Genomic DNA, 142,589 nt, shown 5'->3' with positions numbered 1-142,589 from the left:
CTGAATTGTTACCAACAACCCTCACATTTTTCAACCAAAATTCACCCCAAGCTCGGTGAACTGGATTAAAACTTGTTAAGCTCAACCTTCTAGGGAGAGAAGCTGGTGAGTGGGCTAGCCACATTGCCCCCGGTCGACACACTATACTTTTCAGTTCTTCCCTAACTTCAATACCACTCTTGTCGATCCTCTCTCTATCACGTAAAAGTTCACACACACCTCCCGCAGCACAACCAAGCAGATTGTTTATAGTTTCAAAAGAATAACTCACCTTAACACCCCTAACCACCGAAGTATATTCCGGAAACATTGGTTGATCCGGTAGATAGGCATTTGCAAAGAACTCCCTAGCCCACATCTGATTACCCGGATTAGCTTCATCTTTAATCATCAACTTATTAAATTTCTCCCATCCCCTAGATTTTATCTCATTTCCCAACTCAGCTACACCATTCAGCAAATCCTCACCAAAACCCTTCTCTTGATTAATAGTAAAGGTTCGAATTTGTGAGTACCTTTTCTCATGAACTTCACTGATGAAGTGAGGGTGAACCTGTGGCCGAGTAACATTGCTCCGGCGAGGAGGAGATGCTTGAGCGGACCGAGAAGATTGGCCCTTGCTTGCACTCATCTTTGTCCTTGGTTTCTTGGGTGGCTCTTGTGCTAGATTAGCATCACTCTTCTTCTTTCCCTTTCCGGTTAGCCGTGTTAACATGGTGATATTGTGAAGATTGAAGTGGGTTAATTTGAAAAAAAATGGTGAAATGAGGAATTGGAAGTGGAATTGGGGTGGGTGATATGTGAATGTGAAGGAGTGGAATGATTGGAGGTGTTTAGAGATGAAATTGGAGGGGTTTGGAAGATGAAAATGGGTTAACAATGGGGTTTTTCGTGTGAGGGGGCGTGTGAATTGATGATGGGACGGATGGAGTGGTTGAGAAGATGAAGAAATTCAAATTTTTCACGCTTTCCTGTGTACCCACGCCGCGCGTGACCCCTGCTACGCCGCGCGTAGTATCAATTGTAACGGTCAAGAACTTCCTTCAAACAGGCCACGCCGCGCGTGATCACCATCACGCGGCGCGTAGCACTAGTCAGAGAGCCCATAATTCTTCCAGGTTTCACGCAGCGCGTGATGCATCCCCACGCCGCGCGTGATTGTACTGCGCCCCCGGCGTAGTAGAACTCTGTTCTGCCCTGTTCTGCTTCCGTCCTTGCTTCTGCTGCACACCTACCTACATACTTTAAAAGAAAACAAACTAAAACATTAGAAACCGTTGGGTTGCCTCCCAACCAGCGCTTGTTTAACGTCCCGATGCTTGACGTTCCATGCCCTTAAGGGTCATGGAGAAGAAGTGCCACCATGTGGCAAGTAGTGTGCATTCCAAGGTAACTTAAGGGCATTTTCAACAATATGATCATAGACCTGGATTTTAAAACATTGTGGGTCTCCATCATCACACTCCATCTTGTCAAAGACATTGAATGTAACCTGCTGATCATCGGTCCTTAGCATGAGTTCGCCCATCTCTACATCGATTAGGGCACGGCCTACCCAGTAGCAACGGTTCCCACTCCCTAGTTTCTTCTATGTCTAAGACCACAAAATCTGCGGGAAACACAAACCCAGCAACTTTAACCAACACATCATGGAGAATACCTTCCGGATGCACAACCGATCTATCCGCCAAAGAGAGAGTCATCTTTGTCGGCTTTGCTACAGCTCCCGGTATCTTCTTCATCATTGATAACGGCATTAGATTAATGCTAGCACCCAAATCACACAAAGCTTTTCCAATGGTGAGCGTTCCAATAGAACAAGGGATTGTAAAGCTCCCCGGATCTTTCTTTTTCTGAGGTAGCTTCCGTTGAATGAGGGCGCTGCACTCTTCAGTCATACTTACCATTTCATCATCTAATGGTTTCCTTTTCTTTGTGAGCAGCTCCTTCAAAAACTTTGCATAACTTGGCATTTGCTCCAATGCCTCCACTAATGGTATAGCCATCTCAAGCTTGTTCAACACCTTCATGAACTTCTTGAACTCCTTCTCCCGCTCAAGATTCTTAACTTTCTTTCTCCTAGGAAAAGGCATCCTAGCATATGGCGATTCATCAACTCCTTTACCTTTCTCAACCTTCTTACTCTCTTTTTCTTTTATCTCCCTCTGTTTTTCAACTTCTTCTTTCTCATCCTCACTAATCTCAACTTCCTTAGACATATTTTCCTTTTCTACTTCTCCCTCATATCTCTCATTTTCAACTACAACCTCTTGCTTATTTTCAACTTCTCCCTCAATGACCTTCTTTTTCAAGGGCTTCTCCACAGCTGGCCTTTTCGGTATCTCTCTACTCCTCAAAGTGATTCCATTGCAAGTTTCATTTTTCGGATTGTCATGAGTGTTTCCACCGAAACCTCCTTGGTTTTGCAACATAGAAAACTGTCTTGACAGCTGACCCATTTGCACCTCAAGATTCTTTATAGAAGCTTCATGATTCTTGTTAGAGGTTGCTTGACTCGATTTCATCGCTTCAAAGTTGCTTTGGGTCATGAGCATGAACTGATTTAGAGTCTCTTCCATCCTTGATGGAGGCCTTTGCTGCTGTTGCTGTGTACCTTGACTTTGCACACTGTTACCCCACCCGGAACCGTTGTTATTATTGTTGTACGGCTTCCGGAAATTGGCTAAGTAGCGAGCCTCCTCTGAACCCTCCGGGAAGCATCCGCCATTTGGGTGGTCCTGCAAACAAAAATCACAGCGCACATTGTCAATTTTACCTATTGGAGAAGATTGAACTTGTGGATTGGACAGCAGCTTCATCATTGCTTCCATTTGGCTAGTCATGAGCTTTTGCTGTGCCAATAGTGCTGTTTGAGTATCCAATTCCAACACTCCGCCTTTCTTTTTGGCTCCTCTATCATTAGTAGCTCTATACTCGTTTTGAGCCATGCTTTCCACCAATTCTCTTGCTTCCGTTTCGTCACGGTTCTTCAACGAACCACTGGCTGATGCGTCAAGTATCATTCGCGTTTGAGCCCTCAAACCTTGGGTAAACATTTGCATCTGATTGTGGCCATCGAAACCGTGATTCGGACACCTTTTAAGACAAACTTTGAACCTCTCCCAAGCATCATACAACGTCTCACCATCCGCTTGTTCGAAGTTGCTAATTTCAGCCCTCCTTTCTAGGAACTTATGAATAGGGAAGTAACGATCTAAGAACTTCCGCTCCAGCTGTCTCCAAGTCTCAATCGTTCCGGCGGGTATCGTGTCTAACCAATCCTTAGCACGGCCGGTGAGAGAATGCTTGAATAACCTCAGTCTTTTGTCCGATTCGCTCACCCCCGGTGGATCGGTATAGTCGCAGGCTTCATAGAAGTGAGACAAGTGTAAGTTCGGGCATTGAGCTTCCGATCCTGAATACGGATTTTCCTTTAGGGCAGAAAGGACCGTGTTCTTGATGTCGAATGAGACAGGATTCGCCGGCTGAAACCCTTGATTTGCCAACGCGTCGTTGTCTCTTCTCCCATAATCACCGAGAGTACGCCTTGGCGGTTGAGGAACCGGTGGAACCTGTTCTTCTTCCATTATTGCTGCAGTCCGTCCTTGACAGTCCGGTGTATCCCTTAGCAAAGTTGTTCCCCTTGAAGCTTGAGCTCCCCTTGTTGCCTTTCGAATTGCGCGAGCTGTCTTTTCAATCTCTGGATCAAATTGCAGCTCTTGAGGACCTGTTCTCCGCATGCACAATGAAACACACAAGTAGAACGCTCCGGAAGAAAAATATAAAACAGAAAATATGAACACTATCGCCTTGTCGAATCAATCACAATCCCCGGCAACGGCGCCAAAAACTTGATGGATTATTTCGCAAGTGAACGAATTACCACGTAGTAATAAAAATATCGATCCACAGGGATTGTGTGATTAAACTAGTCGAATCGTGTTCATAGACATTATACAGAAAATACACATAAATTGGGGGTATGTTGAGTGATGAATTGTGAGAAAACGTGCTTTGATATAATGGAAAGGCGAGGTAGAATCATCGGAATCGCCTAGTCTATAGCTAAACCACATGCAATCTACTATACCATAGGAATCTACTCAAGTGTTCACAACTAGATCGACAAATTAGTGAATCGCAATCTCTTGTCAAAATCCACTCTATTCGTTGTCGATACTCCCCCGATCTCTCGGGCGGAAGCTACCTACAACGAATGATATTAACGCGCGTCAATCGTTCGCTACACTCTATGCCTCAATCTCTCGACCGGAGACACTCGAGTGCTCAATGCAATTCAGTTCAGAAATTAAATCAATACTCTCGCACGTGACTTAACTCGAAATCATTACAACACTAATGAAGGATTATAAAGCATTATGCATTGAATTGCATTAAATCAACACTATGGAAAGAGTAGATTCTTACACATATAGCAGATTACAGCTGATCTATCTACATCCTAGACTATCCTAGATCCTACCTCCAAAGAAGCTTAGCTCCTCATCTTCCTTTGTTCGCGTCCGAGCTTCAATGTCATGGCTTGTGAATCCATGCTATCGATGTGCTTGGAGCTAACCTCTGGAGTCTTGAATCCCAATCTTGAAGTTCCAAACCCAGAATGTAGATCAAATTTGCCGAATTTTCCAAACCGAAAACAGAATTATGCAGAAACTATATATACAGAATGCAACCACGCCGCGCGCCAGATCTATCACGCCGCGCGTGGTTGCAGATCCATCAACTACGCCGCGCGTGATAACGGTATCACGCGGCGCGTGATCAAGTCAGAGAGCAATCTTCTTTTGATCAGAGCATCACGCCGCGCGTGGTCAGGTATCACGCCGCGCGTGATCAGAGTAAAAATCTTGGCTCCCTGTGAGCTCCATCACGCGGCGCGTGATGGGCTACGCCCCCAGCGTAGTGAAAATCCTCCATTTCCTGCACTTTTTCCTGTTTTCTTGCAAAACAAGTAATCAAGCTTATGGTTAGATTTCTCTTATATTTATTGCTAAAAACCTACTAAAATGTATCTAATGTTGCTAAAATAGGCATGGATTAGAGAGTGTGACGATTTGTCATCAGCTAGTCCAACCCACTAAGAGGACCTTTGGCCCAGAGCTGGGGGCTATAAATACTCTCCCTCATGGGAGAGCAATGTAGACACTATTCATTATTGCAATTACTCTCTCTCTCTCTAACTTCTCTCTAGTATCTCTCTTGCTCTCTTCCCTTACTGACTTAAGCATCGGAGCACCTGCAGGTACAACCCCCCCCCCTCCGTGGACCATCTGCTCGGACCTGCTGCCTACCACCTGCTCAACGGACTTCCAGCTGGCCTTCTACCTGTTCTGATCAACAGTTAAGATCAGATCATAAATGAGTTGAGTCTTACTTAATTCTACAAAATCAATTTGTAAAGTGAGAATTATCTCTTACTTATAAATTCATGTTCAGACCAAATAGCAGATGACCTAACAAATCTTAGAAAGACTCTATATCATCTTAGAATAATTGGACCTAACTTATTAATCCTACAAAACAGATTTATAAGATAAAAATTATCTCTTATTTATAAACTCACGTTTAGAACAACTCCCATCCGATGTAGAATTTCTTAAAAGTAATGATTCAATCCTTGTCATTATGATTAGTCCCTTTTCTTACACTATCATTGCAGAAATTTTAATTTGTTAATACTAAATACTACTAACATGTTTTTTATTTTCACTGATTACTAATTTACTATAGCAACGTGTTAAACACTAGGAAAAGTAGAATTGTTAAAAAAAAAAAAAAAAAAACTAGGAAAAGTAGTGAATTGCATGCGTTTTAATTGAGTTAGGATAATCTCTCTATTTTTACTTACTCTTTATTTTTTCTTCTCCATTACTATAGTTTTGAAAATTTTTATAATATATATTAATTATTAGGCCTATCGAATATCACATCATTGCATTTATATATTCCCAAAATTTTGTTAATGACAAAAATGAAGAAAACAAAACATGGAGAGATTGAATAAAAAAATGGAGAGATCCTAACTCGTTTTAATTATACTATTTAGTTAATTAGTTAATATAACTAACTTTTACATATTATGCGCAATGATTTTTTTTGTTAAGTATAATATAACCAGCTTTTACATTTTATGCGCGATATTTATTTTTAAGTAATTAAGTGGCTAAAAATTCATCCATTAAGGTAAATAAGTAGAAATTTGATAGTTTAAATTTCGACTCTTGCATATATATAATGCAATGTCCTTGTAACTGAGCTATATTCACGGAAATTGAGCAATATTTAAGAGTTTAGATCATTTAAAGTGACAAAATTAATTAAGAGTTGTTATTTTTGTTATGATATATTTACATTAGTTGTCTATGATTTATAAATTAATAATTGATATTATTCACTTTATATTTTAGATTCAATTGTCCACTTTATAAAGGAGTCATATATAATTTTTAAATTACAACAATATGATCAAACACAAATAAAATTAAGCTAACTTAAAAATAAGTCAAATATATAAATAATTACTAACTAGTTGTTAGCAATTCTCATAAGATTCACATAAATTTTACTCAAAAGAGAAAGAGAGTGTTGTTAGCAATTCTCATAAGATTTTGTTCAAATTTCAAATAAATTCCTCATGACGGATGAAATTGATATCTAAAATAATTGATCCTTAAAATGGACATCTCTATCTTCTCATTTCTTTTAGAGAGTTTTACTTTGACGTGAATTGGAATGTGATTGGGGGTGCATAGGTAGAAGTAGAAATGGTCTACCACTTCAATTCTTAGGGAAGGTTAGTTCTAATAAAAAAATGTTACGTGCCAAAAAAAATTAATATGGTTACGGTATTTCTCAAATTATATGATATTAAAATCATATAAGTGTCTTTGTCAAAAAAGAAAAAAGAAAAATCATATAGTGTGTGTCAATGGGTTGCCAAAGTTCACTTTCACTTCAAATCATAGGTCGATCAATCGCCCATAAATACGCCTACATTTATATATCCTAACTCCTATCTACAAATTTGAAGTTAACTATATTTATTTATATATAATATATAATTTGTCTATATCATTGTTCACTGTTGTTTACTTGATTACAGTCATCTTAATTCGTTCATTGGCAGCTACGTATATGTTTGAATATTGTATTGGAATTGAAACTATAATAACCAAGATATTAGGTTCAAGTAGTTAATTATGATTATAATCTTCATAGGACGAATCGTTCTGAAGAATTCGAGTTAAATTTTTCATGGAAACAATTATTAGTTAGATTTTATTTACCTCGCGGTCAAACTTTAGATTATCGGGTCACCTTCGCCTATGAACAAGAGGATTAAAAACTAAAATAAAATTAAAAAATCTTATTTAATTAATATGGAAACCTAATAAACAAATATAATTCAAGAAACTACTATATGTAGATTTATTAAAGATTATAGGAATATCTGGATATAGATAAGTCATTTGTTAAAAACAAATCATTGATTGTAACTTTTAGTACTTACTCATGAAACAAAAATAAAGTAGAGATGAATGATAAACACTTATCTTTGGCTTGCGGTTTTTACTCAACCTAACTACTCCTTACGGAAGGTTAGGTTCAATTCTTAGGGAAGGTTAGTTCTAATAAAAAAATGTTACGTGCCAAAAAAAATTAATATGGTTACGGTTTTTCTCAAGTTATATGATATATTAAAATCATATAAGTGTCTTTGTCAAAAAAGAAAAAAGAAAAATCATATAGTGTGTGTCAATGGGTTGCCAAAGTTCACTTTCACTTCAAATCATAGGTCGATCAATCGCCCATAAATACGCCTACATTTATATATCCTAACTCCTATCTACAAATTTGAAGTTAACTATATTTATTTATATATAATATATAATTTGTCTATATCATTGTTCACTGTTGTTTACTTGATTACAGTCATCTTAATTCGTTCATTGGCAGCTACGTATATGTTTGAATATTGTATTGGAATTGAAACTATAATAACCAAGATATTAGGTTCAAGTAGTTAATTATGATTATAATCTTCATAGGACGAATCGTTCTGAAAAATTCGAGTTAAATTTTTCATGGAAACAATTATTAGTTAGATTTTATTTACCTCGCGGTCAAACTTTAGATTATCGGGTCACCTTCGCCTATGAACAAGAGGATTAAAAACTAAAATAAAATTAAAAAATCTTATTTAATTAATATGGAAACCTAATAAACAAATATAATTCAAGAAACTACTATATGTAGATTTATTAAAGATTATAGGAATATCTGGATATAGATAAGTCATTTGTTAAAAACAAATCATTGATTGTAACTTTTAGTACTTACTCATGAAACAAAAATAAAGTAGAGATGAATGATAAACACTTATCTTTGGCTTGCGGTTTTTACTCAACCTAACTACTCCTTACGGAAGGTTAGGTTCAATTCTTAGGGAAGGTTAGTTCTAATAAAAAAATGTTACGTGCCAAAAAAAATTAATATGGTTACGGTTTTTCTCAAGTTATATGATATATTAAAATCATATAAGTGTCTTTGTCAAAAAAGAAAAAAGAAAAATCATATAGTGTGTGTCAATGGGTTGCCAAAGTTCACTTTCACTTCAAATCATAGGTCGATCAATCGCCCATAAATACGCCTACATTTATATATCCTAACTCCTATCTACAAATTTGAAGTTAACTATATTTATTTATATATAATATATAATTTGTCTATATCATTGTTCACTGTTGTTTACTTGATTACGGTCATCTTAATTCGTTCATTGGCAGCTACGTATATGTTTGAATATTGTATTGGAATTGAAACTATAATAACCAAGATATTAGGTTCAAGTAGTTAATTATGATTATAATCTTCATAGGACGAATCGTTCTGAAGAATTCGAGTTAAATTTTTCATGGAAACAATTATTAGTTAGATTTTATTTACCTCGCGGTCAAACTTTAGATTATCGGGTCACCTTCGCCTATGAACAAGAGGATTAAAAACTAAAATAAAATTAAAAAATCTTATTTAATTAATATGGAAACCTAATAAACAAATATAATTCAAGAAACTACTATATGTAGATTTATTAAAGATTATAGGAATATCTGGATATAGATAAGTCATTTGTTAAAAACAAATCATTGATTGTAACTTTTAGTACTTACTCATGAAACAAAAATAAAGTAGAGATGAATGATAAACACTTATCTTTGGCTTGCGGTTTTTACTCAACCTAACTACTCCTTACGGAAGGTTAGGTTCAATTCTTAGGGAAGGTTAGTTCTAATAAAAAAATGTTACGTGCCAAAAAAAATTAATATGGTTACGGTTTTTCTCAAGTTATATGATATATTAAAATCATATAAGTGTCTTTGTCAAAAAAGAAAAAAGAAAAATCATATAGTGTGTGTCAATGGGTTGCCAAAGTTCACTTTCACTTCAAATCATAGGTCGATCAATCGCCCATAAATACGCCTACATTTATATATCCTAACTCCTATCTACAAATTTGAAGTTAACTATATTTATTTATATATAATATATAATTTGTCTATATCATTGTTCACTGTTGTTTACTTGATTACAGTCATCTTAATTCGTTCATTGGCAGCTACGTATATGTTTGAATATTGTATTGGAATTGAAACTATAATAACCAAGATATTAGGTTCAAGTAGTTAATTATGATTATAATCTTCATAGGACGAATCGTTCTGAAGAATTCGAGTTAAATTTTTCATGGAAACAATTATTAGTTAGATTTTATTTACCTCGCGGTCAAACTTTAGATTATCGGGTCACCTTCGCCTATGAACAAGAGGATTAAAAACTAAAATAAAATTAAAAAATCTTATTTAATTAATATGGAAACCTAATAAACAAATATAATTCAAGAAACTACTATATGTAGATTTATTAAAGATTATAGGAATATCTGGATATAGATAAGTCATTTGTTAAAAACAAATCATTGATTGTAACTTTTAGTACTTACTCATGAAACAAAAATAAAGTAGAGATGAATGATAAACACTTATCTTTGGCTTGCGGTTTTTACTCAACCTAACTACTCCTTACGGAAGGTTAGGTTCAATTCTTAGGGAAGGTTAGTTCTAATAAAAAAATGTTACGTGCCAAAAAAAATTAATATGGTTATGGTTTTTCTCAAGTTATATGATATATTAAAATCATATAAGTGTCTTTGTCAAAAAAGAAAAAAGAAAAATCATATAGTGTGTGTCAATGGGTTGCCAAAGTTCACTTTCACTTCAAATCATAGGTCGATCAATCGCCCATAAATACGCCTACATTTATATATCCTAACTCCTATCTACAAATTTGAAGTTAACTATATTTATTTATATATAATATATAATTTGTCTATATCATTGTTCACTGTTGTTTACTTGATTACGGTCATCTTAATTCGTTCATTGGCAGCTACGTATATGTTTGAATATTGTATTGGAATTGAAACTATAATAACCAAGATATTAGGTTCAAGTAGTTAATTATGATTATAATCTTCATAGGACGAATCGTTCTGAAGAATTCGAGTTAAATTTTTCATGGAAACAATTATTAGTTAGATTTTATTTACCTCGCGGTCAAACTTTAGATTATCGGGTCACCTTCGCCTATGAACAAGAGGATTAAAAACTAAAAAAAAAAAAAAAAAAAAAAAAAGAAATCTTATTTAATTAATGTGGAAACCTAATAAACAAATATAATTCAAGAAACTACTATATGTAGATTTATTAAAGATTATAGGAATATCAACTTCAAAAAAAAAAAATTATAGGAATATCTGGATATAGATAAGTCATTTGTTAAAAACAAATCATTGATTGTAACTTTTAGTACTCATGAAACAAAAATAAAGTGGAGATGAATGATAAACACCTATCCTTGACTTGCGGTTTTTACTCAACCTGACTGCTTCTTACTCCCTTCGGCTAATATTATAAGCAAAAAAATTACTTTTTAAATTCTTTAGAAAATTGATAATATAGACTAAATACATTGATTTTTTAATGAATCTGAAAAGTAATTGTTTGCTTATAATAGTGACCGAGCGAGTATACTTTAAGGCACTCCTCAAATGGGGAGAAGAGACAATTATATGTGTTGTGTCCGGTATATTGAATATCCATTGGAGTTTCCATTAATATTTCGAAATGGATAATTGTCGCATCCTCTCTCTCTCTTCTTTATATATATATATATATATATATATTAGCATCCTCTCATATTAGCTCATACCTTGTCAAAATAAAATAAAAAAAACTAATTAATCTTTTTCACTTAATTTTAATTACTAATCAATCAAGACTCCTAATTAATAAATAGCTAATAGAATTAATAAAAGATATTTACACACCTAATATTATTGAAATAAAAATCGTATACGATGATTGAAGAGAGTTGCACATTTGGTTAAATCATATGTATTATACTATTATTGATTCGAAGTATTTGTCGATTTTATCAATAGAGGAAAAAGCTAACAATTTTTTTTTCGTCAAGAATTGCTTATTGTCAAAATATATCAACTTCAAAAATGTCACAAAATATCAACTCTTAACAATGTTATTATCTTTGGCCTTGAGTTTTCTTTATAATCATTAATTATGTTTATAAATTGTCACACATTTTGTAATATTGACAAATCACATTTTTGCAAAGTCAAGAATGATCGAGTCACGTAATCTATATTATTTTTATAAATATTCATTGGTCAAATAATTGAGGTAACCTAAACCATTTTTTCATTTATTCTTTAACAATTTAATCATTCTTTGAGATGCTTATAAATTCAACTACATATGATGCCCAATAGACTCACTAAACATATCCTCTTCTCTTTGTAACAATAATACCATCATTAAGAAAAACAATCAAATATGGAATTCCTTCATTCTCCAAATAGATCAATAAAACTATCATTAATATTTCCCATTTTTGTGTTACTTTTTTTCTCATGCATAGTTTCATCTACAAATTCACATGACAACACTTTTATCCATTGCCTAGTGAATCATTCACAACCTTCACACCCAATAACTTCATCAATCTTTACACCAAGCAATCCAACATTCTCTTCAGTCTTAGAAGCCTACATAAGAAACCTTCGTTTCAACACATCAACCACAAGAAAACCCTATCTTATAATAACAGCATTACATGTTTCCCACATACAAGCTTCAATCATTTGTGCTAAAAAACACAACTTGCAAATGAAAATAAGAAGTGGAGGACATGACTATGAGGGTGTCTCATATGTAGCTGAAGTTCCATTCTTTATCTTAGACATGTTCAATCTAAGATCAATTGATGTTGATATTGAAAATGAAACAGCTTGGATTCAAACCGGTGCCCAACTCGGTGAAGTTTACTATACAATTAATAAAAAAAGTGAAATTCATGGTTTCCCGGCCGGTGTTTGTCCTACGGTTGGTGTTGGAGGAACTCTTAGTGGTGGCGGATACGGTAACATGATGAGAAAATTTGGTCTTTCTGTTGATAATGTTATTGATGCACAAATAATTGATGTCAATGGTACGTTGCTAGATAGAAAATCAATGGGTGAAGATCTTTTTTGGGCTATAAGAGGTGGCGGGGGAGCTAGTTTTGGTGTTGTTCTTTCGTACAAAATAAAATTGGTTCGAATTCCTAAGAGAGTAACTGTTTTTCAAATTAGGAAAACTTTGGAACAAAATGCTAGTGACATAATTTATAATTGGCAACATGTGGCACCAAATATTGATAATGACCTATTCATTAGGCTTATTATTGATGTAAATGTTACACAAAATGGTGCAAAGACTATAAGGGGTAGTTTTATATCTTTATTTCTTGGTGATTCAAAAACTCTTGTTTCACTAATGAATGAAAAATTTCCTTCCTTGGGTTTGAAGGAAAGTGATTGCATCGAAACAAGTTGGCTTCAATCGGTTTTGTTTTGGACTAATATCGATATTACAAAACCGGTCGAGATTTTGCTTGATCGACAACCACAATCATTGAACTACTTGAAAAGAAAATCGGATTACGTAAAGAAACCGATATCGAAAAAGGGTTTGGAAGGGATTTGGAAGAAGATGATTGAGTTGGAAGGTGCGATATTATATTTCAATCCATATGGTGGAAAAATGGCTGAGATTCCATCAACAGAAACACCGTTTCCTCATAGAGCCGGAAATTTATGGAAGGTTCAATATCAAGCAAATTGGAATGTGGCAGGGAAAGATGTTGCTGATTATAAAATAAACTTGACTAGACAACTTCACAAATATATGACTCCATTTGTGTCCAAAAATCCAAGAGAGGCTTTTCTTAATTATAAGGATCTTGATTTGGGAATTAATCATAATGGTAAGAATAGTTACAATGAAGGGAGAGTTTATGGAGTTGAATATTTTAAGGATAATTTTGATAGATTGGTGAAAATTAAGACTAAGGTTGATCCTCACAATTTCTTTAGGAATGAACAAAGCATACCTACTCAACCCTCCCTATAGGAAGAGTTAGAATTAATCATATGGTGTGTTATTAGTTTCTAGTTAATTGTTTGGTGATTGTTATTTGTTAAATAGTAGTAATAAGTTTGATTGGTCCACAAAAAAACATGTTTTATTGTGGAAATAAAACTAAGTGCTAAATATTCAGTTAATTAGTTACTACAATGTAAGTTTAATATTTTATTTTACTATTAATGTAAATTTGTTTGGTTTGATAATGAATGAAATAAAGTTTGCTACCAACAATAAATTGGTCCAAGTCATAAGAGTTTTGTTCCCTTAAATATGTGGTCAGAGGTTTGATTCCTGACTTATAGGAAGAATCCATCTTAAGTGTCATACAGATTCCCCGGCGGAGATTAGTCATCACTAACGGTGGTGGAAACTTCGTACCAATATCTTAGTAATAAAAAAAAAATTGAAAATGAGATCTGAGTTTCAACTAATTTTAATTGTACTTCCTTCAGAGTATATTGTTTTCACAAATTGACTAAGTTTATTCCTTAGAGATGTAAGTCTTTATTATCAAATTTTTGTTCAAATTTATGTGTTGAGTTCTCTAAAAGGCGAGCTAATATAAGTAACAGCTCGTTCTCGTAAGTTAGGATTAATCCTCATGTTTTTGAGTCGATGCCAGTTGTATTTCTGAGGTTATTATAAATCATACGAGTTTTGTTTTTTGTAAAAAAATAAAAAAAATTCATCCATGAATGTTATTCTCCTGGAAGATCTTATAGATGGTTATCCGATCGACTAATATAATATCAATTGTGAAGAATATTAACATTATCAATCATCATTTGCAAAACAAACACACAAAGGGAATTGTCATCTTATAATAATATATAGGTTTAATTAATAAAATGGTCCCTTAAAGACATTTTTGGTTTCAGATTGGTCCCTTAAAGAAAAAAAGGTTCAAATAGGTCCCTTAAAGAAAAAAAAGTCTGAATAGATCTCTTAAAGACATCTCCGTTAATCAGTTTGGTCCCTAAAAAGAAGTCTAAATAGGACCAAACTGATTAACGGATATGTCTTTAAGGGACCTATTCGGACCTTTTTTTTCTTTAAGGGACCTATTTAGACCTTTTTTTCTTTAAGGGATCAATATGAAACCAAAAATATTTTTAAGGGACCATTTTATTAATTAAGCCTAATATATATTGTTTTGTGAAAAAATAAGAGTTTGGTCAACTTGTTGTAAAAAAAAAAGTTTAGTCAACTTGTGTCCATGTATTTATTCTGCAGTGCGCCCTACAAATTTACTAAAATACTCATGTCCGCTCTACAAAAATACCCTACCTTTATAACGTCTGCTACTTAAGTAGCGGACGACATTTTTCAGAAATTTTCATTTTTATAACGTCCTCTACTTATGTAGCGGAATGATAAAAAAAGAAAGACGTAGGGCGCACGAGTAACCGGTAGAGCAGCAAAAGTAATTTTTTTTTTAATAACATATTAGTACACGTTATTTTATAAAAATATCAGGATATTATTATAATTTCTCATTTTTTTTGGGTAAACCACGGCCCACCCCAGCCACGACCCCTGGTGTTTATAATCGGGATATATGTCTAAGTTAAGCATAGAATTCTTACTTTAAAAAATGAAAAATCGGAATATATGTCTAAGTCGAATGTTATGATTTTTCAAAATTAATTTAAAGTGGAGTATGTCTAAGTCAAATTCCAGGGTCTTTAGTTCTTAACTTACACCAGCAGTAATCAAACTCCTGCCACTTCCGTCGATTATATATATATATATATATATATATATATATATATATATATATATATATATATATATATATAACAAATGTGGCGTTGTTGATAGGGGTGTACATGTCTTGGGCAAATCCGGTCGACCCGGTCAAACCCACCTAATCCAACCCAAAAAAGTGGGTTGGGTCGGGCAAGTGGGTGGATATGGATTTCAAAAATGAAAAACCCATTAAAAAAGTCGGGTTTCGGGTAAAACCGGACCCAACCCAAAAAACCCACTAACCCACTAGTGTTATGTTTCATTTGATTATTAAATATTTTTATATTGAAAATGAGTTATACTATTTTTTACGAAAATCAAAAAGATTGAATAATTTTTATGAACAAATATGATAATTTTTCGCATTATTGTTTAAAAATTTTAAAAAATTGAATAATTTTCATAAACAAATATAGTGATTCATGGTTTAGTCATTTGATATTAAAAAAAACAAAAAAATCATTTGGATAACACGCTATCCAACCCGTAAATTAGTAGATTTACACAAAAAAAATGGGTTTATTTTTTATAGTGAAAAAAAGTGACCCTATTTTTTAAGAAAATACATTGAGTTATTTTTTAAAAAATAGTTTAATCATGCACAGCAGGGATCACAACTCGAGGTTTCAGTGTCAGCGATAGAATGTTTTCTCTTGGTCATATCAACTGCTATTGATGAACTTGGAGTTGGATGATCATTCATCACTACAATTCTAGAAATAGTCTTCTTACCAACATAAATTCTCCCATGGTCATCAAACCCTTCAATGTTCCAAAGATCGCTTCGACATGTCTTCCCATCAACAAAACAGCCTCCATGGACCGTACACGAGCGAGTCTTCTAGATGTCACATCATACAAATCCTATGCTCTATGAACTTCTTCATAATCGAGCAATAGATGAGCTCTTCCCAGCATCATACGCTTTTCTTTCCAAGTAATTGTCCTGAAAGAAAATAAAATCATTCACAAAATAATCTCATTCCAAAAATTAAGAATGTGTTATTAAGATAATCAAGTATTCTCTATAAAATCATTCTTTTATATTTATCTTCATGTTCTTTTCAGTAAATAAATTTTTGGTCGATGTGACATCTTTTAAATCTTACAAAATTTTATGATTTTTTATAATCACATCCAAAAAATCTGGTTACGCCCTAAATTTACTAAAATACCCTTAATGTTATTCAAAAGTTTCTGCGTATTTCTTAGTTTCATTCTCCTTCTCATTAACGAACAATTAAGAATCTCAAACACAGACGGCCGCCGTTCATCTCCGCCGCTCAAATCTTCCTCACATTCATTTCCATCTCTGCTACTTAATCTTAGTTTGTGTACGTGTATGTAAACTCAATTTACATTACCTACCATAAACTTGGTTTACATATGTTCATGTAAACTCAGTTTACATAACCTTCTTGTCCAAAATGAGTTTACTTAAGTACATGAAACCGAGTGTAAGTGTGAATTGATTTTACACAAGGTTATGTAAACTGAATTTACTTAGGTCATGTAAACTCAATTTACGTATGATTTAGAAGACTATTTTTCAGGTACGTGATCTTATGTTACATTAGCAGTTCACATAAACATTTAACTTAGTTAACCCCATCATTTAATATTGAACTGAATTGAGTTAACCCCATCATTTTAGTTCCTGAACGTGCATCTCGTTGTCATAGTAGTCCTCGACTCGCATGAAAATACAAGATAGTCCCCGACACTTCAATACGTTAGTCAAATTAGTCTCTAACATTAATTTATGACGTTAACTCTGAAAAAAGGTGACGTGTCAAAAAAATTTATATTTTTATTTTATTAAAAAATTTAAAAACACTCATCTTCATCAATCTTCATAAAAAAGTTCTCCCACATACTCTCTCACCCACACACAGCAACAACAATCTAACAAATTCTCCTTCAAACTGGAAACTAGCTTCTTCTCTTCTAAGTTCTATGATTCACCATGCATGCACCACTTATTTGAATTGTTGAATTAAAATGATTCATAGCATAATATGGTGGTCTGTCCACACCCATTGATTCTATCTCTTTCTCTCCCATCTCCTCCTCCACCGGAAACAAAAAACATTTCACTGTCCAACTCTGAACCATCTAAGATTTGTTATTGCAAGATTTAGGTCCAAAAAAGCACATATATACTTCAAAGTCATCAAAACCAAACAAATGGAAGATGTTAGGAAAGGAATCATTCACACCTTATTATAGACAACTTATACCCTGTGAAAGAAACGAAAAATGGTTGTTTCTGTTATATTCTTCATTGCATATGATATGAGTATTCCATCTTTATGCAGTTTGTTGATTTTTCTAATTGGATTAATAATTTTCTTCATTGCATATATGAGTATTCCATCTGCCAAAAATGACTCTACGAGAATGATCAGCTATGAAAGAAAGAAGTGTTGTTTGCTTTATGTGTGATGTGTTCTTCTTATATTTTTAAGTCCCACATTGAATAGTTTTATGCATATTTAAGTCTTTATATATTATTAGTGTGTAAAGATAATTTGAAGGGCTGCATGGGATTAAATTTATTATAGCTTAAATTTAAGCTCATTGAAGTTCTTTTTATATTTATATTCATATCCTTTACTTTATAGTCTCCAGAAATATGATTTTTTATTTAAATTTCAAAATATATAAGTAACAAAAATCAAAATTTTGAAATTAAATATTGATTTTTTTATTTTATTTTTGATGATATTCTAAACATATTTGCAAAATAACGATTCAAAAATACACATTGGTTTAATAGTAGAAATTAAAATAATGTGCATAATAATTTTATAAGGACCAAAATATGTCACTTTTTTTTTTATAGAGACCAAATAAAATTTATTGATTTTGTTGAGACAAAAATATTTTTAACCCTTATAAAAATTATACGATGAATTGTAACCAAAAAAAAAAATTATACGATGAATCTAAACAATAAAGGAAGAATCTAATATCCTAAAATTTGTGTTATGTGTTTATGTAGTGGTTTTTTTATATATGCTTTTAGTGCTTGTGAAATTAGCGAATTTGAGTTTTAGTCCCCGTAAAAAAATTCTCTCGTTTCACCCTGTAAAATATAAACCCATAAATTTTGGGGCAAATTTTGGGGCATAAATACCCAGATTGCTTAGCGCGCCCCCAGATTTCTAGCGTGCCCCCCAGAATTTTTATTTTTTAAAAAAAAAAATTGATTAATTTTGATTAATTGAATTTTAGTTTATTAATTAGGGATAATTTTCAGAGTATTATGTATGATTAAATGTTTTAGTAGTTAGTTTTAAACTAAAATCATGTCAAAACCATTTTGTTGTGAAATGGTTTCAGAGATCTGTACTCCAAAACCATTAGATGTACTTAATCATGTCAAAATCATTTTGCTGTGAAATGATTTCAGAGGGTTGTACTCCAAAACCATTAGATGTACTTAATAGTTTTTATCTTAATTGTGATAAATCAAACCATAATTACAGTACATATTTTAGTATGTAATTTTAAATAAAAATATGGCTATATAATCATTCAACACAATTAATTTAAAATGAGTTCTTATAGTATGTACTTCAAAGGAACAAAAGTAATTATTTAATTGAAAATGGGGGGCACGCTAGAAATCTGAGGGAGGAAAAAAAATTGGGGGGCGCGCTAGAAATCTGGGGGAGGAAAAAAAACTGGGGGCGTGCTAGAAATAGGGAAAAAAACTAGGGGCGCGTGAGAAAATATAGGGGGCGCATTAGGAAAAAAAACTGTGGGGCGCGTTAAACAATTTTCATTATTTATACATGGTATAAGAAAAAAGCTTATGCACCATAATCACTCCTAAATTTTGGTCTTTAACGAGATTTGTGAGCAAATTAAACCCATAAATTTGAAAAAAAAAATTCTACCCCAACAATCTTCACTTTACCCCAACATTTTTCTAAAAATACCCAATATACCCTTATTAAAAATTAATATATTTTAAAAAAATAATTTTTGTCGTATTATACTGTTCCGGTAGAATTTTCATTCTCACGAAAAACTGTTCCGGTAAGTATTTATCCTTACCGGTAAGTTAACTTTACCGGTACACTTTTTAAAAAGTGTTCCGGTATGTTAATATTACCGGTACACTATTTATAACGTTTCCGGTATGTTTATTTTACCGGTACACTTTTTAAAAAGTGTTCTGGTATGTTAATGTTACCGGTACACTTTTTAAAAAGTGTACCGGTATGTTAATTATATTTCGTTTATCATTATACATACCGGTACACTTTTTTAAAGTGTTCCGGTAGTAAAAGTGTTCCGGTATGTAATAAGTGTACCGGTATGTTATTCTTAATTTTTTTAATTTTAATTTGTTTTTTTATTTTTAAACAGATATGGCTTATCTCGGCGATACAAGTCAAATGTTGGTAGATATTACGGATGTTTTTACAACTCATCAAAAATTTGCTACCCTAGATGATGTTGTCAAATGGGCTCGAGATGTTGGAGATGCCAATAAAGTCGGTATTATCATTACTCGGTCGGATAAAAAGAACGGAATAAGAGGAAGAAATGACAAGTTGATTTTGGGTTGTGACAAAGGTGGAAAGTATGACTCTTCAGAAAGTTCCACGACAACTGCATCGAAAAAGTGTAACTGTCCATTTAAAATTAGAGCTGCACCTTCAACAGATGGTTCAGGATGGAAAGTTCAGGTTATTCATGGAGTTCACAACCACGGGCTACCTGACCAATATCATGGTCATCCTCGCAAGGCACGTTTAACCGCTGATGAAAACAAACGTGTTCAAGATTTGACAAAGCGTAAAGTAGCACCAAGACACATTGTTTTAGATTTGAAAGATCAAAATCCAGAGTCTGTTGTTGATGTCACACTTGTATATAGGAAAAGACACATGATGCAAATATAGGAAAGAGGCTCCAGAACAGAGCTGCAACACTTGCTGCAGTTGTTAGATGATGCAAAATATGTCAGCTGGAATAGAAGAAAAGATGATGGCTCCGATGTTTTGAGTGATATTTTTTGGGCGCATCCAGATTCAATCAAGTTGTTGAACTTGTTTCCCATTGTTTTGGTTATGGACTGCACATACAAAACTAATAAATATAGACAGCCACTGCTTGAAATTACTGGCATAACGTCAACTAACATGACATTTGCTGTTGGATTTGCTTACATGGAATCTGAGAAGACGGACAATTATCATTGGGCGTTAGGTAAGTTGAAGCAATTGATTACTAAGCAAGATATATTTCCTAGAGTAATTTTGACTGATAGGGAGTTTGCTTTGATGAATGCAATTAAAGATATATTTTCACATACTACTAATATACTTTGTACGTGGCACATAATCAAAAATGTGAATGCGAGATGCACCGTGCAAATACCTAAGGATATGAAACAGAAGGTGAAAAATTTGTGGAGAGATGTTGTTGAAAGTCCGGATGAGGTGGAGTATCAGTAGCGGTTGAATGCGTTTCAGCAAGCATGTGTTAATTCAAGCAATTTTGTCGAATATGTCAATAACACCTGGTTGGCCCCTCACAAAGAACAATTTGTTGAAGCATGGACCAATCGAGTGATGCATTTAGGAAACACAACGACTAATAGGTATAATTTTTTTTATTTTAAAATTGAAATTATATTTTTCTTTTTTTGGCGTTTAATTGACTATTGTTTGCAATTTGATATTTAGAGTTGAGTCTGCACATTGGAGACTGAAGCAAATGTTGGAACACAGCAAAGGAGACTTATGCAAGTGTTTGGAAGGCATGAATGACAACATAAGACTAGAAGTTGACAAAATTAAGAAGTCTTTTCAAAAGAGTTTTTACTATGCAGAAAAGACACATAACAGTCTATTTTTTCAATATTTGAGAAACTTTGTCTCCAGGGCCGCTATGACACTAATTTCTAATGAGATGAAGAGAATTGACATTGTTGGAACAAATAAAAACTTGTGTGGTTGCAAACTTAGGTCAACATGTGAGTTGCCTTGTGCTTGTGAATTGAGTGGATATACAACCAGAGGTGTACCGATACTGTTAGATTCAGTTCACGGTCACTGGAAGAAATTAACTATGGAAGAACCATTGGAGGATGACACAGAGGATGGATATGAGTTGGACATGAGTAATGCAATGGAGGCAATATGGACTCGATTTCGGTCACTTGATATTGTTGGTAAAAGAGCGTTGAAGAGTAAAGTGTTTGAACTTGCTTATCCAGCCTCAAGTTCATTGTGTCCACCACCTGAAAAAATAAAAACCAGAGGAGGAGTGAAGAACAAATATAAAGGCAAAGCACCAAAAGGTTATGATGTGTATCGTGATCCATCATACTTTGAACACGTTGAAAGAGAATATGGTGATTCACAAGGTGACTAATTTATTTTTGTGATAATATAGTTATTGCTTATATTTTTATGTCTATATTCTATTATTATATATTCAACTTTTTTTGTTTTTACATAAATCTAGGTACATCGAAGAGGTTGTGTACACAACAATCACAGTCATCTCAGAAGGAACTATCTCAACCCTCTCAGAAGCAACAATCTCAACCATCTCAGAAACAATTATCTCAGATGTCTAAAAAACTGACATCTCAGAAATATTTGGGGCAATTTCCTGATCATATGCATCCACATATTGTTGACATTGCTGATGTGCTTGAAGATGGAAATTGTGGTTTTAGAACTGTTGCATCTTTACTTGGTTACACAGAGGAAGGTTGGTCTATCGTCCGCCGGGAGTTAGATGAAGAGCTTAGAAATAATAACAGTTTGTATGATAAATTATTCAGACAAGATTTGCAGGTTGTGAGAGATTCGTTGGTAGCAAATAGATGGTTCACCATACCTGCTATGGGTTACTTGGTAGCAAATAGGTATAATGTCGTTCTCGTCACGTTGGGTAAACCTAGTAAGACTTTCTTTCCTATGATGACTTCATATTCCTCTTCAGCAAGGTTTTTTTGTATTGGTTTTGTCAATGGAAATCATTGGGTTCCGGTAAACATGTCAAAGGGGTTTCCGTTGCCCGAAGTTACAGCTGATTGGAAGAAATTTTGTTCACATGAAGCAAGGTCTTGGATGTCAAACTTAAACGGACGCCTACAATATTGTAACCTTCTAAATCCTCCGGTGAAACCTCTTAGTGGTGTTATGTCTGTTGAATAATTTTTAATTGTATGTCAATTAATTAAATATTACCTATTTTTAATTGTTTATTTTATGTCGAATATTTATATTACTTATGTTTTATCGAATATCTAAATTCGTTAGTAACGTTTATTGTGTTAAAAAATATTTTGTCAATAAAATGCAATGCCTACACGATATAGTAAAAATAGTTCAACAAAATACACAATCCAAAAATAAAAGTACATAAACCAGTGTTCAAAAAAACAACAATAAAAAATTAGTCATGGGTATGCACCACGACATACATCTAGTGCAAAAAAAGCTCCTCAAATCCCTCATCATCCCTATCAGCGTCTATCCTCGTCAGAAAGCTCTCAATCGCGCCTCGAGCCATACCTCTCCATCTCCGCTCACGCTGTAGTGTAGTTTCTTGTGGTGCATCATTTGCTGGTGCATCGTCTACTGGTGCAGGTGCAGGTGCATAGTGCGGAACTGGTGGTGCTCCATGTGGTCCATCAACAGGGCGACACAGTCTAGGATGTGATACCCTATAGTACCAGGACATGTAATCAGGTACAGTCTCATAAGCATATGTCACTGGACGTGTTGACTGAAGGATCCGATCAACGGACGCGTGATAACCAATCCAGTCGCTATCAATATCAGAATAGGCAGGAGCTAGAGGTGGTGGTGGTGGTATATACTGTACAAATCCAAACTGCCTAATACACCTCTCGGGCAAGTAAGGAACTACCGTGGATCCACGCAGATGACCACTATACAGAGTAATCAGATCAAAAGGAATGCTACCTCTGTGAGTCTCAAACAGACGCCATATCACGTCATCAGGGGTCAGTGCATCCAATATAGGTCGATACTCGGGGAGCTTGGTCTTCCCTTGCTTATACATCCACCGCATAGCTCGAGGAAATCCAGGATTATCACAATTAAGATCCGACTGAGCCCGCCTACCAAGGGTAGGAAAATACTCGTGAATCCAACACTATTACAAAAAAGAAAAAAAAGAAAATTGTTAACAACGCAACAAAGAGAAAAGAAAATTAAATTACGCAACCAAGATAAAAACAAAATTTAATTACACAGCAAAGAGAAAAAAAATTTAATTACGCAATATTTAAATTATGTCTTTGTAGTGAGTGTCGCATACTTGAAGAAGTGTCGCATACCCTGCAAGGGCCCTCGTAGAAAACTTGGATGCATCGTTCAAGTTATCGTATAAACAAACCAATGCAATACTGGCCCACGAAAATGTATGGACTGCAGACAAATCACTAAACAGAAGTAGCCATTTGGCATCCACACGTGTATAACTCTTATCGGCCAGAATGGTACATCCCACCAACATCAACATCCATGCCCTAGCTGCGCAGTCATGTTTCCCGTAGAAATTGACATTCCTCATATAACTCTCATATAGCCACTGCTGTGAAAAATAACCACCCTTCTGCGCTACAGTCTCTCGCAATGCAAATTCATACTCCTCCCCTAACAACTCAGCTGCAAGTTCCGCAGCTTGTTTCTGAGAAACTGATACAGGAGTATAAAACTGACCCCTAACAGGTAGATGCAGAAGACATGCCACATCGTCCAAAGTAATAGTCATCTCGCCGAACGGCATGTGAAATGACGATGTCTCGGGGTGCCACCTCTCAACAAATGCGGATATAAGCTGCGGATCGGTAAGTTTCAAGCTAGTCCGCTCAAGCCAGCACAACCCCGAAATATTCAACCACCCTTGAATAACTTCAGGATGGTGATCGGGAATCCTGTCAGCTAACTTTTTTCCTAAAGATGCTATTCGTAGCTCAATTTTGTCACCTTCGACACGTTCCTACATATATTTAAAAAAATACATTGTGAATAATAAATTAAACCGGATAATTGGATGCATATCATAAGACATTGAAAATGAACTATAATAATATTTTAACACTAAATTTGTATGCAAAATAAGGATTTAACAGTTGTAACGAGAGTATAAACAATACAAATTAAAAAAAAAAATGATCAATATAACTTAACAAATAATAACAAAAAAACAAAGTATTACCTGACCAAACCATACATGACGAGCAACATGATGCTCGTATCGAGTCAAAAGACTCGTATCGATCGGCCCTCCAGGCCAACCCTGCTGCACAGCCTGCTGTTCAACCTGCTCCTCAACCTGCTGCTCAACCTGCTCCTCAACCTGCTCCTCATGCACTGGCGGCAGCTCATCGTGTTCCGGCTCCTCCTGATGTCGCCGAGACTCTCCACGTCCTCTGTTATGCTTAATTCTACCGTCTGATCCTCTTGTACGCACCACTGAAGAAGAAAAAAAACAAAAAAAAATTAAAAAAATTAAAAAAAATCACTGTGAACCGGTACACTTTTTTAAAAGTGTACCGGTATGTAATATGAAACTCAGACGTCGAATGCATACCGGTACACTTGAAAAAAAGTGTACCGGTATGAATATGCATACCGGTACCGGTATGAATATGCATACCGGTACACTTGAAAAAAAGTGTACCGGTATGAATATATACCGGTACATTTTTTTTCAAGTGTACCGGTGAAGAAATCAAACCGGCACACTTCGAAAAAGTGTACCGGTATGTAAAATTACACTTACTCTCTCAATTTCGGCAAACTCACACCGGAACACTTTTTTTGACTAGGGTAGATAATGATTTTTTTTTTCCGTTTTACATTATATATGAGGGTATATTTGTCATTTTAAATAGGATTGTTGGGGTAAAGTGAAGATTGTTGGGGTAGGAAAAAAAAAATTTCCATAAATTTTTACGTGACTTTGGTTCAGTGACGTGTCAGATGTGAAAAAAATGATTTAAAATTTAAAATAAAAAATTATTCAAATCACCCAAACTCATCGATATTTAATCACAATTTTCTTCAATCATTCAATTCAATGGCGAAGAATCTCAATCACCACCCAACTCGTGTTGTTTGCTTGATACTCCATTTCAATATATGATCGGCACTCATGAGTTAGTTCAACCTACAATACACTCTGTGATTCTGAACAATGAAAAAAAGAATAGTGTATCCCAAAAAAACCTTAAATACTACTTTCCGATAGAAAATTACTACATGATAGTACATGTTAGAAATTTTTTATAAAAAAAAATAATCATAACGAAAAAATAATCGTAAGAGTAACGTCTTATAAAAAAAAAATAAGAGTAACGAAAATCTAGACTGAGAAATCAAATTTTGAGTGATTTTTTAGGAACTTTTTTATGAACACATGCAAAATAATCATTCAAGAATACACATTGGTTAAAGTTTAACCGTTAAACAGTAGGGACCATAACGATGTGCATAATAATTTTGTAGGGAACAAAACATGCCACTTTTTTATAGAGACCAACACAACACAGACACATGTCCAATGTCCGATTATATTCAACTATTTCCTTATTATAGTATGGTTTATCCGTGTCAATGTCATGTCAAGTATCAGGGACGGAGCTATTTTAGCCTTCATCTACTTAAGTAATAGACGTTATAAGAATGAAATTTTTTTGAGAAATTTTGTAAATTTCTCTAAAAGAACCAAAGTTTTGGGACGATGCTGAGTATACAAATATCTCATTAACCCCTTAAAGTACTTCATTAACCATTAACCACTAAATGAAGTGGCATGAGACACATTGTGTCCTGTATTTTGTCAAATTGTGCACATATAGCATAACTCTTTTATTAAACTTTTTGAGAAAGCACAAGACATTAACAAACAAGGCAGTAAATTATACTACAAATGAGTCTTGCATGCTCACTTCAACATTGATAAAATTAACATCTTTTGAATTCTTAGAATTTAGTTACTCATAAAAACCACTGTGAGATATATTTAAAATTAAAAAGGTGTATTAAAGCAAATTATTCACATCAAAATAAGATGAGATAGCTACATATCATATCATTGGCACAGAAAATGAATGAACTCTAAATCAAAATATGTAATAACAAATGAAAGAATGCTCTTTTTTTTTTAAGTCTTCAAAACTCATCTTCACACATTTCACCTACTTTCAAAATCTAAATGAAACCAAATACACAATGGAACAAAACTAGAACTTTTGATAACTGAATTCTCAGGGTGAACTCTTGTTGATCTTGTAACGGTAAAGAACCCTCTTCTTTTTGTTCGATGTGTTGTTTATTGTGAGGATAACTTTTCCTGGTTCATTGTTCTTGAAAGTGTTCCTAATAGGTCCTTCTTGTGAACCTATCTTCTTCCCTTTTTGAACAATCACTGTGTATGACCCTTCATCATTTGGAACAAATTCCTCCTTGTAACTTACCTCCCAACCCAAAACAGCCAAATCCCAGCACAATGTGTTTCCAACCTGTTGAAATACAAACAACCTTTTAGAATATGTCCGGTTCTACGCGACATAAATTGATGATGAAAGGATTGATTTTTTTGTTAAAAGTTAATCGTTGAAGTTTGGATACCATTTACGCAAAAATGAGCTTAACGGTAAAGTTTAAGATTTTTTTTACAATGTCAATCAATCAGAATGCCAAATCATTAAAAACTTTTGACTTTAACCATAAATACTTCTAGAGTGGCACACATGATTAGTTGTGATTTTTCAACCGTGTAAGACGGTGCATCAAAATTATATCAATTTAGAATTCAATCGGGAGGCAAACATGAAACTTTCTCTGGAACAATGAAACATGTCGAAGTCAATTTTGGGCGTCTATCACTAATGTGGAATCCTAACATGCACTTGTGCAAAACAACAGCATACAAGAGATTAGAACCTATGCATAAAATTTTGTTACCTCCAATGCAGGAATCTCTATAGTTGCAGTTGTTCCAGCCTTAAGAATGAGTTCAGAAACAGTAGCATCTTGGCCGAAGAACTCGGAATCATTTTCCCTCTTGAAACCACCATAGTTAACTGGAATCTCCTCAATTGGAATATACCTAGCATACAAAGCAAACAAGGTCATTCATGTGTTGCTGCTGGATCTTAAAAATGAATAGAAATTATGAATGGATTGAGGACATACTTGATCAGTGTTTCGGTAACCTTAGCAGGACGAGCAACCACAAATTTGCTCTTTGTTCTTTGAGTTAAGAAAGGAGAAAAAAGTGCATTGAGTGCATAGTACCAGAAAGGAACATTGATGAAAATCTACAATGAAACAAACACAACATAAGCACTTCAATCAATTGCTTTAAACATATATCAAGTGACTATAAACCTATGCAGCGCCGACAATACAGATTAAAGGAGTGTCCGGTGTCTGACACCAACACAAGACACACACATGGCCGGTTTCATGTCCGATTACATTCAATTATTTCCTTATTATAGTATGGTTTCTCCGTGTCAGTGTCATGTCTGGTGTCAGTGTTATGCTATAGTAATAGTATAAACATAAAAATACAACGAATACTAAACAAAGTTAAGCGAAGTGATGATGTGAAAAGAAACTTACATTTTTAGCCACCATTTCAGGGTAATTGTCCTGCAACATTGAAACAGTTTGTTTTGTAGCAATTCTAAGCTCTTTCCTTGAAGGGCCAGGACAATTCTTAAGGTCATTGATTTGAAGCAAAGAAGAAACACCACCTGGTTTCAAATTCAGCTTCTGAATCCATTTCTCCATGACATAAGACCTCCATCTCAAAAACTCACTTCTCTTCTCCTCATTCCCAAAAGTCTTTTGATAAATCTCTTCACCATCAAAAACACCATACATATTGTAACACACAGGGTGCCCTTCGCAATCAACGCCGTTCATATAGGCAGCAGAAGCCAAATCTGAACCAAAATCTTCATCCAAAATAGAATCAATCTTCATTTCCTTCCTCCATTTAAGTGTCTTCTTCAACATCTCAAACGCCTCATTCACCTTAAACTCTCTAGCCCTCAAAAACTTCAACAAAATCACATCAATTCCTTCATTTCCTTTACTCGGTAAAAGTGACACTCCCCACAACAACAAATCTTTCTCCTCGTCCTCCTTCTTCTCCTCTTCAACCTTTTTCTCCTCTTCTTCTTCCTTCACAACTTTCTCACCCTCTTCACCACCTTCTGGTAAAGCTTCAACCTTTTTTACCTCTTCTTCTTTTTTCTCAAAAAGGGTGTTCCCTAAAATTGCTTCCTCAAGCTTTGTCTTAAGTTCAATTAAAGCCTTTTTCTCAAACTCCTTAAGATCAGAAAGGAAGTTACTTTCTTCCTTGTAAGATGAACATTTCTCAACTGTCTTTGCAGGTTTTGATTCTTCCACTGATTCCTTTGTTTCAACCTTTTCTTCAACATCAACAACTTTACCTTCTTCAATAACAACCTCAACCTTTTGGGGTTCGTCTTGAGCCATAGTTTCAGCAGTCATGGTTTTCTACACACCAAAAACACAATACACAAAATCAGAACAAAAATGAAAACTTTTGACAAACCCAGAAATTTAAAAGACAAAGCCTCTATTAGGCAAATAATAGTGAATAGCTGATAATCAAGCTTATAGTGTTTGATAAAATTAACTGTTCGACTAATTATAAATGTGAAATGACATAAAAAATATATATTTACAGGATATTTAATATTTTTTTTCCATGAAAGATGATAATGAAAAAATCATAAGCTATAAAAGTTAATTGAATTAGCTTATTAAAATAAGCTATAAGCAAATAAAAATAAACTATAAACTCATGACAAACCCTAACATTGTCACTAAAATAAGCTATAAACCCTAAAATTGTCACTAAAATAAGTTATAAGCTATGAAACCCCCTAACATTGTCACTAAAATAAGACCAAAAATGAAAACTTATGACAAACCCAGAAATTAAAAAGTGATGAGAATGAGGAAAAAACAAACCTTTGAGGCTAATGTGAGAATATTGAGGAACAGAAAGAGTTGTTAAGATTGTTGTTGTGTTGTGTTGTGTTTGTGAAAGGTGAGTGTGAGTTGGTAGGGTTTATAAGAAGTTTGAAAAGGGAAGAAAAGAAGGAGTGGGACCCACAAACGGTAATATAACTGGATCCAACGAAGAGTAGAGCCGTTGGAGATTCTTTGTTTCTTAATTTTCTCGAGGATTATGCTGTATGTACTGTTGTAAGACAGCAAATTTAGGCGTGAAAACGTGAACTGGGTGGGACCCACTACCATACCACAGCACAATGTATTCTTTATGGTGCCAGCAATTTCATAGTAGTAATCTTCTTTCCTTCATTTCTTTTCGCAAAATTATTAATGTATTTAGTTTATATTGTGAAGTATATACATTAATAATTAAATCAATCTAAAAAGATAAAAATTTATTTATATATGAGATTTGATATGTAATCTTCTTTTTTTTTTTTTTTTTGATATGTAATCTTCTTAATACAAAAAATTTATTTTATATTATATTAAAATTAATGTTCCAAAAGCATTGATTAACATTCACACAGCTGTAAAGTTCGGTTAAATATAGGTTTTAAGAACCAAAAAATATGTATTTATTTTCCCAAAAAAAATATTGTTTGAAATTAGTTTTATTATCCAACAAAAATTTCAGGCGAGTGAATATTGTTTGTCAAAGACAACAGAGACTTTAAGACTCTGAGCATTTACAAAAATATTTATATTTATCTCATTTTTGAAAGTATTAGTGGGATTCAAATATGAGAAAACTAAGAAAATATTTTACATTTTCCTTCTTTTACATCTAGGAAATTATTTTCAAAAAGAAAATAATAAAGTAGGTAAATTTAGTTTTACCAAAACTATTATTGTATTTTTAAAAAAGTAGAATATAGAATAGTAAAACAAAAAGGAGAAATATAGAATAGTACTGTATATAATAAAGTAGGTAAATGTAGATTTATCAAAAAGAAGGTAAAACTAGTATTCTGTAAATAATAAAGTAGGTAAATGTAGTTTTACCGACAAAAGAAAAAGTAGTAGTGGATTTTTTTTACAATGTAACTGACAACCAAACACAGGATCTCGAACATACTATTCAAATTGCTCACCACTAAACCAAACCCTGCGGCATATAGGAGTGAATTTTGAACAAAAAAAACTTTGCAAATATTCGGTGGATTTGAGATGCAGAGCTTATGTTGTTAGGTTCCCCCATGTTCACCGTCTATAATCTTGGAACGTGGTACCTCATCATTACCAAATATTTGCTCTTTTGTTTGACTTGGTCTCTCACCATCTAACGACAAAACATTGCATGTGGCATATTTGTCCGATATTGTGCAATTATATATGGAATCAATTTGTTTACTATTTTAAAAAATTTATATGGTGGTAACATTGAACTTCCTTTAGTTTGGTATCATTCATTCACGTTATAGACTAAGGTATGGGACATAGTCAACCATTCATGCTGGAAAAGACCTGTGTTTATTATTGTTGCTTTATTAGCTGTTATTTGCTTCCAAAAATAAATAAACATGAAACATGTAAATATCACCACTTCACTGATAGTGGCGTCATTTATAGAATCAACCAGTCTCGTGAGCTTAGCTTAGTTGGCAGACATTGCATTATATATGCAGAGAGTCGTGGTTAGAACCCCGGTCATCCTACTTATCCACCTTAAGGGTGGAATTCCTAGCCACTAGACTACTTAACAAAAAAATTGTAGAATAAACCATCAATAATACATTAACTGAATATCGTGCAACAGACCAAGTCTGCAGTTATGCAGTACATACTAAAAAGATCGTTACAATCCATCCGAACTCGATAAACAGAATTGCAAACAGCATTAACAAGCCAAAGAAAACTAGAGCTCAATGCTTTGAGATCAACAGGGTCATTACAGCAAAGAAAATCTTATATCTATACTACTATATACAAGGATGCACATGCTTAACTGCAAAATTAAATATATTGTAACTCTTAACACCTATAAAAGGACAGCTAAAGGATACTAATCGGGCTAAAACTATAATATTATACAATCAAATTTAATAACCCGTGTTAAAATGTTATTTACCCCTCTTGATATTGATCCAGCACCTAAAGTGAAAAAATCATATCCATGTTTAGATATAGTACCTTCAATTCAACACATACTTGCTGACCTGTATTACAAGCCTACCCCAAAAATGATTTGTGTGACTGCTATCTCTTTACTGTCTATCATCTTCGTAGTACTCGCCAGTTATCCTGCGAAAGCAAATTTGTTACTACATATTACATTAAACAAACACAGTTAACAGGCTTGATTGTTTCAAAAAAGTGGGAAAAAAATTACTTGCGAAAAACAGACCCTCAATTATCACTCGAACACTTAATTCAAAATTTCGGCATGACACTTGTGCTTATAATGAAACATTTTCTACAAAATCATAGATGATTACTAGCAGCACAATAATCAAGGGAAAGAGTCTTCATACCTGTTATATGACAATGTGGCCTCACCTATTGTCCCTGCAACCTTGTTTCTCACCTTTCGGACACAAACCTGAAGCAATGAGAAGTCAGTAAAAACATACAGTTATGTTAATATGATAAATGGTCACCAAAATATAGAAAATTATATCACAACTCAAACACTCACCTTCACTTGATCAATAGGCCCGGCCTCAGGATCCCGATTACGATGAATAACGATTCCATTGTCACACTTGTTTATAAAGTGTGCACTTCCACTTATATCATAAAGATTAGGAGCACCACCATTCCAATTTTGCAGCTAGAACATCAGGATAATAAATTTAAGGACAAATGCATCCAATGTTTAATTTTAACGTTTGTAACATTGATCCTTTTAAGTTTTTTCAGTACCAAGTTGGTCCTTCAAGTTCGTAGCAGAATAATTTGTTACCCTTTTAAAGGGGTAATGATGTAATTTGTTACAAACTTCAAGGAACAATTTGATACTTAAGAGGGTAACACAAAATTAAATAACTAATTTGATACTTAAAAAACTTAAAAGGACCAATTTGTTACAAACGTTAAAACTTAAAGATAAAATAGCAATGGATAAACAAAAAGGTCGTATTTTACCAACCTGTCTGGGATGTGCTACAAACCAAACATGACATCCATGATGTTGGGCAAAACGTTTGATCATGGTAAGCATCTGGCTCACATATTCAGTTTCCGTCCTGCAAGTTGTTGTTGCAACACACAATTGTTATGAAAAGCATCAATTGGCTATCCTATACTAAAGCCAGCAGGAAAATAGGAAGAAGAATTATCAGGGTGACAGAGATGCTAGGAGAGAAAGTCAGCTTAGTCAAACTGCAAGACATATCACGATGTTTTTATATAGCCTTTTATCCTTTATTGAAGATATAAATTTTTTAATCAAAGTTAAATTGTAATCCTTTTATATAAATTCATAGGAGATGAGAGGAATCACATAACAAAAGCAAAAAAAAAAAAAAAAAAATCAAGTTAAGAATGAGCTCTTTAAAGAGAATTACTGATTTGGGGATCGCTGATGATCAAGCTCATTATAAGGATCAATTACAAGTCCACGCACCCCGTATCTTAATACAGCTGCTTTTGCAAGGTCAAGAACCCACTTTATATTTGGAAGAGCATCATCTTCACACCTAATATTAACAGCAAAGTAGGGCAGCACTAGTATCAGAGAACGATAAAATATGGTACACCGCGACCATCAGTTGAGCTCTTTGTAACCGACTTACCTTATGAGATAAAAAGTATCACTTAACCAGACCTTGCCTTGTTCATATTCCTCCAAACTCATCCGTTTAACATCTTCAGCATAACTATATTAGATAAACAAGTGAACTTAGACAATCAAATAATTGTAAATAATAACGATTACAAAAATTGAAATTGAAGAACATTGTCAAATACTCCCTGATATAAGGGAATTGGTATTGGTAGTACAGTTGCAAGAATATGAATTAGAAAATGGAGAGGATAGCAACAATCACTAAATCATATAGTTCATAACTTAAGTAACTAAATTGCATTATAATCCTTACTGAGAAAACTTAAATAACAATGATTTTTACTAGGATAGAGGGATAAAGGAATTTTCCTTGGCTGGGAGAAAACAATGCACTTAAATTTCCATATTTCATTCTATTTTTTACGAGTAATAAAATCTCCTTTTGATAGATAGGATAGGAGTAGACATCCAGCACACAACAAAACAAAAATGAGAAGTCCTGACAAAAATAATGAGCAATAGTATAGTAAAATTCATACAATTTAAATCTTACCGGCTATTAAAGAAAGGCTTCTTCATGTGTTTCTCCAAAAGTTTCCGAGCATGTTCTCTAACCTATAGGGCAGTCAAAAAAATCAGAACGAATGCACAAAATCCAACAATATGTGAGAGGCAGTGGTTCAAAAATAACAGTGACCAAAGTCATTCATTGTTTGCATAATGACAATATGGAATAACTAAACACACGGCGGAAGACTATGAGAAACTGATACATAATTTAACGCAGTTCAACCTTAAGCAAACTGACGGTGAAACAGACCTACGAAGAATACAAGAAGTAGCTATTCAACACTTAAACTGGAATCCAATACAATATACTCAACACTCTATTGAAGGTTTTTTGATACCGAATTCACGAGATATATATGGGTATATATAATATGACTAAACACCATCCAAAAATAAGCCAAGAGAACAAAGAATACTTCAGAAAAATTCATATCGTAGAGCTTTCCAGTAGGTCTGGATATCCGAAAAATAGACAACCCTAAAATTAAATCTCCCTTGCAAACAGTCATTTGAGCTTTAAGTATGATTAAAACACAAGCGCGCTTTCTCATGTACTGATTTTGTTTTGTAATCAAAGAATGTGGGTGGCATTTAACACTCTTGAGACCACTTGATGAATGAAAGAGGCTTAAGTTCTATGCTAAGGAACCAGTTCAGATAAAAAGCTTAGGTAATTATACTTCCATTAAGGATTTTTTATTTATTTTTTCTAACAGGTCCTATGAACAGATAAATTTTCTGGGGTATATGTGCAAAGAAACAGTTGTGAACTTGCCTCCAGCCATTCTGGTGTAGCCAACCCCACCAAATGGAAAAGGACATTGATGTGCAAACCCCGCACTACTCTTATATTAGTTAGTATGAAGAAGCATATCAGAGTCAAATAATTTAAATAAAGCATTCATGTTCATCCGATGAAGATCATCAGAAAGCTAAGTAATCAATGGTTTCAGAAATCAATTTGGTTAACTTACTGACTCGATAAAAATATCATCACATGTGTTGGGTTTTTGTATGTTGGCTACATTTTGCAAAAACATCTTTTAGCCAAGTGTTGAGATCTTTTAGCCAAGTGTTGAGACATATGTGCATACATCATGTGTTGAGACAGATGTACGTACACATTGGAACAACACCTGCGTGATCTGACTGTGCGCCAGCTAGCGTTATTGTTTTATATTCAATCTTTTGAAGATTTGCTGGAAGAATTATTTCGTGGTGACTTATACAAGGCGCACGTGGTCTATTGTTTCTGAAGGCAGTCGAACCCTAGTTCTATTTTCTAAAGGAATAAATAACTTAGAAAATATAATATTTGTTTCAAAAATATAACTATGTAATTCGAAATTATGTTTGCTGCTGCCGTAATTCTAGAAGACCTAATTTTGTCTTGGAGCCCAAGCTATTCTACTACTATAAATACGAAAACAAGCATATGGTTTCAAGCATCTAAAACCGAGTTATTACAAAGCGTGAGTCTTAGGGTTTTAGAGTGTTAATTGTGAGCCTTTCTTGTATCTCATTGATGCAAGCTTAGGACCTGAGTTTATTGAGTTGTAATTGTGAACTTCTCCTAAGCTTTGAAGTACGGAGTTAGTTCTAGAGTTATGTGTGATTTGCTCGTAAGCTTTTAAGCAAGAGTGAATCGTAGTTTCATAGGAGAGTGTCTCCACCATTGGTTCTCATTGAGTTGATAACAACGCTGTCTGTGTTGTTAGAGGGAATTGGGACGGGGTCTCATATCTAGGAGTTCCTAGGTAGAAGTTGCATTGGGTAGGGATTAAGTGAGGAGTTGTAAACGGGTGAGTTTAGCTTCGAATTAATACTGTTGATAGTGGACTTCATTCCTGGATTGGTATCCCCAGAGTAGGTGACGTTGCACTGAACTGGGTTAACAACTCACTTGTGTTATTTATTTTACTGTCTTTGTTATTTGTGTTCTATGTAAAGACAAATGTTGACACACCTTGTTCAACACCTGTCTACTGCATGACAGACAAGTGTTGACACACTTTGCGCAACACCTGTCTACTGTGTGTGCCAGGAATTTCAACATGCAATCAAAACATCACCCCTACAAAACTAAAACTAGGGCGAGACAATTTATTTACTTTTGTTATATGAGAAAAACATCTCCAATTAACAGAAACAAACCATAAAATCACAATGGAAATACATAAGTAAGCACAGGAATAATCATAATTTTAATAAATAAATAAATAAATGGAATAATCATGCTATTCCCTCAAATATCTAAAAATGGTCTACCATATCCAAATAACCTCAATATATTATACAATACACATCTTTCATCAAGCTCAGAAAGCCTACCACATAGTTTTTTCCAGTTAGAAAGTGCAAAGACACTTTGTTTGGTGTATAAGATTAACAATCTAACCTTGTTCTCCATGGAACAAAGTGCAAATTTCCAGCCAGCACTTTGATTAAGATTGCAAAGAAGAGCATCAATCCACTCACTCTTCCCTGAATTAGGAACTCCGGTTACTATGGTCAATTCTCCTGGTACAACCTGATGAAAGTAATTTAATTAGAAATAGTTAACAACTATCGAATACCATTTTATTGCATATCTTCCCTCACAAATTCAAGGTATATAATGTATGTAACCTCAATAGAATTTGGAATCTGGTATCTAATGGTATACTTGATGAAAGTTTAAATTCCTCGCTCATTATCCTAATATTTATTTTGCAACTAATTGTTTGAAGTTTTATACAGTGCATTTAAACAGTAGAATTACAACTCCACATCCTAATTCATTGGCAAACACAAACAAAAAAGTTAACATTCTGAACCAATCCAGTGTTTCACTTCCATCTATTTACATTTTACAAAATTCAAACAAACTCTAACATCTTTTTTCCTGGAGATAATTCATTAATATCTTATTACATGATTTGACTTTTAAATATACATATTCAAGTTAACCAAGTCATATAAATGGTTCAGCCAGAATTCATGCTGGTTTCTTATGTTGTTTAAAATATCAACAAATATACAAAAAAGTTATCTTGGTATAATAAGATGTAGAAATAAAATAAACGGCCCTTACATTGTATAACCCATTCAGATTATTCCAGCCACTTGGGAGACCAGTGTCGTATCCCAAAGTTTGATGATAATATGCATCAATCTCGTCAAAGTAATCTCTGAAGTTAAACAATCCACGAATAGGATATAATTCTGCATTCTCAATTGCTTCTTTCAGTGCATCAGGACCCAAATACATGAGAACCTGCGAATATATCACAAGGTTGTTACTGTTGTCGAAGAGCAAAATAAAATACAACAAACATCTTCAAGTGGCATGCATCAGAAATGGAAATGCATAAGCATAATTCTAACTTAAAGCATTTTCATTTTTCAAACATACATCTTATCTACTAAGAATCCATAATAACAAGCCATGTATTAATGAATAATAAATTCACAGACCATGCATGAACAATAGAAAACATGAAGCAGGTAAAGAAGAGTAACCAAGACAATTCATTGTCAGTTGATATTGTACTCTGTATGTATCAAAAAGGAGCTATCTAAACTCTAAAGGAAAGTTCCAAGTGCTTTTTCATTTTTATATTTCAGGGATTTCGGATTTGTGGGTGGGAGTTGAAAGGAAGGGTGCAGGTAAAGTGGAACTTGCACAATCAAGTCGGGATCTAACCTCATTTGCATCTTTGCAATCATCAGACTTCCCTTTTTTAGGCCACCTGACACGCCAGCATCTGCAAGTAAACAAGAGAGGAATGTTACTAGTCATTAGAACAATATTATCAACAGAGAATGAGAAACCTACATAAAGTAAGGACTTCCCTCCCATTAATAAAAATAAATGAACAAACTACAGACGTAGAATAGTGGAAACATCCATTATGTCATATAACCATGAATCAAGAATGCTAAACTTAGACGATCCCATAGTGCAAAAATAGGTATATGGACCCATTATCTTAAAAAGCAATTACTGGAACTAAACACACAAACGCAACTCAGAAGTAGTTTATCTCTACAAAAATAAAAAACTACTTCTGAAACAATCGACAATGGTATCTGATAGTTATGACATATATTTTATAAAAGGAAACGTGGGCAAAAGGATACAGCTAATCATTCCCTTATAGGAATGTTTCCTTATTCAGCGAGGGAAGAGAAAGTAGATCCGGATCAAATTGATTAAATAGCAGAATGTTCTCTGCCATTGTTTTTTATGCATGATTTGAGTGGTGAATTTTACCCTAGGAGAGCTTAGGCCTCTCGAAGTGCCTCCTTTATCATTTACAGCTTATTTCCTTTCATTTTAGTCTTCTGTTTATACTGTGAGCTAGATCCCACATGAACTCTAGCTATTTCCAGCAATAAGAATTTCTATTCACTACTATACTCTACTGTTTTATTTTATTGATCAATGTTCAGTCGTAATCGAGATCGAGTCCTATCAGTATCATATGCTAATTGAAAACGATAACTACAAGGATGGTCTCAAATAAATGAAAGGTAATTTATACAAGTAGTTAAATCAAGATAGAAATATGCTAACTTTTCTTTTCCAATGCGGCGTGCAAGCTCCTCAGCCAAGGCTTGACCAGGTGCATCCCCATCGGTGGCAATGATAATCCGGGATGCCTATCAATATAAACATATAGAGGGAGAATATGAGAGACGTTGAAAAAACTGTTTTTACCGGTACATACAAAAGAGCAGAATAACAACAATTACATACCTGCTTTAGTTCATCTTTACAGTTCCATAGATACTGATACTTCGCGTCCTAGCTTTACAGAATTAGGATTATGACAAGAGCATCAGATTTTAACATCGCATGACAGATCACAGTATAGTCTAACAAGGTGGAAGTGAAAAATAAGAAAATATCATTGAATTTGAATATACGCACACACACAGCATGTTGAGCATAAAAAAGACCTTTTCCTCAGGTGGCACCTCCTTTGAAGAGACTGATGGAGGTGCGCCGTCCGGAACACTAACACAATTTCGGAATCCAGCTTCTTCCATTGCCAGCTTGTCCATTTCACCTTCAACCTGAAGTACACAGTCAATATACTAAAAATAAAGCAAAACTTCAACCTTATAATTTGTACAGCGGGCAGAATGCATACAATGATAACATCACTTTCTCCAACTATGTCATCCAATCCATAAAAGATCTTTTCAGTGTTTGCTTCCTGCAAGATAATAATAATGAGGAAAAGATGTAAAATAGTTATATAAACTTAAGATATTAAGAGTTAAGAAAATATGACAATATCTTACAGCATGATAAAGTTGTACAATATAAATTGTGGGAAAGAATAATTGAGTGAAAGTAAGACTAAAGCCTCGCATTTCAGCAAAACAGTTTGATTTTATATCAAAGGAGAATAGGAGATCATCAATGGAAACAATATATATTTTGTGAAATTCGCTGGAGAGGTACCAGAGGAAACAAAAATATCCAATGGTTTTCCTTGATCTGAAAAAGGCATCTGATAAGGTACCAAGAAAAGACGTGTGTTCTCTAGATAATAAGGGGGTTCATGTTGCTTATATTTGAGTTATCAAGGATATGTATTGCATGGCTAAAACTAAAATTGCAATATTCAATCAAGCTGTGATGGACTTTCCAATGAATATATGATTACACAAATAGTTAACCAAACCCTTGTCTTTTCATGGATTTAGATGCGCTTATTGAGCATATCCAGTAGCCAGTGTCAGCATAATGTAGTCCGCGTAGAGAGTTTGTGAAGGAATCTTTTGAATCATATTCAATCAAGTACAAAAAAAATAGATATATAAATGATAATTCATCTTCTTTTACAGTAATTAAATGTTAGGTATTGAATTTAATACTCAATTCAATTACGTACAGCATCAGCAATTGTTTATACCTGCCAAAAGTTCTTGTTGATGTCTCTGTACTTGCAACTAATAAGCGCCCTATCACGGCGATATGTGAATGCAATAACAATCTACAAAATAAATGTTGTGAAAACAAGTTATAACACAGGTGAGGTGAGTCACTCGTAAAGTAAAAAATATAGACCTTGTGTATATTTAAATTTTCAATGTACTATGTATCATCTTTGTTAAATAGAAATTGAGGAAAATTAATAACTGATTGATCAATAAAACACCATAGTGAATACTATATAGTAAAGTTCTTATTGTTTAATATTGGCTTTTTATCAACTTGAAGAAGGTGGTATAACTAATATCAGTCATATTACCAAACTCAAAATTATTACACATATGCCATGGAACACTTTCTAGTAAATAAAAAAACAACCTTGAATGTTTGCTCTTGGATCTCTTTCAACAAAAGAAACCAAGTAATCAAAATAAGGAATATAGTGGAACTAATGAAACATGGAAGATACATTTTCACATTAAGAATATCATATTCTTAATTTTATAATTTCATTACCATCATATGTACATTTTCTTGTCTTGATAACAGAACCAGCTAGCTAACCTGGTTTACTAACTCGTTTATTGTTATCAAGTAACTCATAAAGCTGAAATTTTAGTAGTTAAGTGCACCTGGTCATCATATTTTCTCTGCATGACACCATTTCTCTGCAGAGTCTCATTCGAAATCAAGCGCTCTGAAAAATATGCGACCAGCTGAAATAGAGCAAAGGAAATTGTATTCACTATATTGCTTGAAAATGAACAAATAAATTATCAAATTTAATACCAATAAAATTGAAACTCTACATACATAGTGAGCATAAAATAGATAAAGCAAGATATACTTCAGGTATCGATTTTATTCAGTAAATGCTTGTCTGAATTACCATTTACAGTGATCAAATTGCCCAAGAATTGAGTTTGTTATTTCAGTAAAGCATGTTCAGTCAGGTCATGACTAAATACAAAAGATTCCGATCAGCAAAAGAAACATAATAAAAATAAAATGTGATGAGTCTGCTTCAAAGACATAAATGATAAACTTAATGAGATAGATTATGAGTACATTTATGCTTATAAAGAATTAACAGCCAATTTTAATTTCTTGCAAAAATAGTTGACAGATATCTCTGTAAGGAAAAGGTGAGAAGTCAATTAACAGAGTTTAAAGTAAAAATATGCATCAGATACCATAACATGGTTAGAACTTACGCAATCTTCATTGCTTATTCTTAGATAAACCAATGTATTATTCGTTTAGCTGTCTAGAAGTAACACTGGAAAGTGGAAACGTCTCTTGATCAAAAGTTTGTGCATATGTTATGTAACGTAGGTTTTCAAACTTAAAATCCAATTGTGAAATTCAAGATTCTTGGTCTCTTTTAAAGCTACTCAATAGTGAAACATTAGTGAACTATTCATAAGCATGCACAAAACGCAATTGTAATGAGAAGGAAGAATAGTTTGACCGAGGAAAAAATTAATAAAATGCCAAAGGAAAATAACATTTTCAATTGCTAACATTTCAATGAATGTTCAGTTGTTCAAGAAATCAAATATTTCTAAACCATCAGCAAGGAGAGGGAGTATTACACCTGTTGAAAAGAATCCTTTTTTCTTGTAAAAGAGTCATGCTTTCAGTTGTATGAAATATAGGATATTTGAAAATTGATGACAAATTTTTCTCATCAGAAATATATTATTACCTCATTGCAAAGTGGTTCAAGTTGCAAGTCCTCCTCATTAAGTTGTCTTTTTTTCTTCGCTGGGATTAATTGATTCATTGCCGTAGAATATGAACTGCTGCTACCAGCAAAGGCCTACAACAGAAGGATGAAAATTGAACTGAATAACACTGAAACATCCCATTGTATTAAGCATGCCGTGCAAAATTGTTTTAAAAAAAAGGGTTAAATATGCATAAGGTCCCTGCACTTACGAGTCATTTGAGTTTTAGTCCCTGCATTTTAAAAACATTTCATTTTGCCACTGTACTTTCATTTTACTTTAAAAATGGTCCCCGGACCTTTTTTTTGTTGTTGAAATGACACATTTTTGCTGATCTGTCACTGTTGACTGGACTTTAGAGTTGATGACTAATTTAATTTTGCAGTGAATCGATCAAAATACCCTTAAATAAGTAATTTTTTAAAAGTAAAATAAAATTGACACATCATAAAAAAATGTGCCACTTCAACAAAAAATGGGTTCAGGGACCATTTTTAAAGTAAAATGAAAGTGCAGTGGCAAAATGAAAGGATTTTAAAATGCAGGGACTAAAACTCAAATGACACGTAAGTGCAGGGACCTTTTGCATATTTAAGCCTAAAAAAAAAAATATATATATATATATATATATATATCTAACCTGGGTGCTGCCTTTCCAACCACACTTTCCGCGGAAACACACCCATGCAGCAGACCCCCTAAACACAAAATTTCAGTTATGAAAACAAAGTGAAATCACAATCACAGACAAATAGAATTAGATAAATCGACGAATATAAGATAAGTAAGTTACCCATCTGGTGGAATGTAAATAGATAAGCTCTTTTCTACCGTGTCACCGCCTTGGCACTAACAAAAAATAGTATTAAAAGGCATGTTCAAGAGTGAACACAAAAATCACGTTTGAATTGCATTGCAATGTATGAAATGGAATCCAGGCGACGAGACACACTCTAATTTCTAAAGGTTGTTTTAAAATAAATAATAAACACTCGTCAAATCAAAATTTCGGGCCTGTCATTTTGACAGCATAATCTACTCCCTCAACTCAAATAAAGTTTTCACTTCAAACAACTACCTCAATACAAAACTTTCAAATTAAATATATTCCATATCAAAAACAAGGAGGGGAAAAGACATTTTTCTTATCAATCTTCAACAAACAAAACAAGCACACAACTCCAAACCTGAAACATGACAATTAACAAAGACACAATTCTTTGTCTTTAGGTCAATAAATAAACAAAAGCATACTATAATTGTGTTCTCTCTATATCAAAAATTAAAAATTTCAGACTAAAGCTTCCTATTTAAAAATTCATTTTTTGTAAAGAAAAACACGACAAAACAAAACTGTAAAATTGAGAATAGTTATTATGGGAAGAAGTAGATACTTCCATCATACTTCAAGACTGCCAAAATGTTTTGATTTAAGTTTGCAAACTTATGAACCAGCTTCACCTTCCAAACTAAGAATACAAAAACAACTGTCCCCTTGTTTGCATTTCAAATCGAGTTTGAAAGCAAAAATTAGGACTCTCCCACAGCAACCCAAACACACACAATGTTTTTTTATTCGTTACCGCACTAACTTTAATAGAATAACAACAAAACTTTACAATGCATATAAACAACACTAGCCTTTTACATTTTCAATTTAAAAAACCTATAATGTTTCAAAAAGAATTCAACCCTCCCCTCGTTTCCATTTCAAATCGAGTTTGAAAACAAAAATTAGGGGTCTCGTCTCCCACGGAAATCCAAACACACAAAGTTTATTTATTCGTTACCGCACTAAGTTCAATAGAATAACAAACTTTACAATGCATATAAAAAAACACTACCCTTTTACAATTTCAATTCGAAAAACCTACAATGTTTCAAAAAGCATTCAACCCTCCCCTCGTTTCCATTTCAAATCGAGTTAGAAAGCAAAAATTAGGTGTCTCGAGTCTCGTCTCCCACAGCAATCCAAACACACACAAAGTTTATTAATTCGTTACCGCGCTAAGTTCAATAGAATCACAAAAACTTTACATTGCATATAAAAAAACACTACCCTTTTACAATTCCCATTTGAAAAACCTATAATATTTCAAAAAGCATTCAACTTTGCAGAATACAACAAAAAAGTAGAAACAAGGCAAAATAGAAAAAAATAAAGAAAAAAAAAAACCTTAGGACAAAGCAAGTGATTATATTGACCAGGAACACAAATTCCAGTTTCAATTCCAACAATTTCCAGCTTCTTCTTCAAAATAGCAAATTGCATCTCCACATTATTCTCTTCCAAATGAACTATTCCAAAAACAAAAACAACAAAAAACCAGTCAAACAAAAATTCAACAACATAGTAACCATTTAACGTTGTTTTGTTCTAGAAACATTACCTGGTCTAGGAACATTAGCAGTAGAAGCACCATGATAACCATTGGTTTTAAGCGGCGGAGGAGGGTATTTGGAACTTCGTTTAGCACAAAAAACGGTAAAAATGCCTCTTTTAGGTTGAAAACGGTGCGTTTGTGGAAAAAGGGGTTTTTTGAGGTTTGAAAAGGGAATGGAATAGAAGAGGGTTTGAGTGTTCATAGTGAAAAAATTTGAAGAAGAAGAAGAAGATAGTAATGGAATTACAGCGTGAGGATAACGAAAACGCATGTTATGTGAAACACAGAAGAATGACGAAACTCGAATTTTTTGATGCTATGGTGAAGAGGGTTCCATGAAAGGGTTATGTGAGTTTTGAGAGTGAAAGGGGGAACAAGGAAAGGGTTTAAGCTTTGACACTTGACAGGAATGATGTTCGTGAGTGAATGAATGAATCAACCTAGATTGAGTAATGACCGTTGGATTAACAAGATGTTGCCCCTACTTTTATTTATTTATCGAGTAGCCTAGTGGTTAGAAAATTAAGTGAAGTGTCTGGGTTCGAATCTCGACTCCTGTATATAGTGCGATGTTTCTACCATCTGAGCTAAACTCATCCGAAGGTTGCCCCCTACTTTTTAGTAGATTATAGTGTGAGGGGAGCGTTAATAATACTCTCTCTTCTTAACATTCACTTGGGTACTAATTTAGATTTTCGTTAATAAGAGATTTATACAATTTCGTGAAGAGATTTTGGCCGTTAAATTTAGATAAAATGGTTTAAATTACACAATAGTGAAATTAATATAAAATGGCTAAATTGCAATTTTTGCACCCTAGGTTTTAGAAAATTATGATTTTGACCCCCTATATTTCAAAATAGCACTTTTGGCCCTCTATGTTTAATCCTTTTGCAAAAGGTCAATTTTGACCAAGTCAATGCTGATGTGGCAAGTCACTAAAGTGACTCAGCAGCCACATCAGTTTTATTTTTGTCACTTATAATTTATTTTAGAAAAAAAAAAAAAAGGAAAGGAAAGGAAGAGCAACGGGAAGCCTTGTAAGCAAGGTGCTCTTTTGAGTGTTTCCATTCAGTTCATTCCAATGGAACAGTGGAACGAAATCACCATATGTGACCCATTTGTTTGCAGGAAATTATAAGTGACAAAAAAAAAACTGATGTGGCTGCTGAATCACTTAAGTGACTTGTCACATCAGCATTGACTTTGTCAAAATTGACCTATTGCAAATGGGGTAAACATAGGGGGCCAAAAATGCTATTTTGAAATATAAGAGGCTAAAATCGTAACTTTCTGAAACTTAGAGGGTCAAAAGTGTAATTTAGCCAAAATTAAACTATGAGCTATTGTATAAAATAATCTAAACCATTAATTTAAGATTGGACTGTTGAAAATAAAAACACAATGATTAAAAAAGTTAGTTAAATTGTTGTAAAAAAAAGTTAGTTAATTGCAAATGTAAGAAACAAGTTAAAATTGACAAGTTGGAAGTGCTAATAAATAGGGGTGTTTGCGGTGCGGTTTGGTTCGGTTTTGAGCATAAAAATCATCCTAACCGCGAGATAAAAATGTGTGCGGTTCGGTTTGGTTCGGTTGGTTTTTAAAAAGTCATACAAACCAAACCAATGCGGTTAGGGTTAGTTTGATTTGTGCGGTTTATCACGATATAAAAAATATGACAATATTTCTAACTTGTTACAAAATAAACGTAGGAAATTTTATTTTATTTTATTGTTTACATGATACATTATGCATATATAGAAATTGCATATACATAATAACTTATTTTTAATACCAATATTTTAGTTCTGGATCGCGTGAAATGATATGTTTTGACAGCCTACTGTTATTGATTCAATTTGTGTTGATTGCTAATAGTTGATAGAGTTACGTATTGCGGTTTGGTTTGGTCTGGTTCGGTTTTCTAAAATAGAAACCGCAAACCAAACCGAACCGTGCGGTTTAGAAGAAAAATGATCTGTGCGGTTAAAACTAAATGCGATTTTTTGCGGTTTCGGTTTGGATTGATTCGGTTTGCGGTTTTACTTTTGGATTAGTTCAGATACGATAACCCCTACAAATGAATTCGTAAATTATAGTAAAAGTCGTGGAAATATCTCATTAAAAGAAAGGAGAATACAGAGTTTATCAATTAAGAACTGACCCATCAAAATTAAAACTCTGCAAAATTGGTATTGTGATAGTCGGATACTATGAGACAGCGTAGTCAAATTTTTATATTGAGTTTCTTAACTAAATAAATAAATGCACTAAGTTCACTAAATTTAACTCAAATTAATCCAAATAAGACATTTCTAGATATCAATGATCTCATCACAACTATTAATAGTAGGAGCATCATTTTGGAAATTTTGTAACCTCTTCAAGTTTAAATTGGAGTGTTAAAATTCATCGTATTTAAACCGAATAAAATAGGGTTGAATTGATTTTTTATTTAATTTTAAAACGGAATAAAACTCAAAGCCAATAACTTTTATATATTTTTTTTTATTTAATGCCAACATGTCTCCACCAATCGTATACCAACCACAAGTTTCACCACCTACGGTTGCTCTGATCACCATTGATTATTGGTGGACCGGGATTGTGTGACTTTAACCCGGGAAAGTCAAGGTAACTTTGGGTTAATATTGTCTGTTCGATCAATCGGGTACACCTAAACACGCCACGTATCTTTATTTTATATTTAATATATTTTAAAATAAATCTAGACGAAACAAACAAAAGTCTCTTTCGCTCCTCCTTCCACCGCCGCCGTGCCTCCCTCCTTCCATTACCATCGCGCCGCCATCAACTATGATTCGCCCCACCGACAACAATTTTTGCTTCCTCGACGCTGATCTCTGCTTAGATACGCCTCCGATGTCTTCTGAATATGCGGAAGTGTCGGTCGGTTAACGCACCTCCTTCTGCACCTCCTTCCACACCTTTTGATGTTTGAACTATGCAACCAGTGATTGTTCTGGTGAATCGAGTAGGAAATTAGTATTTTTACATCTTCAATGGTGAAATTAGTGAAATGTTGGTGTGGGTGAATGGTGGTTAGATGTGGTAGAGGTGATTGGGTTGGTGAAGGAGATCTTGCGCCGACAACTACTTCGTCACAGGTCGACGACAAGTGGAGGGTTGACGCGGAGCGGTGGTGGTTTGGTGGACAGTAGGCTGGTGGTGGCTTGGTGGACAGTAGTTTGAAGATGATGAACAGTTCCTGCTAAATGTTTAGTTTTTCTTCTCTGTTTTACATCAAAATAAATATAAGGACAGGTGGCATAATTTTGTTCTCTTGATTGATCCAAAGGACAAGCTTGGCCCAAAGGCAGCCTGCCTTTCCCGCGTTAAAGTTATGTAATCCCGGTCCGATTATTGGTGCCATTTCTAAATTTACACATACTTACTTTAAATTAAACACATTGGTAATCCTTAGCACGGTAGGAAAGGAGGTGATTGCACATGGCCATATACAAGGGACATCAAATTATTTTTAGTAAAATGAATTGTATGTATAATATAAGTAATTAGATCGAGATCAATATTTTTAAAAGTGTAATTATTTTGATGTGTATTTATTTTTTATTTTAACCAAAGTAGTGTACTCATGTGTTTGCAAAAATAAGGAAGAAATGAAAAGAAGAAAATAGAAAAGAATATATAGAGAAATAACGAGTTTGGAAAATAACTAATGTTAATGATATGATGTTCCATGTCTAATTTCAAAATTTTAAGGTGGAACGCACATTATAAATTTTTATGGGATTTTTTTAAGATACTTGTTATTTGGGAGATAATAGATGTATAATAATAAATATACAACTAGCTTTTATCTAGTGGTGAGAGATTTAGGTAGTATACACGAGATCTTAGATTCGATCCTCGTTGACAACATAGTAAGTCTTTGTAAACAACAAAAAAAAAATCTATAATAGTAATACATAAATGTAACAAATGTTGAAATTTACAATCACTAATTTTATATTTTTAACATATATAATATTCATTCTCACATGACATACGTGATTTAAATAATTATATTTAATATACGATGAGAGAAAATAGATTCACATACCTATCCAATTAAAGTGGTTATATAAAAAACTTTAACATATGCATGCAAAGTGAATTAAATTAAAAGTAATAAAATATGCACATGAAATGAAATGCACTCCAAAAGTCGTATTTTTAATATATGAAAAATGAGGAAGAATATGAACAATGAGCTTAGCTCAGTTGGTAGAGATATCACACCATGTCTATATGCGTAGAAGTCGGGGTTCAAACCATGAATACTCAACTTTTATATATTTAAGGTGGATTTTCTAACCACTAGACAACTTAAAAAAAATGTGGAAGAATACATTCTTATGATACATATCAAATTAAAGTGGTTGTAAAAAAATCTGTAATATATGTGTGTTAACAACTTTAGATTAAATATAAAATAATTTTTTTATTAGGAGTATTCATGTTTTATACCCCCTCTAGTCTCATATATAAGCAACTTTTCACTTTCTAGAAGAAGTATTTGATTTGAACAATTCGTGATATGTTTAGCTTACATCGGATAATACATAACCTATTCAGGATTTCATCTAGTATTGAAAATTTTAAGTCATTATGAGATATGAGATGAGATAATGAATTAAAAATTATGATTCAAACTTCTTAAAACTAATGGTGGGAAAACAGATGGAGCTTGTTGGTTAAACCTATTTAAGTTGGTATGTCTTCTCTAACCCACTGAAAAAATGGGGTCAAACCCGACCCAAAGAGAAAGTAGCTAAAACAAAGACTTTAAACCCCAAAATATTTTAGTCCCCACAAAAACGTTTTAATTCTTGTGTCAATGTTCGATTTCAAGTGCACCAAATATTTTTTGTTTGTTTATGTTTTAATTTTTCCGGATTATACCTTAACTTTATAGTAACTGTATAATCTGTTCGAATGTTAAAATTCAAACACAATTTGTGGACTATAGGCTCCAAATGACCTTTTTTTTTGTAGAAAGAAAAATTGAAAACTAAAACCAAAAGAAAAAGTTACTCTCTAACAAAAGCAACTCCTAAAGCATCAGCAAGGAGGATGTTAGACAACTTTGTAGGAGGAACTTCGAACTTAACAAGAGGGGAAATAGAGTTAGCCCCCATCTTTACCAAAATATTAGTGCACACATTCCCCTCCTGGAGCGTGTGATTAACAACTATACTCCAGTCTCTATCTAGTAATTGACGGATGCCAACAATTTCATTCGCAAACTGATGGTAAGGAGAAACATCATTCTTAACAAGAGTAACAGTTTGCAAGGAGTCTGAGAAGCAAATGACTCTCCTAAACCCCTTGTCCCAACATAACCCTAAACATGGAGCAAAGCCACCAAGGAAAGTTCCACCGAACAGGAGTGCAACATAGAATGAATTTTCCCAATACTCGAGTGCACACTATCTCTGCTGTTATTGAAATGAGATCGTTCCGGTCGCGCCAAATAACCCACATAACAATAAAGATAATGTTATTATGTGTTGCACCAAACTTTTTACACCAAGAAAACAGATCCATTCCATGCGTGGATGGAGGGATATTTTCCAAACCACAAGTTTTCCAAATGTCTATTATGAGAAAACTGTTTAGAAAAAGAAAAAAAAAACAAAATTTTTACACATCTATCTTTTAAAATTCGTATAACATTCGTATATTAAACCATTTTAATTGATGTTGACTTGTTTTGCCCTTGCTTATTTTAAATGCATGGATACATGAGTCAAGTGTTTTTTCTGCTCTTGCATCTTTTAATTGCACTCCTATAAACATGAAGATATGGTTATGATTAACTTTTCTTTTCTAAAATGGTTCATCGATTTTTCAGAACTAAAGCATTTGTACTATCTACCAAAAAAAAAAACATTTGTACTAAACACTAGACGTTTAACACGAGTTTTGTAGTAATTAGAGATTTCAATATGATGTTTGTAATGAAATCATAAAAATTAGTTAAGTATTTAACATTTTAAAATACTCCTTTGCATATATATAATATTTAAAGTTGCATTGGAGCTCACACTTTAGGAGGGAAATAGGGTTGAATTAGGGTTAGTAAGACTTAATAAAGATTGGAAATAAGAGATTTTCTTATTCTTAACATACCATAAATGCTTTCTCCATTTTTCTTTTCAAATACAAGTTGTTCAGAGAAGGATACAAGTTAAAGTTAACTACTAAACTTTTTTGTAATCTACACAACCAACAAAATACATGACACTAATGTTAGTTTCACTATTTGAATATTCATGGAAAAGACATCATCCACATTTGGTTTCTAATGACTCATTGAACATGATTAATTGCTTTCTGTAAACAAACACTGGTTCAAGTGGTGAGGATAATTTCTTTTAGCCAAAAAGACTATCCACCACTAGGTAGCAAAATCATTACTTGAAACTTCCCAGGAAAAGACATCCATATTTAGTTTCCGACGACTCTTCGACGAACACGATTGCGATGATTGCTTTCTGGAAGAGAAGCCCTGATTAATTTAAAAGACAAAAACAGATTAACTTTACTAAAATCATAATATAAGATTAACATATCCAATGTTATCCTTAAAAGGATTAATGAATCAAACTTGTTCCAAGCTAAATGGCTGATCAGATACATAATTTCAGCTAGAAAGTAGTATTTCAATGATAATTACAACAACAGTGAACTATCCTATTCCAAACAGAAAGCTCATTAATCACACAAGCACAAAAGACCAAGTGTGTGTTTGGAAATATGGTGAGAAGAGCTTAATGTGCTGTGAGTGTAAAGCTACTAGTTGTAGCTTTTAGTTGGATGTTGCACTCACAATGAAAACCGATGATTCCAGACACACTATAAAATCTTCTAACAGGTTAAAAATTAACATAAAGATATCATCTGTCATCTGGTGCTTAAAGATGACTTTAGTTTTGGAACCTTGAAGCTGGAATTGAACAGTTTGGGAGTTTCGAAGATGGGAATAGCTGAGCTTTCTTTCCTCTTCAAACTTCTTTTCTCCTGGACAAATATCACAAGGAACGTGTTGATTTTAAATTATAAAGAGAAAAAATCTTCGTGAATTAGAAAAAAACAGGAAATGCTGCTGAAGAATATCATTATCACTAACAGATTTCAAATGAAAAGTATAACACACGACAGAACATACATCATACAGATTGTAATATAACATAAAACACAAATCTTGAACAATAAACAAAAAGAAATCTATGTTTTCAAAGTTAATAATAGTCATTGTAGACATAAAAACACTTAATAGACAGAGCCCTGTGTTCAATATACTAAATACACACGGTTTCTGTGAAGACTACAAGTCTACAATAGCATGCTATTGTGAAATTTCATCTCAAATATTGTGTCTTTAGAAGCATGCAGTTCTACCAAAAACAGAATCCTGAGATCTAAATCCTTGCCAATAAAATAAACGAACATTAATTAATCAGGAAGATAAGCAGATAGTAAAAACACGAGAGATGAGATACCTTTTGTGAGAACTTTGTGAATGTGGAAGCATGTTCACTGGGAGTACAAAAGTCTTTTTCTTTTTTCAAAGTGGTATTTCTTCTACTCCTGTTACTCTCAACGATTCCAGAGTCACTAGATCCTGACGTGCAATGATTTAAAAAGGGTTTAGCTTGGCTATTCTTCAACTTTCTTATAGATTCCAACTCTGCAGTGAGTCCTGATATTTCCTTGTTTAATCTTTTTGTTTCCGAATCCATATGCGCCACTTTACTTTCTAACTCTGATATTCTACTATCCTTCTTAGTATTTTCAGACTGCAGTTGCTCCATGTTGGAAACGAGTTCGTTTATCTTCTCATTTGCTTTTTCTACTTCATCTTTCTTACTTCTCAATTTATTACTGTAGTCAGCCTCCATCTTATTAAATTGATTCCACACAAAATTCTTTTCTTGCAAGAGTGCTAATAGCTCAGAATTTTTTTCTGCAGCAAGTTTCTCATTTTCAGATTTTAACTTGCTCAATACATCTTTGGTTTCATCAGGACAATTCTTTTTCTCTGCAATTTTGGAAGAAGACTTCTTCCCACTACTTGTGGTTCCTTTCTTCCTCTTACCAGTATCCTTTAACGACGTTCCTTGGTCCTGTTATAAAGTAACTTCTCAGCATAATGACTAGTAGCTAATGAATGAAATGCATAATAAATATCATAAAACATACTTCGCCTTTTGAGGATTTATCAGAAATGCAATCAAATCCAGCTTTAAAATCCTCCAAATCATCTTTTGTACTCTCTGCAATCAATAGATAAATGAATATGAAGCCAAGAAATCCAGTTATAACAAATATCAAATCAACAAATAGTTTAAAAGCCGAAAAGAATCACACTAAAAAAGTATGTAGTAAACTATCAGTGATCCTTGTCTGTGGGGATAGAATTGAGGAGCATCTAAAACCGATCAAACAATACTGTATTTCACCACCAAATACAACACTTAGTCTCTTACAATTACGCATCCTAAAGGTTACTAACATTAGGGAAATGCAAATATATAAAACTTCCAAATTTATGGGAGAATTTCATCTTCTAAACTAAGTCTTAGTTTCAACGGTCACATAAATCTATCCCAAATAATTTAAAATAACAAAAATCATCATCATTTTATAAAACAATCCAACAAGAATAACAGCAAAGACTGCAAAACAACACATTCGTATCGATTTTCTGCTGCTCCCAAAACTTTTTTTTTTTCAGTTTTCTATACAAACATTCAAACAACGCATAAAACAAAGTGAAAATAACAGTTTTGTAATTAAAAGTAAAATACCAATAAAGCAATATAACATCAAATTCAGGGTCTAACACCAAGAATCGAAAACAACAAGACTATTTCATCTTAAAAACATCAAAACACAAACTTTATCATTTGTTTTACTCAAAAATCAAGAAATCCCGAAAAATTAACCTATTACAAATTTACAACCAAATCAATATATAAAAAAACATGAAAATCCCCAATGAAAGAATAAGGAACTAACCCAACATCCATTTCAAAACTTCAGTCTCTCTATGCTTAGAACCCATCATCAAATTGGCCTTAGCCGCCTCCAGCCTCCGTTTCTTCTCCTCAAACATCAAAAACGTCTTCACCTACAACACAATTTCAAAGAAAACATTAATTTTTTTTTAAAAAAAATTTAATTTTTGGGGATTTCAAAACCCTAAACCCCAAAACTGAATTTCTCCTCAAAAATCAAAAACAATTTCACCTACAGCACAATTAAAAAAAAAAAGAATCTTTTTCAAATTTAATTTTTGGGAATTTTAAAACCCTAAACCCTAAAATTGAATTTACCTGAGAAATTTGATCTTTATATAGTTTAACATCAGAAATCCAGCGTTCATTCTGCATTTTCAATCGATCTTCTAGAAACTTCTGTTGATTTGCAAACGATTGAAGCTGAATTTGTTGATTCCGAACAATTTGAACCAATGAGGTGAATATGATGCCCCAATTTTTGCGTTCTGTAGAATCGACGACGTTTGTTGGTTGTGGGTTTATCGATTTACGCATCGCGAGATGCAGAAGCAGAAGAGAATGAATTGGAGATTTTGAAATTCAGAAGAAGAAGTGAAGAAAATTGAGTAACGAATTTGCAACGGTCGATTTTTGCGTCGCAATACATAGAAAACGAAAGAGAATAATTTTTGAAAATAATAGAAGTGGCGTTTCTCTCTCTTTTATTTATTTGACTAATCTCTCTTTTATTTTTTGTGATTCGAATAAGTGCTTTTTGGATCCGTAAAAAAAAATTGCTTTTTGGAACGTTAGGTGCAAAATATTGAGAAAATTTCTCATCGCACCCACCCATTTTCTCGCGCACTCCCCAAACTTCCAAAATTGCCCCTGCAATGTTGACTTCAGGGACTACGACTCGAATTATTTTTTGTTCGGAAAACGTTTTCCGCTCGCTCTTTTTTCGGAAAACGTTTTCCGAACGACTGGGTTTTATACCAGAACGTTACAGCTTTCTCTCATTCACCTAAACACTCAATCTAAAACTCTCACCCAACAAAAATTTTGTTTGCTTCGAATTTTGGCTCAAAATCAAGATTGCAACCTTGCCTAGACGTTTCAATACTCGTGGAGGCTCCAAATCCAGGTAAATTTTAGTTTGATCCGTTGTTTTTTTTTATATACATGCTATATGTAGACTGTCATTCGTAACCCTTTTTCTGACAAAATCGCTCGGAAAACGTTTTCCGAACAAACCTCAAATACGGTCGGAACGTGTTTTCCGAATGACTGGGAGTTTGAATTTTCAAATTTGCAGCTACTGTACTATTTTATATGATCATTTTTTTTCCACATTAATCTAACAATTCATAATGGAATGCCTATTTGTGTTATTCATAATAATAAGATATAAATGTGTTATGTGTAGATATGGATGATGATCACGAGCTTCCAAAAAAGTCGAGGGAGGTTGTACTTGGCTTACGTAAACAAGATCCGGTAGAAGATGTCGAACCCATCAACTGTGCAAATCCTGTCAAATATGAAGCTACTGAGTGTGAAGCACCAGATATTCACATTGATACAAGTGAGCATTTTGTGCCGGAAGAAACATATAAGGATCGAGATGAGTTGATTAATTGGGTTAAGGGTCAAGCTGAAAAGTTACATTTTACAGTTGTAATTGTAAGATCGGACCAAGGATTGGTAAGTGGGAAGCCAAGTTTTGTGTTGGGTTGTGAAAGGGGAGGTGCGTACAGGCCATCGAACTACAAGGGAAAGAAAAAGGTATCAATCGAAGAGAGGGGATCGAGGAAAATTGGTTGTCCGTTTAGACTCCGTGGTTATTTGCCGAAATCAAAGGAGTGGAATCTTACAATTGTGTCCGGCATTCACAACCATGTGTTGGATAAAGCTTTACAAGGTCACCTAGTTGTGGGGCGTTTGAAACCCGAAGAGAAGGAGATTGTTGTCGAAATGACCGGAAATCAAATCCACCTAGAAACATGATGTCTACATTGAAAAAGAGAAATCCAGATAGTGCGACAAGCATCAAGCAATTGTACAATGCCAAGCATAGATTGAAACTTGCAGCTCGGGGGCCAAGGAGTGAAGTGCAACAACTTTTGAAATGTCTGGAGGAAAACAACTACTATTTCAAAGTTCGAACAGCTGGTGAGTCTGATACTATTCAAGACCTTTTTCTTGCACATCGTAAATCTATCCAACTGTTCAATACTTTTAGCGATGTTTTGCTTATGGATTCCACATATAAAACCAACCGGTACAAAATGCCATTGTTTGAGATTGTTGGCTGCACATCGACTAATAAGACATTTGGACTTGGTTTTGTTTTTCTAAGTAATGAAAAACATGACAATTTTGTTTGGGCTCTACAACAAGTGCAAATGCTTTTAGTGGACGAAAATAGTGCGCCGAAGGTTATTGTGACTGACCGGGATGCCGCATTGATGAGTGCTATTCCCGATGTATTTCCAAATGCAACACCGCTAGTTTGTCGCTTTCATGTTAAGAAAAATGTCTCAGCTAGGTGCAGCGTGCTTTGTAAGATCAAACATGGTGAGGAGGAGAAGCAAGGGGACGTTGTAAAAAACATAATGTCTCATTTTTACGAAGTGTTGAATTCTCCAACCGAGGAAGCATATGCTGAAGTGGTCTTAAAGTTTAGAACCGTATGCGAAAGGTGGCCTAGATTTTATAACTATGTCAAAAAAATGGTTCTAGACACTGATGAAAAGAAAGTTGTGAGCGCGTGGACAAACCGTGTCATGCATTTTGGGAATACTACAACAAACAGAGCTGAGTCATCACATGCTGTGCTAAAAAAATACTTGTTAGATCCAAATGGTGATTTTGTCAAGGTTTGGGGAGCAATACATGATATGTTGGTTAACCAACACACTGAGATTCAAGCAACTTTTGGGATCAGTTTGTCGTTACAAGAGCACAAATATGATGATAAGCCGATGTACAATTTAGTGGTTTATTAGGTTTCAAGACATGCATTGGGTTACATTCATGAAGAAGCCAAGAGGGTTGACGAAGGTGGCATGGATAGCAAAAAGTGTGGTTGTGTGTTACAACGCACCCATGGATTGCCGTGTGCTTGCTAAAAAAATTCGCCACAACCGACCTATTAGGCTGGATGAGATTAACAACCATTGGAAGAAGTTGGTTTTCAATGACCGGGAGGATGTTGAACAACAAGTTGATGACTATTCTTGCTTGGCGGAGTGGAACGCTATTCAGGTTCGTCTAAAACTAATAAAATTATCAATACGTATTTATATAATGTGTTACAATGATAATTACTTATATATATATTTTTTTTAGGAGCTTTTGAGAACAGTCGATGTCCCCATGAAAGTACAAATTAGAGAACAGCTGCGACAGATTGCATTCCCACAGTCTACGTCGTTGAAACCTCCGGTTGTGGTTGGAAAGAATAAATGGGTAAAAAGAAAGGGTGCTTGCGGGGAAAGTTCGATGACTCGGTCTCCTTCCTATTGGAATTTGGGAGCATGTGGAGGTGCAATTTCCGCCTAGTCAATCATCACAAGCAACACCATCGTCTTCTAAACAAAAGGGTGCACGTACCGGTAAAGTTAATCCAATCGAAGATCGACATATTCCATTTCTTGATGCAATGCCATTGTTCATGCATTCGCATATTGAGGATATAGTTGATGTCGATGGTGATGGTTTCTACGGATTTCGCGTTATTGCTTTGGATACTCGCAACAATCAAGCTGATTATGAGCTAATTAGACTAAACTTGCAAAAGGAGCTAGGTAAGCACAAGGACGAATATTTGACGATATTTGGTTCTATGGAGCGTTATCAATATCTATATGACGCTTTCTTTCCACCGACGAGAAGGTCTAGTCGGCGCATGGCACCTAGAGAAAAGTGGCTAACGTTTCCAGACATGGGCCACATCATTGCCTCATACTTCAACAAGGTAGTAGTGTTGTTGACTAAGAGTGAAAGGTCTGGAGCTAGTGAAACTTTTTTTCCATTGCGAGGCACTCCTCCACAAGACCCGGATTCTAAGATTTTATGTATCGGAGGGGTTCCAGATCATTTTGTCTATGTTAAGTTGAAGCAACATTGTCCATTACCTCCGACCTGTAAGACGTGGACTAAGTATTGTACGCAGGAAGCTTCTTCGTGGCAGACTAGTTTCGTGGATAGACAAGCGGATTTCGTGGCATTGATGGATAATGAAAAAGGCCTGCTGTTCCGAGACGTAAACTTCAAAAGGGAGACTCTAAAGAATGTCCAATTGATTGGTTGTAGTTTATGTTATTTAACTTAATTGATGTTTTTTGATTTAGCGCGATTGTGGTGTAGAATGTCACTTTAGGATGTCACTCTAGACTCATTTTGTAAGTGAACACATTTTGTAAAGTAAGTGAACATTGGACATTTTGAACACATTATGTAATATTTGATGTTCGATTTGATTGTCGAAATATTTATTTGTATCGGTGTACGTCTGATTTTGATGATTATAAATGTGGCTTAAACAGGTTATTTGCGAGAAATGCAATATTCAGAGTAGTAGGTACACCACTACTTGGTTCTGTCCAGCAACTGGTTTTTATGGTTAAAAGTCCCAGTAATTCGGAAAACGTTTTCCGAACAAATTGTATACTTCTAAAAATTCAGTTTCTGCGTTCCGAATTGTTCTGTTATACGAAATGCAGAGTTTTTTCCTCCTAATTATAGTTATATTTTACGGTCGAGATCGCACCGACACTTTTAACGGTCGAGATCGCACCGACAAAGTCGAGATCACACCGACTCTTTTAACGGTCGAGATCGCACCGACACTTTTAACGGTCGAGATCGTACCGACACTTTTAACCGAAGTTTAATATAAATACGTCTATGCATATTCAGTTCTAAAAAATACATGTTTACAAAATGAATGTTTCAACTCGTCCAATTCCTAATTCTGTACCAAAAGCGGTTTTCTGTCAAGTTTCGCGGCAACGACGAGCCGTTTTACATTGAATTGAATAACAGTTTAACAACTCTTCGCTCTCTCAAACACAGGATTGAAGTCATGTATCATTATAAATATGCAAGGCAGATCAAAATCGATAAACTAGCGTATTCGGAGTCATACATCGATCTGGCATCTGACCATGTTGGAGGATACGATGATGCACCACGGAAATACGATTGGCATGAGTTGAAGAATGATGAAGATGTGGAAGAAATGTTCAACTGCATAGAGATTGATCCAAAATTTCCCCGTATGTATGCTACATTAATAGTTGCAAAATGATGCACATTCCGTTGAAAATGTTTTATTTGTATGGGTTTATTTCTATTGTCTAAGTTTATTTCCTTAATGTATTGACGTTTAGTTTTAATGTATTCGCGTTTCCATATAGTCAATGTCGTATGGTTTTTGATGTATCGTAATGTGTTAAATAATAAAAAGTTCGAGATTAAATTTTGTCGTTGTAGTTTATAGATGTGTATTTTGGAATTATTAAAAATTATCGAACACGAACATTTTTAAAGGCTTTCCTTTGCTTCTTCTTTTATTTTAAAAGTCCCAGTAATTCGGAAAATATATTCCGAACAAATGTGATAACCGTTCAGAACACAGAAACTTTTTATTTTGAAACGCTAAAAATTTCGGAAAACATTTTCCGAATTCTGGGCACACATGATCAGAACATTCTGACTTATGTTATAACCAAGTTATGTTATATAACTTACTTCAAAAACCTGTAAAACTTTAATAATTCATCCAATAATCAAACATAAATTGTGATACACAGGTTTATACGCAAAACATGATGCGAACGAAATTATATATATCAAAGTTAGATGTCCCAAACATATTACAATGCCAATCAAAGTGACTTAACACATTACAAAATTGAAAAGTAAACAAATTAAAATTCAAATACACACAAACTAGTTATCACTAAGTGTTAAAGCGTCTTGCAGCATCATGTGAGTCAAATCTTCCTCTACCCGGTAGTCTGCGCCTTGATCGGTACAAAAATGTTGGTTCGACAAACCCAAACACCCTGTTCACAGTTTCATAAATCAGAGTTCCTGGCAATGCCTCATTTGCTTCAAGTGCGCGTCGTAGCTCAGTTCTGACATTGCGGCATATATCCAAAGTATCAGGAACTGACTGCGATTCCTGTTCCTCTATCAGCACCTCTAAGTTTGCTGGTCTAGGTGGTGGTTCCGGGGCAGCGATCGGACGCATAATCGGATGGGAGACTTTGTAGAACCATGATATATAGCCAGGTACATGATCCCATGCTCTCACAACAGTCGGTCCTCTCATTTCTTCGTCAATCATTCTCATCTCAACCTCTTCCATAAACACTCGATCAATCTGCAACAAACTCATCCCAGCTGGAGCACCCGCAGCAGGGTCTCTTGGAATGCCTTGAACATGACCAAATTGTCGCAGTACACGTTCAGGTAAATGTTTTGCCTTCAATGACCCGCACCTCAACCAACCAGAAAACCAGCAAACATCAATCAAGGGTCTCACATGGCGGTGACCATCGTATGGACAAAATTCAAAATCAGAAACCTGCATGTTATCCAAAAATTGCCTATACATGACATGATCCCTATGTCCTTGTCCAGTGCTGAAGGTGGCATTACGTGGCATCTCCTCTCTGTAGTTCGGATCTCTACGCCACACAGTCATTTTTGGAAAGTGCATCATTATCCATCCCTACAAACAAAAACAAAAAAATTAAATTATTTCGAAAAGTATAATTATGAAAATAGATGACAACCAAAATACATGTTCCTAATTACCTGATAAAAGGACAAGTATCCGGCTACTTGCATACCACCCGCCTTGCACGAATCATCCAAATAGTGCTGCAGATATGTTAAAGCAGCCACATCCCAATTCCACTGATTCACCTCTGACAAATCCTGAAAGTAGCTCAAATAAACTACGTCGACGTAGAATTGGCTTTTGTTGCTGAAAATGGTAGTGCACACCAAAAACAGCAAAAAAGCCCTAATACACTGCTGCCTCAACACCGTAATTTCATGCATCGGTCGGTTTTCATTCACAGCTTTGTCAATTTCCTCCCATCTTGTAGTATACACAAATGCTAGCCCTCCATAAGTTATATGCGGACCGTGTGTATCAATAAAAAATTCCCAACATTTGGATTCAGGCACTCCAAGATATGTATTCACAAGTTCAACTCCTTCAGCTCTTGATATCTTTCTGTGGTTCAACAGCTTTCCCTCGATCGGTAGATGTAACAGACATTGGACGTCATCCAATGTGATGCCAACCTCACCTATTGGTATGTGAAAGGTGCTAGTCTCCGAATGCCATCTTTCGGCAAATGCAGTGAGAACCCCGTGGTCTATTATGCTGTAATTGGTCCTCATTAGCGGCTCTAAGCCGGTTGCTTCTATGGCTCTCCAAAACCAGTCCACATTCCGATCCATTTTTGGAAGGTTGATAACCCTCTTCCCGTTGGTAATGGCCCGCATAGTTTTCTTCAAAATCTGAAAATTAATACATAAATTTATATCAAGATATAAAAACAAATAATTATTTAATAAATCATATGCAATTAATAATTTATATACCTTCTCATCACCAGGCTCTGCATTCCATATCGGAATTGCCCTATGCTTATGGTATTCCGTTAATAAGGAAAAATTACTAGGTCCTCCCGGATAGCCATCCTCTGGTTGCAAATTGGGTGCATGTGGTGGTTGATGTGGTGCTTCATGTGGTGGTTGTTGTTACATTTGTTGTTCCGGTGGTTCTTCATCTTCATCGGGCCAGTCTGCATCATCGGCCAAATATTGACCAACATTTACATTCCCATCCTCAGCTGCATCTACGTCAACATCATCAACTTGATGTCGCCTTGAACGTAATCGTGTCGCGCCTGACCCCCCCGCTTCATTATCATGTGTTCCTTGAGACGGAGGTTGTCCTTGTCTACGACGACCTCTTTTAGCAGTAGGATTGCCGGCAGCAGCCTCTCGTCGAGCAGAAGAATGTGCCTGACTCGGTCTACCAAGCCTGCTTCTTCCAATATTGTGTTCCATATCTAAACAAAAAAAAAACAAAACAAAACACCATGATCAAAAATAATTCAACAATATTTGGTTATTTCCAAACTCAAACATATACATTATGCATTCCATTCCAATTCAGTAGTTTTCACGAATTATATTGCACACAATTTCAAGCATATGCATTACCAATCTTCATTCACACATTTTTACAAACACATAGAGTACGAAATCCAAATCTACAACATATGCTTGAGTTTATGCTACAAGTCAGCCAAACACTTGTCTTAAAAAACGAATGATCAACAATTTAATCATTTAATAACGAATGAATTTTCATATGAACAATTGATAACAACAAAATTTCGATGCAAATGAAAATTGATGAAAATTGGATGAAATTTGTTGAGGAAAATTGGATGACAATTAATAAGAATTCGAGATAACAGTAACTTACTAATTGATCAGAGGTTGATGATATTTGTTGATGTAGATGCAAGCTATGCGTTCCTTTTCTCCCTTTGCAACCCTAACCCTTCGCAGAAAATGGAAGAAAATAGAAACTGACAAGAGGTCTTAACGTTCTGGTATAAAACCCAGTCGTTCGGAAAACGTTTTCCGAAAAACGAGCGAGCGGAAAACGTTTTCCGAAAAAAGAGCGAGCGGAAAACGTTTTCCGAACAAAAAAAATTCGAGTCGTAGTCCCCGAAGTCAACATTGCAGGGGCAATTTTGGAAGTTTGGGGAGTGCGCGAGAAAATGGGTGGGTGCGATGAGAAATTTTCAAATATTGAGCCGTTGATGGTGGGTCTTCTACACCCACTACCCACCTATAGTTTTTCATATTTATTATTATTATTATTATTATTTTTTTTTTTTTTTTTTTTACTAATGTGCGTAAAAAAAAAAAAAAATTTTTACTAATAAAAAAACATATTGATTTTGATTAAATTTATTTCACAAAAGTAAAACAAGCTACTGTTTATTTTCACAGTTGATTTAAAAAAATGGATTTTTTTTTTGTATTTTTGAAAATAGATTTTCTAAAATTGATATATCAAAATATTACAAGTTTTTTTTATATTTGTTTTTTCTAAATTGAAACACTAGTTTTGACATCATATAACATAAACACACATTATTGAAGATCAAAACATAGTCAAAATCACAATTTTTTCAAAAAATTGTATTTTAAAAATGATTTTTATGAAAATTTATTTGAAATAGCTTCAAAATTAAGCGATATTTCGAAAATTTTGATATCCAAAAAAAAGTTTCAATAAAATGATCAAATACCTAAAATCACATTTTAAGAATAACTATTCAAACCACATTTTAAGAATAACTATTCAAATACAGTTGCGGGAGGTTATCAGATCTTGACTCATCAGGCTTCAGATGCTTTACATGATGCGGAAAACCTTATATGGCACCCTCAGGTCCCGTTGAAGGTTTCCATTTTTGCGTGGCGTTTATTGCGGGACAGGCTGCCCACGAGAGCCAACCTAGTCAGTCGTGGTGTTTTGTCTTCTACCGCTGATGCTTGTGTTTTTGGCTGTGGAGTGACTGAGTCGGCCCATCATTTATTTTTATCTTGTAGCACTGTTGGCTCTTTATGGGATTTGGTCCGTGCGTGGGTTGGCATTTCACCGATGGATTTTACTACTTTGCGCGATCATTTTGTCCAGTTCACAGTTTCCGCAGGTGCATCTCGAGCTCGACGGTCTTTTCTGCAGCTTCTTTGGCTAGTTTGTGTTTGGGTGATATGGACAGAGAGAAATCATCGTTTGTTCAAGGGCTCAACAGACACACCTCATCTCTTGTTGGATAAGATCAAGCTATTCTCCTTCAGGTGGTTGAAGTCGACGAGCATTACGTTAGCTTCGAACTACCATAGCTGGTGGTCTGATCCATTGTTGTGTTTGGGTCTTGTATGATTTTATTATGATTGCATCTCTTTGACTCTATTGTAAATTTTTTAGTCTACTTCGGTACGTCTTGTGCTGGGGAGGCTATTTGTGTTAATATATTCCATTTTGGCTTCTTCAAAAAAAAACTATTCAAACCAAATTTTTATTTGAAACTTTTATAAAAAGTTTCTTTGTAAATTATTTTTACACAAAATTATGTAACACTACAAGAATCTATTTTTAAAAAAATCTAAAACAAACAAGCTCAATAATTGTATTTTCCTATATTATAGATTTTTAAAATAAAAATATTAGATTATTATTTCATTTGTTATAATTTAATTCAAAGATGCTCTATCAAAAATAAAATAATTTAAAGATGAATACTTCAATTAACATAACATAAAATATTAGTGGCTCCTTAATGTACCAAAGTTTATAAAAATATGTACTTAAACAAAAATCAATTTTTAAAACTTGTCTCTCACACTTCATTTCATGATCAGTCTTTCATGCTAAACACACATCAGAGTTCTAAAAATGGTACACCAATTTTATGTGGAGATTACATATTTTACTAACTATATGGTTGTAATCAAATATTAAAATCCATATTGGAATAATCTGAAGAAAATTCTTGAGGACGCCACGGATTAAAGACCATTCACTGAAGCTACAACAACCATGTTTCACTGCGATCACAACAGGATCGTTACCATGACTGCGATTTAAAATCTTACAATTCACTTGTATAAGGCTCGGCGTTTTCAACTACCCTCTTCAAAGCATCAGCTCCCATGTATTTGAGAACCTAGACCCATAAACCACAATTGAATAATTATATATAATATATCATGAACTTAAGTACTTAATATTTCAAAACAAAATCACTAGCATTATATATCACTAATTGAGCCACGAAAAGTTCACTTTCGTAGAAGCTCCAAAACAGGATGGCAAAATGGGTTAAGGCCAACAAACAAATCAATCTGTTATTTTAGGCGGGAAGAGTTGAGGGTTTGGACCCTACCACTCAAGTTAGTCCGCCCAGCTTAACCCGCTAAATAAGCATGAAGTGACTGACAGGGCGAGGTTGGCTTGTTTTTCAGTTAATGTTTTACCAGCCCAATTTTTTATTGTAGCTCATTTTTCACGCTATAGCTCAATAACATAGGGTTTGATTGCAAAGTTTGAATTACATTAAGTTTTGGTTGACTAATTTTTAATTTTTTTCTCTCTACTTTGACGGGCCAACTCACCTAAAAATCATTATGTTTTATTTGTTTTAATTCTTTTGTTATTGAAGGGCCAACCCGCCGAGAGGCGGGGCAAACAAAACAGAGTGGATTGACCCGTTTTGCCACCCCTACTGCAAAAGCCATTAGCTACAAAAAGAAGAAAATATGGACAAAATTGAAAATCATGAATTATACCTCATTTGCATCTTTGAAGAAGCTGGATTCATCTTTCTTTGGCCATTGAACTTGCCAACATCTGACGTTAACAAACACAATGAAAGAAAATAAGTTAGTAAGTCAAAGTACATTACGCAATTAAAAAGTAAAGCAACAAAAACGAGCATTTAACCCAAAGTTTTGTGACTCAAGTCCAACAAACCAGTACAGAAAGCATAACCTATCCTTAGATCCAATAAATTCTTAAAGCCAATATATCAGCTCCATATTCAGGATGTAACTTCACTTATTTAGTTGAATATGAACATCTTTTCTTTACATAGCTACTAATTTCAAGAGAATATAATTCAGGCATGGGATATACACCTAGTGCCGTAAGTAGGTTTTATGCAGGTTACACGTGCAACATACTATGTGCACTTCAAAGTCTCAAGCTCGAACTTTATATTCAGTACTTCCTTACTATAAGCATAAAAAATAAATCAGAATGTATGACCTTTCTCGACCAAGGCGCCGTGCCAGCTCTTCAGCTAAAGCATGACCTGGTGGATCATTATCAGTTGCCAGGATAATGCGAACTACCTAAAAGAATAGGAGATAACAAACCAAATTACAAAGCTGTCCCTTATGCTAGAAAATCTAATTGAAAGGGAAGGCATCAAATACATGTACATTATCCAAGTATGCCTTGCAGTTCCACACGTATTGAAATGCAGTGTCCTGACTTCATAAAGACAAGCATGCACAAATTAAACGATTTAAGAGATAAATCATTAAGGCATCACACTAAATATTTACTTATCCTTAAAAGTGAAGTGAAAAAAACTCTAATAATAACACAAACCTTTTCTATTGGTGGCAAATCTTTTGAAGAAACCTTTGCAGGTGCACCGACAGGAACACTAACACAATTTTGATAGCCAGCCTCTTCAAGCGAAAGCTTATCAATTTCCCCCTCAACCTATTATCATTATCAGACTGTAAAAAGATCTAAAATTTGAAGTTTTGTTTTGGAGATTTCCAACAAAAGAGGTGAATGGAACTTACAATGATGATTTCAGTTGCATTACTAATGTCGTCGAGTCCATAAAGTACTTTTTCTGTGCCTTTTCCCTGGACATCAAATTTAGCATTTGAATGAACATTAGGTTATTCAGTATCAATTTTATTTCATATGAAAATGTGTATGCTTATTGCTTACAGTAAACTCTCTAGTTGGTACTCCAAATATGTTCTTTTTCGTAGTACATCTTTTAATGAAAACTCTTTGTAATCATTATTGTTTTTTAAATTAATCATCTTTTGTGATCTTGAATAAAACATGGTTGGAACTGGAAACATTACCTGCCAAAACCTTTTTTCTATTGTTCTGTACTTGCAGCCAACAATCGACCCTTTTTGTTTATAGGTAAAAGCAATAATATTCTGCATAAATTTAGCAATACAGATTGAAGTCAAGAACTAACTAGTTAGATTTCCAAGAACTAAACCATGCACTGAAAATATTTACAAGAACTACCAAGTAAAAAACACAATCGTCATGATGAATAGCTCCTATATTGTATTAAAGATGGCAGAATCTCGTCTTAGGTGGTTTGAACATGTATAGAAGTATTTATAACGGCACTAGTAAGGAGGGTAGATAGAATACAAAGTATTCCAATAAATTCTGAGTTAACTTTAGAAATGATTCATGGTTAAACACATTGTGGCATTTGATTCATGTCACCGACCCTATTTAGTAGGAAAAGACGTTAGTTTTTGTTGATGTTGTTCGAGTAATACAGACAAGATATCAAACACTAATTAGACATTTGGAGTCTATTTTCCTAGCAACTTAAGGAAATGTCAAGAAAAAATATCCCTAAAATCAATATTGTATCGTAGAACATTTTAGAGTATCTAAGGTGAGCATTTAGGACAGGGTTAGCATTGTCTTTTATAATGCATCATCTGAAATCAAGTAAATATCAATGTCAGAGTATTCGATCTTTATTCTCTTCTTCTACCTACTCCTTTTATAACTTGTAACTTCAACAATAACAAAATTTACAATAATAAAAACAAGAAATTGGAGGTTTTGCAACAACATTGAAAATACCTCTTTTTCGTCCGAAAGTTGCCTTACAGAATTTCTACTCAAGGTTTTCTCTGATATCAATCTCTCCTTAAAGAAAGCAACAATCTAAAATAGGCAAATAGAAAATCATAAGCAAATAATCTTACTAGCACTTGAAAGTCGCAATATATTGACACACAAAAAAGAGGGAGCTACCTCATTATGAGAAATTGGCAGTTATTCTACCTCCTGAAAGTAAATAAAGTAATTAGAAGAGAATACCTCTGGACCAAGTGGCTTCAATCGTAGGCTCTCCTCGTCTAATTTTCCAGAAGGCTTGGCCAATTCCTTGTCATCTGCAAAAACCTATAACCACATAATCATGTATGAGTAATTTGTCACCTTATTATAAGTTCTAATATAGAGAAGAGGTACAAATTCATCAAACATGTTATGTTTACCTGACCGGCCCAACCACATGTCGGTCTAAAACACCTCCACATTGCAAATTCACTACAACACGCAGATGCAAGAACACATAAGTTCCAATACAATATACACATATAAATAGAGTTAAGTGGTCATTTTGGTCCTTAAATGTGTGAGACGTTGTCATTATAATTTATAATCCTCAAATGTACCAAATTTTTGAAAACATCTCTAAGTATGTCTTCTGTTAGTAATTTCATAGACCAAAGTGACAATTGGAAGCCACGCTCGGCGACTAAACTAACTAACACAAGGCACGTTTGATGATCATAATGACAAGCAATAGATACACTCAATGACTATAATGACACCGTTTGACTTATTCAAGGATCCAAATGACTCTTCACTCCATATGAACATCGTCAAAACCTCAAAACAAGTAGAAGAACCTTACCCATTAGAGATAATGTGAAAAGACAAACTCCTCTCCAATAACTGTCCACCTTTACACTAACATATCCAAAACAAACAAAACTAAGAAACAAAACCCACATGAAAACAAAATACATTAAAAACACTATGATAGGAACCAGGACTAAAGAGAAACAGATTGCACAATACGAATACTTTATTGATAATAATTCTGGAAAATGATTCTAAACCAAAATTTTACACAGACACATTACAATAATTATAGGAAATAGTATTGGATAACCAGAATACACCAAGATTCGAGAGCTTGCCCTCTCCCCTTCCCAAATGTTCGAGAGTTGGGTCTCTCCCACTAACCAACCACTCAATAACTTTCTGATAACCCTATTTTGTCTGAACCCTTTCCTATTTATTCTTCTTACAATAGAAAATACACACACTGTTCCTATGAGCTTAGCTCAATTGGTAAGGGACATCGCATTTTATATGCAGGGGGCGGGGTTCAAACCCCGGACACCCCACTTATCTACCTTAAGGATGGAATTTCTAGCCAGTAGGCTACCTAACCAAAAGAAAATACACACACTAGAAAATAACTGCTCACAATAACTGATAATTACTAACTGCCCAAAATAACTGCCAACTGACGCACAAACTAACTATCTAACACACGAACATATCAAAGCCAGTAATTAGTTATTAATGTTAGTACTTTTCTCCTTCACCGGGACTTGAATCCGGATTCTTTTACACCTTAACTCATTAAACCCTCGGCTCAAACCAGTTGAGCTACCGAAACCCCCCTACTTGGTAGACAAATTAGATTCAAGTTTTATGAAACAAAAGAAAAGTGAATAATACCTTTGGACAATATAGGTTATGATACTTCCCAGCCAAACAAGAGTTGTCTAAGCTAATACCAAGAGGTTCCATTTTCTGCTTCAATATTATAACTTTAGGTTTATCAAAGTTATTATTATTATTGTCAAAAACATGCTCCACAGCATCTTCACAAAACAATTTAAAAATTTATGTTAGAGAAACACAAATAACAACAATAGTAAAAGAAAACAACATAACCCATTTGGTTATAAAGAAAATTGAAACCAATGAAACTTGCAAAAATGGGGGAAAAATAGTAGTTACCTATGGTGGAATGTGGTAATGAATGGCACCAAAAAGTGGGTAGCTTTTTGGGGAAGACTGATGAAGCATAGGTTGTGGGATTGGAGAAAAGGGATTTGGTGAGAGGACGACATAGCCACTGGCTTTGACAGAGTGACATGTTTTTGAATTTCATTCAATTTTCATCAATGCTTTGGTTTATCTAATTATCAGTAAGTAACTATTTCGGTTTCATAATTTCATGGCATAATAAAATATAGCAATTTTTAGTCGCCATGTGAGTACATTACACATTAAGGTTTGGGATTCCAACTCTGGCAGATCACTTATCCACTTAAAAATGAAATTTTTAAACACTAAATAAGAGTTTATTTTTTAAAATGCAAACTACGAACTGAGTTCATTTTTTAGTATGCAAATTGCGAATTCAGTTCGTATTTTAGAATACGAATTCTTTATTTTTTTTCTTTCATGATTTACTTTTTTCATCTAGGGTGCACAGGTGTTGAGTTCGAGTTAAAAATATTGTCACTCGCCACTATCATAAAAACCGAGGGTTAGTTTGGTAATTTCAGGGGTGCAGTGAGATTTTTTAGGGGGCGCAAAAAGTAAATCCCGAATTGTTACGACAAAGCCCAACCCACATCATTTGTTGTGAAAAGGCCCATCATTTACCAACACACAATGCAGCCGCTGTTTCTTTCCCCTTCCGAAACTGTATCAAAAACAACTTGTCAATAGCTCTGATCTCAACTCGCCGGAAAAATCAAAACCCTGCCGGAAAACGCAGACGAAGTTAGCCGTCGCAGGAAGTAACGGTGAGAAATTCCATCTTTTCCTTTTTCAAATTTTCATTTCTTTCTCCACTTCCAGTAGCGCGCCAGGACGCGATTCCATCGCGATTTGCGCTCTTCCAAAAAGCAACGCGAGAGAGAGAGAGAGAGAGAGAGAGAGAGAGATTCTGTATCTATCTGTATTTACAAAATAAAGCTAATGTTTTATTATAGAATTGTAACTTTGCTGTTATTATTATGAATACTTAGTCATATATAAGATTAATATGAAAAGATGAAAAGAAAAAAAAATAGTTCCTTAAACACAAATGAGACTTCATTCTATTGATTATAGTTAATTGCAGCTAAAAAGCATATGAAAGTAGTTATGCATAGGAATTTTTCGCCGCGACTGTGACATTATTGTTTTTGATGTCTCTGCATCCCTCAGACCGGTTATTGAACTAATTGAGATTGTTTGCGGTTGAATTCAATAGTAGGACCTGCAATAAGGATTTTGCCTAAATGTAGGACGCTGTAGTTGAATTCAACTGCAGACAATCCTGATCCCTATTGAACATTGCATCAGTCTCGTATAACAACGATTCTCCTAAATATCTAGAATCACAACATAACCTGGTGGTTAATGCAATTTAAAACTTTAGAAGAGAGCCGAAGTCAAGAATCGAACCAAGATAAGAGTTGTGTGTGTGTTTGTGTGTGTGTGTGTGTGTATGATTTTAGAGTTCACTATTATGTCCAATTTATCTGCTGGTTTATTTATTGTGTGTTGGTTGTGATGCAATACGGCTCCAATCTTGTTCTAGTTTTTATTTCATTTTGATGGGAAAATGTTAGTAGTTAGTTTCTTAGGCGATGGGGAATTTGTTAGCATCAAGATCAAACCCAAAACTTCCTTCTTAATACTCCTTTAGCATCCCAACCCATACCACTGGATAACACCTTTGAGTACATTTGATGTTTGGATTTAGATTTAAATTTGCACAAGTAGTCTTGTCTTGTGAGGCATTCTATGGGAATATGATATATATGTATTCTACTTTGATTTTTTTTTTTTGGTCAAACAGTCTAGTGGCTAGAATTTCACCTCTTAAGGTAAATAAGTGGGGTAGTGGTCTTCCCTATATGTACAGGGGAGTAGTTAGTTGCGAGTGTCAGATAGGATAAAAGTGCTATAAATAGGAATCCCGGGTTCGAATTTGTAATCTAGTTATAGTCAGCAGTTAAATTGAATATTTTCATATTGATGTTAATGTATTTAACATTCTCTGCCATCTTTTCACGATGATATGAACTTATTTGATGCCATATTGATAATCTTTCGCATGCATGTTCGGTGCTGACAAATTTTACACTGGTGTGGAATGAATATCCAGTATATGTGTCACTTCATCCCAATCTTATAAGTGTATTTTGAATTTGATTGTATCAAATGACAAAGTTAAGCAGTGATTTCTTATTGCTTGTGTATGTAAAACAAATTTGCACTAAAAGTGCACGCACCTTTAACTCTTATTTCATATGGCTTTGCTGCTTAGCCTTTGATTGTTGTGAAATTCTTTCAGGGGGCTGATCACTGGTTATAATAAAAGCTTGTTGAAATAGCATCTGTTCTCAACCATTGATCGTTATTTTGATTAAACAAAGACATGAGGATTACCACCCTTTCGAGATATATTCGCCGTCTCCCTCGGCCTGAAGCATTTGTGCCTTTGCAACCTCGAGCTTTTCATGCTGACGTTGTTACTAGAGATTCTAAGGGCAAGCCAATCAAGTACAAAATTCCTCAATCTTATGACCCTTATGGCCCTAGACCGCCACCTTCAGACAAAATCGTTCAGCTCGCAGAACGAATTGCAGCATTATCGGAAGAAGAACGCGGTCATATTATGCCTGCTCTGTCAGAAAGATTAAAGCTTCCAAAGTTGCAGCCAATTTCAACAGAAGGCATGGACTTGGGTTCAGACAGCGGTGCTGCTGGAGCAAAGGTCGAGGAGAAAAAAGCAGAGAAAACAGCTTTTGATATCAAGTTAGAGAAATTCGATGCTGCTGCCAAGATCAAGGTGATTAAGGAGGTAAGAGCATTTACTAACCTGGGATTGAAAGAAGCCAAAGATCTTGTCGAAAAGGTACCAACCGTACTTAAACAAGGAGTCACGAAAGAGGAGGCAAATACTATTATAGAAAAGATAAAAGCTGCTGGAGGAGTTGCTGTTATGGAGTAGATTTTTCGGTTGTTGGATTGTTGGCCAAGGTCACAAATTTTTCTTGATGGCCAGTGTGGTTTTTGGTGAATGAATGGTTAAAAGAAATTTCTCAAGGCATGAAGCAGATTTATGGGATGAAACCTGATTGTTGATTAATCTATTTGAATAAAAAGATTCTTAGCCTGAGTTTTTCTGGTTAGTTACTCCATCACATATAACTGTTGTGTTATTAGTTTGACATTTGTAACACACACATCTTTTCTTACAAATGAAAATTTTCTGGAATTATAGGGAAAATTTTGTATGGAATTTTCATTTAGTTATTTGAGATTCTTGTGGCTGTCATACTAAACTTGTTGGTCTTCTGTTTAGACTGATGAACCTCTTATCTAGAATCATGTCTTTTATTTTAGATTATATTTTAATCTAGGCTTCTTCATTTTTCTGGTTATCAATGTTTTTCTTATTGCAATAGTTCTTTCAGATTATTTCAGTATGGCTTTTTAACTTGGGGCATACATATTTGGGAGTTTCTTTTACCTCCCCATGAGTTTCTCAAAACACCATTCGCTACTTAAGTAGCGGATGAGTAAAAATAAGGCGCGCGAGATACTCATAAGGCGGCAAAAGAAACTTACTACATATTTTGATTAGTCTGTGAGTTGGTATAGAATTTGGTAGAGATTGTTATTAATGGGACTATCACCTTATGGTTTGTTGATTGCTGAATGTTGAAAAATGACTGACATTTCTTTCTTCTATTTTACTATGACATTTTTTTTTAAGTGACCAATGTTAGTATTATGTCGAGAGTGGATTCGAATATTAGGCTTTGACATCCTTGCATCCCTCTGCTCTCAACCACCCTTAACGACTATGGTCATCGATTTAAACCAAATTTTCTTTGTTGTTGGACTCTTTAAAACAAAATAAAATTGTCATGGTAATGGTAAAGAAATGCTGGAATGCCTTGGTTGAGTATTAGTTGTGCTTTTGTTAATAATGGTTCTCTTATTCACGTTGTTCAATTTATTGGATTGATATCTCATAGTAAAGAAATGCAGGAATGCATTTACTCTATTTGGATTACATGTATATGGTGGAAGTACTGTAAATATCGTTGGATCCAGAATGAAAGAAAAAAAACTTTGTGAAATATGATTGATCGTAGTTTGCGATAGTTTTATCAAAATTAAACAAAATTTTCATTGATTCATAAAGATAATATTGGGTATTGCTAACGAATGTCTCGTAATACTCTTAAGCATTTAAATAGGAGTTTTATAAAATTCGTATGAAACAATTGTCGGCATTTTTCTATAGTATTAATCGAGCAAATTCATCGATTCACAATATAGTATTAATGGATCAAAAATTTGCTTACATCAAAGGAAAACGAAAGTGCAATGCATAGTTAAACAAACATCTACATATCAACGTCTATGAAAATAGGTTTTTTTTATTAATTTTTTATTATGAATTGTGAACCTTTAAAAGTAAGGCTAAAAACAAAATTGATGCTCATGAAGAATCTTTAATAAAAGAGCTTTACCGTTTAAGTGATCCCACAATTCAATTCATGGAATTACTAATCTCTAAACACGTAAGGCAGATCAGAATCGGATCATAATATTCTTTGAGATTCATCACGATTTAATTATTACTAGTAACTAATTCAATTCTTTGAAAATTTATTTTTTTGAAGGAAGATACGGTTAAAATTTGTAACAAACATTATTTGTTTATGTATATGTTTGTTAGAAATTTATTTTGTTGAGAAATTTATTGTAACAAAAAAAAAACTCATACCAATTTTTTTTTTTTGTGGTCGTATACCGAATACTTATATAGCTCTATCAAATATCACCATATTTGATAGTACAATTTTTATCTTGATTTTTTTTAGGCATATTATTTAGGTCTTGTTCTTATTATTTTGTTTTTTTTTTTTTACTAAAGATCTTGTTATTATTTAAAACAATATCACAGTACTTTTAAATCTTATATGGACTCTACCCAAAAAAAAAAAGATCTTATATGGAGAGTTTAACTTCAAACCAAACCTTGAGTCTATATATTCATAACATTAAATAGAACTACATTCAACACAACTTAGCCGAAATAGAGTGTTACCAAAACAAAAATTTAAACTAAGAGGAACCAAATCAAGCACAACAACCAAAGTTTCAAGAATTGCAACAAGATGAATCGAAGTTCTAAGATGAAAGAAAAAGTCTATGACTTTTACCCGATGGACTTCAATCGTGATGAACATGAAGTAGCTGCCATTCTTCTTCATATGCCAATGCTACATATAGCCCAAGTAATGGAGAAGAGGAAAAACGTGAAAATTACTCTCGGTGGAAAACCGATTTCAAAAATTCGTAAAGAAATCAATAACAACAATAGCGTTGATGCAATGTCGCACATCAATATTCCTGATGTTGTTATGGAAAACAATAATGTTCATGCAATGCCGCAAAACAATATTGTTCATGCAATATCCCAAATCAATATTTCTGATATTGTTATGGAAAACAATAATGTTCATGCAATGCCGCAAATCAATATTCCTGATGTTGTTATGGAAAATGTAAACAACCCTTTAGATATACCGACGATTCCTGGTGTACCGAATAATAATATTCTTCAATGCTGCAAGCCTTTTGAGAAAAAACTAATGATGAGTGATTTGAAGGTGGATCAGAATAGATTGCTTATGAACAAGAGTCATGTGGAAGACTATTTTGTGCCCTTATTGAGAGAAGGTGAAGAAAACATTGAAGATGGAATAAATGTAGTTGCATATGACATGCAAGGCAGAACGTTCAACATGAAGTTCAAATTTTGGAGTAAAAAAGTTTATGTCCTCACTGGAACTGGGTGGAGGAATTTCTTCGAAGAACATTCTTTGCAAGCGAATCGAGATCATGTTAAAGTGTGGATGTTTCGTCATTCACAAACCAATAACATATGTTTTGCTTTTGGCATAAGAAGAGAGTGAACTTAAAATTAGGTAGCAGTCTCTACATTCAATTTCTTTTATTTTTTTTTTATAATATACTCAATTTCAATAATATGTAGCGCCACGTATCAAATTATTTTATTTTTTTATAATTAGAATTTTTTTTCCTTTTACCATCAGTTTAAGTGGTTTCAGCCCTATACCGATTGCAATTGCGGGGATCGTAGTTTATAATTAGTTTTTTTTTTGTTTACAATGAGAGGTGATGAACGAACTCAAGACCTCTAGCATAATACCCGTACACCCTTCACCATTAAATTAGAATCTTATTGAACCAATTGTTAACTACGCACCAATCATTATTGATCAAGAAGTTAATGGAGAAAATGTGTCAACAAAAAATTAATGGAGATGAAGGAAAATTTTCACAAGTATTGTGAAGTTATATGGTACTTACTTTCTGTTGCATCAACCAATTATTAGTAACAAACTTTTGATCTTTTATATGGTTCTATTTGTTTAAAAAAATCAATCAATTTTTAGTAACAAACTTATCTTTTATATTTCTCTCTTGTAACAAAAAAAAAAAAACTCTTGATCTTTTATATGCTTTTATTTGTTTAAAAAAAAAAACACTCTTGAAGAATTGATAACAATATGTTTTTGTTTTATACTTATCTTGATGCAACTTGATGTAAATTAAATTGCAACTTATTTTATTTTATCATGAGTTTTTTTTTTTATTTTGCTTAGTTATAACTAGATTTTTGTTTTTAATAAAAGAAACACTTAATTATGGTTTTTTTAATGGTTCTGACTTCCGATTGTATGAGTGTTGTATTAGTGTATACATAAACAACAAAGATACATTTTCAATTTGAGATTTTATTCTTTTGAACTCTTATTTTGATTGTCCTGTCATGCAGGGGAGGGGTTCAGATTTGGATGTTCCAGTTTTTGAGACATTGACTGTTGTTGGATTGATTTTTGGCTTGTGGTGGAATTTCATGGCCTTCATATATGAAGTATCAGACTTGGTTTATTGGTGGAACTTTAGGGCATGGTATTTATTTTAGTGAGTCTTATCTTGTAGGGTTTTATGTGGTGATGATTTTTTTTTTTTTTTTTTTAGGATTTTTTGTTTTTATTTAGTTTTAGTGGTTTGTTCCATTTACTTTCTAGTGATGTGGAATTCATTATTATTCTTTGACTTTTTAATGTTTTTATCTGATAGTGCAATGACTTTTTCTTATTTTCTTTTTTTGAATTCGTCTTGTATTCGAATTAAATAGTTGATTATATTGCTTGTTAAAAAAAATCTATTTATAGCATTAATAATCTGATGACACCAATTACTCAAACAGTTAATTTCGATGTATCTCAATAACATATCAAATTATTTTGGATTTATCTAAAGTTTTACATAAATTATCTATATGATATAAACTTTCAATTCAACGGTGGATTTTATAAAATTGATATCAGTTAAAACTTAAAACATTATTGAGATGTGTAACATTTAGTGTCAAACTATTTTGCGTCATTTGATCCTGACCCTATATATATATATATATGGGGTTTTCTAACTTAGACCCTAGTTAGGTCTAAGTTAGCAAGGTGCACCTTTTGAGTTGGACAAAAATACCCATTTTTTTTTTTTGAAACAATAGAGCAACTGGGGCATGTATGTAATTTGCATCATAAAAATACCTTTTTTTTTTTTTTGAAACAATAGAACAACTATTACATTTTTTAAATTTCTTCCAAATTTCGACCTCATTTTACGTGCGAATCGAACGCCGATTTCAAAAACTAATACCGGAAACCTTTGTAAAATTGAAAAACGATCAAAATTCATATAAGGAACGTCGAGTTTCGTTGAGTATTGAGGGAGATCGAACCGGGTCAAAAACCGGGTCGCACGACCCGTTTCTGCATAAAACGGGTGGGAGGGACGATGAACAGTGCGAGTCGCCCACGCCCACTCTCACCGGCGGCGCGTGGGGGCGCGTGCGGCCTCAGGGAGGCTCTATTTTTTTTTTATTTTTTCATAATAAAATAGTAGATAATATTCTGGAAATTTTGGTATATTGTATGAAATTTTTGGAGACCCGAAACTATTTTTAGTTAATTAAATGAGTAAAAAGGTAATTAAAAATATTATAATTCCATAAACAATTTCCAAAATTTTATGTAAAGTACTATGAATTATTTAGAACCCTCTTGTGTACCTCACTCTCCCTAGTTCAAGTCATGAAATTATTTTCACAAATTCCGCTGATTATTTAAAACCATTTAACAAATAATAATAATAATTTCATAGATTTGTACTCTGAAACCAATTGTTTTTTTATTTGTTTCTAATAAAATATTAGATAATATTCTGGAACTTTTGGTATATTTTATGAAATTTTTTGAGACCTGAAACTATTTTTCGTTAATTAAATGAGATAAAACGGTAATTAAAAACTATTGTTTGCTTCTGAAACCATTTAGCTGGAAGAATGGTTTCAGAGAGTTATACTGTGAAACCATTCTAGCAGTAAAATGGTTTCAGAAGCAAACAATTAAAAATCAACTCCCCTGAAACCATTCTATCAGTGAAATGGTTTCAAAGTACAACGCTCTGAAACCATTGTACCAGCTAAATGGTTTCAGAATGGTTTCAGAAGCAAACAATTAAGAAATTACTCACTGAAACCATTCTACCAGTAAAATGGTTTCAGAGAGTTATACTGTGAAATCATTCTACCAGCTAAATGGTTTCACAGTATTATATAAAGATAATTAAAGGTAGTGAAAAATTGAGTTTTTTTTTTTGTGTCCAAATCAAACGAACCAAGTCTCTATTTGTAGACAAAAAAAAATTATGAATTTTGGTATAAAAATAAAAAAATAAAAAATTAATTTACAACGAAATAATTGAGTTTAAAGTATTAAATGAAAAAAAAAACACGCCAACCACCCAGCAGTTGACACGTGTCCTGCTTTTTTAAAATGAAATTTTCTCTCTCCAGGCGCGATTAGATCATCTCTTGGCCGTCTGATGGAAATCAACGGTCTGTAACGGTGGTCCTGCGGTAGGCGCGCGACACTGGATCAGCGCCAATATGTTTTTTTTTTTTTTTTTTTAAAAAAAGAAAGGGTATTTTTGTCCAACTCAAAAGGTGCACCTTGCTAATTTAGACCCAACTGGGTCTAAATTAGCAGCCCCCTATATATATATATATATATATATATATATATATATATATATATATATATATATATATATATATATATATATATATATATATATATATGTATATATGATAAATTAACGTGTAGTTTTATTTGCATATATGATAAATTTGGGAGCCACTATGTTTGTTTAATTTTGTTTTTGCAACAAAAAGAAATATTGGGAGCCACTATTATTGTAACATATAGATAATTTCTTTGGAGGATGAATAGACACACAAAATAAATTGTGGGACAAATTTTAAATAGATATATAATTTTTAGTATACACTTGAAAAAAATTAAGCATGATGATAAATCAAGTTCTCAATATATGGTTACATCCAAAAAAAAAAAAGTTCTCAATAGATGGTAGAATAATTGTGTAAAATAATTACTACAATTAACGAAAGTTTTTTTTAATTAGTTTTTTAGATTTAATTGAATAAATTAAAAGAAAGATTAGAAACTTTTTCTTAGAGTATCACATAAAATATTTTTATAAAGATTGACTGTCTAATAACCGGCTATTTTCTTTGTCAACGCAAACCTGTGAGCTTCCTTTTAATAGCAAAAGACTAGTATTAATGAAATTATTTTTAAATTTATAACTTAAAAAAAAAAAAACAGAAAAAGCACTGTGAAAAAGACATGAACATGTGTCACCCAATTGAATATGCCAACACTCAAAAACGTCACAAAGAAAAACCACAGATCATAAAAGAAAAAAACAACACCAACTTTTTCCTTAAACTTCCCGAAACAAAACCTCTTTCACAATTCCATGTTACTTCTACTTGTCTAATCCAACACATTCTTTTCCTTAACACTTCCGAAACTGAACTGAAAAATGGCGTCTTTGAAGGGTGGTGATAGTAACAAAAGCGTTGGTAATGACAAATTGATGAGAAAAGTGTTGGGTTTGGGTTATTGGGTACAAGGATTCAGATGTTTTCCATGGTTAGTAGTGAGTTTCTTTCTTAAAGATGGTCTTAATGTTAATCCTTCAACTCTTCAAATTCTTCAAAGTTCAGCAAATCTTCCTATGGTTGGAAAACCTCTTTATGGTCTTGTTTCAGATTCAGTTTATATTTCTGGTCAACATCGTGTTCCTTATATTGCTTTTGGAGGTAACATAATATTTACTCTATATTCAATCTATATACCCTTTTGCTTTTTCTTTATGATTTTGATTATATAATGGCAAAGTTGTGATCTTTTTGCTCTTTCATGAATTGGGTTACAATTAAGGTTTTTGAATGATTGTTTGTGTTGTCATCATCATTGATGTTGTGAATTTTTGTTTTGTTGCTTCCTTGATAGTTGATAATGTGAATTTGAGATTTTATTATTTGTTCTTATTGTTCTTTGAAAAAAATTAAGGGATGCATGAATGATCCTTTTTGTGTATGACACTACCTCCATGGTTATGGTTTCAAATTGCGGTCGCGGTTGCGGTCATTGCGATTGCTGTCATTGCAGTTGCTGACGAAAATAGGATTTGTAGGAACATGACCGAAATCGTCTAATGCAGTTCCTATTGCGATTACGATGCGGTCGTACATGTGCTTGAAGATTACACCAAAATTGCACTGTGATGCGGTTGCGAAGGCTATCACATCACTGATGTGACATAAGTAATATTGCGGCCGGAATCACATCACTGACGTGACATCAGTAATATTGCGGCCACAATTGCGGATGCGGACTGCAATTTAAAACCATTATCAGTATCTTATGATACATATTGTATCGGGATACATCAATCAATATGAATCTCTTGTGTGTATCTATATTGGACATGAATCTCATATTGAATCCCTATTCGATATGTCGAACCCCGATTTACTATGAAAAATCTCAGTTCATTCCAATGAATCACTACCTAAATTCAGTGTAGTCAACCATTTTTTTTCCTAGTCAATTTTGTGTAGTCAGACACTTTTTCTTTTGTCATTTGATTTATGACTTGAATCTTAAATTATTTTGAGGTTATGATTAAATATAAGATTCAATTCACAATTTGAAAAATAGTTCTTCTGATTCACGATATGCATCTTGATTTGATAACGATGTCTATGCCCACTATTGAAGAAAAGAATTGTGTTTGGTGTGTGTAGAATACTAGAACTTTCACACTCAGAGTTTGGCTGAAATCTCCTTCTTTAATGTGGTCCTTTTTTGGGTTGCTTTGGAAAAGCATAAAGAAAAAAAGAATGAAAACAAAGTGAGATTGAGATTCCATAATTGAAAATTCACGAGGTTGAGTTTTTTTTTTTATTTTGTTTTGTTAGAACATGTATTTGAGATAATCTATCTATCTAGTCTTAGTTTTATTTTTACAGATACTTTTTGAGTAAAAAAATGTTTATAGATTCTTTTTATTTGTCATGTAATGTAATTCAGTATGTCTACTGCCCAATTTTGGCCGATAAGTGATAACACACACTTTTCCCTGCATCAATCCAAAGGCAGAAACGGGATCTTTCGGATACTGGCCACTAAAATGAATCATAAAAGAAAGAAAAATCCAAATCCTGATTCAGAAGGAACTTAAGATGCTTGAATATGAATATCGTTAGGAACAATTTAAATGAATGGATGTCGCTGTTACTTGAACACAAAGACAATATAAAGTATATACTACTTTGTTACCTTCCTTATGAAGGAAGTGCAAAAGATCACAATTATTTCTATGAAGCGGAGTTATTGAATCGGTCTCTTTCATATTCATTAGAAGAATGCATAGAAAGATAGGTGGCAAGGAATCATCCCTAGGAAAACTTATAGGAAAACCAGGGGTCAAACAGTCCTGATATTAGGTGTGTCTCTGCGTCGGACACATGTCAGTGTCATATGTTTTTTCACATTAGAAGTGTTGGTGTGTTCGTCTCCATTGTCCCTGTCGAAGTTAGTGCTTTGTACTTCTGTCACAGATTTGATGGCATTTTTTCAATTTCATGCAAATAGTCTCATTCGTGGATCTCAATAGTATTCAATTATTAAGAAAAAGGCGTCGAATTTCGCCAAAGATTTATTGATAATCATATCTATCATGAATTTTTAAATTATTCCACTTTTTATCATTTTATTGCATTTCAAATTTCTATCAATGATATATATAAATTCTTAAATATTTCTTTAAATTTGTTTATGCAGCTTTCTTGCAGGCACTATCATGGCTAGCGATAGCAATCTCTCCATCAAGCATATCTATTTTCACCATCTCTATATACCTCCTCCTTAGTAATCTAGGCGCTTCAATAACCGAGGTAGCAAATGACGCAATCGTTGCCGAGATGGGTAAACAACCTCCTTCAACCAAGAAATCTCAACAACCATCTTCCTCAGGTAACCTCCAATCATTTGTTTGGATAGCTTCCTCTATAGGAGGAGTTCTCGGCAACCTTCTAGGTGGCATTTTCATCGGCCGCCTCTCCCCACAATCCATGTTTTTGTTTTTCAGCCTCCTCGTTGCTCTCCAATTCTTCATAACCATTTCAGTTCGTGAGAAATCTCTCGGACTCCCAAAGAATCCATCAGTTGGGATCAAGAAACAGCTTTCAGAACTATCAGCCGCACTTCAAAAACCCGAAATAACTTATTCCATCTCATGGTTTGCATTATCTTATGCCATTATTCCCTTACTTAACGGAACCATGTTCTTTTACCAAACACAATACTTAAAAATCGATTCATCAATATTAGGCATCTCCAAGGTTTTTGGTCAAGCAACAATGCTTCTCTGGGGCGTTATATATAACCGATACCTAAAATCCGTCTCTCCAAGGAAACTAATATCAACCATCCAAGCAACAATAGCATTCTTAATGATATCTGATTTCTTATTCGTGCGCGGTTTCTATAGACAAATAGGCGTACCGGACACACTCTACGTAGTGATTTTCTCAGGATTCTTAGAAGTTCTATTTTTCTTCAAGTTTCTTCCATTCACTGTGTTATTAGCACAACTATGTCCACAAGGTTGTGAAGGGTCAATAATGGCATTTCTCATGTCAGCTGTTGCATTAGCATTCATTGTGAGTGGTTATCTTGGTGTTGCACTTGCATCATATATTAAGATAACAGGAAGTGATTTTTCAGGTTTTCCATTTGGACTTATGATACAAGCTGCATGTACTTTGTTACCAATATTTTGGTCATCATGTATACCTGATTATGTCAAAACAAAAGACAAGCATAAAGATTAAAGACTAATTAATGTAATAGCTTTTAGAAATGTTATAGTGATTTAAGGAAATGGTAGTGTGTGATGTTGAAGTGAATTATTCGGTTTATTTAATTGTTTTTTTGCATTGGTCGGTAGGAACAAATAAGAGTAACATTCAATTGGTTTAGTATTTATTTCAATATTTGATATTTGATTATATCTTGGATTGGTGGGTATAAGGTGAAATGAAATAGAATAGCTTATTTTTTTTTGCTTTTTCTTTGACAAGTCACTCTAGTTAGATTTTTTAAACATTTTTAGTGTCAACCATAAGAAATAAGAGGTTGACTCTTGTTTTTAAATACACAATTTATAAAATCTTTTGAAAATAATGAGTTCCAAAAACCTTTTTGAAAAAACTAAAGATCAATAAAGTCAAATTTTGCCTTTAATAAACATTGAACTTCTAACAAATGAGTTGTCACTCACCTTTAACTACTAGTATCTTGATTAGTCAATAGTAATTTCCAACCTTGTTTTGGGTGGAGCTTAATGATCACTTAAACTCATTCACCTTTAACCTTAGTTAAGCGTAAAAGAATAAAACAACCAAACAATTCTGCAAAAGTATAAATAAAAACACAAATTTCTCAAACCGAAAATAACAAGATCAATATGACTACGTACTATAGTATTATCCTAATTAAGCAACAAAATTCAGCGAAGAACATTAATAATATAACATCCAAGATATTGAACTCAAGTTGTTAATGAGCATCACCAAATGATAGATCGTTCTAGAAAATTGAAGTTCGATTCTTAAGTAGAACAATTTCTTGGTCCAACATATTGCTAGAATATTTTCTAACAAAATGAAGCCAACATATAAAAACACCAACAATAATCGAGTATTTGATTTTTGTAAGATACTTTTTACGATTTTGCAAGATACTAATAAGTATTTCTATAAATATTTTAGGGTGGTCTCTATAAACATTTCAAAGTTCCATAATTAAATTTAACAGATTTTTGTCCTGCTTTTCGATCAACTCGTGTATTATATCGTGTATTATATGAATCTTTCCTACAAAAGTTTAAATTTTTTTAACAAGGGCTGAATAATTTTTTTTAGTTTTTTTCTCATAAAAATTGATAAATAATTCATCATTTGTTAAAAAATTCTAAATTTTTGCGGAGGAGGTTCTTATTATAATACTATAAACATGAAGAAAAAAAAAATCATTCACAAATATGAAAGAACACAAACCTTATGATAAACATCCATTAAAATTTTTTTACGATAAACATGAGAAATATAAGCATAATGAGAACACATCAAATGCAAGATTTAAGTGGCATGTGTTTTTCCAATGTAATGACAGCATTCAATCAAGGCAAGCAGCTGGCTTAGATCATGTCATAACTGCTCGGCTACAGCAAGTTCGAACAATTCAGGAATTGATTATGGCAATATGTCAAAGTGAAAGCAAGGATAGCAGGGCTGTTTGCAATGATGATCTGGGTGTTGTGGAATAATAGGAATAACAAGGTATGGATCAGGGACGAAGCCTAGGACTTAAGTGTTAAGTCACGACATCTATGGGAGGAATGGAATGCTGTTCAACACTATCAGCATGACAGTCAGGGGCGGCCTAGGCCCATGTACGAGGCATAAGGTCTCTTAAAAATGAGGGTCACAAATTTTTTTTTATAGGGTAGTAGTATTAGTAAGTTAGGGGGTGTAAAAATTAATTATTTATATTAGAAAATGTTGTAAGGGCAGTAAGACCCAGCCCAATCCGTTTTCCTAAGGGGAAAAAAAAACAGACAAGAGAAGCCTATCTTCTTGCGTTTTGCGTTCTGTTATGCGATCTACATATTCTTTCTCAAAAACTCCATTAATTCACCACCACCAGGCGTGAGGTGTCGACCTACCACCATCACCGGCGACATTAACGTCGGTTAACCTCATTCCTTCTATTCTCAAAAACTCCATTAAAGTTGAAACAAAGGTAAAAACTAAATTTTATAAGTTAGAGTTTCTAAAATTTGCAATGTAAAATCACAATTTTTCTATTTTAATTGTGTTTCCCAATTCTCATCATTCTTTAATTACTGAAGTTTTACTTGCGGTCTACCATGTTACAAGAAAGACTTAACGACTTAGCATTGATAGCAATTGAGAATAATCTCTTGGATGACATACAATATGAAGACTTGATTGATGAATTTGCTTCACAAAATGCAGCGAGAATGTTTTTTTATAAGCAAAGTAGCTATAATGTATTTTGTTGTTATTGTTAGACTATGAATCTTTTTTATGTTAATTACAAGAATGATTATAATTTTATGTTATTTGCAATTTAAATCGATGATGATTTTTTTATAAAAAAAAGTTACGTTTTTTTTTTTTATTAAAAGCCCACTTTCATATTTGGCACAGAGCCTCCAAAAACTCGGAGACGCCACTGATGACAGTCCAACGCCATTTCAACAACAACAGCAACAGTTAGCTTGGCAGAAACCTCCTATGCATCGGTATAAATGTAACGCCGATGCCGGGTTTTATAATGACTTAAACAAAACAACTGCAGGTTGGTGTTAATTTGCGTGACTTTACCGGTAATTTTGTGGTGGCTGATACTTATTGGAATGAAGGAAAGTGTTTTATAAATAGAGCTGTCAAAATGGGCTAGCCCGAATTGGCCGGCCCGCCAAGCCCGATTTTTTCCTGGGCTCGGGCATTGAAAATCCTGGCCCGAATTATTTATGGGCTTTTTAGCCCGGCCCGACAAAGCCCGATTAAAATATGGGCTAGCCCGAATGGGCCGCGGGCGGCCCGCAAGCCCGAAAAAATTAAAATTAAAAAAATAAAATAAAATATAAATATAAATAATTTGTTTTGGATGATTTGAAATTAGTTTGTAATATAAATTATAAAACACCGTCTGTTACTTAAGTAGCAGACGAGTAAAAATAGGGCACCCAAGAAACTCGTAGGTAGCGGATGAGTAAAAATAGGACGCGTGAGAAACTCGTACGTAGTGGATGAAAAAAAATAGGGCGCGCGAGAAACTGGTACGTAGCGGATGAGTAAAAAAAGGGCGCCCGAGAAAGTCGTAGGTAGCGGATGAGTAAAAATATGACGCACGAGAAACTCGTAAGTAGCGGATGCGTAAAAATAGGGCGCGAGAAACTCGTAGGTAGTGTATGAGTAAAAATAGGGCGCGCGAGAAACTCGTACGTAGTGGATGAATAAAATAGGGCGCGCGAGAAACTCGTAGGTAGCGGAAGAGTAAAATAGGGCGCGCGAGAAAGTCGTAGGTAGCGGATGAGTAAAAATATGACGCGCGAGAAACTCGTAGGTAATGGATGAGTAAAAATATGGCGCGCGAGAAACTCGTAGATAGGGGATGAGTAAAAAAACGGCGCGCGAGAATTATTAATGCTATTTACATGGTTGAGTTTGAGCACTAAAAGTAAAAAAAAAAAAGGGGCCGGCCCGAAAGCCCGACTACCCGTACCGGGCCGGGCTTGGGCACTAATTTTGATAGCCCGTTTTTTATCCGGGTTTTTTAGCCCGGCCCGACAAAGCCCGGAGCCCGACCGGGCCGGCCCGAAATTGTCCGGGCCGCCCGTTTTGACAGCTCTATTTATAACGGAAGCGGAATCAATCATATTAATTGAAGCAATGAAAGATATGGAGCAAAGAGGTATCACACACGTTATATTTGAAACTGATTCAAAGAGTATGATGGATGCAATTTATCAGAGAAGCGTCGGTAACTCATAGTTTAGTTCACTTACTTGTAATATAAAAAATAAATTGTTGTCAAATCCAAACTTTATGGTTAAGTGTATTAAGCGACAAACGAGTATGATAGCTCAGTCGTTGTATTTTTGAGTTGTTACCTCTTTGTATTACTCCTTTACTGAATAATGACATGATATGAGTTATTTTTTTGTAAAAAAAGAGAAAAGAGAGTGCATAGAAGAATCCAAAGCTTAAAAAGTAAACTAACAGCGAAACAATAAATTGTTGAATCAATCGCAATTAAATCGATGATTATTCAATACTTTTTTTGTGGTTCAATCATATTTAACCAAATCATAATACAATAATACAATCAGGATCAAAATCAACAAACCATATATCCAGAAGTTTTTTTTGAAGAAACCCATATATCAGAAGTTATAAAACATTAATGTCACATCGATAACTAATCTCTGTTAACAAAGTCTAGGCATAGGGTGGTCAATTTATAGGGTGCTTGCCTACTCTTCAGACGTGTCTTTGACAAATTGGCGGTTGTTCGGTCTCCGCTTTTGGAGACGGGAGTGCTTGGTCGCTATGATTTCATTTTCCTCAACCAATTCGATTGTGTCAGCCCTGAGACTGATTGGTCTAACATTTATGAGCAGGCTGACCAGACAAAGATGGATGGTAAAATAGATTTGGATCACATTTTTTCATACAAACATTGTTGTACATGAAATAAATAAATAAAATCCTAGTAATAAAGGATTAAACAAATCAACAATAAATAAAAAAGATAACTAACCTCTATTAACAAAGAACCATTATGACAACCTTGATTAAACCATCTTCTTCAACCACATTTTTTTTCCATTAAAACATTGGTGTACATGAAACAAATATATATCTTTTACTAGTAAAAGGTAGGTTGAATTGCTCATAGGCCTTCATTGTAGTAAAATCCTCCTAGAAAAAAAAAACATTTTAGTAAAAAAAATAATTCAAAACCCTAAATTAAATCAAATCTAATCTAATAAATAGGAAAAAACAAAATACAGATGATGTCAGTTTTGCCGCTTTGTAACAGAAACCAGTTCGTCTCACACTGATCTCAACGCTGCCGGAGTTTGTTCATCGTCGTCGGAAGTTAGGGTGAGAAACTCCACCATTTCCTTTTCAATTTCATTTGATTTATTTTTCCAATTTCCCTTCCCCTCTCATGGTAGCTTGCACAATGATGCAATTCCGCCGCGATTTGCGGTGGTAAGAGTCTTCCGGCAAAAGGCACCGCATCACAGAATTGCGTCGCACCATAGAAAAGCTCCGTTAATCGGCGCAATTGAAAACCTAGGTTTATGTTTTTGTTGGAGAGTTGAGAGAGAAAGGGAATGTGAGAAAAAATTATCAACGTGTTTATGTAAATTATTTTAATGGAATAGAATAGGGAGAAGAATTCTTACAATTGATGTATTTTTTATTTTTTGAATTTTTTATGAAAAGAGTAAAATGATTTGGTTAATTTGTTAAAGTCCTTTGAAACCTTGACCCAATTCATTTTTTGGCTACCCATATAGGAAAGTTTTAGTTTTATGGTGAAAAGTAATTTGCACGTCAGGGCGAGATGGGACTTTTTTTTTACCTCGTGTAACTTCCGAAGAAAGGCTTAAGAGTTTTTTATGTGTTATGAGTCTGTAAAATTTGTGATTGAATGCTTGGAGGTGAATTCAATGGTTGTAGAATTTATTATGTCGGTTGCAGCTGAGACTGAGAGTGAATTTTTGTGTTACTCTAGATGGGTGCTCCGAAGCAGAAATGGTCAGCAGAAGAGGAAGCGGCGCTTAAGGCTGGAGTTGTCAAGCATGGGGTGGGTAAATGGCGCACAATACTCAAGGATCCTGAGTTTAATTGTGTCTTATATATTCGCTCAAATGTTGATCTAAAGGTTTGCTTATGTTGTTGGTCATTGTGCTAATTTGTTTATTTATTCGTTTTTCTATATCATAATGTATTGAATTAATGTTGGACCGTCAAATGTGGATCTAAAGGTTTGGTTATGTTCGTTGGATAGGATAAATGGAGAAATTTAAGTGTGATGGCAAATGGATGGACTTCTAGGGAGAAGGCTAAGGTATCAATCAGAAGGGTGCATCATCAGGGATCAAGACATGATGACAACCCTATGGCTGTCACTCCTGTTACTCCAAGTGATGATGAAATTGTTGATGTTAAGCCTCTTCAAGTTTCAAGAGATATGCAAATTCCTGGTCCAAGAGGGCCTATTGTAAGGTTGGGCCCTATTTTTTTTGTTGGTTTAATATGGTAATTTATTTAATTGCATCTGATAGCGTTGTCAAATAGAGGCTATAGTATAGTGAAATTTCAACAAGCTGCTATTGTTCTGCGATACACAATTTATTACAAAATATCGACAATAATGCCTCCATTAGATTCTCCGGTAGAAATCCAGGAGAGCTCTGAGATTACTTATGAGTTTTCCTTCACTGGTTTTTCCACGGATACCGATTTTTGTGGTTCCTCCTCGGAAGTCGAAGATCATTTCAAGATCCTCGAAGATATTCGAGGGTTCAATGTCACTTCAGCTAACACACCAGATGAGACTTTACCTCCGTTGAGCTGCTTTTTGCAAAATGACGAGGGAGAAACTCAGTAAGAGACTATAGCAGCATTTTATCTATGTAGTGTAGCAGAATTTGAACAAACTATATTTTTCACGATCTGTAATTGACAGCACTCCGATTATCATGCTGTTATTCAATAGTGCTGTCGGTGATTGTCTTTCAATCAGGGATTCTTATTAATTACCTAGTGTGTTAAGATCATTCATTCAATTGCTTTGCTGGTATAGATCATGTAATTTAATAGTGCTATCGGCAATTGTATTTCAGTTAGGGATTCTTATTAATTACCAAGTGTGTTAAGATCATTCATTCAATTGTTTTGCTGGTATGCTTGCCTGATTTCATTATCTTATTTTGCTTGCATCCTATAAAGGTTTCATTTTTTTGAAATTTGATTTATATATGTTCCCTTGTTTGTTGTAAATTGTAGTAACTTTTATATGTTTATTTTGACATTGTATGCATAACCATGTTTATAATATACAGATTGGATAACCTTATCATGGACGCTATATCTTGCTTGAATGAGCATGGTGGTTCTAATAAAACAACTATTGCTGCTTTCATAGAGGTATAATTCTGATTTCTAAGCCCAACTTTTGTTTGTTCTGATTTTAATTCAGTAGTTGGCATGCTGTTATTCTAACTTTATGATTGTCGATGTTAGAATACGTAATAAATATCATATAAAATCACTATCCTATCTTAACATTAATTTAGAATAGGTTAAATAGTGTTTACCTCCTGTAATGTTAGCGAATTTCGGTTTACCCCCCTGTACTTTTTTCTTTGGCAATTCCAACCCTGTAATGTGAAGATTCCGTCCTTTAAGTCCCTCATTGAATATGTTGGCTTATGACTGAACATAAGGGATGAAATAGCATGCTTAGTGAGGGGGGTAAACCGAAATTCGCTAACATTACATGGGAAAATCACTATTTAACCCAAATACTCATAAGCCAGCATGTTCAGTGAGGGACTAAAATGACGGAATCTTCACATTATAGGGTTGAAATTGTAAAAAAATTACAGGGGCGAAAACCGAAATTCACTATCATGGAACCGGGTTAGCTGACTTTGTGGTGCCAAAGTCATGTCCCTTTGAGCAAATACTGGCCATCCGATTAATCATGTACGCTAGGTTCTGCCACGTCATTTTCTTTATAAAAAAACAGTATTTCTCACCTCTTCTCTTCCAACGTTGGAACAGTATCACCTCCTCCGACGCCTCCCCACCATCTCCTCTTATGGTGACGTCGCACCACCTCACGCCATGGCACCTCTAGACTACCTCCCATCAATGTTGCAACTCGCTCCGGCGTCACACCGCCATCGACCCACCGATGCCAATCTATGCTCTGTTACGTTTTTTTGCTCTGCTTCTGTGTTTCCTCCATTGTTATTCCTTTTTAAGCTTTATACAGTGGGTTGACGGTGGTTTATTGGTAATGGCGGTGCTCAGGTCGACGGAGTGCGGCGGCAGAAAGTTTGGTCTCTGGCAGCAGGACAATTTCTAAGATGTTCTTATTTTTTTTTTAAATTTAATAAATAAAATAAGGAGCAGCACATGGCAGAATCTGGTGCATCAGATTGATCGGACGGATTCAATTGGACCAAAGGCAGCCTGCCTTTCCCGCCCAAAAGTCATCTAATCCTTGTCCCATCTATCATCCCTAGATCCTACCGTCGAAACTGCTTTATTTTTATATTTCTTATACAATAGTTTTTTTTTTCTTCCTTTGTATTCAAATTAATTTGAATTGCATCATTTTGTATTTTGTAGGATCAATACTATGCACCGGAAGACTTCAAAAAGATGTTGTCTGCAAAACTGAAATATCTTACATCTAGGGGAAAACTGATCAAGGTATATTGCAACATGTTTCATTATGTCATAACCCATCCATCTGATGCAAACATACAATAAAAATTGTCATAGATGCATTTGTTTGTGTTTTTGTCCAACCACCAGGGTGGGTGCACTACTTTTTACAACCCTTTCCCATTTATAGTAGAGGCTGACCTGTCTTTACATTCCTTATCTTTTGGGAGTGGGTTCTCCTCTACAGTACTGTTTTATATTCACTTTTTGTGGACAAATACAAAATCAAGCATTTGCTCTAAAGATTTAATGGATTAAATATTAATATTGGTAAGAATCATAGTCTCATATCGGCTAGAATAAGGCCTAAGTAGAGCTTATAAAGCCTAGGCAATCCTCTTTGTAGAAGTTGGTTTGGGGGAGTTGAATCAGGCCAAAAAACACAAGATGGTGTTAGTGTCTATCCTATACACATTATAGAGCCACCGTATTATCCATGAACGAAGTTCATTAGTGTTGGGGTGTAAGTAGGTGTATTAGAAGAAACTCAAGTCTCACATTGATGTGAGATAATGCCTGAATATATCTCATAATATCTAGGAAATCTTCACCTTACAAGCCGTTTTGTGGGGATTAAAAATTGATATGCTGCCTTGATCTTTCTTTGTCTCGAACCCCATACCCCTATAATAATGGTAGAGTAAAGGGTGGCCCCAAAGCGGAATTTATCGGTGGTGGTTGGTCGAAGCTCCAGTAGGTAGCCACTCCCTTCTCAGGGAACCGTACGTGAGACTTCCGCATCATACGGCTCCGTCCCGAGCTTCCATCGTCGGCCCTTGTCATTAGACCACTATCTATGCATGTATATTAAACCTGGACTCTCGAATCTTTTGCTTCTCGGGTGGTGGCGAACAATGCAGCTTGCGTTGCGGGAGATGCCACCCGCATTTCCTTTTTTATTTTTTAGGGGGCCAGGCCAAAGAAATGTCTCCACCAGCTGCCAACAGTCCCTCTGTCCCACACATCTATCCATAAGCAAGTGTAGTTCACCGGTTCCACGAAATGCTCCTATGCTCCAAACCATTCAATTTAGACAAAGCCTAGTATTACCATTTATATGACTGTATATCCGAGTTCGCGAAGTCGAAATTGGGCCAGATATGGAGTTAGCTGAAAAAAAAACATTCTCAGGACAAGAGGGTTTGGAGAGAGGCTGAAAGGAATAAAGAAAGATGTCAAGTTAAAATGAAAATTGTGATTTGTCGAGTTGAAATGATGAGAAACAATCCTTGTAATATTTTTTAATTCAGAGTACATATATCTATTTAAATAAAGTGTTACTGTTGATGCCGCTACTTGTTTTATTTTATTCCCTGTAGTCTGTTACTTAGATACAGCTGCTGGTTGTGGGTTTGGGATGGGATTCTAGTATACAACTCTTCATTCTATATATTCTTGATTTAGTGTTGTACATTTATTGTGAGCCATATTTGGATGCTATTATCATTTTTTGGATGTCAAGTTTACTTGTTTCAATTAGAAATCTTACTCATGGGTTGAGTTTGATATTTCAGGTGAAACGTAGGTATAGGATTGCACCTACCCCAGCATATTCAGACAGAGGAAGACGCTCTCCCATGTCATTATTGGAAGGGAGGCAGAGAGGCTCTTTCAGATTTGACATGAGTCGGATCAATATGCCTACACAGTCTGAGATAGATATAGAGTTAGAAAAGATAAGGTCCATGTCCGCCGAAGAGGCAGCTGCAGTTGCTGCTCGAGCAGTCGCTGCAGCAGAAGCTGCCTTAGCGGAAGCTGAAGAAGCAGTGCTGGAGGCAGAGGCTGCAGAAGCAGAAGCAGATGCAGCGGAAGCTTTTGCAGAAGCTGCAAGGAAAACAGAGAAGGAGACAAAATCCCTAAAGATGGTACATCTCGGCTTTTCCTTCATAATACTATAACTTAATCTATTAATAGGAGTATGACACGTAAAAGTTTCTTTTGTATGCAACTTAGAAGCAAAATGACACAGAATGGTTTTTTTTTTTTTTTTAATGATATCTACATATGATATTATTTGGGAATGCCAATCTAGGGGCCGTTTGGATTTGCTTATTTTTGAGCTTATGCAAATTAGTTTTCATATATTGTTATAAGCTTGTCAAGATAGTTTATGAAAAAAAAGCTTTTTAAAGATACAATTTTTCCACACTTATATTTTGATTTAACCACTTTGACCCACAAGTCCAAGCTACGCACAACTGCTCTTCTACCTGGCGCGCCATTGTCTCCATTTGGGATAAGACGACAGAAGGTTTGCAATGGTCCATTGGGAACGGCCGCAAGATTCGATTCTGGAATGACCGCTGGCTACCTTCAGGTGTTGTTATTGTGTTAAGGGAGGTGGTAAAGCAACCGGTGGATCCGTGCCTCGAAAACAAAACTATCGACTACTTCTCGGATAACAATGGTGGGTGGAGGCTCCAAGAGGCGTCGGATCTGATACCAACACAGGTCATGAACCAAATTTTTGGATGTACGGCTGCTGTAGAAAACGTGAGTGAGGATAAGCTGTTTTGGCCATTCTCATCGAACGGTACTTTTACGGTGAAAACAGCTTACGAACTCCTGCTGCATTCGCATGAACAGGATAGTGTTTTGTGGAACAATGTTTGGAAATGGGAGGGTCCCCAGAAAATTAAATCATTTCTCTGGCGTGTGTTGAATGATGGCCTCAAAACGAATGACAAGAGATATAGATGTCGTTTAACAACTCTGTCAGGCTGTCTGTTATGCTCAAACACGTGTGAAAGCACCTTGCATCTCTTTCGCAACTGTGTTGAGGTGAAGCCCGTGTGGAATCAGTTTGGTTTTGCGTTCAATAGATGAGAGCAGGAGGATGCAAAAAGTTGGCTTGGTAATAACTTGAATCCGTCGAAACAGAAGCGTTACATCCTGTTTGGTATTATTATTTGGTGTATATGGATCCATAGGAACCACTTGGTGTTTGAAGATATAATCTTTGAGTGGCAAGCGGTTGCTATTCGAGCGCGGAATTTACTGCAGGAAGTTAATAGAGCTGAAGCTGCTTATCCACACATGGAAAGATCCTACACTTCTGCCCAGGTAGGGTGGAAGACTCCGGAGAAAGATTGGATAAAGGTCAACACAGATGGGGCTTTAATCCTACAGAATCAACAAGCAGGTTGCGGAGGTGTTTTTAGAGACGAGTCAGGACGATGGTTGGGGGGTTTCTCCCGTAAATTAGGAAGTTGTTCAGCACTGATGGCGGAAGGGATACAACAAGATCTTGGTAGAGTCCGACTCAGCAGTAACGGTTGATCTTATATTGAAAGGCAGTCCAGAAAACCATCCTTTTGTTTCTATTATTTCCCTCATCAATCGCCTTAAGATGAAGGAATGGGAGGTGTCCTTCAAGGCAAATCAAGTTGCGAACTGGTTTGCGGGTCACGCGTTATCTCTACCTACGGGTATTCATGACTTTAATAATCCCCCGCCGGGTGGTATCAACCTCCTATGGCAGGATTGTGTCGGTGTTCTTTTTAATCGTAGAGTTCCTATGTGATCCGGCCTAACGGCCTCCCTTGTATTAAAAAAATACAATTTTTGTCCGTGAGAACTTATGATTTAACATTAAAGCTTATTTATTTGCATAAGCTATTTTTCATAATCTCAAAAGTAAGCTAATCCAAACGGTTTAATTAATTTATTTGTTTTTCCATATAACCTGCTTACGAAGGCATAGAGAACACTCTTCTCGAAACCGATCATCTAAAACGATTTGAAATGTGATTTAATTGTGTAGGGATTTATCATTTTGGAGGCATTCTATTAAGTATTTTAGGGATTATCTGGTATTTCTATCAAATAGATGAATATGGTATGTTAATCTTATTGTATATTTAAATTTATAGGTGCACCCTGCTTGATTGAAGTCTGAAGAATGAGACATGAGGAGAGAGATCTGTGGTGTTGGGTTGAACTGACAGCCAGATTAATATGTTACATATATTACATATACTATTTATATGTAAAGTGACTATGCAGACTTAGCCTTTATCATTAGATTTTAGTGAAGAATTAGACCTTGAAATAAATGTCGTTCTTGTTGTAGATGTAGATAGAAACATTGTTTTGAATGTTGTAATTTTCTTGAGCGCGGTTGTTTCCTGTAGCGCTTTGCGTATACCCCTTGCAGAAAGTAGATCTTTAGATGAATTGGAATCTTTTCAAATTTCTGCAAAATCATACACAGCTTTATAAGTTCACCCCTTTCAAAATAAAAAGCCTTTAAGTGGACTCTAGGCTTTATTAGGGATCTTTTCATGTTGAAACAAAGTGCCTTTTTATTTATAGATTTGATTAAGACTCTAAAATTCTTTGGATTTATTATTTTTTGCTTAAGTAATTGTGTGAAAAGCTACTCTCCTGTTCAAAGAGGGTTTTGGTGTTCAAGGTTTTTGTTTTGGAGGAGGGGGTGTTTGTTCCACACACCCTACAAGGAATTGTGCAAAAACTGTTTTTTGATAATCCTAGTGAATGTTTGCATTTATCTACAATATATTAAAAGAAGATACAAATGAAATCACCAATTTGCCCCTATTTCATTTTTTGACACATAATCATTTTCAAGGGTATTTTGTGTCTTTATTAAAAAAAGTTAGTAGAAAAATGCTAAAAAATTTCTAATATTTCTCAGTAGGATTTGAGCCTTTAACCTTTTAGTTACACTCCTTATTATATTTACCACTAAGCCATATGAATTAATTTGTTATATTTTTGGAACCATCTACAATATATTAAAAGAAGATACATATGAAATCACCAATTTTCCCCTATTTCATTTTTTGACACATAATCATTTTCAAGGGTATTTTGTGTCTTTATTAAAAAAAGTTAGTAGAAAAATGCTAAAACATTTCTAACATTTCACAGCAGGATTTGAACCCTTAACCTTTTAGTTACACTTCTTATTATATTTACTACTAAGCCATATGAATTAATTTGTTATATTTTTGGAACCAATATGAGTTAAATACCTAATTATAACCATAAAACTCCACTTTATTTGTTACTTCTCCCATGATTTTTTTTTTTTTTTATCTAAAACTCCAATTTTTTGTATGTAACCCAAATTCAAATTACCTCATTTTATACAAATTCAATTTTTTTATTAAACAAAAATCAATTAACTGGACATCGATAAATCCTATACAATCTACTATATAGGCGAATTAATATATGCGGTATTAATTTTCTTTTACTTACTCAATTTAAAATGTTTCTTTACCTTAAAAAATAAAATAAATAACATATAGAAATCCACATAAAATTAATAATTATGACCGATTAATGAATATAATGACACATCTACAATATATGAAAAGAAGATACATATTTTTTTGAAGGAAAAAAGAAGATACATATCAATTAACTGGGCATCGATAAATCCTATACAATCTACTATATAGGCGAATTAATATATGCAGTATTAATTTTGTTTTGCTTACTCAATTTAAAACGTTTCTTTACCTTAAAAAAAATAAAATAAATATTATATAGAAATCCGCATAAAATTAATAATTATGACCGATGAATGAATATAATGACACATCTACAATATATGAAAAGAAGATACATTTTTTTTTTAAGGAAAAAAGAAGATACATATGAAATCACAAATTTTCCCCTTTTCATTTTTTGACACATAATCATTTTCAAGGGTATTTTGTGTCATATTTGAAAGTTAATAACTAATTTCAATATTTTAATAATACAAGGATCTAATTTTTTGTGGGATTTCTGCGAGGCATATGTTTTTACTCTTATTAATGAAGTTTTCAGTTTTTTACTATTTTTTGTGAGACCTATATTTATACTCATATATTAATACGAAAATCTACTATATTTTGTGATTCTCAAAGAACTTGTGTTTTTACAAATATATTATGTTGTCTATTTTTTTTAATAATTTTACGGGCTATATTTATATTAATACGGGAACCTCTTTTTTTTTTTGTTATATCTACGAGCCTTATATTTTTACTCCTATATTAATAAAGTTGTTTGTTTTTTTTTATTTATAATTTTACGAGTTATACTCATATATTTATACGGAGACATAATCTTTTGTGTGAATTATGCGGGACCTATATCTATCCTCTTATTAATAAGGTTTCCTGATCTTTAATAATTTATGCATAACCTAAATTTATACTCATATTTAATACGGTGACCTAATTATTTTGATGATTGTTGCGAGACCTATATTTTTACTAGCTTATTAATAAGATTGCTTATTTTTTAATAATTTTTACGGGACTATATTCATACTCATATATATATTTATTACAAGGACCTAAGAAAATAAGATACATGTGAAAATCTCATGTTACCCCTACTTAATAATTTGACACATCATCACTTTCATGAATATTTTGTGTCATATTTGAAAGTTAGTAAATAATTTCAATATTTTAAAAATTTTCTTGAGGTGGTTAATTCCATCTTAATATTTTACTCCTTCCGTTTTTTTATAAGTGTTCAGTTAGAATGATAACACTTAATTAATAAAGTGGATTTTTACACATTATCTTCCTATTATACCATCATCTTAATCCAATAATAAATTCCTATTTTTTTGCACTTTTTCAAATAAATTTTTGTTTTCAATTTTTTACTATTTTTTTAGAGCTATATTTATAATCATATATTAATACGAGAACCTAATCTTTTGTGTGATTTTTGGGGACCTAAGTGTTTTTTTTGGGTACACGGGGACCTATGTGTTTTACTCATACTAATAAGCTTGCCCATCTTTTATAATATTTGCGGGACCTATATTTATACTCATATATTTATATGGAAACTTTTTTGTTTGTGTGGTTTCTACGGGACTTATACTTTTAATTATATATTAATTAAGTTGTTTGTAACAAAAATAAAATAAAAATTAAGTTGTCTATTTTTATTTTTTTTTACAATTTTACAGGTTATACTCATATTTAATACGGTGACCTAATTATTTTTATGACTATTGTGAGACCTATATTTTCACATATGATTGCCTATTTTTTAATAATTTTTAGTGACTATATTTATACTCACATATTAATACATTGACATAAGTTTTTTAGTGATTTTTCCAAGACCTATGTTTTTACTAATATATTAATAAGATAGCCTATTTTTTTCATAATTTTTACATTATCCTTATTTATATTCCTATATTAATATGGAGACCTAAGGTTTTTTGGTAATGATTTTACCATTGTTCTTTTTCTATTTTTTTACCAAATATTATATCCCTTCTATTTTTTTATATTTTAATCAACTTTCCAATAAATTTCATCTTACCAAATGAGGAGCGGCAACGCCGCGACTCCCGTGCGGACGCACGGGTGTCATGCTAGTTTTTCCCAAAAGGTAAAAGTGAATTTTAAAACATATGATGATAGATATTAGATATAACAGATCATAGGCCTTGGCAAGTTTTGGTGTTTCTCAATGGAATTGTATGTCTCCAAAAATGTTTTTTTTTGGTGCAGGTTTTGGTGTTTCTGAATGGAATTGTATGTATCCAAAGTTGATAATATTTTGAGATTGTGATTTGGATTTTTTTACCTTTAAACTTGATTTTTAATTTCAAATTTAGTGTTTAATTCACTTTTTTCATTCTAACTCTTTTTTTATTGTTTGATTCACTTTTTTTATTCTAACTCTTTCATCTTATATTTTCTGATTGCGAGGTCTAAATATAAATATTAAGTATGAATCATAGTTCTACGTGCTGAAGTAAAGGGTTTTTGTTGTTCTATGGTTTTGGAGCCCTTAGGGACGATCATCAGTGGTGTTGAATTCGATCCAAGACAATGCCAATTGACGATGATTGGAGTAGTCATGATTGAATTTTAGGTTCAATGGTTGTAGACGGTGGTCACACACACGAATACTCTAATATATTTGTATATAACACTAGTAGAAGAAAAAACAAATTCCTCTTAAAGATTTTATTCAAGCAGATAGATAAACTAGTACACACTATTTATCATTAACACATGAAACTTCTATAATTTTCATTTTCTGTCTTGGTCTCTGGTGTTATTAATTGATGTAAATTCCCCAAATGAATATCTTTTCTATCTGTTGATCACACAACTGAACGTTTCTTGATCCTTGCCAAGCAATTGTCCATTGGTCTTGGATGTGGTAAGAATCTCACAGGAGATTTCGGGTTAAGTTGTTCCATCCTATAGAAGCAAGACATAACATTTACATTAGATATAAACACATACAATGTCAAATATGATTATGATTATGATTATGATTTATTTTGAAATGTTTGTAAGTTATAAAATATAAAACGTAGGAGTGAAATAGATATAAACACATACAATGTCAAATATGAAATATGTATTTTGATGTTCTAATATAACATTCAATTTTAAATATGTAGGATAAAACGAGTAGTTAATAGAAGGAGAAAAATATTTACTCATAATTGAGGAGAAAATGGTGAAGGAAAACTGAGATTTCGAGCTTAGCAAGATCATTGCCAGGACACAACCTAGTTCCTACTCCAAATGGAAGGAATTCTCCAGCTTTGTGCACCTCCTAATAATCAACACCAACCAAATTGTCAATTATATAGGATTAATTAATATTTTTTGTTCAATTCAAACGAGTAAAAAAACCCTAAATAATTGTGACTTACATTCCATCTATCAGGATTGAACTCCTTTGGATTAGGATAAATTTCGGGATCAAGGTGAATTGATCTGAACCAAAGTAGAACTTTCCAACCTTTTGGAATGAGGTAACCTATAATATTACAAGTACGATCAAAGTTATTTGCGATACATAGGTAAAATTTTAATTTAGTAATAAAACCTATATGAATATTATGTTTAAAAAAATTGAATAAAGTGTGCCATTAAATAAATGTATTTTAACCATTAATATTGACATCAGATTTTGCTTCTCTAAAGGCCACTAGTGCTACTGTAATCAATCGCATTGTTTCATCAATCACCTATGCAATTGCAGACACATTAAAATAGATGTCATCAAAAAAACATCAACTAAAAGTTTTAAGTAAATTTAAATCAACAATATCCAATCCCTACCTTAGAAAGATACTCCATTTGTCCAACTTCCTCAAGCTTCAACCCTTTTTGTGTTGGAGGCCTTCTCCGTAGGATTTCCTCTTGTTCTTCCTATTAAAGGTATATTATCAAACAAAGTTTTTTTTTTTCTTTTTTCCGCAGTGAAGCTGAGGATCGAACTCAAAATCTCATACATATAACTCAAATCCTTCAACATTAAACCAAACCTGTTGGCTTATATTATTAAGCAAAGTTAAGGGGAAAAACATAGTCACCTTTAACGTAATATTAGAAATGCATATGATTATTGTCCATTAACAATTGTAAAATTTAGCTTTTTTTCAAAAATAGATTTTATTATATTTTGAAAATTCTGAAAATTTCGAAACATTGTTTTTAGTGTTATCTAAAATGCGTTCTCTATAACCAATCGTTAGTTGATTTAGTGGTGATTGTCGCTGTACCAGGTAGGGAGGAAACCACTTGATCAGAGGGGGCTGAAACCACTTGATACCAGAACGGGTTCGGATCCCGGTTATCCCACTTATCCACTTTAAAGGTAGAATTTTTAACCACTAGATTACTTGAAAATAAAAAATGGCAAATAATTTTGATACCTTAGCCTTTTTGAAATTTTTTGGATGCCCTTGCAGAAAATAAGTAGCCCACATGGTGATATGTCCTGAAGATTCATGACCAGCATTTAAGTACATCAACATGATATCAATGATTTCATCATCACCTAATTTTCTTCCATTTTCATCTTCAACATCTATCAAAGAATCCATCATATCTTTTCCTTTTTGCCCTGGTAATAATTTTTCCTTCCTTTCATTTCTTCTCTTATCCACAATTGATTGAAATATAGCCACAAGAATTTTCCTAGCCTATAAGAAAATAAGTAATGTACAAAGAATATTGCATTTTAAAAACAACTTCAAGGTTTTCAAAAATAATATAGTAGAAAATAGAAATACATAGAAGTCTTGAATCATATAAGCTCTATTTGGATAAATAGCTTAATTAAGCACTTATAAAATAAAATATTATTATGTAAGCGCTTATTTATAAGTTATTTCAATACCAAAGATAATATAAAATTATTTTCATATAAACTACAAATTGTTTTTATATGCTAACTTTGAAAGCTTTGGATATATAAACAACTAAAATAAATGCTTATATCAAAATAACTTATCATAATGTATAATTTTTTCTATAACAAAATATAAAATAAAGTCAACTGTTTATTATATAAGTTATTATAAGCTATTTTCATAAATGATCCTCAAGAATTTATGAAAATAAGCTAGTAGCTGTGTATAAACATGTTTTAAGTTATTTCTATAAGCTCTTCCAAATAGTTTCACAAGTATTTATGCTAATGGATAAACTCAAATAAGAGACAATTCAACGAACCTATGCTGAAAACAACTTATAGACATGTCATAAACTATTTTTATAAGTTCTCCCAAACAGTCTCAAAATTACTTATGTCAATAGATAAATTAAAATAAATCAATCCGAAAATGAACCGAAACTTATAGTTTTCACTTAATCAAAGCCGATTGAGAGTAAAATGATGTTGAAAAGTGTTGGAGAGTCTCGGGAAGCTAATAAGAAAAATCGGGTCAAATGCTCAAGGACCACAAGAGAGGAAAACGCCACATCTCCACCAAAAACCTTAAGGAATTAGGTTAACGAGTCAACTCTTTTATATAATAAATCCAACATTCCCAACAATCTCCTCCCAAGAGTGAGTTCTCACATCCTATAGTTGATCCAATACTAGGATCCACTCCCACTCCTCCACCAAGCCAAACTTACGACTCTGATACCACTTGTTTAGGAGTTCGGGGAAGCTCGAGAGAAACATCGGGTCAAATGCTTCAGGACAACATGATAGGGAGACACCACATCTCCACAAAAAACAATAAAACATTAGATTAATGAGTCACTTATCTTATAAATCAGGTTAATGAGTCACTTATCTTATAAATCAAACATTCTTCCCATTCATAGTCGATGTGAAACTTAACGACTCACACTTGAAATTCAACCAAAAAAAAAAAGTTACCTTGAGTGCCTTGTGGAATGCAAATCCAGGAATATTAATTCTCATGGCTCTAACACCAAAATTAAGCATTGTGTATTCTCTTTCCAAAGCTTCCATAACAGAATCATTTTCTGAACCAAGGAAAATATGCACAATAATTTTAAAGATAAGTTTTCTAATTTGAGTTAAGAACTCAATTTCACCCATGTGAGTCCATTTTTCCAATGAACTAATCACATTTTCTTCAATATATTTCAAGTAAACTGAAAGTGTTTCATAGCCATTGATTGAAGATGATGTTAAACGCTTAAGTCGTTTATGTTCTTCAGAATACATTTTGATGAATGATTTTTCTCCAATTAATTCAACTGTACATTGTGGCCATCCAGGTATGAAATTTTCATCATCTGTTAGAACTTTTTTGCATGCTTCTGGTGTTGTCACAATTACACTTGGGTTTCCAAACATTAATACCTTGTATATGCCTATTTTTCCAAACCTGTACCATAATTATTGATCATATTAATCTTTATATACTAAAGGATGAGTGGTTTTTCAAGCACCAAATGCAAACCCTAAATCCTTGTCCAATCAATCTTCTACATTTGTTTCTTCTGACCAACCACATCTTGCCATGCCATTTAGGGTTTCATTTCATTTTAGGGTTCAATTTAGGGTTCAATGTTCACATCTACACCTTCTTGCACATGGCATGCTATTCCTATGCTTCATCTTACACATCTTACACATGGCTTATTATAATTCTTTGCATGACTCATGTGGACCCTCCTATAATTGCTGGTTTTGTGATTGCTGATTTATGCAAACCATTGACAGAAGTGGTTTATGGAAACAATTGTGGTTTTATGATTACTTTCCCAAATTTTTTTTTCATTTATGAAATTGTTTTCTCTCTCTTCCCCCCTCTCTCTCTCGTACGCTCTCCCTCTTTCTCATCATCCCACAGTTTCATCTCTCACTCCCCATCTCATCCTTCACCATAACATCCACACCACAACCTCCACCACCATCTACGAATCAATCAATCGTCATGAGAGTGAGGGAGTGGCCGAGTGAGAGAAGATTTACCGGCGGGAGAGAAGTTCTGGTGAGGAGGAGGAGTTCCGGCCGAGAGAGTTCTTGTGGCCGTTTGTGGTGACACGGCGGTGCTCGGCAACGGCGGCGACGAAGCTTCTTGCTCCTTCTTTCCTCTGGTTCGATCTTAATTTCTATGCTCTATTTATTTTTTATTTTTTTTCGTTGTTTTTTTTGTTGGTGAGGATGGTTGAAGATCGGAGGTGATGGTGATGTGTGGTGGTTATGGTAGATGGTGATGTATCTCCAAATTCATCTTCTAGATTTCATCTTTCTCAATTTGTCAATATTCATCTCTCTGTGAGTCTGTGACTGTTATCTGAATTCTTGGAATCAAATCAATCTGAACTTGATTTATTGGCTTGTGTCTTCTGCTCTTAAAATTTGTGTTGCTTGCTCACAATTTTCACTCACATGCTTTTGCAGATTACCTTTAGCATTCTATTTGTCATTGTAATTGCATTTGTATCAGATGGTTTGAGTACAGTGCCAGACAAAGCATCTGTCCTTTCTTCAAACACATCCTTCAGCCATGAATTTCACGAACATGGGGATCAGATAATAAAGAATTGCTTCAGAGGTGAAATAGTTTCTTCAACTTGTGTTATCTTTTTTCATAGGTTGAGAATTAGTCATTTAACTTGTGTTGTATTTGTTATTAAATTGTAGAAGTTCTCTGTTGAACAATAAGCATATACCATGTAATATCACTCACTATATATAACACTAGGGAAGTCTTTAAGTTGTCAATTGATTGTTGCAGGGAAGTTGGTTTTTGGTGGTTATTCAGTTTCAGATCAAAATCACCGGAAAAGCCAGTCGCGCCACCACCACAAAAGCTTTCTCTATGCGACAGACAGGTACAATTATTCTAAATCTATAATTTTTCTAGGTTTTAGGTTTTTGGAAAATTTTGATTTGTTTCTTTGATTGATTGATTGAATTAACTTTGGTTGATTTCATCCCTCTTAGGCCTTAGCTGCTCATACATGAATATTTTATTTTTATTTATGTTCTTTTGTTAATGGCATTGTAGTTTAAATACTAAAAGTCTGCTATACATTTATTACACAGGAGGGTTTAGAGCAAAAAGTAAAGATTCTGGAAAGCAATTTGAGTTCTTTTAGTGAGAAAGAGGTAATAACTTCTCAAATTTGCTACCTTAACCTTTTCTATTAAGTATACTCATCACCTAATTTGCCCGGGTACTTTTTTTTAAGAAAAAAGAAGTATCTGGATTTGAATAGAACAGTTTTTGGTGAATGTGAAGATGACTATTGTGCACTATCAAAATTTGTTATCTTTCTCGCTTTCTTTTGGCATACCTGGCAACGGGAATGAATGACATGGAGCACACACAACAACGGTAGCAGCCTCCGATGTAGAGGTAAGGATTTCAGATCCATTCTATTTTGGTCCTCAATTTGTTTGTGATTATTCTTCTTGCTTCTACTCAGATGAAGTGTGACATAAAAACTTCAATCTCTGCAAAACTGATATTTTTATATTCTACAGATTTAGAATGAGTTCATAGATCGGTTACCATGCCGCATCAATTTCATTTATCATTAATTAGTTTCATTTGCGCTTCATCGTTTATCAACTATCGGTTAGAAAGATCTGATCTACAGGTTGTTACTGTTGTTATTGGAGTTTTCTATGAATTTAGTTCCAAGGAACCGAGGCCGTATCTTCAGTTGGCGCCAAAATTTCATAGGGTTTTGGTTAATTCTAAGAATAATTGGGTTCTGATTTTAATTTTAATTTTCATTATGATTCATGAAATTCTAATTTTTATCAATAAGAAACTGAGGATGTTAGCATTGTCTGACCTAAAGCTTCAATCTTTCTTCTTTGTTGCAGGTTTGTGTATCTCATCTCAGCTCCATAGAATATTTCTGGTTCTACTTTAGCTAGATCTATCCATTTTGCTTAGGTTTGTCTTCAAAATCCAAACTTTATTTTTTTATTTTTATTTTTCATTCAAATTATCTGATGCAGTTTTTCTTCAAATCTTTGAAGCTTTTGTTTAACTGGGTTTCTGTTGAAATTACTTAGAAAAAGGTTCATTTTAAATTTCAGCTTTTAAAAATCTCTCTTTTAGGTTTGTCGAATGAAAAGGGTGGATATAGATTGTAAGATTTGAAATTTCTAGATTATTTGATGATTTATTTTCTAACATTTTCTAAGATTGTGCATTTTGCAGATAAAGGGTGGATTTTGATCTAGCTTGAAGGTTTTGATCATCTGTTATAAGAGAGAGTTCCGACCGAGAGAGTTGCGGTGCTTGGCGATGGAGGTGATGAAGCCATTTTCTCCTTCTTTCCTCCGGTTCGATCCTTCATTCGGATGATCATCAACAATCTATTGAAGAAGAGAAGGTAAAGAATGGCATATTCAAGTTGTAGAAAGTTTGTTGAGGGAATTAATATCATTGAACTGGACAAAGTGGAAATATGAAAAACATTTTCTTTTGGTTGATAGCTAAACCAAATTTAGATAATAGTTAGGGATTTGGTTTGTTGGATTGACAATTTTTGGAATTTTAACTTATTGTTTTCAGCCTTTCTAATTTTGTAGTTTTTTTTTTTGTAGGCTTGATTTGTGGTATTTCTTTGATGTTAATACTCCCAAGATGAAAAGAGATCTCATGAAGCAGCTTTGGCGAAGTGCAAGGAGTTAGAAGAACAATTGCAAAGGTTAGACTTCCATCCAATATCATAAAGTTTGTAAGTACTGAAATTACGCATATTCTGCATGATCCATTCCTACTTGCAGGCATGTTCACTACATTAGTATTCATGTTGGTTTGAGTAAGATAATGTAGGATTAATAGTAGTATCAGCCACTGGTTTATAATATTGTTGGTAAACATGGTTGATTGGGGTGATTATGGTAAAGAATGGCATATTCAAGTTGTAGAAAGTTTGTTGAGGGAATTAATATCATTGAACTGGACAAAGTGGAAATATGAAAAACAATTTCTTTTGGTTGATAGCTAAACCAAATTTAGATAATAGTTAGGGATTTGGTTTGTTGGATTGACAATTTTTGGAATTTTAACTTATTGTTTTCAGCCTTTCTAATTTTGTAGTTTTTTTTTTTTGTAGGCTTGATTTGTGGTATTTCTTTGATGTTAATACTCCCAAGATGAAAAGAGATCTCATGAAGCAGCTTTGGCGAAGTGCAAGGAGTTAGAAGAACAATTGCAAAGGTTAGACTTCCATCCAATATCATAAAGTTTGTAAGTACTGAAATTACGCATATTCTGCATGATCCATTCCTACTTGCAGGCATGTTCACTACATTAGTATTCATGTTGGTTTGAGTAAGATAATGTAGGATTAATAGTAGTATCAGCCACTGGTTATAATATTGTTGGTAAACATGGTTGATTGGGGTGATTATCATCATATGTCTAACTAATCCAACATTAGGGTTAACTTTTTGCAAATGTTCGTGAACAAATAACCACATATTCTAGATTAGATAGATTCCACCCTTTTGTTTGTTTTATCATATCAGTAGCACAGATGTAGCAGTTTGAATTTGAGTATTCAGTTTACTGTGTTTTATCATGTCAGCAACACAGTTGCAGCAATTTACATTCAAATTTGCCAGTTTACTTTTTTATTACTGAAATGCATTCAATTTGCTTTCATAGTACTTATATTTCAATTCGAATTTTCATGTTTGCTCTTCGAATAAGTTCAAGCCATTAGTGTTTTCCCATTCCAATGGCACATTGCATCATTTTTCATTCAAGTTTTTCAATTTTGTATTGCTCATATTCCAATTCAATTTTTTCCTGTTTTCTCTTTGGTTAACCTTTTGAAAGTATCAGTGTTTCAACATTCCAATAACATAATATCAAACAATGTAAGCATAGATGCTTATAAATTCATGTTCAACCTCCATGTGGTAGCCTTTGAAATGGATCTGCAATTTGTTAATTTGATTATAAACATTAGATTGGATGGCTTTGAACCCATTAGTAGTCCTTCATATTTTCCAAACATAAAATTTGTAATTAAGTGATTAATACTCAATCAAATCATGCTCTCTGGTCTGATCTCTACTAAATTCCAAATAAAACTAATACACTCCACACTCTATAGTGGTCCTTCACTCCTTCCTCTCCTCTCTATTTGAATATTTTGATGCATGTGTACATTTTCTTCCATTAGACTCTTTCTTTGCAATGATATCTCTTTTTGTCTTCTTATTCATTGTTTACTCCCATCAACAAAATTACTTCAACACTTCTTTTAATTCCAACATTATTATATTTCTTATAATTTCAATTTTTGCATGAAAATATTATTGGCAAAAAACATGTATATTATTGACAAAACATGAAATTTCACTAGCCAACTTACTAGCCAGCTTCATGTAGCCAGCTTCAATGATGGAAATGATGTTTTCTTCATTAACAAACTAAATAGGTTGATCAGGGTTGTTGATTGATGGGAATGGCTATTTGTTGATGTTAAATGGATTATAAACCTTGAACTTGATAAATTTCATGTACATCAACATTTCACAACCTAGCTTTTATAATAGATACATCAAGTCAATATGCCACTTAGTTTACATTAGAAATTCTTGCATTTACAACCTATAGTTTTACATTAATATTTTAATAGTTCACTCAACTATTCCTTGCACAAATCTTCTATATTGTATAGATATGAACCATCGTTACAAATTGCATCCTGATGTTCGTCCTTACGCAATGATGACCAGGACAGGATATATGGAGTATGATCCCATGAAGGTAAGTGTCCACAGATTCTTTCTAATATTATTTCTGTACTGCATATTGCCTATTCTTAATATTGCCTTCCTTATGTAGCCCCGAGGAAAGCTTCCAGAAATCTATGCACGTTCCATTGGTCAATACATGTGATACGGTTTTTTTGGAGGATGTTAACAAGAATCAGATTCAAGTTGGTGTGCACAAAAAGAGTTCTTCAAAAATTTATTTTACTGATGGCTGGTCAATACATAGGTGATACGGTTTTTCTGGCCAGTGGCGTGATATTTGCAAAGTCCACCATTTGGCTGAGGGTGTAACTGTGAGCTTTGGTGTCACTCAAGCATCCAACAACAGGATCATATACTTCAAGCTATCCCCTTACATTGGCATACGAACTACTCTCATTGCTCCTTCAACATCCAGCAAGCGGAAGAAATTTTATGAGACTCAGCATTTCTATATGCTCTAGGATCCCTACTATCTTGCTTTAGAACTATCTTGCTTTTATTTATTTCTGAACCTATGCTGTAATATCTCTGCCAAACTTGATTTTCATGCTTTTAGGCTTGGCCATTTTGAGCTTGTGCTGTGCTTGCTCTATTTTGCTTTAGAACTATGTTGATTTTCATGCTTAAGAGCTTGGCCATTTCGAACTTGTGTTGTAATATTTCTACAAGACTTTATTTCCCTGCTTTTCATAGTGCTTGCCCCAATGCTTGCTCTTTTATGATTGATTTCCATGTTCTTATCACTCTTAGAACTGTCTTGCTTTTATTTTCATGCTTGCTTGCTCTTTCTACTTGACCATGTTGTAGTATCTCCACTAGACTTGATTTACCTACTTTTCAAAGTACTTGCTCCAATGCTTGCTCTTCTTATATCATGAGCAATGAATGATTTTGCACTTAAATTGCTATCACTAACTATTTTTGGTACATAGCATCCATGATTCCCAACAACCATGATTATTATATATGTGTCCTTCTTCCAAACCCTTGCCATGCCTCACTTGGCATTCCACTAAATGAATCAATTTGATTAATCTCTATATGCTTATGACTAACTTCTTTTTGACTCATAACATCCATGATTGACAACGACCATGATTGGTATATATATCTGTGATTATTTTTGAATTATTGTTTAGAGGAAGAGAGAAATAGATTGAGTCTATGTATTGATGTTTTTCTTTAAACTATATCCTAATGTACTCTTGCATTCTTATTGTGCATTGAAACTTTTTTTCCTTCATATTGTCGTGATAATGATAATTTGTGGTTGTTTTTGTAAATTGAATTTGGCTTCATATGATATAATGAGATTCACCTAGAAAAGTCTTATACATTGAAGGTTGATGAGAGGAAAGGAAGGTAGAAATTCTCATATGTTGAAGAATACACGAATTGGAGGAATTCTATTTTGAAACTTGCTATCATGTCCTTCACAAAATTCTTTTATCATCATAATATACAATTGCTTCTCCTACCTATATTTTGAATAGCACTCCTATGTCCCATAACACTCCTATCTATTCTCAAATAGTAGTAATCTTCTTTCTATAAATGTCATGGGTCATGAAAGTTCCATTATAAAATTTGGTGTGATGATTTACTTGAAGTCTGCATATGGTCTGCATTTATGTTTGCAATGATCAATTATGTTTAACCCACTTAATTGAGATTAAATTATATGATGCCTTTAATTTTAAACATCCTATATTTGCAATGATATATTATGCTTAACTCACTTGACGTTTTGCCGAATGAACCAATTTGATTAATTTTCATATGCTTATGACTAATTTCTTTTTGGCTCATAGCATCCATGATTGGCAACAACCATGATTGATATATACATGAGGTTCTTGCCAAACCCGTGCATCGCACGGGTCGGCGTCTAGTTATTTAAATCTATTAAACTTAGATACCTATGAAATTCCATATCTACCCTTTCTCTTTCTTTTCTTTTTTGACACTTCATCAAATTAGGGGCTATTTTTGTCTTTTCATTCTAAATTTTAATAAAATAATATTATTATAATGATTATACTCTATTATACATTACTTTAATATTTTATTTTTACTATTTATATGAGATTTATATTTCTACTAATATATTAATAAGATTGTCTATTTTTTGATAATTTCTACCGGACCTATATTAATACTATGATCTAATTTTTTTTGTGATTGCTACCTATATTTTTTGATAATTTCTACCGGACCTATATTTCTACCTATATTTTTACTCATATATTTTTAATCAATTTTTTCAACTTTAATATTTAGTAATATTTTTAACAGGACTAATTTCGCACTACACAATGCCCTACGATTAAAAAAAATGCGGGAACGCCGCGACCCGTGGTTAAGCACGTGTATTATACTAGTTTAAAATAAAGTGATTGCTACGGTGGACCACTTTTGTAAGTAGTTTATCGTGGATTAGTGTTTCAAATTATCAGAAATTCAAATGATTGTTGACAATATTATTTAAAAGTAAGAATTATAACTCTTGTCTTTACTGTTAAAATAGTGACAGATTGACGTAAGTTCAATATAAGTTACATTTTTATTTTTATTTTTATTTTAGTTTTCAAAAAGTTACATTTTTTTTTATAAAAATGAAAATGACTATTAATTTATAATTCCAAACAACGACATATATATATTGTAGTTAAAATTTTAAATATTATTATTAAACATTGATCCACGATTGAACATTAGTATATTAAAATTTATCTTGAGGGTATCTTTGATTCAACAGAGTGGAGGGATGAGATTTTAATGGAAGGGAGGGAAGGTGATAGAAGACGAGAGATTTAATTACTTATATATGTTTAGTTCAAAAAAAGGAAGAGAAAGAGAGAGATTTTAATCACATACTCCGTATATGTTTTAGTTCACAAAAAGAAAGGAGAGATTTTGATACTAATTTACTTCTTTATCTTTATAATTTTACAAAAGTCTCGTTATTTTAAAAATATTCACATAATAAACATGAAAACTCCACAAATTATTATAGGGACCATAGTTCGAACTCTGGTACTCCTTCGTATGCTTCTTAAAAAGGTGAAATTCTAACAACTAGTTAGGCTACTCGAGAAAAAAAAAATAAACATGAAAATTCAGTAAATACAAAAACTCCACAAATAATCAAACACAGAATTTAAACAAAATATTCAGTATTCCAAAATATTAGATCAAATCCAAAATAGCCTAGTACAAGATAAGGTCCAAACAAACCTCCCCTACAAAAACCTCCAGCAAACACACCATAAAATAAGTAAGTCAACCACTACCTAATTTGACATCCCGATTTACTTTTATATTTTATATAGCCATCTTAATCAATAGAGTCATGGACTCGTCCAATTGCCACAAAAATAAAAGCCTTGCATGAAAACTCTAAATAAAAATATTGTTGATTGTAACAAATATTTTAAAAATAAATCAGTAAAATTAAATATTTTGACAAAAATATAAAATCATTAAAGTTAGTTTGGTATGAAAATGCTAGAGAATTTGTTGGCCAAAATGGTGGATTCTATGCCACATCTTAGAAGAAAACTTGTGTGTTGTGACAAAAGAAGATGCTACAAAATTTACACAATTGATATATATTATTTTTTAATATAATTTTTTTACCACAATTAGTGATTTTATTTTTTTGTTTACAATGTTGGCAATGAGTATCGAACCTATGACTTCTTGCATACTACCCAAATCTCTCACCACTAGACCAAACCTAATGGCTTTACCAGTGATGATTAATCTTTGTCGGAGAACCTATAAGGCATATAAGACGAGTTCTTCTCTCTCAACCGAATTTTTTACGCAGTAGTCAAGAATGAAACCTCTGATCATCTATTTAAGGGATCAATGATCTTTACCACTTGGAACAATTCACCGTTACTATCATACTATTTTGATGTTCATATTGAGATAAATAAAATTAATTGGTAAAACCTAGCTTGTTAATTAAATGATAAAAAGCTAAATAAAGAGGATGGTATTAACTAATTACTACCTTTTAACAAAAGAGGTCATGAAAGAATCTGGATGATTGGACTTGAATGCTCTGAGGAAAGACCACATATTTCCAATTAAGGGCAAGCCCATATCACCTGGGGGCAAAGAGTATTGCTTAACGCCAAGTTTTGCTTCATAGAGCAACCAATTCACATTCTTGAACAGAGCTCTTAGGACTAAATGAGCACCAACAATGGCAATAAAGATCATCCATATGGATCCCATATCTATTATCAGAATTGAATATATTGAACTGATCTATGCACTCAACACACACTTGCTCTCAATTTATATAGTCAACAAAATTAGTAAACAAACAAACAAACAAAACAGTTGATGGATGGGACCCCATGTGGGGCAGACAAACACTAAGGTTAATATACTAACATACTTTGCATACAAATTATTTTGTACTTTTGTTAGTTAGGGTGTGTTTGTTTTGTGGATTAAAATTATAATTTTAGGATTATTATTTTTTGGAACATTATTGCTGGGAGTATTATTCCTATCGATGTGTTTGGTAAATAAATAAAGTTCCTTGAAATATTTTTAAAATAAATTTAATTAACATTTTAAAATATTAAAATAAAAAATAAATGAGTTAAAAATAATGGGAGAGTAGGGAGTTATGGGTGGTTACCTCTTATTCCCATGAGAATATAAGATTCCCACCATTTAACGTGGGAATGAAAAGTGGAAAAGTCATGTGTAATTTATATTTCAAGGAATAAAAAATTCCCAGGCATAATTTTTTAAAACTTGATACAAACATATGAATTAAAGATTCCCAAAGTCACATTCCTGAGAATTAATTTATAATCCATGAAACAAACACCCCACTAGTAGTTAATATTCAATTTCACGCCATTTATTTATTATTATCCTTTTAACTTTTCATCTTCTACATTCAACAAAGAATCATCTCTTCTTATTCATGCAAGTACTACTCCCATCTTCAAAAAGTTACAATTTTCATTTTCTGTCTTGGTCGGTGGTATTATTAATTGATGTAAATTCTCCAAATGGCTATTATTTTGATCACACAACTGAACGTTTCTTGATCCTTGCCAAGCAATTATCCACTGGCCTTGTTTGTATAAAGAACTTAATTTGTGCACATTGTTACTATGAAAAGTTTTGTATACACAGGCAATATAAAATGTTTTACAATGTTAACCAATCAATGTAATGACTTTATAAATAATTATGAATAAAGGCAAACTTTTGTATTTTGATGTTCTAATATAACATTCAATTTTAAATGTGTAGGATAAACATATATATTAACTCATAATTGAGGAGAAAATGGTGAAGGAAAATTGAGATTTCCAGCTTAGCAAGATCTTTGTCAAGGCACAATCTAGTTCCTACTCTAAATGGAAGGAATTCTCCGGCTTTGTGCACCTCATAAAGTTCAATTCAAATGAGTAATATAAAAAACCATAAATAATTGTGACATACATTCCATCTATCAGGATTGAACTCCTTTGGATTAGGATAAATTTCAGGATCAAGGTGAATTGATCTTAACCAAACTAGAGCTTTCCACCCTTTTGGAATGAGGTAACCTATAATATTACAAGTACGACCAAAGTTATGTGCGATACAAACGTAAATTTTAAATTTCATAGAAGTTAAGCAAATATGCGTAAAAAAAAGAAGAAGTTAAGCAAATCTATGAATAAAAGTAAAATCGGAGTTCGAATCCCGAATACATAATTATTTCACCTTGAAAAAAGGTAAAATTCAACCACTAGGTTGCTTGACCCAAAATAATAATATAATTTATTTAAAAATATACACGGGACAATGACTTTAATAAATTAAATTTATCGATTTAACAAGGTTTATAAGAGCACGATAATTTCACTTATACTATAACAATATTTTTTAACAATTTTTTAAATATTTTATTTTAAATAAAATTTTACCTTAATATAATAATAAATTTAAATATTGAATAAAAATTAATGACCCGGTCTCTAAACTAGTTATTTCCAAAAATGACATATTATAAAAAAAAAACATGACAAAACAAAATGAATTGTCATTTATTTATTTATTTGAAAAGAATCTGTCAAAAACCAAAATAAAAAACTATGAAATGTTTGTTTCTTTAGTTTTTTATGTTTTCTCTCTCGACCCCGCTTTTCTTTTATACCTAAAAATCACATTTTGCCCCTTGTGGTTTAAAAAAATTTGGCCAATTTATTTCGGTTTATACAAACCAAAATTTTTAAACATGGAAAAAAAATTCGGTTTATATAAACCGAAATAACATAAATGTTAAGAAAACAAGAAAGATTTATGTGAAAATTCGTGTAGAGCTACCTGTGGTAAATTTAGCATATCTCTCTGAATATAAGTCATATGCTAATGATTTTTTATCTAGTGTAAAGAAGACAAAAGTTACTACAGGATTGACACCGGAATTGTTAAATTTCATTAAGTATAGTATGAGAAAATCTACCTACAAGTTTGAGAAAAGTTTATGCTCTGTTTCTGTACCAGTACCCATTATTTGGTCAAACTGAACAAATTTGATAGTTAACCCTCAAAACAAAAATTATATTGGTAATATTGACACCCTAAGCTTTCCAACGAGTGGTCGTTTACTCAAATCGGACATCGTTTAGTATTTCAAATAAATTGTGAAAGTTGAGGGTCTGATGCTGAATTTATGCAGGAAATCTGGAAAAAAAATTTGGAACACTAAATTTCGGTTTTTATTAACCGAATTTTTTGAGCATGACAAAAAAATTCGGTTCGTACAAACCGAAGTACCACCCAAAGACAAAAATAAAAATTCAGGAGGTAGAAAAGAAAAGCGGGACCGGGAAGAGTCCATTTCAAACTGCTTCTCTAACCAACCTATAGGAATAGGCAAATTGTTCAAAATTGTTACTATTTGTGTTATTTTTAAAGTCAGTCAAACTTCAAAATAAACTCCCACACTCTCAATCTTTTTCTTTTTTCTATTGCATTTAGCTTCAGCAATTAGTACAAAATCAAAATAAACTCTCACACTGTAAAATCATTTTAACACCGTATTAGTGTGGATTGCAAATTAAAATAGAATCTAACCATAATTAGTGGTAAACGAATATCCCCATATTTCTTTTTATAAAATAAAATCTACACTATTAATATTAAACGTTTTTTTAAGAGGGGTGTCTGATCTGTCTCACAACTTTGAATATCATGCAAATATTAATCTATTTGGACCCACATGTTCTAATGTGATTTTGTGACACGGTTGGACTCTTCATACTTAAAGTTGTTCTTAATTATAAAGTTGTTCTTCTATATCTTTGTGTACGCGCATGCGTGCGCGCGTGTAAGAACAAATAATTCCTGCATGAGAAATAGTACAACAAGTGATCACTCAAAAGGAAGAAACATGAAAAGTTAGAATTTTTATTCTGTGTTACACGTTTTGAATTAATTAAATTAAATGACATGGTTGGACTCCTAGTACAACTGTGAGCAAAATGCTATATTTACATGTCTCATTTGGTGCCATTTCGTGGTCTTTTCAATTCATGCTCATTTCACAGTTAGGACGGTCACCTTGAACACGTTTATAGCTTTTATGTGTATTTGTAAATACAGTTTTACAGTGGTAACTAGTCCATAGGAATGCTATAGTGTTAGCAGGAGTAGATTAGTTGTGGTGAGGCTACACCATTTGATATATAAAGCCCTCTGTAACCATTTGATTCATTAAGTCAAAATAAATGATTTTTTTCCTTTTCACTATTAATCTCTCTGAGTTTCAATACTTTAACAAGCATTACCCTTTTTCTTTATAAATTAACCATCATTTTTTGTAAAAGCAAAGAATTTATTAAAGAGTGAATTTGGCACAAGATGTACTAATTCACTACTCAAATCACTACAAGAATTCTCTGCATTTCCGACAAACAATTCCTACGAAAATTGGTTTCGTCACCCAAGAATGCATTTCCTACAAAATATTTGTAGGAAAGGTTTTTTATATGTTACCCTCCTGACGTGTGGGGTCCAAGGGAGCAGTTCCAACGAAATTTTGGTAGGAAACGTTTGTTGACCATTGAATTCTGCCTTTCATGTGACCGTTCTGCATGTGTGGTATTCTAGGAAGCAATTCATACGAAAGTTTGGTAGGAAATGTTTTAATTTTTGTTTTTCAAAAAAGTAACCAGCAACGATCACAAGCAGTATATATAAAAGTTAAGGTTACCGTACGGTGAGAGAGCACAATAAATAGGATATTCATGGAATATGCTCTTAACACATGTAATTGGAAATTTAATAGTTCCACTATTAGAGGATCAATATTGGTATTTCTCATCAATTAAAATAGTTGTTATATTATTAATTTTTAGTTTAAAATATATGCTGGCTCATCGGATTAATAAGTGGTCGACCGTGGAACAATGCTTAAAATTATCAGAAATTCTAACGATTATCAATAATATTTTTTAAAAGTAAAAATTACGACTCTTCACATTTTTTCGGATAAAAAAAAAACATTATTAACGTCAATTTAGTACGAGTTACATATTTATTATATATTGTATTAATTAAATCGGTGTTAATTAAATGATTTTTTAATCATAAAAATGAAAATAATCATTAAATTACAGTTTCAAACATAAACATAAATTATCGATAATATTTTACATATTTTTTAGTTACTGATCTACCATGGACCAATTGAAGAAGTAGTTTATATTACAAATTGTCATGCTTTTAACACATATATGTGCACTTAAAAAATGAACGGAAAAAAGAATTTTGATGATCGGACTCCGAATGGATAGACATAGTAATAACTGTCTAACCGAAACTTAGTTTTAATGAAAGGGTCATGAACTTTGATTGAAACTACTGATTTTGATTGGAGATTTCAAATTTAATCAATCCGACTGTTCAATATCACCTAATTGGACTGACAAATGAACGGGAAAAGAATTTTGATGATCGGACACCGAATGGATAGACATATTGTAATAACAGTCTCACCGGAAACTTAGTTTTAGTGAAAGAGTCATGAACTTTGACTGAAACTGCCGATTTTGATTGGAGATTTCAAATTTAATCAATCCGACAATTCAATATAACCTAATTGGACTGAAAAACGAACGAGAAAAAGAATTTTGATGATCGGACTCGGAATGGATAGACTGATTGTAATAACAGTCTCATCGGAAACTTGGTTTTAATGAAAGGCTCACGAGCTTTGACTGAAACTACCGATTTTGATTGGAGATTTCAAAGTTCATCAATCCGACCGTTCAATATCACCTAGTTGGACTGAAAAACGATAGGGAAAAATAATTTTGATGATCGGAAACCGAATGGATAGACATATTGTAATAACAGTCTCACCGGAAACTTAGTTTTAATGAAAGGGTCATTAACTTTGACTGAAACTATCGATTTTGATTGGAGATTTCAAATTTAATCAATCTGATCGTTCAATATCACATAATTTGACTGACAAACGAATGGGAAAAAGAATTTTGATGATCGGACTCGGAATGGATTGACTGATTGTAATAACAGTCTCATCGGAAACTTAGTTTTAATGAAAGGGTCATGAACTTTGATTGAAACTACTGATCTTGATTGGAGATTTCAAATTTAATCAATCCAACCGTTCAATATCACCTAATAGGACTGAAAAATGAATGGGAAAAAGAATTTTGATGATCGGACTCCGAATGGATAGACAGATTGTAATAACAGTCTCATCGGAAACTTAGTTTTAATGAAAGAGTCATGAACTTTGACTAAAACTACCGATTTTGATTGGAGATTTCAAACTTCATCAATTCGACCATTCAATATCACCTAATTGGACTGACAAACGAAAAGAATAAAGAATTTTGATGATCGGACACCGAATGGATAGACATATTGTAATAATAGTCTCAACGGAGACTTAGTTTTATTAAAATGGTCATTATCTTTGACTGAAACTATCGATTTTGATTGGAGATTTCAAATTTAATCAATCCGACCGTTCAATATCACCTAATTGGACTGACAAACGAACGGGAAAAAGAATTTTGATGATCGGACTCGGAATGGATAGACTGATTGTAATAACAGTCTCACCGGAAACTTAGTTTTAATGAAAGGGTCATGAACTTTGACTGAAACTACCGATTTTGATTGGAGATTTCAAATTTAATGAATTCGACCGTTCAGTATCATCTAATTGGACTGATAAACGAACGGGAAAAATAATTTTGATGATCGGACTCCGAATGGATAGACAGATTGTAATAATAGTCTCACCGGAAACTTAGTTTCAATGAAAAGGGATGAACTTTTACTGAAATTACCGATTTTGATTGGAGATTTCAAATTTAATCAATCCGACTGTTCAATATCATCTAATTGGAGTGACAAACGAACGAGAAAAGGAATTTTGATGATCGGACTCCGAATGGATAGATAGATTGTAATAACATTCTCATTAGAAACTTAGTTTCAATGAAAGAGTCATTAACTTTCAACATGATGTAGTTTTCTTTACGAATGTTTTTATTTTTATCTTTTGTTTTGAATTTCATCTTTTATATAAATTATTTTTTTAATTTTTATACAACAAAAAAAGGAAAATATTTCCTAGAAAAGCAAAACGAAAATTTGAAAAAATTGGGGGAAAATATTCAGTACATTTCCTACCAAATTTTTGTAGGAAATGTCATGGAAAAACGAAACACCAATTATCAGCAAAGACGCGCTAACCCAAAATTTCAAATTTTTACGTTTCCTACAAACGTTTCGTAGGAAATGTCATGGAGGGAATTCCAAAAATTTGAATTTCAGATTTTTCTCTATATATAACACTATCTTCTACACATTTTTTTTCATTCTACACATTTTTTTTCATTCTTTCAAGTTTCAACCTTCATTCTTTTCATTTAATCTTTCCCACTTCACTTTCTTCTTTTATTCTTTCAACATATTCTTCTTTCCCACTTCAATTTTTTTTCTTCAACATATTTATTAACTCTTTCTCTTTATATTTTCTTTCAATACATTCAACTTTTTTCTTTTAACACTTTCATACAAACATCTTAAAAACTTCTATTTTAACATTCATTCTTTATTTTCTTCAACACATTCAATGTTTTTTCTTTCAACATTTATTCAAACACATTAATTATCTTTCTCTCATCATTCTATTTTCTTTCTTCTTACATTTTTTTTCATCATTCTATTTTCTATGTTTTGTTCATTTTTTCTTTCATCATTTTATTTTATTTCTTCTTATATTTTTTTTCATCATTCTTTTTTCTTTTCTTTCTAAATTTTTTCTTTCATCATTCTATTTTCTTTCATCCTACATTTTTTTTTATTCTTCAATTCTACCACCTCAAAAATATTTTCTATTTATCACTTTGAACTCAACATAAATTTCTCACTAAATGTTTTTAGTTCTCTTTCAATTTTTCTTAATGTATATTTTGTTTTAGTGAAAATTTAAATTGTTTTACGTAAATTTCAAATATTTTGGTTGAAATTTAAAAAAGTTTAGCACAAAATTGCAAATTTCAAAATTTTGGGCGCAATTTTGAATTTTTTGTTTTTTTTTTCCGCATAATTCAAATTTTCAATTTCTGAAAATTTGAATTTTTTTTTAATATTTTTTTTACATTTCCTACGAAATATTCGTCGGAAATGTATTTTGGCGGAAAATTTAAATTTTGGATTTGGCGCACTATTTCAAAAATTACATTTTCATTTAAATTATTTTTAATTAAAATATAGATGCTGAAAATATCTATTTTAATTTTTTTTTAATATGAAATACAGTTCCAACAAAATATTCGTAGGAAATGTCCTGTCAAAAGCCGCAACTTTGACTTCTGTATTTCCTACCAATGTTTCGTAGGAAATGTTCTGACACACGTTTCCTACAAATGTTCGTCGGAAATGTCGTATGAATAACACATGTTTTTCCTACAAAGGTGCTCGTCGGAAATGTCGTCGGAAATGTAATATTTCCTACGAAATTGTGCTCATTTCCTACAAGATTTTGGGTAGGAAATACAAAGAATTCTTGTAGTGAATCAAGTCTGGTACAAGAGAGCCACCAAAACAAAGTAAAGAGACCCTTCATAATTCAAATGCTTTAGCACAGCACTAACAGAGGTCCTAATCTGTCCAGTACAATTAAATGGCCACCAATACTACAAGTAAATATGCATCCCCTTACAACAAAGACAAAAGTGCAATTTATCCTAATTATAACTATATTGTGATAGAAGACAAAGAAAAAAAATCATAACAATCGTATCATTAAAAGTATGTGACATTTATCATAAGTGACGGTGGTGTTGCATGGATCGAATACAAGGTCAATCGATGATGATCAAAGTAGCCATGATCAACCAATCGTTAGTTGATTCAGTGGTGATTGATGTTGAACTTTGTAGGGATGATCAAGGTTTGATTCCCTGTAATTACGATTGGGATGAGGCTGAAACCACTTGATTCCAAAGTTGATCCCCAAATTAGATTAAACTTGTTGTGGTGACAGTAAAATAAAATAAAATACAAGTAGCCATGATCAAATTTTAGGTTCAAAGGTTGTAGGTGGTGGTAACACACGCACACATAGATAGAAAATTAATATATTTGTCAGAAACATGTGCGGCAAGTGCGACGGCATCGGGCCTCAAAATTTTGAGGGCCTCAACTCAAAATTTTGATGTCCTATAATATTATAATATTACTTCTATATTATTTATACCCATAAAATATCAGATGTATATTAATAGGTTAAATTTTAGGTCCTAAAATAATAGTTATATATTATTAATGTTCATAAAATATCATATGAGTATCAATAGATTAGTTATCTATACTCGGAAATATAATTCTAGTCCATTTTAATCTTTGCATAAAATTTAATCTTAGATTAAGATGTTCCTTTTTGACGTTATATACAAAGATAATTATTTTGTATTTCTTGTTCTATTTAATTTAATGCAATTGGTTTAATATTGATAATTTATATGATTACAAGAATAAAAATGATTTTTTTTTATATTATATACAATTTAAATCGATAATTTTTTTAAAAAAAAAAAAATTTATTAAGGAACCACTTTTAAATTTTGCACAGAGTCTCCTAAAACTCTGAGACGCCCCTGATATTTGTATCAAAATACTAGTAGATGAAAAACAAATTCCTAATAGAAATTTTATTCAAGCATTTGGATAAACCACTAGTTATCAGATTCATTTTTTTTTTAATAAAACTAAGGTATGCTAAAGCATCAACCATATACAAAAAGAAAGATACAATAGAAGTGTTGATACATGAAACTTTTACAATTTTTATTTTATTTTTGTCTTTGTGATGATATTATTATTAATTGATGTAAATTATTCAATGTGTCTTTTGTTTCTTAGGATCACATAGCTGAACATTTCTTGATCCTTGCCAAGCAATTGTCCATTGGTCTTGTATGTGGTAAGAATCGCACAGGAGATTTTGGGTTAAGTTGTTCCATCCTGTAGATGCAAGACATGACATTAATAGTAGTGTTGTATATTTATAAACAAACGATATTATATTATGATAATTTTAAAAGAGCGATGTTTTTTAACATTCAAATGTTAAAGGTCGAATACAGTTCATAGATTTTCAGATGTTATTGAAATGTAGAATTTCTTTAATAATAGGGTTAATAGGTATTTACCTATGTTAGCGAGTTTTTGTTTACCACCCCAATAATGTTAAGATTCTGTCATTTTAGCCCCTCATTGAATATGTTGACTTAAGATTATGTTATTTTGCCCTGTAATGTTCGCGAATTTTGACTAAGCATGTCACGTCGTCACTTTTAGGAAATCTTAAGACAACATATTCCATGAGGAGCAAAAAGGATAAAATCTTAATATTATAGGGGGTAATTAAAAAAAATTGCAGAGGGGTAAAACAAAACTCGCTAACAGGGGTAAAGACCTATTAACCCTCAATAATATGTTGTGTATGAAAAATATATGTGAGTAGCTAAAAGAGGGAGAAAATAGTCTCATGAGCTTAATTCAATTGGTAGGAACATTGCATTATGTATGCAAGGGGCCAGGGTTCGAACCTCGGTCATCCCACTTATCCACCTTAACGGTGAAATTTCTAGTTACTGGACTACTTAAAAAAATAAAAAATAAAATATTTACTCATAATTGAGGAGAAAATGGTGAAGAAAAACAGAGATTTCCAGTTTAGCAAGATCATTTCCGGGGCACAATCTAGTTCCTCCTCCAAATGGAAGGAATTCTCCTGCTTTGTGCACCTCCTAAAAATCAACGTCAACCAAATTTACAATTATATGGAATTGATAACATATTTGTTGAATTCAAATAAGTAATATAAAAACTAAATGAATGTGTCTTACATTCCATCTATCAGGATTGAACTCTTTTGGATTAGGATAAATTTCATTATCAAGGTGAACTGATCTGAACCAAACTAGAGCTTTCCAACCTTTTGGAATGAGGTAACCTGTAATATCATACGAGTTTCATCAAATTTATTTTCAATGTAGAGGTCGATTTTTAATTTAGTGAAATCTATTTGAATTTTATGTTTTTTTTAAAGCTTGTAATTATTGTAGCTCCCCGAAAGATTGACGAAGACCTGCGCTAATAAGACAAAGAAGTGAAAAAAATTGAATAAAGTGTATGTAATGAAAGTGTATACTAACCATTAATATTGACATCAGATTTTGCCTCTCTAAAGACCATTAGAGAAAATGTGATCAATCTCATTGTTTCATCAATCACCTATGCAATTATAGGCACATTAAAATAGATGTCATCACAAAAACATCAACTAGAAGTTTAAAGTAACCTTAAATCAACAACCTACAATCCCTACCTTAGAAAGATACTCCATTTGTCTAACTTCCTCAAGCTTCAACCCTTTTTGTGTTGGAGGCCTTCTTCTTAGGATTTCCTCTTGTTCTTCCTATTAAAAATATATTATAAAAAAATCAAAGTTAAGGCCTTCTTCTTAGGATTTCCTCTTGTTCTTCCTATTAAAAATATATTATAAAAAAATCAAAGTTAAGCGGCAAAACATGTGCGAGTCATCTTAGAATTTTCTCTTTTACTTTTGAATTAATAATTATCTTCATATTAAATGATCCGTGCAATTGCACATATCTTTTACAAGTTTAAAGTAAGGTTAAAAATGCATATGATTATCGTCCATTAACAATTGTAAAAATTGAAAATGCTGTTATAAAGCACTAATAAGAGGCTAATAATTTTGGTACCTTAGCCTTTCTGAAAAATTCTTGATGCCCTTGTAGGAAATAAGTAGCCCACATGGTGATATGCCCTGAAGATTCATGACCAGCATTTAAGTACATCAACATAATATCAATAATTTCATCATCACCCAATTTTCTTCCATTTTCATCTACAACATCTACCAAAGAATCCATCATATCTTTGGCTTTTTGGATAGGTAATAATTTTTCCTTCCTTTCATTTCTTCTCTTGTCCACAATTGATTGAAATATAGCCACTAGGTTTTTCCTAGCCTATAAAAAAAAGTAATGTATAGGAAATTACATTTTAAAAACAATTTAAAGATTTTCCCAAGCAATATTATAGAAACACAAAGAAGTATCACATCAACTAAGCTTTATGTTGATAAATAGCTTAATTAAACGTTTTTAGAATAAACACTTCTCATATAAGTGTTTATTTATAAGCTAAATTCATATAAATTATAACAAAGGACAAAAACTAAACTCATATATTATAAGCTCTTATCATCATAATGTATAATTTATCTTCTATAAGAAAAGATAAAATAAATTCAAACTATTTATTGTATAAGCTATAATTAAGTTATTTTCCAAAAGTTCTCCTAATGTGTCTCAAAAGGTGCTTTATGTCATTGATAAACTCAAATGAATAAATCCAAAGAGCTCTGAAACTAATAATTATCACTTAATTAAAGTTAAAAAGAGAGTAAATTGATGAAGAAAAGTTACCTTCAATGCATCATAGAAAGCAAATCCAGGAAAATTAATTCTCATGGCTCTAACACCAAGATTAAGCACTGTATATTCTCTTTCCAAAGCTTCCATTACAGAATCACTTTCTGAACCAAGGAAAATATGCACAATAATTTTAAAAGTAAGTTTTCTCATTTGAGTTAAGAACTCAATTTCACCCATATGAGTCCATTTCTCCAATGAAGTAATCACATTTTCTTCGATATATTTCAAGTAAACTGAAAGTGTTTCGTAGCCATTGATTGAAGACGATGTTAAACGCCTAAGTCGTCTATGTTCTTCAAATGACATTTTGATGAATGATTTTTCTCCGATTAATTCAACCGTTGATTGTGGCCAACCAGGTTCGAATTTTTCATCATCTGTTAGAACTCTTTTGCATGCTTCTGGTGTTGTCACAATTACACTTGGATTTCCAAACATGAATACCTTGTATATACCTGTTTTTCCAAACCTGTTGCATAATTTTTTATAGTAGTTAAAATTAATGTTAGTGAATTGCATCATTCATATGGAACCATAATTTTTTAACCTTGTGAATTTCACCTACTATAGTGTTGTATTAGAATAAAAAATCCTTTAATTTTTTAATAATAAATTTAAGTTAAAATTAATTAATTCTCGTATCAGCTTTGCGACAAAAGATTATCTCATCTAAAAATTAAAATAGTAAATGGTTCGTGTTAAAAAGTCTCACATCAGGATGTGAGTTGACCTGAATAAAGGTTTATAAACCAGAGACAATTCTCACCTTACAAGCCGATTTTGTAGAGATGGGTTAGGCTCTACATCCAATTCTTTTTTTTTTTGGCTTTCGCACCAGTTTCCGACCCACCAAAGGTGGGCGACTAATCTAGCTCGTGCGTAGAGGCATGCGCACTGGCCAGGCGTTGTTCCCTCTAGGAATCGAACCCGGTATTCCCCGGGTGCGTCCTTGGAAGGAGCTCCTTGCCACTGGCTCTACATGCAATTCTAAGATGGTTGAATTATTTCCTAAAATGGTCTAATCTGATTATATTCAATCCAATCAATCTGATTAGGTAATTGAATCGGTTCATTTAATTTTATTGATTTTTGACAGTAAAAGGCTTATCTCATTTCATTCATAATAATATCGTAAATACATGTAGGAATATCGATAAAATTATGGAAACTAGCTAACGATGTAGCCGCCCCGGCAAGCCTATGAGCAACTTCATTTGCTTGTCTCCGGATGAACTTAACATGAGAGTTCACAAGAGTAGAAGCTTATTTGTATAATATCAAATAACATAAACATATTCCACTACTACAATGTTGTGGACCATCTTAATCAACAGATTCCCACCAAGTTGGAGTATGTGTTGAGAAAAAATGGAGAAAAAAAAAAATGCTTGCATGCAAACTTTACATAAAAATATTGGTGACTGTAATAAATATTTTAAAAATAAATAACTAAAATTCAATTTATTCCCAAAACTATAAAATCATAAATAAATAAATAATGGTAGGGAAATATGATGGAGAATTAGCTTTTATATCACATCTTAGAAGAAAACTTGTGTGTTTTGTGACATAATATCTTGTTAATACTCTACCAAAAAAAAAATTATCATGTTCATAGTAAAGAGGATTGTACTAAGAATCCCACTTTTGGCCCCCCAACATACTTGCGTATTTCCTGATATTTCGAATTTGCCTCTCTGCTACTTAGAAAACGAGTGCGTAAATAGCAAAAATAGAGGGAAAAGTTCGCTTTCTAGAATGCAAACCGCAGCTGAGCCTAGATGGCAAACTGCAGCTGGGTTCACTTTCTTATCCTAATTACCTTTTGACAAAAGAGGCCATGAAAGAAGAAAATTGCTTTTTAGATATACAATGCCCTACGATAAAAAAAAATGCGGGAATGCTGCGACCCGTGCTTAAGCACGTGTATTATACTAGTTTAAAATAAAGTGATTGCTACGGTGGACCACTTTTGTAAGTAGTTTATTGTGGATTAGTGCTTCAAATTATCAGAAATTCAAACGATTGTTGACAATATTATTTAAAAGTAAGAATTATAACTCTTGTCTTTACCGTTAAAATAGTGACAGATTGACGTAAGTTCAATATAAGTTACATTTTTATTTTTATTTTAGTTTTCAAAAAGTATTTTTATTTTTATTTTAGTTTTCAAAAACTTACATTTTTTTTTATAAAAATGAAAATTACTATTAATTTATAATTCCAAACAACGTCGTATATATATTGTAGTTAAAATTTTAAATATTATTATTAAACATTGATCCACAATTGAACATTTGTATATTAAATTTTATCTTGAGGGTATGTTTGATTCAACGGAGTGGAGGGATGAGATTTTAATGGAAGGGAGGGAAGGTGATAGAAGACGAGATATTTTAATTACTTATATATGTTTAGTTCAAAAGAGGGAAGAGGAAGAGAGAGATTTTAATCACATACTCCGTATATGTTTTAGTTCACAAAAAGAAAGGAGAGATTTTGATACTAATTTACTTCTTTATCTTTATAATTTTACAAAAGTCTCGTTATTTTAAAAATATTCACATAATAAACATGAAAACTCCACAAATTATTATAGAGACCATAGTTCGAACTCTGGTATTCCTACTTATGCATCTTAAAAGATGAAAAAAAAAACTCCACAAATACAGTAAATAAGCATGAAAATTCAGTAAATACAGAAACTCCACAAATAATCAAACACAGAATTTAAACAAAATATTTAGTATTCCAAAATATTAGAGCAAATCCAAAATAGTCTAGTACAAGATAAGGTCCAAACAAACCTCCCCTACAAAAACCTCCAGCAAACACACCATAAAATAAGTAAGTCAACCACCACCTATTTTGACATCCCCATTTACTTTTATATTTTATATAGCCATCTTAATCAATAGAGTCATTAAAAAAGTCTTTTAGTCTACTAGGCCGACCTATTTAAGTTAATATGAATTATAACACAACAATTTAAATCAACTAATTCTTTCTGTTTATTATAAAATTAACTTCGTTGAAACCAACTTCTGAACGCGCCGAAGGCGCGTGCAACGGGCCGAAGACTCCTTGCGACCTAATGCCCCGACGCAATATAACGCGCCGAAGGCGCGTCCCGTGCGTACGCACGGGTATGTACCTAGTAGTCTAGTACAAGATAAGGTCCAAACAAACCTCCCCTATAAAAACCTCCACCAAACACACCATAAAATAAGTAAGTCAACCACCACCTATTTTGACATCCCCATTTACTTTTATATTTTATATAGCCATCTTAATCAATAGAGTCATTAAAAAAGTCTTTTAGTCTACTAAGCCGACCTATTTAAGTTAATATGAATTATAACACAACAATTTAAATCAACTAATTCTTTCTGTTTATTATAAAATTAACTTCGTTGAAACCAACTTCTTAACGCGCCGAAGGCGCGTGCAACGGGCCGAAGACTCCTTGCGACCTAACGCCCCGACGCAATATAACGCGCCGAAGGCGCGTCCCGTGTGTACGCACGGGTATGTACCTAGTAGTCTAGTACAAGATAAGGTCCAAACAAACCTCCCCTATAAAAACCTCCACCAAACACACCATAAAATAAGTAAGTCAACCACCACCTATTTTGACATCCCCATTTACTTTTATATTTTATATAGCCATCTTAATCAATATAGTCATTAAAAAAGTCTTTTAGTCTATTAGGCCGACCTATTTAAGTTAATATGAATTATAACACAACAATTTAAATCAACTAATTCTTTCTGTTTATTATAAAATTAACTTCGTTGAAACCAACTTCTTAACGCGCCGAAGGCGCGTGCAACGGGCCGAAGACTCCTTACGACCTAACGCCCCGACGAAATATAACGCGCCGAAGGCGCGTCCCGTGCGTACGCACGGGTATGTACCTAGTAGTCTAGTACAAGATAAGGTCCAAACAAACCTCCCCTATAAAAACCTCCACCAAACACACCATAAAATAAGTAAGTCAACCACCACCTATTTTGACATCCCGATTTACTTTTATATTTTATATAGCCATCTTAATCAATAGAGTTATGGACTCGTCCAATTGCCACAAAAATAAAAGCCTTGCATGAAAACTCTAAATAAAAATATTGTTGATTGTAACAAATATTTTAAAAATAAATCAGTAAAATTAAATATTTTGACAAAAATGTAAAACCATTAAAGTTAGTTTGGTATGAAAATGCTAGAGAATTTGTTGGCCAAAATGGTGGATTCTATGCCACATCTTAGAAGAAAACTTGTGTGTTGTGACAAAAGAAGATGCTACAAAATTTACACAATTGATATATATTATTTTTTAATATAATTTTTTTACCACAATTAGTGATTTTTTTCTTTTTTTATAAATGTTGTCAATGAATATCGAACCTATGACTTCATGCATACTACCCAAATCCCTCACCAGTAGACCAAACTTAATGGCTTTACCAGTGATGATGAATCTTTATCGGAGAACCTATAAAGCATATAAGACAAGTTCTTCTCTCTCAACCGAATTTTTTACGCAGTAATCAAGAATGAAACCTCTGATCATCTATTTAAGGAATCAATGATCTTTACCACTTGGAACAATTCACTGTTGGTGAAATTTACACAATAATACTATCATACTATTTTCATGTTCATATTGAGATAAATAAAATTAATTGGTAAAAACTAGCTTGTTAATTAAATGATAAAAAGCTAAATAAAGAGGATGGTATTAACTAATTACTACGTACCTTTTAACAAAAGAGGCCATGAAAGAATCTGGATCATTGGACTTGAATGCTCTAAGGAAAGACCACATATTTCCAATTAAGGGCCAGCCCATGTCACCTGGTGGCAAAGTGTATTGTTTTCTACCAAGTTTTGCTTCATAGAGCAACCAATTCACATTCTTGAGTAGAGCTCTTAGGACCAAAAGAGCACCAATAATGGCACCAAATGTCAATATAGGACCCATCTCTATACACTCAAACTTTCTTGCTCTCTATTTATATGCAAAGTTCAAGAATTGAATATATTGAACTCTATGTACTCAACACACTGTTGCTATCAATTTATATGCAAAGTTCAAGAAAGGGGAAAGACATGGAGAAATATTAACTATGGAGGAATCTTAAATGTATTTCAAAATTATAGAATCTTAAATATTTTGTCCATTGAATTTGTTCAAATTGTTTATATAGAATTTAATAAATATGCATTGATGACTAATATACATATATTAACTATGGAGGATTTTTTTTTATAAGCAATGTTATAGTTGTTAATATTACAATATTATGTTAGTTTTTTTTCTCCTTTCATAATTTTTGATTTTCAAAATAAAGTGTCAATTAATCTTGCGGTAAGTTTGGAGCTATAGTTTATAACTTTTAAATTTTTACGGTGAATTGTCAATTGATAGGACGATGGCAGTGAGTCAACGCTCTCCCAAACATATGTGGTCAATCATTTTTTTTTTGGCACAGTTTTTTTTTTTTTATCATCATAGTGTTATGTTATAATATTGTTTTCATAAATATTTGCATAAATATCTATATCTACGTAAATGTATAATATTCACAAATAATGTGTTATTTTTAAACTAATTGTTAGTTATAGCTAAAAAAATAATTAAATATTTTTTGGTCTATTAACTTAGTGGGTGAATTAAGCTTAGGGGTCAAACGTTTAGTAAATATTTGATTCTGGGCATAGTCAATGTTCATTAATATTAAAGTTCGTTGACACCAGGTGTCAAAGTTTATTTTGACACCAAATATTATCCGTTTATTTTATTTGATCCAAAGGCTAATATTTTGTTCGCTTACAATATTTATTGCATCATATCTCTTTGATTTATTTGTTTTCATTCCATTTCCTAATTTGTTTTATTGGTTTCTCTCTCTTCTCCTATGACTATATTTTGTTCTAAGTGTGATAGACAGATGAATTTTTCGGAACAAAATTATTTATTGTCCCTTTTTGTTTAATGTAACGGTTTGTAGCAAATTAAAAACTTTTTCTCTTTTGTAGATTGTCATAACAAAGATCTAAGATAACGCTTATAAAAAAAAAAAAAAAAAGATCTAAGATAACCACTCGTTTTTCATTAAAAAAGTAATAATCATCCGTTCCCTTTAATTTGTTAATATTATGCTTACATGTTGATCTTCCTTGCATTTCTTTTATGCGCAAAAAATTTTGAAAAAAATACCCAATTTTGAAAAAATATATTTCAACAACATGAGAAAGATCCAACGAGATAATTCAAAATACCCAATTCTAGCAAACACACAATATTCCCAAATATTTGGGAACTCGGCAGCGGAATAACAACATACAATCTAAAGAGGATCGAAACAAGCTCTGATACCATGTTAACAATATAGATATACACATACGAAAAGAGAAAGATGGCTACTATTTCAATAGAATATCATTGCATTAGCTTAACATTACAAAAATGTTACTAAAGAATATATAATAAAACATAATGGACTCTAAACTAACAGACCTAATAACATAAACTATTATTTTATTATCTAATAGAAAGTATTGAAACTTTTTATCATTGGAACAAATTTGCCTAGCATGCTTAAGTGTGATCGACACTTATCTGGAATATCATATAGGCCAACAAGAACATTCATTTTGATTGGGGCATTAGCATATGGTATTTGGTTTTGCTTAACTTTGCAAATGAGTTGCATTTTAAACTTTGTGTACATATTGATTTTTATACGAGCATCGAAATGAGATAATAATGATATTGATAATAATGATTTATTTTAAATGATTTATTTAAATTTTTGCTTCATATTTTCAACCCCAATCTAATATTGAAAAAAATTAATTCATCAATTAATAATCAGCAATGGCCAATGGCTGAGGTGCGACACGGCCTACCCCCACCCCCAAAAAATAATTTTTTTATAGGTATGGAGTATTATTTTAATGTATTATTAATGACTTTAAGTTATTCGGTATATATATTAGTACAAATATTAATGTAAATATTAGTTTAAAGTTTATTATTGATGATTATCAGTCACTCGATGTACATATTAGTCATAAGCTATAAACTCATGATAAAATGTTACCTAGATTTTTTTTTAATAAGAACTTATAAGTTATAAGCCATAATTTTTTTAGTGGACCACCCAGTTAATTTTTCCTGGTTCCACCACTGCCTATTAGATTGTAAACAAATCATGAATTATAAGATTTTGTAAAAAAAATTCACCAATTATAAATTCAAAATAATTTATAATAAAGGAAGATTCATATTAAATATATTTTTCTCAATATTCTTTGGATTATGCTATACATCTATTGATTTTGATCCCCAAACCCATTTTTTATGGCATTGAAAATCGCAAAATATTTTAAAAATAATTTAAGACTCTAAAACCATTTTCGTTGTTTGGTATAGGATTTTTAACAAACAAAACAAAAGTTATTTTTTTAGAAAATTATGAAATAATTATTTATAGAAGATTTTTAGAAGAAAAAAAAGTAAACAAGATAATTTTTCTTTAGAAAATTATGAAATAATTATTTATAGATAACCATAATACTGGCACAAAAAAAAGATAACCATAATACTAGCTACTGCTAAAAGGGTAGTATGAGGATTTGTAATTATAATTATTTCTTATATGTATAAGCTATGAAACTTCCTAAACTTTTTTTTTTCCAACTATGATAACTTAGCTGAAAGTAGCTTTTGAGATTTGTGGATTTATCAAAAGGCAAACATGAAAACAATGTTCACAATACAAAGAACCATATTCATATTTTGAGCTTTCTCTTCCATTTCAAGTTTGTGTAGATGAACATTTCTTGACCCTTCCTAAGCAATTGTCCATAGGTCTTGTATGTGGTAAGTATCTAACAGGACATTTAGGATTATATTGTTCAAGCCTGTTCAATCAAGCAATAACATAATGTTAGAACAAATATTTTAAGATAGTCGCTCTTCGTCCCTTTAAATTGATCAGAATCCCGCCATTTTCTCCATCTACTGGGAGATATCTCCTGGCAGTATAAATTTTGCCGAAAAATATCTTTCGGTAGAATCTTTTCTAGTGTGAGCTATTCATAGTGGGGGAAGAGCAACCATCATAGTTTAATTATTATTTTTAATGAATTAAAAAAATGTTGAAGATGGTTATATATTAATTAATTAATTAATTAATTAATTAATTAATAATACTAATACAAACATTACTCACTTGTAATTTAGAATAAAATGATGAAGAAAAACTGCTATTTCCATTTTGGCAAGATCATTGCCAGGACACAATCTTGTTCCAATTCCGAAGGGAAGGAATTCCCCTGCTTTGTATTCTTTCTGCAAATAAGCATTACCAAATTATAGCTTAAAAAGTGCATAAGTATATGGAATAAGAAAACAAATGTATTCATTAATCCAAGTCAATAATAAAATTAACTTTTGCAACTTACATTCCATCTATTAGGATTAAATTCCTTTGGATTAGGATATATTTCAGGATCAAGGTGAACTGATCTGAACCATGTAAGCACTTTCCAACCTTTCGGAATGGTGTAACCTACACACGTGGTAAAAAATATACAAACGCCGTAAACACAATGACAAAACAAAAAAGAGCAAACAGACAGGCACGGCTGCCCGCTAGTGCCACATATAGAGAGATGCATTAAAGTTTTAAATTTGACATTAACAAAAAAAAAATGATGAACATAGACTATAACCGTTAATCATGACATCAGATTTCGCCTCTCGAAATACCACCAACGAGAATGTTATTACGCGCATTGTTTCATCAATCACCTATGAAAGGTAGAAAAAAGAAAATGAAAAACTATCATATAATAACATACTAATATTTGATTCCATGAAAAAATTCCTAAGATCAACAAATATATATACCTTATAAAGAAAATCCATGCTGCGAATTTCCTTAAGTGTCAACCCTTTTTGTGTTGGAGGCCTCTTCTTTATTATTTCTTCTTGTTCTTCCTATTCAAGGATTAAAATCACATCAAGTCATAATAATTAAATTTTGGAATTACACACTCTACGAAACACGGACACATATACGAACATAATAAAAACACGAACGCATAGAATTTTAAAACATTTTCATTAGTAATTGTAAATTTAGATGAACAATAATAACAAAATAATTTGATTAATATATACCTTGGCCTTTTGAAGATATTCTGGATGCTTTTGTAAAAAATAGGTAGCCCACATTGTAATATGCCCTGAAGACTCATGACCAGCATTCAAGTACATTAACATTATATCAATGATAGCTTCATCACTTAACTTTCTTCCAATATCATCTTCAACATCTATAAGAGAATCCATCATATCTTTGGCTTTGTTTTTTGAATATATCTTCCTTATGTTTCTTCTATCATCCACAATTGATTGAAATATGGCAACTAGATTTTTCCTAGCCTGAAATGAAATAAAACTATGAGATAAATAGGTGGAAAAATTCTTTCAATCTATCTTATAACATTGTTAATCTTAGTTGTTTTCAAGATATTTTAACATTTACTTGTAGATGAATGAAACACATGCTAGGGGAGTTCAAAAAAACCAAAAAACCGAACCAAACTGCAGAATTGTGAGTAACCGTCCACAAACTTAATTGAACTAGTTTCGATTCGGTTCAATTAAATTTGTACAAAAAGAAGGTATGAAAATTTTGCATCCTATGAGAATTACCTTATAATTTCTTTCTTTTTTGTCAAATAATCTAGTCTAGTGGCTAGATTAACATTATGTGTGGAGAAATGGAAGATTCAGAGTTTGAACCTCGACTCTTTCAATAATGTTTTTAGTAGCTACCAACTGAACTACCCTTACATTGCCTTAATTTCCTTCTATATATTATCTATGATTTTAAAAACTTGTCAAAAAAAAATCTATGATTTAAAACTTTGCATAAACCACAATCCATGTGTTCACAATCAAACAAGTAAAGAATAAGATTATCAATAACTTTTTCCACAAGCAAGAAAATTACAACTATGCATTCCATTCAAATTAGAATTTAGAAGCAATTAAATGCCAATAAAACATTCCATTATCTTTTTTCACATACTTTATGTTAAAGAGAGTAAAGTTTACCTTGAGTGCTTTATGGTATGCAAATCCAGGAACATTTATTTGCATAGCTCTAACTCCATGATTAAGTATTGTGTATTCTTTTTCCAAAGCATCCATAACAGGTTCACTTTCTGAACTAAGGAAAATATGCATAATAATTTTAAAAGTAAGCTTCCGAATTTCGGTCAAGAACTCAATTTGTCCCATGTTGGACCATTTCTCTAACGAACTTATAACATTTTCTTCGATATATGTCAAGTACAAAGACAATGCTTCCATGCCATTGATCGAAGATGAAGTTAAACGTCGAAGCCGCTTATGTTCTTCGTAAGCCATTGCAATGAATGAGTTCTTTCCAATGAGCTCGATCGTAGATTGAGGCCAACCAGTTGTAAATTTTTCATCATCTGTTAGAACTCTTTTGCATGCTTCTGGTGTTGTCACAATTACACTTGGATTTCCAAACATTAAGGCTTTGTATATTCCACTACTTCCATATCTACATAGTTTGTTCAATGAAATGTTAATATTAGTGAAACTTCATAGTTCACAAACTATTGAATGTCAAAATACTACATAAAATAAAAAAATTACAATTATGTAAATCACATTCATAATGTTTGAAATATTTATCATGTGACCAATTGGAGTTGGTATAGCATAAGGAGTTAGACTACTCCTTAAACATGAGGAACCAAGATTCAAAAACCCCTTTTTGAAAATGTATTCACGTATCTGACACGTCTCGAATATGATTATCTTAATTAAGTGAAGGAAACCTATGAGAAACTAAATTTTGTTTTTTATCGTATGTATTTTCAACTATAAATAATTTATTGAAGATATACTTTGATCAAAATAAATAAATGGGTAAATAGTGTTATACCCCCTGCAAAATAGGCGAATTTTGCGTTACCCCCTACAAAATATTTTGTTGAGATTACCCCCTGCAATGTCAAGATTCCTTGCGTTACCCCCTGGCTCAACAAGTGGGCATATGACATGGAAGAATCTTGACGTGGCATGACACGTGGAAATTAATTTATTTTTTATTTATTTTTAATTGCCAACTCATTAATTAATGTGGGTTTTTAATTAAAAAAATGAAAAAAAAAGCTTAAAAGTTGTTATATTTTTATGAACTTACTTAAAAGAAAGTTTTTTTTTTTTTTTTTACTAAAAGTTGTTATTATATATAAAAAAAAAATTTCTTTTTTTTTTGACTAAAAGTTGTTATTATATATAAAAAAAAAGTTTTTTTTTTGACTAAAAGTTGTTATTATTTAGTCAAAAAATAATTTTTTTTTATATATAATAACAACTTTTAGTCAAAAAAAAAAAAAATTTAGTCAAAAAAAAAAAGAAATTTTTTTTATATATAATAACAACTTTTAGTCAAAAAAAAAAGAATTCTTTTAGTAAAAAAAAAGAAATCTTTTTTTTTATATATATAATAACAAGTTTTAGTCAAACAAAAAAAAATCTTTTTTTTATATATATAATAACAACTTTTAGTCAAAAAAAAAAAAAGAAATCTTTTTTTTTATATATAATAACAACTTTTAGTCAAAAAAAAAAAGAAATCTTTTAGTCAAAAAAAAATAAAAATCTTTTTTTTTATATATAATAACAACTTTTAGTCAAAAAAAAAAAAGAAATCTTTTAGTCAAAAAAAAAAAAAAAATCTTTTTTTTTATATATAATAACAACTTTTAATCAAACAAAAAAAAATCTTTTAGTCAAATTCATTTTTTTAATTAAAAACTCACATTAATTAATGAGTTGGCAATTAAAAATAAATAAAAAATAAATTAATTTCCACGTGTCATGCCACGTCAAGATTCTTCCATGTCATATGTCCACTTGTTGAGCCAGGGGGTAACGCAAGGAATCTTGACATTGCAGGGGTAATCTCAAAAAAATATTTTGCAGGGGGTAACGCAAAACTCGCCTATTTTGCAGGGGGTATAACACTATTTACCCTAAATAAATTTTACAAATAAAAATTATTTATATTTGTTATTCAAAAATTCAATCCCTAGTACTTTATAGGTCCATAGATTGGTTAAAATAGAATCAATTTAAAATAGATTGGTTACAATTTTTGTGCGTAAATTAGATGTTTTGGAAAGATTAATCTCTTGAATTTTATGGAATTCATATGGACAGACGGTTTTTGTGTTTTTTTTCTTTTGTTGTCAAGTAGTCTGGTCGTTAAATTATCATTTTTTAAGGTAAATGAGTGGGAGTATCAGAGTTCGAACTTCAATCCCTACATTTTTTTTTGTACATAGACGAAATGACAAGTCATTGAAAACTCACACACACAAAATGAAGGAACCAAGTTTCGAACCCCGATCATGACGTCCAAATAGCAATTTTGAGTTCTGCCAGTTGACTTAAGGTTTGTGAACTCCCTACATATTATATATAATATTTCTTTTTTTTTTTTTTTTTTTTGGTACATATATATAATATTTCTATATCAACTGAGTTATGTTTACGGAAATTGTATTTTTGATGTCCTGTCCCTTGTTTTATAGTATCATATCCAAACAACCTTTTTATAAAATGTCTAAAATACATTTGGAAAAACAAATAAAAGTCTCAAATTCAATAATGTTTTCATCGTATTATCCAATCACGTATATTTATCATTAAAATATTTGCTAAAATGGTGACAAATTGACTCAAGGTTTTATGCTGACATATCTGATGTGTAATCTTCTATCAAACACAATGAATTAAAAAATATTGAAACTACTCACTTAATTATGTAGTTAAATGACATAAGTGTCTCCATCATGTCCTCCATATATTTTTGATGAACTCTTTTGTCCTTCATATATCACCAATGTTTTGTTTTTTTAACCAAAAATAACTCTTTTGTTTACTCACTTTTTTTTTTTGAATGGCCGTTTGTTTTACTCAATGTATGTTCTTCTAAAATATCACGATTAAAATAAATATCTAAAAGAATATTTTACAAAGCATGCGTGACCAAAAGTAACATCAAACTTGAAATCAGATAGAAATATATTTGTCTGGTCCTAATTATTGGAAAGTTGCGTTGGACATAAACCAATATAAATTGAGCTATAATAAAGCCACAAAAACGTTTGACCCAAAAATAAAAATAAAAAAGTTAGAAGAAAAATAAAAATAAATATATATACAGTGTCATATACGGTTTCAATGATATTCAAAGAGTAAACCACTCAATTGGTCCTTTTCTTGTTCTCAAAACTAGTAAGTCCCTGACTTTTTCAATATATCAAATTAGTTTTGACTTTGCTAAGTGTTTCACGATTTGAGCCCTCAACATTCGTTTTCTAACATCATTAAATGTGTTGATATATAATGTTAAATGTCACATGGACAATGACATCACACATTGTAAATGTCAAGTAGTCAACGATCAATTTAAAGTAGTGACTATTAGAGAAAAAAGTTGATAAAGACATTGACTAATTTGATGATAAGTTGAAAATATTAATGAGTATTTGATCGAAAGTGGATGAGGACAATGGCTTATTTGACAATATGTGAAACAAATGGTCATTGAGGCACAAAATTGAAAAACATTTGACAGTTATAGAGACTAATAAGTGGTAGAGTCTAATTTGAGATATTGATCAAAAGAATAAAAAACCTATTTAAGTACGAGTTACGGAGACATAGATCAATTTGGTGGTTTATTTAAATATTCAAATAACACAACTTGATAAAGAAAGCAATGTTAACATATATAGTACTCTTAAGGTACTTGTTAGTCTTCAAAAATAGAAAGTTTGTATTAACATTATACATTTATTTATTTTGTCAAGTAATCTAATGACTAAAAATTTTATTTTAAAACTGAATAAGTATAGTGTCTGGAATTTAAACTCCAACTCCTATATACATAATGTGATGTGTCTATCATCTAGACTAATTTCACAAAAACTATATATTTATATTTATTTAAAAATCAAAAGTTATTTTATTTTTTTAGTTTACAATGAGCTGAGGATCGAACTCATGACATATAGAGTACTACCCAAATCCCTCACCACTAGACCAAATCTAGTGGCTTAAAAGTTATTTTATTTAAGATATAATTATTAATTAAAGTTTTGTCAAAAAAATTAGGCTTAATTAGTCTATTGGTCCCTTAAAGACATTTTAGATTTTACAATGGTCCTTTAAAGAAAAAAGGTCCGGATTGGTCCCTTAAAGAAAAAAAGGCCCGAATTGGTCTCTTAAAGACATATATTTTTGTCATATTGGTCCTTTCCGTTAAATTTTAACTCTAAATATAATAAAAAATTCCAATGGTTAAAATTTTAAAAATTAATAAGGTTTTTGGTGGACCACTTACACTTAATGACATCCACAATTCAGTCTATTAAAACTAACGTTTTTTTGTAAAAAATTGACGGAAAGGACCAATTGAGAAACAAATGTGTCTTTAAGGGACCAATCATGACCTTTTTTTCTGTAAGGGACCATTGTAAAACCTAAAATATCTTTAAGGGACCAAAAGACTAATTAAGCCAAAAAAATTATTAATTAAAGTATCCTTGTTCCTTAACCCTTGTTGTGAGGAATATATCAGCATCACCCGATAAAGAATTACCGCAACATGTTAGAACCTAGAGTGTAGAGTAGACCATCTTAATCATTCATAATATTATTATTAATATGCATATACAAGGCCCACATTGAAATGGACTGCACATCATCACTTACGTGTCAAGACATGATATATTATCTTCTCAAGAAAAAGGGAATGATCTTTTCAAAAGAATATATTTGCATGTTCTATTCAATCATAGTAATTTTTTCAAGTTTTTTTAATAGAGTAATTTTTTCAAGTAATTAAGTTGTATGCTACTTTTTAAAATAAAAATAATTACATCGAATAGTTTTTTTTTTAAGTTACACTCTTTGTGTACAAATAAAATAAGAAACTATATGATTTAAATAATTGAATATATATTTCCAAAATGATGTTCTAATATATATTAACCCAATTTAAGCATTCTTTGAAAAAGAATTTGTTGTAATATCTATCTAACCAACTTAAAAGTACTAATGTATTTTACATTTAAAAATTCTATTTTATCAATAAGAAGTTAATTATTAATAATTGATGGTCAGAAAGAAAGAAAGAAAGAAAGCTATTACGACGAAAGTTGGAGTAACAATGTATTATGCTGTCCACAAATTAATTTTGGCTTTTGTGGCTCATAGAAAAAAGAAAGAAAAATAAAATAAGAGAGTACTATTGTATTGTTGGAGTGAAAGAGAGAGAAGTTTAATGACAGTGAAAATGACAAACTAGTGCCTCTTGAAAGAATTGTTTGTGTTTGGATTTTTCTAAATAATTTCACACCATCCCATGAATATCTTTTACCAGTTTTGATTAAGTGCTACAAAGTATAAATATAATTAGTACTTTAACCAACATGTGAGAAAGAACAATGATTGTCTATGAAAATTTTGTAAGTTCTTATTAAGTGCTATCTATGAAAATTTTGATTTTTTTCAATAAATATGTACTAGGATATTTCTTGTTATAAATCTCTTGAAAAGTACACTATTTATGATCATATATATTTTGGGACCACTATAGCAGTTGCAGCTTTAAGGACACGCAGAGAAGCACAAATTGTCTGTCTCAAAACTGTGACCTTAAAAAGGTGAAGATTGTGAGTACTATTTTTAAGGTTATTAAGGTAACAAACAATTAAGGTTATCTATAAATCTATCTTTTCCTTTGACATCTAATTTTAGACTAACACAAAACCAACTTCAAGCTAGCTAGTACTTAACTTAGCTTATTGTTGTGTCATAAAAAAAACCATAACTTATAGCAAGTATGGATACATAGACAGATAGACAGACAAACAAACAGACAGATAGATAAAACGAGGGATGATTGCGGAGTACCTGGAGACGAAGGAGGAGATGAAGGAGTCGGGATCCTTAGACTTGAAAGCTCTAAGAAAGGACCACATATTACCAATGAAGGGCCATCCCATATCACCTGGTGGAAGAGAGTATTGCTTAACACCTAATTTGGATTCAAAAAGCCACCAATTTACATTTTTGAGAATGGATCTTATGACCAAAAGAGAAACACCAATGACCATAAGGACCATCCACATGGAACCCATCTCTAAAATCATCACTAATTTACAAGCTAGCTCACTAGCTCCACTCAATTCACTCTCTACTAAGAATTAACATGTTTCTCACTCTTTTTCTATGTATTTATAAGGAAAATGAGTGTGTGAGATTTAAGAGTGAGAGGGAAATGAATAGGAATAAAAAGAAAGGGAAAAAATAGAAGGAATTTTGACAAGTAGTGGGTGGCTAAAATTAACGTGTATTGACATTTATATGAGGCCGGCCTTGTTTTCTCAAATTTTGTATTGTCACTACCCTACCTAATTTGAGAGTGAGATAATAATTTGGATATGTGATTTTGTGCTCTATTTTGATTCTTTAAGATTTTGTTTGTGAGGTTGAATGAGAATGTTATAGAAGGGAAAAAAAATGAAGAAGAAGAAATAGAGGACTTTGGAAAATGAGAACTTTAAAGAGTTTATTTTATTTGTTACAATACAAATTCTTTTAATTTGGTGGAATTCAAAAATTATATTGTAGGGGGTTTATAAGATTTTTGAGGATTTATATGAATTTTTTAAATTCAGCGTATGTTTTTATAATATTTTAAAGATTAAATATATGTATTATTGATAAATATTTATTTTTTTATTTTTTTGACGGAAATATTTATTTATTATTCTTTATAAAAAAAAATCTCAAAAAATATAAAACAAATTCGCTATTTCTCCCTTCTTCTAAAATTATCCCCTCACATCTTTTTTTTTAACAATCATCCACTCACATCTTCTTCAAACTCACAAATAAAATTCAAGAATAAAACAAAAATTATATAGCTCGTTCTTCATGCTCTTTTAAATTGTATTAAAATAAAGTTAGTCAAAGTATAATATGTGCCTAGAATAGGGGTGTTCAAAAATACAGTTTACCGAACCAAAATTGTAATTCGAACGACATTGAACCATATTTTAAACTGAACCATTTGATATGGTTTCAAACTGAACCACTTTTTATAACCAATTATAGTTCAATTTAAAACCAGTTCCGAACTAGTTCAAATTTATGATCCACTTTTTAAATTCTTTAACAAAAATAATTTTTTTACAAGTTTTTAATCAAAATGTTTGTTATTCCAACTAAAAAGGTCATGGGTTCAACTCTCATCTATGCTAATTTTTATTTAAAATAGATAAATTTGTATAATTAATAAACATAATAATTTAAATTAATTAAATACAGCCGGCCGGAGTTCCACCAATGGCCGTAGGAGCGCTGCCGGAGCTCCGCCGGACCGACTGATGATGGATTATTCGCAAGTGTACGAATTCGCCACGTAGTAATAAAAGAATATCGATCCACAGGGATTGCGCGACTAAACAAGTATAATAGTGTCTATAAACATCATGCAATAAGAAAACATAAATTGGGGGTTTGGTTGAGTAATTTGACGGTAAGAAAAACATGTTAATTCAATAAGTGGAAAAGCGAGGTAGAATCATCGGAATCACCTAGTTTATAGCTTAATCACATGCAATCTACCATACAATATGAAATCACTCAAGTATTCGCAACTGGATCAACAATATGGTGAACCGCAATCTTTTGTCAAAATCCACCCTATTCGTTGTCGATACTCCTCCGATCTCTCGGATGAAAGCTACCTACAACGAAGGATTTGAAAACGCGTTGATCGTTCGCTACACTCTATGTTTCAATCTCTCGACCGGAAACACTCAAGTGCTTAATGCAATTCAGTTCAGAAATTAAATCAATATTCTCATACGTGACTTAAATCTAGATCCATTACAACGCTTATGAAGAATCGTAAGGCATTAAGTTTAGATTTGCATTAAACGAATACTATTACAAGAGTAAATTCATACAATATAGCAGATTGCACTTAATTAATCTACATCCTAAGCTATCCTAGATCCTACCTCCACGAGAAGTTTAGCTCTCATGTTGCTTCGTTCGCCTCCTAGCTTCAACTGCATGGCTTGAGAATCCATGCTGCTGAGGTGGTCGAAGCTATCCAATGAAATCCAGGATCCAACGGAGAGAATGCTCAGAAAATCAGAATGTAGATGAACAGTAGCAAAAATTTTGAACCCCTGCACCAGAAAATGAGATTTCTATATATAATAAACGCAACCACGCCGCGCGCCAGATCTACCACGCCGCGCGTGGTTGCAAATCTCCTGACTACGTCGCGCGTGTAACGGTTTCACGTGGCGCGTGATCAAATCTGAGGTCTCTGATCTGCAACTCTGCAACCTTTACGCCGCACGTGATAGCTCCACGCCCCCGGCGTAGTTATCTTTCCTTTCTTCACGCCGCGCGTGATTGGTGCTACGCCGCGCGTGATCAAGTCAGAGAGCAATCCAATTTTGATCAAAGCTTCCCGCCGCGCGTGATAGACATCACGCCGCGCGTGATCAAGGTGAAAAACTTGGCTCTCTGAGACCTCCATCACGCAGCGCGTGATGAGCTACGCCCCCAGCGTAGTTAAAATGATATTTTCCTGCATCATTTTCCTGCATCATTTTCCTGCTTTCTTGCAGAACAAGTAACCCTGCTTCCGAGTAGATTTCTCTTGAATTTATTGCTTAAAACCTACTAAAATGCATCTAATGTTACTCAAATAGGCATGTATTAGAGAGTGTGACGATACGTCATCACCGACACATGTCGCCGGAAACTTTGCTGGTCGCCACCGCCGGTTTGCCGTCCCCAGCCACCCTGCCACGACTTCTTCATGTAATTATTTTATTATTTAATAATTTAATTGATGTTAATGTATTTAAATAAAAAATAAAATATTTTGAAATTAAGAAAAAACTTTTAATAATAAAAATAAGTTCTTTACAAAATAAAGAGTTGTTCTTCAACAACAAAAAAAACTGATTTTTTTAAGCAAAAAATAAACTGGTTTTAATAAAAATCTGGTTTAAAACAAATTATCTGAAATTAAACTGGTTTAAAATATAAACTGGTTTTAAACCGGTTCTAAACTGAACTGAAACTGGTTTTAGAAATAAACTGGTTTTTATAAAAAAGTGGTTTCAGTTACTGAACTGAACCATATAAGTGGTTCAGTTCAGTGTATTTCATCAACCATGAACACCCCTAGCCTAGAATTAGACAATGAGTAAAAATGTCACAAGAAAACTTGAACAAACAAGCAAAATCAAGAAAATGAAGGAATCAGCCCTAAAAAGTAAAATAAAACACTCTTTCAAATCTCATATGATTTCTTTGTTAGGTTATTGATCGTCCAAATACATAAGTTATTCGATGAATTTGAAAAATAAATCTCTGCTTACACATGAGACTAAATACAAAATACCGCCAAAAATCAATAGGAGCTCCAACAAAACCTAGACACCCTTGGGGTTGAGTGCATAATCGATGAAATTTCAATGTAAACTCATAACAACATAGCCGAAAAATAAATCTTTACTTAAATAAATGTCCTTTAGAACAAATTGTTTTAAAAA

At 32.9% G+C, this 142,589-nt stretch overlaps 16 protein-coding genes across 34 annotated transcripts; 7 read left to right on the top strand and 9 right to left on the bottom strand.

The window, feature by feature from the left end:
* Positions 1–11,699: 11,699 nt before the first annotated feature.
* Positions 11,700–13,790, top strand: LOC123897194 (berberine bridge enzyme-like 8). The gene has a single exon (XM_045947728.1). The coding sequence runs from the start codon at positions 11,931–11,933 to the stop codon at positions 13,545–13,547; it is 1,617 nt and encodes a 538-aa protein (XP_045803684.1). The 5' UTR covers positions 11,700–11,930; the 3' UTR covers positions 13,548–13,790.
* A 5,903-nt stretch (positions 13,791–19,693) lies between these two features.
* LOC123896231 lies at positions 19,694–20,230 on the top strand. The gene has a single exon (XM_045946646.1). It carries the CDS (start codon positions 19,694–19,696, stop codon positions 20,228–20,230), a length of 537 nt encoding a protein of 178 aa, XP_045802602.1.
* Positions 20,231–22,772: 2,542 nt separating this feature from the next.
* Positions 22,773–25,362, bottom strand: LOC123896230 (protein MAIN-LIKE 1-like). Its single transcript, XM_045946645.1, has 4 exons — positions 25,353–25,362; positions 24,537–24,793; positions 23,634–24,317; positions 22,773–23,468 (listed from the first exon to the last, which is right to left on the bottom strand). The coding sequence occupies exons 1-4, from the start codon at positions 25,360–25,362 to the stop codon at positions 22,773–22,775; spliced, it is 1,647 nt and encodes a 548-aa protein (XP_045802601.1).
* A 980-nt stretch (positions 25,363–26,342) lies between these two features.
* Positions 26,343–29,558, bottom strand: LOC123897193 (patellin-4). 2 transcript variants are annotated; one of them, XM_045947726.1, is made up of 5 exons: positions 29,339–29,558; positions 27,953–28,858; positions 27,521–27,645; positions 27,290–27,434; positions 26,343–26,844 (listed from the first exon to the last, which is right to left on the bottom strand). In XM_045947726.1, exons 2-5 carry the CDS (start codon positions 28,850–28,852, stop codon positions 26,590–26,592), a joined length of 1,425 nt encoding a protein of 474 aa, XP_045803682.1. In that variant the 5' UTR covers positions 28,853–28,858; positions 29,339–29,558; the 3' UTR covers positions 26,343–26,589. The 2 variants fall into 2 exon arrangements, with proteins under 2 accessions (XP_045803682.1, XP_045803683.1); XM_045947727.1 differs by having other exon boundaries at positions 27,953–28,865; positions 29,339–29,422.
* A 1,539-nt stretch (positions 29,559–31,097) lies between these two features.
* Positions 31,098–44,192, bottom strand: LOC123897192 (twinkle homolog protein, chloroplastic/mitochondrial). The gene is made up of 21 exons (XM_045947725.1): positions 43,733–44,192; positions 43,519–43,640; positions 42,136–42,191; positions 41,983–42,040; positions 41,321–41,434; positions 40,245–40,328; positions 39,593–39,673; positions 38,822–38,887; positions 38,628–38,744; positions 38,425–38,472; positions 38,242–38,327; positions 37,369–37,429; positions 36,757–36,939; positions 36,082–36,213; positions 33,667–33,728; positions 33,121–33,204; positions 32,893–33,024; positions 32,475–32,571; positions 32,022–32,156; positions 31,858–31,925; positions 31,098–31,627 (listed from the first exon to the last, which is right to left on the bottom strand). The coding sequence occupies exons 1-21, from the start codon at positions 43,995–43,997 to the stop codon at positions 31,591–31,593; spliced, it is 2,088 nt and encodes a 695-aa protein (XP_045803681.1). The 5' UTR covers positions 43,998–44,192; the 3' UTR covers positions 31,098–31,590.
* Positions 44,193–49,844: 5,652 nt separating this feature from the next.
* Positions 49,845–53,465, bottom strand: LOC123899473 (spindle pole body component 110). The gene is made up of 6 exons (XM_045950608.1): positions 53,092–53,465; positions 52,775–52,886; positions 51,956–52,029; positions 51,256–51,879; positions 50,693–50,773; positions 49,845–50,261 (listed from the first exon to the last, which is right to left on the bottom strand). The coding sequence occupies exons 1-6, from the start codon at positions 53,308–53,310 to the stop codon at positions 50,151–50,153; spliced, it is 1,221 nt and encodes a 406-aa protein (XP_045806564.1). The 5' UTR covers positions 53,311–53,465; the 3' UTR covers positions 49,845–50,150.
* Positions 53,466–58,723: 5,258 nt separating this feature from the next.
* Positions 58,724–60,713, bottom strand: LOC123896229 (protein MAIN-LIKE 1-like). The gene is made up of 5 exons (XM_045946644.1): positions 60,701–60,713; positions 60,551–60,644; positions 60,388–60,427; positions 59,587–60,303; positions 58,724–59,500 (listed from the first exon to the last, which is right to left on the bottom strand). Exons 1-5 carry the CDS (start codon positions 60,711–60,713, stop codon positions 58,724–58,726), a joined length of 1,641 nt encoding a protein of 546 aa, XP_045802600.1.
* Positions 60,714–61,583: 870 nt separating this feature from the next.
* LOC123896228 lies at positions 61,584–62,761 on the top strand. Its single transcript, XM_045946643.1, has 2 exons — positions 61,584–61,587; positions 62,184–62,761. Exons 1-2 carry the CDS (start codon positions 61,584–61,586, stop codon positions 62,759–62,761), a joined length of 582 nt encoding a protein of 193 aa, XP_045802599.1.
* A 422-nt stretch (positions 62,762–63,183) lies between these two features.
* On the bottom strand, positions 63,184–68,536 carry LOC123899664 (primase homolog protein). Of its 4 annotated transcripts, none has more exons than XM_045950858.1 (13): positions 68,216–68,536; positions 67,931–68,076; positions 67,092–67,147; positions 66,670–66,721; positions 66,491–66,574; positions 66,251–66,334; positions 65,494–65,574; positions 65,197–65,262; positions 64,994–65,110; positions 64,822–64,869; positions 64,646–64,731; positions 64,168–64,228; positions 63,184–63,545 (listed from the first exon to the last, which is right to left on the bottom strand). In XM_045950858.1, the coding sequence occupies exons 1-13, from the start codon at positions 68,367–68,369 to the stop codon at positions 63,471–63,473; spliced, it is 1,110 nt and encodes a 369-aa protein (XP_045806814.1). In that variant the 5' UTR covers positions 68,370–68,536; the 3' UTR covers positions 63,184–63,470. The 4 variants fall into 4 exon arrangements, 2 of the variants coding, with proteins under 2 accessions (XP_045806814.1, XP_045806813.1); XM_045950857.1 differs by having other exon boundaries at positions 64,816–64,869; positions 68,216–68,476; XR_006805707.1 differs by lacking the exon at positions 63,184–63,545 and having other exon boundaries at positions 64,174–64,228; positions 64,822–64,873; positions 68,216–68,477.
* A 342-nt stretch (positions 68,537–68,878) lies between these two features.
* LOC123899960 (50S ribosomal protein L7/L12-like) lies at positions 68,879–71,646 on the top strand. The gene is made up of 2 exons (XM_045951235.1): positions 68,879–69,012; positions 70,554–71,646. Exon 2 carries the CDS (start codon positions 70,638–70,640, stop codon positions 71,211–71,213), a length of 576 nt encoding a protein of 191 aa, XP_045807191.1. The 5' UTR covers positions 68,879–69,012; positions 70,554–70,637; the 3' UTR covers positions 71,214–71,646.
* A 6,424-nt stretch (positions 71,647–78,070) lies between these two features.
* LOC123897741 (probable folate-biopterin transporter 7) lies at positions 78,071–81,786 on the top strand. The gene is made up of 2 exons (XM_045948488.1): positions 78,071–78,509; positions 80,539–81,786. The coding sequence occupies exons 1-2, from the start codon at positions 78,230–78,232 to the stop codon at positions 81,588–81,590; spliced, it is 1,332 nt and encodes a 443-aa protein (XP_045804444.1). The 5' UTR covers positions 78,071–78,229; the 3' UTR covers positions 81,591–81,786.
* A 4,333-nt stretch (positions 81,787–86,119) lies between these two features.
* On the top strand, positions 86,120–94,104 carry LOC123898787 (telomere repeat-binding factor 1-like). 2 transcript variants are annotated; one of them, XM_045949798.1, is made up of 7 exons: positions 86,120–86,459; positions 87,100–87,249; positions 87,376–87,593; positions 88,433–88,517; positions 89,730–89,813; positions 91,343–91,693; positions 93,701–94,104. In XM_045949798.1, the coding sequence occupies exons 2-7, from the start codon at positions 87,100–87,102 to the stop codon at positions 93,713–93,715; spliced, it is 903 nt and encodes a 300-aa protein (XP_045805754.1). In that variant the 5' UTR covers positions 86,120–86,459; the 3' UTR covers positions 93,716–94,104. The 2 variants fall into 2 exon arrangements, with proteins under 2 accessions (XP_045805754.1, XP_045805755.1); XM_045949799.1 differs by having other exon boundaries at positions 86,302–86,459; positions 87,100–87,171.
* A 3,302-nt stretch (positions 94,105–97,406) lies between these two features.
* On the bottom strand, positions 97,407–111,072 carry LOC123895691 (ent-kaurenoic acid oxidase 2-like). The gene is made up of 8 exons (XM_045946167.1): positions 110,830–111,072; positions 100,968–101,445; positions 99,508–99,777; positions 98,912–99,001; positions 98,739–98,817; positions 98,500–98,606; positions 98,281–98,399; positions 97,407–98,035 (listed from the first exon to the last, which is right to left on the bottom strand). Exons 1-8 carry the CDS (start codon positions 111,054–111,056, stop codon positions 97,936–97,938), a joined length of 1,470 nt encoding a protein of 489 aa, XP_045802123.1. The 5' UTR covers positions 111,057–111,072; the 3' UTR covers positions 97,407–97,935.
* LOC123895693 lies at positions 101,655–107,534 on the top strand. 14 transcript variants are annotated; one of them, XR_006804543.1, is made up of 11 exons: positions 101,772–102,341; positions 102,468–102,621; positions 102,805–102,901; positions 103,116–103,178; positions 103,262–103,428; positions 103,905–103,977; positions 104,248–104,422; positions 104,637–104,740; positions 105,152–105,255; positions 106,730–106,818; positions 106,897–107,534. XR_006804543.1 is itself a non-coding variant. In XM_045946171.1 (4 exons), exons 1-4 carry the CDS (start codon positions 102,267–102,269, stop codon positions 103,166–103,168), a joined length of 417 nt encoding a protein of 138 aa, XP_045802127.1. In that variant the 5' UTR covers positions 101,848–102,266; the 3' UTR covers positions 103,169–103,178. The 14 variants fall into 14 exon arrangements, 2 of the variants coding, with proteins under 2 accessions (XP_045802127.1, XP_045802128.1); XR_006804542.1 differs by having other exon boundaries at positions 101,800–102,160; XR_006804545.1 differs by having other exon boundaries at positions 101,845–102,341; positions 104,232–104,422.
* An 8,995-nt stretch (positions 111,073–120,067) lies between the features above and the next one.
* On the bottom strand, positions 120,068–128,003 carry LOC123895692 (ent-kaurenoic acid oxidase 1-like). Its single transcript, XM_045946168.1, has 8 exons — positions 127,622–128,003; positions 122,852–123,329; positions 122,123–122,392; positions 121,723–121,812; positions 121,550–121,628; positions 121,241–121,347; positions 121,023–121,141; positions 120,068–120,353 (listed from the first exon to the last, which is right to left on the bottom strand). Exons 1-8 carry the CDS (start codon positions 127,843–127,845, stop codon positions 120,254–120,256), a joined length of 1,467 nt encoding a protein of 488 aa, XP_045802124.1. The 5' UTR covers positions 127,846–128,003; the 3' UTR covers positions 120,068–120,253.
* A 2,495-nt stretch (positions 128,004–130,498) lies between these two features.
* LOC123895690 (ent-kaurenoic acid oxidase 2-like) lies at positions 130,499–139,609 on the bottom strand. Its single transcript, XM_045946166.1, has 8 exons — positions 138,913–139,609; positions 133,000–133,477; positions 132,058–132,321; positions 131,785–131,874; positions 131,607–131,685; positions 131,337–131,443; positions 131,105–131,223; positions 130,499–130,793 (listed from the first exon to the last, which is right to left on the bottom strand). Exons 1-8 carry the CDS (start codon positions 139,149–139,151, stop codon positions 130,688–130,690), a joined length of 1,482 nt encoding a protein of 493 aa, XP_045802122.1. The 5' UTR covers positions 139,152–139,609; the 3' UTR covers positions 130,499–130,687.
* Positions 139,610–142,589: the final 2,980 nt, after the last annotated feature.

This window comes from Trifolium pratense, linkage group LG7 (genome assembly GCF_020283565.1).
Source record: "Trifolium pratense cultivar HEN17-A07 linkage group LG7, ARS_RC_1.1, whole genome shotgun sequence".
In the NCBI taxonomy this organism is placed as follows: domain Eukaryota; kingdom Viridiplantae; phylum Streptophyta; class Magnoliopsida; order Fabales; family Fabaceae; genus Trifolium; species Trifolium pratense.
This window is presented reverse-complemented; position numbering and strand designations above follow the sequence as displayed.

Bases quoted from the DNA above. Each gene is read 5' to 3' on its own strand.
- LOC123899960 (XM_045951235.1), top strand. From the start codon at position 70,638: ATGAGGATTACCACCCTTTCGAGATATATTCGCCGTCTCCCTCGGCCT.
- LOC123895691 (XM_045946167.1), bottom strand. From the start codon at position 111,056: ATGGGATCCATATGGATGATCTTTATTGCCATTGTTGGTGCTCATTTA. The intron at 101,446-110,829 runs GTAGTAATTAGT...ATTATGGTACAG, and splicing joins ATGACCTCTTTTGTTAAAAG to GTTTGGAAAAATAGGCATAT. The intron at 98,818-98,911 runs GTAGGGATTGGA...GCAATTGCATAG, and splicing joins AAATGGAGTATCTTTCTAAG to GTGATTGATGAAACAATGCG.
- LOC123896231 (XM_045946646.1), top strand. From the start codon at position 19,694: ATGGCTTATCTCGGCGATACAAGTCAAATGTTGGTAGATATTACGGAT.
- LOC123899664 (XM_045950857.1), bottom strand. From the start codon at position 68,369: ATGAAATTCAAAAACATGTCACTCTGTCAAAGCCAGTGGCTATGTCGT. The intron at 65,111-65,196 runs GTAAGTTCCATT...TAATGATAATAG, and splicing joins ATGCAACTGAAATCATCATT to GTTGAGGGGGAAATTGATAA. The intron at 63,546-64,167 runs GTATAATTCATG...TTATGGGTCTAG, and splicing joins TCTTCAAAGATGCAAATGAG to GTTCTCAAATACATGGGAGC.
- LOC123897194 (XM_045947728.1), top strand. From the start codon at position 11,931: ATGGAATTCCTTCATTCTCCAAATAGATCAATAAAACTATCATTAATA.
- LOC123895692 (XM_045946168.1), bottom strand. From the start codon at position 127,845: ATGGGTCCTATATTGACATTTGGTGCCATTATTGGTGCTCTTTTGGTC. The intron at 121,629-121,722 runs GTAGGGATTGTA...ATAATTGCATAG, and splicing joins AAATGGAGTATCTTTCTAAG to GTGATTGATGAAACAATGAG. The intron at 120,354-121,022 runs GTAAATATTTTA...TTGCATCTACAG, and splicing joins CATTTTCTCCTCAATTATGA to GATGGAACAACTTAACCCAA.
- LOC123895693 (XM_045946171.1), top strand. From the start codon at position 102,267: ATGGTAGATGGTGATGTATCTCCAAATTCATCTTCTAGATTTCATCTT. The intron at 102,622-102,804 runs GTGAAATAGTTT...TGATTGTTGCAG, and splicing joins AATAAAGAATTGCTTCAGAG to GGAAGTTGGTTTTTGGTGGT. The intron at 102,902-103,077 runs GTACAATTATTC...ATGGCATTGTAG, and splicing joins TTTCTCTATGCGACAGACAG to TTTAAATACTAAAAGTCTGC.
- LOC123898787 (XM_045949798.1), top strand. From the start codon at position 87,100: ATGGGTGCTCCGAAGCAGAAATGGTCAGCAGAAGAGGAAGCGGCGCTT. The intron at 87,250-87,375 runs GTTTGCTTATGT...TTCGTTGGATAG, and splicing joins GCTCAAATGTTGATCTAAAG to GATAAATGGAGAAATTTAAG. The intron at 88,518-89,729 runs GTATAATTCTGA...TGTATTTTGTAG, and splicing joins CTATTGCTGCTTTCATAGAG to GATCAATACTATGCACCGGA.
- LOC123896229 (XM_045946644.1), bottom strand. The intron at 60,304-60,387 runs GTATATAAATTA...ATTAATTTTCAG, and splicing joins CAGAGCCTGGTGATGAGAAG to ATTTTGAAGAAAACTATGCG. The intron at 59,501-59,586 runs GTAATTAGGAAC...TTTTGTTTGTAG, and splicing joins GATACTTGTCCTTTTATCAG to GGATGGATAATGATGCACTT.
- LOC123895690 (XM_045946166.1), bottom strand. From the start codon at position 139,151: ATGATTTTAGAGATGGGTTCCATGTGGATGGTCCTTATGGTCATTGGT. The intron at 131,875-132,057 runs GTATATATTAAT...ATCCTTGAATAG, and splicing joins AATATCTTCAAAAGGCCAAG to GAAGAACAAGAAGAAATAAT. The intron at 131,444-131,606 runs GTTATAGTCTAT...CCACGTGTGTAG, and splicing joins ATCTGATGTCATGATTAACG to GTTACACCATTCCGAAAGGT.
- LOC123899473 (XM_045950608.1), bottom strand. From the start codon at position 53,310: ATGCGTAAATCGATAAACCCACAACCAACAAACGTCGTCGATTCTACA. The intron at 51,880-51,955 runs GTATGTTTTATG...ACTTTATAACAG, and splicing joins ATAAATCCTCAAAAGGCGAA to GACCAAGGAACGTCGTTAAA. The intron at 50,774-51,255 runs GTATCTCATCTC...ATATTTGTCCAG, and splicing joins TCACAAAGTTCTCACAAAAG to GAGAAAAGAAGTTTGAAGAG.
- LOC123897741 (XM_045948488.1), top strand. From the start codon at position 78,230: ATGGCGTCTTTGAAGGGTGGTGATAGTAACAAAAGCGTTGGTAATGAC. The intron at 78,510-80,538 runs GTAACATAATAT...TTGTTTATGCAG, and splicing joins TCCTTATATTGCTTTTGGAG to CTTTCTTGCAGGCACTATCA.
- LOC123897193 (XM_045947726.1), bottom strand. From the start codon at position 28,852: ATGACTGCTGAAACTATGGCTCAAGACGAACCCCAAAAGGTTGAGGTT. The intron at 27,646-27,952 runs GTAAGTTTCTTT...GTTTCATTGTAG, and splicing joins CTGAAATGGTGGCTAAAAAT to ATTTTCATCAATGTTCCTTT. The intron at 27,435-27,520 runs GTATGTCCTCAA...TTTGTATGCTAG, and splicing joins GTTACCGAAACACTGATCAA to GTATATTCCAATTGAGGAGA.
- LOC123896230 (XM_045946645.1), bottom strand. The intron at 24,318-24,536 runs GTAATACTTTGT...AAATATATGTAG, and splicing joins GTCATGTATGGTTTGGTCAG to GAACGTGTCGAAGGTGACAA. The intron at 23,469-23,633 runs GTATGCGACACT...TTTTTGTAATAG, and splicing joins GGTATGCGACACTTCTTCAA to TGTTGGATTCACGAGTATTT.
- LOC123897192 (XM_045947725.1), bottom strand. From the start codon at position 43,997: ATGCGTTTTCGTTATCCTCACGCTGTAATTCCATTACTATCTTCTTCT. The intron at 32,572-32,892 runs GTAATTCTCTTT...AACAACTTGCAG, and splicing joins CATCAGCGATCCCCAAATCA to GACGGAAACTGAATATGTGA. The intron at 31,628-31,857 runs GTATGAAGACTC...TTGCTTTCGCAG, and splicing joins GCCACATTGTCATATAACAG to GATAACTGGCGAGTACTACG.